Source organism: Hibiscus syriacus, unplaced genomic scaffold (genome assembly GCF_006381635.1).
Source record: "Hibiscus syriacus cultivar Baekdansim isolate YM2019G1 unplaced genomic scaffold, ASM638163v2 tig00109945_pilon, whole genome shotgun sequence".
Lineage (NCBI taxonomy): Eukaryota > Viridiplantae > Streptophyta > Magnoliopsida > Malvales > Malvaceae > Hibiscus > Hibiscus syriacus.
The window spans coordinates 1,754,887-1,899,065 of NW_024062535.1; the positions used below are offsets into that span (position 1 = coordinate 1,754,887).

Genomic DNA, 144,179 nt, shown 5'->3' on the forward strand with positions numbered 1-144,179 from the left:
TTTCGGAAAAACCTCTGGAAACTCCTTAACTATTGGAATATTGTTTAATCTCATTTCTGACACTCGAGTATCTTCTAAATTAGCTAGAAAGGCTAAAGACCCCTTTGACATCATTTTCTTTGCAGTCATGGCTGATATCACATTGGATGGTGATTTCACTTTTTCCTCGATCACAACAATTTCTGAGCCTTCCATATCTTTTAGAAATAATCAATTCCAATAACAATCAACCTATCCATGATGCGGAGATAGCCAATCCATGCCCAAAATGATTTCAAACTCCTCAAAAGGAAACTCCATTAAGTTTATCAGATATAAAATCCCTTGGATTTTTATTGGACATTTTCTACATACCTGCTCTACTTTCGCACTGTGTCCCATAGGATTTACCGCTATCATTTCACTAAAGATTAGTTCTAAAGGAATTCCTCTAGCTCTAACCAACTTTTTACTAATATATGAATGTGTAGAATCATGATCAACTAAAACAAATACAGGCTCATCAAAAAGATGAAATGTACCTGTTAAGATTTATGGATCATTATGATCCTCATTAGTCTTAATGTTATAGATTCTGACTACTCCCCGAGTCTCCTGTCGCTGCATGGATCAAACTTGTCCTTTTGATCTTCCCCTTCCTCTACTTCTATTAGAGGCTGCCACAGATCTTTCAGACTGCACCGAATGGTACCAAAATCTCTTTGGACAGTTTCAGGAAAAGTGACCAGTCTCGCCACATTGTAAGCAAACTCCACTAAGAAGTCTGCATATTCCTCGGTGCACTCTACCACATATCTGGCATACATTTCTTTCTCCAACTGCTCTACCCGAGCTTGCAGCAACCGACTGGGACTGATTAATTTTCTGTGAAACTGCAACAGAACTCTCTCTGTTTGTATATCTAGAACTCGAGCCCTTATCTCTATTAACATAATGGGGAGTTGAAGCCTTTTCCTCATCTGTAAACTTTGTTTCATTGCTAATATCTCCGCTTGAGCTCTTTCGATAGCTTTGTCTCGGTTTATAACTTTTTACAAGCTATGTAAACTCAAAGCCAACATCATTTCCTTCAACTTTGGCCTCAATCCCTCAATAAACCAATCGCGTCGGGCCTTATCATTAGGAACTACCTCAGCAACAAAACAGTTCAACTTATTATACTCAGCTTCGTACTTATGTACTGCTCGGTCGCCTTGTTTCAAATTAAGAAAGTTCATCGACATCGTTCGTCTAACCTCCTCACTAATATACTTATTGTTAATTTTTTCCTAGAAGAACTGTCAGGTCAATTGTTCCGGTGATGCAACATTGTAGTATTTGACCACCAAACTCGAGTTATCCCTTAGCAACGATACAACCCACCCAGCTACCCCTGAATTTGAGCAGTGAAACAGCTTCGACTTATGTACTGCTCGGTCGCCTTGTTTCAAATTAAGAAAGTTCATCGACATCGTTCGTCTAACCTCCTCACTAATATACTTATTGTTAATTTTTTCCTAGAAGAACTGTCAGGTCAATTGTTCCGGTGATGCATACATTGTAGTATTTGACCACCAAACTCGAGCTTATCCCCTTAGCAACGATACAACTCCACCCAGCTACCCTGAATTTGAGCAGTGAAAACTTTCAAGCATTGTCATTACATCATTCAGCCATAAATAAGCCTCCATCGGGCCTTCCTCCTCTTCTTCACGAAATTCAGAAGCTCCAAACTCTTTAGCTCCTTTGGGATCAACATCCTTGATACTGAAGGAGTAGGGGGAGACAGAGGAGGTTGAAAACGGGTCAATATAGCATCGAGAGCTTGTATAAAAGCTGTAAACTCCGGTCCTGGCACCCATTAATGTGCAGACGCACTAGCATTTTCAAATGGAATCGACTATGCACTATTAGCTTCATAACTTTCGCTATCAGATCCTTCTCTTATTTCTTTTTCCCCCGCTCTACGCGAGTTTGAGGATTCTGATATCTATTAAAACATGCATAGTAATAACATTACAGTTAGTAGGGAGTGTCAAAAAATATACTCTAATGACACCATATCAGTAACCTTGACAATCTTAGTGGCATGTAATCCCTTTTTCTTATTTCAATTTAACTGAGTTTTGGCTAAGAATATGCTAAACCTGTAGCTCTGATACCAATAATTGTAACACCCATCTCCCGTATACCCTTCCATACACGAGATAAATATGTCATATCACTTTTTAAAACATTTTATCATTTAAAAACCAATAAAATTTTGTTTCAAATTTTTAAATCACACAATGGCATAACATTCATTGAAACATATTACTAGAATGATCATTTTACAAAATATTTTCTTAAGTTCAATTGCATGCCAGCTAAGTTTTCAAAATGAATAAGATTATCCCAATGTTATTGATGTGTTAACCTTTGATTGATGAAAGTTGTTGCTGCTGCACTCCTTACTCAGCAAATATTTGATGGTTACATACGTGTGAAATCAACACACGTTAAGTATTTACTTAGTGATGCATAACCTTGTAAAAGAATTACAATTTATTCATAAGTATGTCTTGGCTATCAGAACCATGAAAAATTGTCTACTTTATAGGATTCCTTTACAATCCTTTTATTTAAATCAATAAATGACACCATTTATGTCAAAATGCATTGTTAAGCCTTTAGTATTTTACCCAAAGGCTTTTATCCTTTCATCTAACTTGCATGATTGACACCATTCTATCAAATGCACAGCTAGGCCATTAATCTTTTACTCAAAGGTATTAACGTTTCATCTAACTAGCATAAATGAATCATTTATGTCAAATGCACAACTAGGCCATTAATCTTTTACTCAAAGGTATTAACCTTTCATCTAACTGGTATAATTGACACATTTTTGTCAAATGCACAGCTAGGCTATTAATCTTTTACTCAAAGGTATTTAGCTTTTCATCTAACTGGCATAATTGACACATTCTGTCAAATGCACAGTTAGGTCATTAATCTTTTACTCAAAGGTATTTAACCTTTCATCTAACTGGCATAATTGACACCTTTCTGTCAAATGTAAAGCTAGGTCATTAATCCTTTAATCAAAGGTATTTAACATTTCATCTATCTGGCATAACTGACACTTTTCTATCAAATGCACAGCTAGGTCATTAATCATTTACTCAAAGGTATTTAACCTTTCATATAACTGGCATAATTGATACCTTTCTGTCAAATGCACAACTAGGCTATTAATCTTTTACTCAAAGGTATTTAAACTTTCATCTGATGGGCATAATTAACACATTTCTGCCAAATGCATAGCTTGGCCATTAATGTTTTATATAAAACATTTCTTGCTCTAAATATCATTCATAATATCAGTTTCACACACATTATAAACATATATATATATATATATATATATATATATAATAAAACAAACATTAATTTAAACATTTAAGGTGGACTTATTGTGAGTCTCCCTCAACCCATATAATTATGTTATATGCACTCACCTGATATGTTGTAGTAATGTCCAACTACTCAATAACTTTGTCTTTGCCCTTGTTCTTGCTTGACTCGGGAGCTTGGTTACGATTTACACAAGCATCCATTAAGTACACATAACATACCAAATGTTAGTATACTCCTTAACATTAAAATTTTAATAATACTCAAAAGTACTATTATTTTCATTTCTATAACAATTTGAGCTTATCCTTTACTTCTTGACTCAATAGTTTCGGTACCCATACCTTGGTATCGATACTTCTATATTATGGTATCGATACTCCCTTTCAGTATGGATACCATTTTGACATTCTGGAATCCATGGTATCGATACTTCCTTTTTAGTATTGATACCCCATAAGTATCGACACTAGTTGCATTAGTACCAATATTGTTCATCGTATTTCTACCTATTTAAGCCTATAGTATTGGTACTGTTCTATCAGTACCGATACCCTTACCCAGATTTTTCCATTTTGCAGCCCGATTCTTACCCAAACTTGGTCAATTTTCCTTATGTTTACTCCCAACAATACTATTAAACTCTTATTTACTTATCTCTACTAACTTTCCTTCATTTAACTTCTTAAAAATCTAAATTATTCCAAGAACATTTCCATCTAAGAATCATGCCACTTGTTCTAACATGTTCTTAATCTCATTCAATGCTTTTAATCTCTTATTTACTTTTTCTACGATGGTGTAGGGGCTGAACTCTAAGCTCAGGGGTAGCCTCTAACAAAATGGTCCAAGGACCCTAAACTAAAACAACCTCCTGTCACCTAATAACACTCTCCAGAGTGTCGCTTCCCACAAGTCGAGCACACTGGGTGAGCTGGTGCACACTCTAATCATCTAGCGCTCGATCTAGAAGCTAACGATAAGGGACTTTTACGAGATCTAGACCTACCTCCATGTCTAAACTTTGAGTTGCTCCCCTAGATAGTCCTGATGGTGGTCTCCTTGAACTCTGAGGCCTAGTCTACTTCACTGAAGACTGCGATGGCTTAGTTGTCTCTGAATCCCTCTAGGTCTGACCCAATGAGTTTCCCTTCGACTGAGCCTTCTTGCACAAAATTCTCTCAACTGCTTTTTCCTGGTGGGTCACCTCTATAGAGACATGAGGTGGGTCAGCTGCCAAATGTGTGAGGATATCCAAGCGGAGGCCCTCCCCAAATCTCCTGTAACAGTAAGCCTTGATTCAAATGAGCACTAGCGCATATCTGCTTAATCTGATACAACTAAATGTAACACCCTAATCTAGTCTGACCTGAAGATCCATAGATTAGGATGTCACACAGAACCACCGAAATGGTCAACCCAAAAATTTCTTTTCAAAATATTTATAAAACATCAAAATCATACATCATGGTATGAACAAAATCACAAATCAAGTGTGAAAAATACGGGAGTCTCCCAAATACAACCAATAAGTTTTAAATCAAAAATAATTTTGGAATGTACTAGTACGATAAGTCCTCGTCGATCCTCTACTAACATGCGTATGGAAATTCATTCTATACGCTGAGCTCACAAGCTCAGTGCCATGAAAATAACTATGCAATATCGCATGCATTCATTACATGAACATACATGTGTGTAAATTCATAAATATGCAAAGAAATCAGACAAACATGAGATAGTCCTAGTGGTGTGGTCAGATAAATTTTACGTGTATATCAGACAAAATACCAGCCTATCTAGAAAGTGATAGCTTCGGGGTAAGAACCAAAATTTTTCGTGCATCAAAACCTAAAGCCCTAGTTTGTCTCGAATACCTGAGAAGGCGGAGTGAGGAAAAGAATTTTACGTGTATCAGAAGATCAAACCCTGAAACTATTCTAGTTTAGGGTATTTTATGGAATTTTACGTGCATTGGATACGTACATAATCAGATAATATATGGATATTTCACATACAGAAGACGATCATCATAATGCTAGAGTAATTCGTGTGTCCTAACCGTTTACGAGCGTCATACAAAGGCCAATCTTATGTCATCCTAATTTTTGTGATTTCTAAGTTTGATTCCAATTAACTTTATTTTTTACTTGTATAGAATACTTGAAGCTTATACGATGTCAAAACACCCAAGCTAGAATATCAATTAAACAAAAACTACCTTAGAAAAGACAATGGTATAGATATTGGCCCTTGGGTATCAATACTCACCCTGAATATCGATACCAAAAATAACTTTAATGTTTTGAAAAATACCCTAGTATTGATACTCCTATGGGGAGTATTAATAATCGACCTTTGGTATCAATACTCCCTTGAGTATTGGTACCAAAATAACATTTTGGAGTCCAAAGTTTGTCACTGGTATCAAGTATCTAAACCAAACCCCAAGTATCGATACTTCTTAAGGGATTATCGATACTACCATCACAAATTGTCTTTGTTTTTGGCTTTCATGAAGAATAGTATCGGTATTGTTCTTCCAGTACCGATAATGACAACCTGAAATGCCATGTTTTGGACACAAAATTGCATCCCAAACTTACCCATTTACTCCCCTAAGACTATAAAAGGTTATTAAAGTCTTATTTAGGGTCTTAGAGGTCAAAAGGTATCATATTTCATGCTTACAAACATCAAATATGAAATTTACCATGGATTTACTCTAACATGCTTTCATGAACTAAACAACCATATATGAACATACAATAACCTACATATGGTATGGTTAAGTTATAATCATGTTACCTTTATGCTAGGTGACTAGAAAACATCCTTGAATCACCCAAGAGTTAGTTTCTCCTTGCCTCTTGCCTTAGAGCTCTCACCCTTCTCTTGCACTAATCATGTAACACCCATAACCCGGATAATTATACCTATACAGATTATAGATGTCACCCGAATTATTTAAAACCATTTTCCAATTCGAAAGTGATTTAAAATTTATTTTCTTAAAATGGTAAATGATATTATAAAATATCATATCATATGAATTGTGTTTCTTTATAACAAATTTAATTCAAAAGATTTTTTTTATGAAACGTGAACAGTGACTATAAACAGTACCCCGTGAACAGTGAACATTGTACCTATACGCTACAGTACATGAACAGTGTGCTGATGCATAAAACATCGAATTATAATTGTGTATCGATGCACTGCTACAGGGCATCGATGCACTACAGCAACTGCTACAGTAAATTCCAAAAATTACATATACAACTCATAAAAATTAACCTTTCATCACTATAAAATTTCCATTTTTGTTTCCAAATTAATTCAACAAAATAAATTGAACATTATTAATTACATGCCACTATCTAATTCAAATTCCATCATAGGATGTCTTACTGATATTGAAATATACCCTCGATGCTTGATGTCACTTTGAACTCTTTATTCCACTACTTGCTTCTTACCTACGCGTGAAAATCATCACACACTAAGTATAAACTTAGTGAGGCAATTTAAAACAATAAACAATTCAATACGAATCATGCATGAATTTCAATGACAAATTCAAAATGCCATAAAATTATTTTATTTGCATAATCAATATTTTACCATTTATTAACCATAAGCTTGTAAGCTTATTTTACCAAAATACTTATCATTTGTACCATAAGCTCGTAAGCTTATTTTACCAATACACTTGCCATTATTCCATACCCATATACCATAAACAATAGACAATAGCCCAATATACAACCCTGAGGACCCTGGGTATTCGAGTAATATTTGCACCGTAGTGCTACATATAAGGTCGTTATCACCATATACACCAAAGTGTATTACACATAAGGTCGTGCCCACCATATACATCGAAGTGTATTACACATAAGGTCGTGCCCACCATATACACCGAAGTGTATTATAAACCTGCAGCTGCTATACTCTATGGCATGCCAACTATACACTGTCCCTCAATGACTTACTTGGGCATATAGTCTATTTTATTCAATTCATCCATGGCAAAGTATATTATCAATATTTAACATTGGGCAGTTCATACCCGAAAACATTCATGGTAAAATATCAAATTTTTCATAATCAATGCATTTTGATTTCATACCGTGACATTTCAATGTCATGTCAAAGTTATAAATATGACATATAATTCATGCTGATATAAATAAGGTCGACTTATCGCAAGTCTTCCTAATGATGTATACAACATCCATATATAATTTCATGCATGTATTGCACTCACCTTGACACTTTATAATTTTTCCAAATATTTGTACCTCACCATGTTCCATAATAAACCATTTTATTGACTTGCTTCATCGCAAATCAATAATCTGTATAAATCACAAATTCATTATACATATGTTAGTATTGTACTAACATAAACATATCCTAAAATAAATCCATAATATATTTGGAACTCATATTCTACCAAATACTCAGTACTTAACAATTCCTTTTAACATTGGAACCAACTTTTCCAATTTATACAACAACCCATCAATTTTCCAGAATTCAGACAACTCGCACTACCTTTAAAGGATCAATATTTTTTATTGATATACACACTGGAATTCAATTCCGATTCTTCCTTTGAAAACTAGACTCGAATACAAATCTATCCATATAAAGAAATCCTTCTAATTAATTATGTACAGTTTATGGTGAATTTTCAAAGTTGACAAACAAAATCTGTTTTACAGAATCTGCTGTCCAATTTTTCTGACATTTCCTTGGTTAAAAATCAATATCTTTTTGTATACACCTTGAAATTAATCCAAGTTTGTTTTAAACAAAACTAGATCGATATATGAACACAAATATATAAAAATAACCTCGAAATTATTTTAATATAATTTCTTGTGAATTTTCGAACCTACTGCCAGATTTAAAAATCCAAACTGTTTTTTTTAACTTCATTCTTAGGTTCTTCATCATTTCTTACAACCAATTCTTTAAAATCACTTAACTCTTCAAAAACCATAAAACACAATAATCAGCATCCCCTTCATCAACTCAATATGAACTTGAACATGAACCCTAGTAATATTTATGTCAAAACGTAGAGAATTAAACGTAGAATATTTTTCCTAATCACACCTAAGTGTAATTCTCAACAAATTGCTTCAAAAATCAAAACAAAAATATCTACCTTGCAAGCTTGGAGGTGTCGGTCTTGGATGAAGAAGAAGCTGAAGATGCTCCACCATATTTGATATTCTAATCCTATTATAGATCTAACACATGCTTAATAATATATCATAGAATATTTTATTCAACACCATAGGAAATTCCATTTATGCCCTTAATGAATCTTACTAATCACCATAAAACCATGCCATCTGATCATTATCATATTACAAAGTCAAATATGAATTATTTTGACTTTTATTTCTGAAATTCCCCTTAAATTTTCAAAAATTGAGTTTTGGTCACTAAATTTCACTGTTTTGGTTAAACTGGACAATTGCACAATTCCAAGCCAAATTTCTCTGATCCAAAATATTAAAATAATATTTTCAACCATTTTACAACATCCTTCCAATTTTTGTCAAATTCCAATTCGATCTGAAATACCGATTTTCTTACCGGCTTTGACTCTTTCTAGTTTTTTTTCTTTACTAAAATTCCAAATCCAAAAATATAATTTCTATAAAACTCCACTCTCAAGAGTAAACCATCTATTTATGGAATAAAATTCTTTTTAGGAATTTATCACTTAATTCCCTAAACTTTTTTCCAAATTTTCTACTTTGACCATCAAACTTTCAAAATTTTCATTTTGATCATTGTCTAAATTTTTGGGGTATTACAAATTAAAACAAGTAAAATGAGTTGTTAACTCATTTTAAGGCTTAAGGGAGCACTAGAAACAATTCTTACAACTCAAAACTCCCAAAAAAATGAATTAAAATCCCAAGGTTTCCTAAACCCCACTTAAACCCTATTTTTTTACAAAACTTTTGATTAGGGGCTTGAATATAAACTTAGAAGAAGTAGTTTGAGTTTCTTACCTTAGAATTCTCAAAGGAGGCTTAAGAATAGTAAAGCTTGAACCTTTGTTTGATTCTTTGTGAGTAAAGAATATGGCAAGGAAGAGAGGAAGAAGACAAAGCAAAGGTGAGAGAAAAGAGATGAAACAAATGGTGATATCATACCAATTAATGGGAATCAACGTTATTTTTGAAAAATGGGATAATTACTCCCTTAGTTCCTCCATATTTGGGTCTAGATCAAAAACACCTTTTTTAACACCTATTGGGCTCATATAAGGCCCAAATCAAATCCATTGGGTCAGAAGCTTCACAAGCTAAAGGAAATTTATTCATCCAAAATCCTAACCCGTATTTCGGGGCATTACAGATTTGGTGACTATTACTCATTTCATGTTGAACGAGCAAAAGAAACTGAATGAAGAGGCAATCTTTGTGGAGCATTCGAAGCGTGAAAGGTATTGTGTAGTATTTGATCAACTTTATGGCTCCTCCAATAAGGATTGTGGTGTTTCCATCGGGACAATTCGTGGGATTTACACGATGAAAGATGACCATGACCCAACTATAGATGATGCGTGGCAACTCAGGAAGAAAATGGTAGCCACAGGATATTACATGTAAGGAATTTCTTGCACGCTTGTATCGACCACTGAGAATGGAGTTAATGGATTCACTCTTGATCCATCTCTAGGAGAGTTCATACGAACTTATTCAGACATTAAGATTCCAAAGAAGGGAAAGGTCTATTCAGTTAATGAAGTAAACACTAAGAATTGGGATGGTCCAACGACCAAGTACGTGGAAAAATCTAAGTTCTCTAAACAGGGTTCCTCTTCAAAGTGTTTGATGTATATGAGAAGCATGATAGTCAATGTACATCACACGTTACTCTATGGGGGATCTTTTATGTACCCTGTTGCTAAGAAGAGAAGGGCATTAACATTGGAAAAATGGTTGGAGAGTTTGCTAAAAAGTTGGATTTGTCTGCATCAAAACGAATCCATTCCGGTTTTTCACATGTTCTGGTTGAAGCTATATCGAGGAAGCCTACACCAACAATTTACTCAGTGGCCATTAATAGTGAACCGTGAGGACAATGTTCTTTCTCCAAGGGATGGTATTGTTTTGAACAAAGAACCAAATGAGCAAATAGAACCATTACAGCTGTACAGGGAACACGTGCAAATGAAGGAGCTAAAAGCATTGAAAAACTTCATGCGTTTTTAATTAGTTGTTTAGCTATATAAAGAAACTGGGTATAACCGAATAAGACATTCCAGTATTGTCAATCAAAATATTTCTCTCCTCATATTCTGCTTCTTGTTTCTCTCTATTTCTTCTCCAATTCTCTTAATCCTCAATTTGCAGGTTTTCTTAGTTTATGTGTATAGGAAAGTTCCTTACAGGCTATTGGCTATTAAATGAATGTCAAGAGATAAGATTTTATGGTTAACACCTTTGTCTATAATTTTAGAACATTGTATATATAGAGAGAGGATCTAATTACGCTAAGTGTAATATTAAAAGTTTTACATTTTTTTAATTATTAGATGAGAGAAATCAAATATTAGAATTAATAGAAGAAAATTAAAAATATATTCACTAAAAAAGAATTAATCTCAATTTTTATTTTTCTAAATCCTACGGTAGTGGATCATAACCTTTTATTTATAGAAATTTTTTATCAAAAGAAAATAATATAAAATTTTAAAAAGTAAAAAATTATAAAATTTTAAGAATTGAAAATAAACTTTTAATTAAAAATAAAAAAAATCAAAAATATAATTATTTAATTTTTTTTATGAGAAATGAGTATTCTTACCTATTATTATTCTTTTCCATCTGTGCCTGTATATGAGAGGGAAAGAGAACGTAACGATGAAATATTTGGAAAACGAGTAGGATAGATGTTTGGATTGATGTTAAAGATGGCCCATTGCAGAGAATAATCTGGTTTTTAAGAATCATTGTTGTTTTCCTCATCTATAGCTTTCACTGATGTGATGTGAAAGAGACTGCACTGCGTTGTTTCAAATGAGTTCGGGGTTAGGAACTGGGGATAGTTTTTTTTTCTATTTAACTAAACTAACACGACTTTCACGAATATTTACCTTTTTGGCATCGTTTAATATATATTTTTCGAAGTGGTATCCTTTCGGCTGAGCTGACGCAAGCCGTGTCCCCGGGGACGCGCTTTACCCGTGTTTTTGCTGAGTTGGATGCCACGTGTGGAAGGCGCATCCCCGGGGACGCGCCTTCACTGACTCGACTGCCACGTGTGGAAAGCGCATCTCCGGGGACGCACCTTCCATTAAATGCCATAAATGCCCCCATCCGTTTTCCCTAACTACCCCCTTCCTCCCCTATATAAACCCCCTTAACCCTCCCTCATTCTTCACACCAAAATCATATTCTCCTCTCTTATATAACTCAAATTCTCCAACTATTTGAGTTTTAAATTTGTTATTAGTGGTAAGAAATTTATTTTTATGTTAGTATTTTTTTTAAATAGTTATTATATTTTATATTAATATATTTATGTAAATATTTTTTTATTAAAATAATATTTATATAATTATATTTATTTAGAATTATTAATTTTTTTGCTAATTATATTGTTTTGTCTACAGTTATAATGAAAAACGAAATGCTGTTGTGATTGGATATTGATCATATCTCAGACATTTTAGCGATATGGTAATTTTTTATAATTAATGTTAATATTTAAATTTATTTTTATTTTAAAGTTATTATGAATTTATATTAATTTTTATTTTTTATAATGTATATTATTTAGGATACTGATCGTATTTTAGAGACTTTTATTAAAAATCCACGTATACCGACACTGGAACATATTTTGCCATATTTGGCTTCTGCCGGGTTCGGGTATATTGCAACAATTATAGGCGGTTGCAAACTCGAACCTGTCCTAATTTCTGCACTGATTGAGAGGTGGAGGCCCGAGACACACACTTTTCACCTTCCATGTGGAGAGGTCACAATTACATTGGAGGATGTCTCTATGCATCTGGGGCTTCCCGTCGACGGAAATATGATGTGTGGTATGGCGGATAGTGATTGGCAATCAATGTGCATTGATTATCTTGGAGCTGCTCCGCCAGAGTTTAATGGAGGTAGAATAGCTTTATCTTGGTTGAAAGCTAATTTTGAGGTTTTAAATGAAAATGCTTCTGAGGATCAAGCAAAGGCATGTGCTCGGGCATATATTCTACGAATAATTGGAGGAATATTGATGCCCGACAAATCTCGCAACCAGGTATATTGTATGTGGTTGCGGCATCTGATCGATTTTGATGAAGCTGGAAGATATAGTTGGGGCGCTGCAGTTTTGGCATTTCTCTTTAGAGAAATGTGTCGGGCGACGAATTATAAGAAAACTATTATATGCAACATATTATAAACTTTCAAAACAAACTTCAGTTCACAAGCTTTCAAATTCTCAAATTCCCAAACTCTAAATTCTCAAATTCTCTGAAAATGAGTCGTCTTTCTGCTGTTGTTTTGTATGATGGAGAAATTAAGGAAGCTGAAGAGGGGGTTGTTTTTGAGTCAGATCATTTTATCCCCTTAACCTTGAAGAGAAACATTACAATTGAGGAGTTAATCACAAAAATTTCGTTAAAGATTCGTGTAGCAGGCCAGAGAAGACTATCTTCACTTCAGTAAAGATTTCCTACTGAACTTTTTCCGCTCACGTATACATCATTTCAGCTTTCAAACGATGATGATGTTTCTATGATGGTTGATGCTCATATGGGGAGTTCACAATCTCTTATTGAAATGTATGATACTTTTATTGAGGTTCGTGCAACTCGTGGTCTCTCATATTCCTCTCACTTTGGCATTGCATATCAAACTGATCAAGTTTATAGCCCGACACAACTGATCTGTAATGATTTCACATCATTAATGACGGATCCAACGCCAGATACCATGCCATCAAGTTCAATAGGAAGGCATTCATCTGCAACTGCTTATGATCTCAACCCACGTGGCTTCACCAATAATTCATATGGCAACATATCTTCTACTTCAAGGGGCAGACATTCATCTGCCAATGTTTTCGACTTACATATGGAAATGCCAACGAGACGACAGTCTATTCACATCCCACATGATACAATGGCCTCAAGTTCAAGGGGAGGACACGCAAGCGGGAACTTATTTGACCTCAACAATGGATTATCGGAGGAACCCTCATCTCCACCAGAAGAACCTCTTCGGGAGCCAGGTGCAGATGGTGCTGAAACGGGATTATTTGTTGAACCTGACTCACCACAGTTTAACGTACATTCTGATGATGACGAGGATGACGTTCCGATAAATACAACACCAGCCGAACTTCCTGTACATATGTATGAGGCTGATTATGATTCAATGTATGAGCCTGAATTTCCAGATCTTCCTGATGTTGGCAACTATGGACTTCAATCATTAGTCAATGACGGTAATTTACATATTGGAATGGAGTTCGCATCGAAGGAGGAAGCAATGATGGCAATAAAGAGTTGCAATATTCGTAACTCAGTTAAGTCCCGAGTTGATCGATCTAACACGGAGAAATATGTATGCTACTGCGTCCAACGTGACAACGGATGTCAATGGATGGTCCGTGTATCAAAGAGGAAGAGGAAGAACAACTTATGGGAACTAACCAGATACAACGGTCCTCATACATGTTGTGCAACAGGTATAAACCAGGATCATCCCAACTTGGACTCCAACATTATTTGTCAAGCAATCATGCCCATTGTGAAGCAAAGCTCTCATATAGCTGTTGCAGTGTTGATTTCTGCTATACAGTCACAATATGGATACACTGTCTCATATAAAAAAGTGTGGTTGGCAAAACAGAATGCCATTTGCAAACTTCATGGCGAATGAGATTCCTCTTACAACGAGCTGCCCAGTTGGTTTCATGTTGTGCAAAGACTTAATCCCGTGACAATTGTTGAGTTCGAAACTCAACATCATTACGTGAATGATCGAATGGTTCGCGATCGCTGCCAATTTTACCGTGTCTTTTGGACTTACCCTCAGTGTATTAATACAGTCAAGTACTGTAAACCAGTTGTCCAAATTGATGGTACTTTCTTGTATGGGAAATACAAGCAAGTTTTATTATTGGTTGTGGTCCAAGATGGAAACCGCAATATTCTTCCTGTTGCGTTTGCCCTCGTTCAAGGAGAAGACACTGAGTCTTGGGCTTTTTCCCTTAAAAATTTACGTTTACATGTTGTCACCAGGGAACGAGTATGCATTATTTCAGACCGAGGAGCCGGGATAAAAGCAGCAATGGACTCTTTGGGTACAATGTATAGACCTCCACATGTTCAACATCGTTATTGTGTCCGTCATATTGCTGCAAACTATTACGGAAAATACAAGAAGAACGATGAACGTCAGTTAGTCGTGCGGATGGGTATGTTACTTTTTCCCAATTTTTCTATCAATTTCTTATTACTTATTTATACTTCATATTAACTATTACATATTCCTAATGGCTTAGGTTACGAACTCTTACCTCAAAGGTTTGAGTCGATGCTACAAGAGCTGTTTGGCAAAAATAAGAAGGGGTGCGAGTACATTATGGACATCAGCAAAGAAATGTGGACAAATGCATATGATGGGGGGTATCGCTATGGTCATATGACAACAAACTTGGCTGAAGCAATAAATTCAACCTTAAAGGGGGCGCGTCATTTACCACTCACGGTGTTGGTTAAAACGACTTATTTTCGTTTGGGTCAACTCTTTGCAAAGCTCGGTGGACAAGCTCTTACTTGGATGCAAAACGGACATATTTACCACCCAAGACTAGTAGTTGATTTACAGAAAAAAGTGGCTGCATCAAATGGGATGTTAGTTACAAATTTTTCTCGCACCCGTGAATTGTTTCGTGTAACCGAAATGCCACGTCCGCTGCAAGGGATTGGAGCTAACTCTTTCAGAGTTAATCTGCAAGAGAGGTAGTGCGATTGTGGTTTCTTTCAAGCACTCAAATATCCATGCTCTCATGTCATTGCTGCTTGCTCACATTCGCATTTGGACTACAAAAATTATGTTGATCCCGTATACCAACTTTCACAAGTATTCAAGGTATATGAATTTGAGTTTCCGCCCATAGGAAACGAAAGAGACCCAAATGAGATTCAAACTTGGCTTACAATTGTACCAGATCCATTAGAATTGAGGGACTCAGGTCGTCCAAAATCTACTAGAATACATTGTGATATGGATATTCGGGAGAAGTCAATAGAACAAAAACGATGTGGGCATTGTAGAAACATCGGGCACAGTAGAAAAAATGTCCAGCTCTGTTATCATCATATAACCGTTAACTCTTATGTAATTAATATTGTATTTAAATGAATATTTTTGTTTCTAATAATTTAATGTTATTGCATTTATATAATTTGTAAAACTAGATTAAATATGTAAGTCTTGAAGATTAAATATGTAATTATACTAATTTATTAACTTATGCATCAATATTTTCGTTAAATATTGATAAGAGATGACTAGATTGATAACATTTAAATAATTAACTGATAAAATTAATAGATCGATAATCAAAATCAAAAATAATAATATAACCATATGTGTAATATTATAATTTCATACATTTTTCCTATAACTACAATAAAGTCAAAACTGGTTTTCATATATTGTTATATCATATTAATGTAGATAATTCACTCCACCTTTAACACACATTAACAAAATACATTTGATAATTCTTATATTATAATCGAAACACTTTACATAATATATTATTAATTTATAATAATAATAAAAATAAAATATTTATTATTAAACAAAATACATGGCAGTCGAGCTGGCGAAAGACGCGTCCCCGGGGATGCGCCTTCCACACGTGGCATCCAACTCAGCGAAAACACGTGTAATGCGCGTCCCTGGGTACGCGCCTTTCGTCAGCTCAGCCGAAAGGGTGTCATTTCGGGAAATATATATTAAACGATGTCAAAAAGGTAAATATGAGTTAAAGGCGTGTCAGTTTAGTTAAATAGCCTTATTTTTTCATATTATAAAAATGTATTTTCATTTTTAATTTTTAATTTTTAAAATGTCTAAAATATTTATAAAAAAGTTAATATTATTTTATTTTATTATTTATAAACAATTGGGGATAGTTATTGTTTCATATTATAAAAATTTATTTCCATTTCTTATTTTTTATTTTTTATTTTTAAAATGTCTAAAATATTTATAAAAAAGTTAATATTATTTTATTATTTATAAACAGCTTTTTCGAAAACAAAAAAGTGCATATTTTACTTTTATAAAGTATTTTAATTTTTTTAACAATATATTTTATTTATTATTTCTTTTTAAAATTTAACGACACATCATATTCCATTAAACTTTTTTTTCTTGTAAAAAAGACAACTTTATCTTTGACCAAAGTCATTTATTTGAGGAACTATATTTGTAACGCGAATATTATACTAATTCTTGGGGACAAAGCAAGACCAGATAAACTACATATATAAATGCTAAAAGGTGAATTAAGCAAGAACTCTTGCATTTTACGAATCAAATTATTTTTATGATTAAATAAATAAATGTTATTTTTAAAAGTCATAAATTTATAAATTAGTGACTATAACAAGATAATTATCGTTAATTATTAAATAATTAAATATATTTAAAATATATATGATTTTATAACTCTAGCAATGTATACAAATACAGTTATTTAAAAAAAATGTTTATGAGGATGTTTAAGCATATATTTACGAGGATGTTGAAGCAGTGATGAAAGTTTGATTCCATCATTACGCAATTTGGTCGTCTTCCACACTCGTATGTTGATGACAGCCATTAATCCAAGTGATTCGGGGCAATTTTACTAAACAATAATTAATTATTTAAATGTCACTCATTCATCAATATTTATCAAAATATCGTATTTTCGTATTACATACTAATAAGACGTGTTCTACATAATGTATTTTGCACGTGTCATCCCACTCAAGAAAAACATGTTGCGCAGAGAGTGCATTCTGCTTACGTGGCAAAGTGTTTTCTACAAAAAGCTCTTTGTTGAGTTTAAGTATCCAAAGTTTACATTAAATATAATATTAAATAACAAAAATTTAATTTAATTATAATATAAAAATTTAATTCAAATATAATAAAAAATATTCAAAATTTAAATCAAATATAATTATTGTATCCGGAAAATGAAAGAAAAATAAAAGGGCCAAGTCGTCGTACATGTAAGTGAAGGAAGCCAAGGGAGTGCTAGAAAAGTTCCTCTTTTTATTGTTCTTTCTCTTGAAATTACATGTTTTTTTTTTCTATTTCAATCTAACCTATAAGTTTTTTTTTTGAAAATTCAATCTAGTTCTTTTCTGCTTAATTTCATCTTTAGTTCCCGACTTGACCTTTTATTTTTATTTTGTCCTTTGTTTATTTTATTTATTTTTTACTTTCTATAAAATCTTTTAATTTTTGTTTTATTACTTATTAATACTCTCTTCCTTTATTTTTTATTTACTTTGAACTCTATATTTTAATTATTTTTAATTAAGTTACTTATTAAAACATTTTTTTATTAATTTAAAATTAAAATTTTATTGTTATTGTTATTATTTCTAGCTGTTTACGTACTCTTAATTTCATTCATTACTTTTCAAATTTGCTTTACATAATTATTTTCCTTTCTTGTTTTTTCTTGGAATTTAGTATTCATGGTAAATATGCTTAATTCTCGCATTTCTATGTTTTGTTTTTTCTTTCTCTTTTATTTCTTTCCTTTTCTCTTGTTGATATTTAAAGTTATATTTGAATTAAATTTTTATGTTTTAATCGAGATAAATTTTAGATATAGAAAAAATATTTAATGTAAATTTTTAATATTTAAACCCAACAAATGTATGTTTTGTAGAAAGCACCTTTGCCACTTCAACACAAGATGCTTCCTATAGAACATGTCTTTACTGAGTGGGATGCCACTTGTGCAGAATGTGTCTTATTGCCACGTAGTCGGAAAGGATGATATTGTTTTTATAAATATTGGTGAAATTAAAATATTTTGGTAATTAATTACTCTTATAATGATTTTTGGGTAAATTACCTTGATTAGGGCATAAAATACAATTAATGAATGTCAGAACACTCCTTTAGAAGTCTAAATCGGAACTCAAATTAAAAAAATAATTTATTTTTTTTGGAGTTCTACACAGATTAGGTAGGGTCGAATTGCAATACCCCAAATTTTGGATAGTGATCAAAATGTAAGTTTTGAAGGTTTAGAGTTAAAGTATAAATTTTGAAAAGCTTAGGATCAAAAGTTTAATTTTAAAAAGTAATATATTTTGGCCTGAAAATGAATAGTTTATTCCTATTAAATTTCACTATTCTAAAATTTGGAAATAATGTTTGCATCCTTTATCTATCATCCTTCATTTTTTTTTGGGAAATTTCGGTTCGATTCAATTATCCGATTTCCTATTCGGACTTTACTGCCTTATATTTTTAATACAATTTCTAAACCAATATTCTGATTCCCACGAAAACCTTAATTTTAGTACAAACTATTCATTGACGGGCCAATATATATATCTTTTTAAAATTATATTTTTGATCCCTAAGCTTTTCAAAATTCATACTTTGGCCACTAAACTTTTAAAACTTACATTTTGGTCTCTATCCAAAATTTGGGATATTACATGAATATTTAAAGTTACGTTTTTTTATTTGATCTACATTTTACCATAGATTCATTATGAGTGATTTAGAAGTCGATTACGTATGGCGAAAGAATGAGGACTCATACAATGTTTGGAACGAGTACCAACATTCTTATAGGTTATATAAATAATGGAAATTAAAAACTTTTGAGTCAAAATTTAAAGAAAAGTATATATTTACTTACCTTTAAGGATTTACTATGGATTTCTTATTGAGTCTGCGATAATTTGATTCGGGTTGGATCTACTTGGTCGACCTACTTTGTTATGCTCTTACTGGAAAACTTCATGAGTTGGGCAAAAGATTCTACAACTCACACCAAGTGAAGAACCAAAGGCATATATATATAGAGAGAGAGAGAGAGCAAATGATTGCTTTTAATTACTCCTAAGGGAAGAGTGAATCTTCTTTCATTTTAATGTGTGTCCACTGAGGTAGAGAAAACCTTTATTTATAATCGAGTCTCCTTACATCAAATGTTCTATATCATTGCCATAAACAATCTAGATTAAAACATAATTACATAATCCCTCTATTTAACGAAATTAAATCAATGATTCTTATAGTTTCCATTCTTTTCTTATTGGCGTGATAAAAGAAAATTTAGCAAAGATAAAGAAATGACCAATTTTGTATGATTAAGGTGACTTTGTCTTGGAAAATTGATATATTTCACCATAATTTAGTCAATCCATTCTATCACTTTTTCTAAGTTGATTTAGGTTGATTTGCTTCAGTTTCTCTTCATGATGATCAAATTTAAAGACGTTGGTGATCCAATCTACAACTTCTCACTGAAAGAGGATTTCAGTTGATTTGCTTCATCGTCGCTTCGTGAAGGTTAAATCTGAAAAAGTTGATAATTCATTAGTCGCTTCCTATGGAGACATCATCTTGCTTCTTTTACTTTTTCATCTATTCGTGAAAGTCAAATATAAAGAAGTAAGTTGAATTGTTGTAATACTCAAAATTTTGGATAGTCGCCAAAATGTAAGTTTTGAAAGTTTAGTGACCAAAGTATAAATTTTGAAAAGCTCAGAGAACAAAAGTGTAATTTTAAAAAGTTATATATTTTGGACCGTAGATGAATAGTTTGTTATGATATTAAGGCTTTTGTGGGAATCATAATTTTTGTTCAAAAAATTTATTAAAAGCTATAAAGTAGTAAAGTCCGATAGGAAATCGAATAATCAGATCGAACTGAAATTTCACTAAAATTTGAAGGATTACAGATAAAGGCTGAGAATATCATTTCCAAATTTTAGAATAGTGAAATTTAATTTGGATCAATGGAATTGAAGTCGATTTTCCATATTTAGCCGAAATTGGAAAATTTATTTTAAATTCAATTATATTAAGTTAAGACAAGTGTATTAAGCTTTAATTGAAGGAAAAATAAATAAATTTTCATCATCTTCTCCAAATGTGAACCACCATATCTAGGTAAGAAAAATTTTAGAATTCATTTTTAAGCTTATTCGATTGAGTTTTGGATTTAGCTATTAGATTGAGAATTAATCCTTTTGAAATTCTCTATCATCTGGTATAATTTGTTCATGGAAATCATGCTTGGAGGATAATATTGATGATCAGGGTTTATGAAGAACATTATTGATTTTAATTATTTAAGGCTTGATTTTTATGTTATTGATGTTGTAGATTAATTCTAAAACATGAGTGATTATGAAAATCAAGTGTAGAGACATATGTGAAATTCGACCATGACATAGGGTTTTGGGAAGTTTGTGATTTGATTAAATTATATTAGGTATTTAACTGTAGAAGCTTTGAAATGTTTTTTAGAAGTTTATTTCATGCTGGAATCAAGTTGAAAATCAATGAATTCTAAACCCTAACCATTCTGCCTTGAGGAGATAATTGGGGGAAAATTATGAAAAATTTCCCTAAGCTTAGAAATAATGCTTGAAAGATTATATAATCTTTAGAAAGTTATTTGGACCAATTTGTAATTTTTTAATGTCGGTGGACCTATTCAAAAATTATGAAAAGTAAAGAGTTGGATGTGCAATTGGTAAATAGGTGATGTACTAAGCTAGAATTTAGTGTTAGAATGTGAAATTGGAACATTGTTGGGAAAATGGCAAAGTTGAGGACCAAATTTCAAATATGGGAAAGTTAGTGACATAAGTGAAAGTGATGTAATTGAGGTATTGGGCTGGAATTAAATGCTGGAATTTTAAATTATGTAAATTGAAGCTTGAATTTAAGTTAAAGGGGAAGGGATTATTTGGAGTAAAATGGAAAAATTGAGATGAATTCAAAAAGAATTCCTAATTAGTGGTTAAAATGTGATGTTTGAAAATGTTGCGTGCTTTAGTGATGAATATGGATAAAAGGACTTGAATGGTCAATTGGAAGCTTTGAGATCAAGATTTATGTTGTGACAAGAAACTAGTACCTGATGAGTATAAGAAGTTTTTAAGAATTTGTTTTTCTATTGTCTGCCTATGTTAGTAAGATTCTAACATGTGGTTTGAAATGTTTATGTTTTGTAAATGTTGTCCATTTAGATTATGATTGAAATCAAGATCAAGCAATATTAAAGCTAAAGAGAAGGTTAAGGATGAATGTAAAATTCTAAAGAAGGTTTGTAAGCTAAGGACACCAGGTGAGTGCATATTTACTTTGTATTTATGTTATCATAAAAACATTGGCTTGCGATGAGTTAGTTGTTCGGAGCATCGACGCACCCCATGATGTAGCAAAAATAAAACGCGACGGTCTAAGAAGCGATCCAAGTACGTTAAATCTGAATCCGGACGAAGGGATACGATTACTTATATTGGTTTTCTTGTAAATCAACAAAGACAACATCAACTATAGATGATAATGAACAGTTCAAATCTTAGCCTCCACGAAAAATGTCTCGGCCTCTACTCAGTTCACCCGGTTGAGAGGAAAATTTAACTTTTCCAAAAAATGGTTTTGGGAAAACGATGAAAATTAAGTGCTAATTTATAATTTGGTCTATTTTCAGGCTAAGAAAGAATATGAACCGTATTTTTGCATAGTTCTCCTAACTCTTTGAGAGAAAAATTTGTATGTTAAGTTGACAAACTGTGAATTCTGGTTGTTTAAAGCTATATTTCTTGGCCTTGTGGTCTAAGAAGATGAGAGAATATGAATCCTCCTCAATAAAGTACAAGTCATAGTCGAATGATAAATTCCAAATAATGTTTTCGATATTCAAAATTTCTTGAGACTTGTTGGTTACTATTGAAAGTTGGTAAAGAAATGTTCGATAATTGTCTTTCTTCTGACTAAGCTATTGAAAAAAGATGTGTCATTGTTTTGGATTGGTAAGTGACAAGAAACTTTCAAGACACTAAAGAGAATACTGACAAAAGCCCAATTTTGGTGTAATCTAATCTGAAAAAGATTGTGTGATTTATAGTGATGTGTTTCATAATGGTTTGGAATACGTATCCATACAAGAGGAAAAGTTATAACTTATGGTTCAAAGCCACTATTTATATGGTAAGTGACATTGTATTTATATGGATCTCAAAAGTAGAAAGTATGTGTTAACTTGAATGAATGGATTGAATTCCTTAAATAATGATGATGTCCTTATCGACTACCATAAGGAAAGGCTAATGTGGTGAGTATTACGATAAAGGTGAAAGACATTTTTTTTCTGAAAGTTTTTAATACGTGATTGTCATCAAAGAAAGAAGGTTCTCTGATTGTAGAATTAAAGTTATAGCCTATGTTGCTAGATCAAGTAAAGGATTTTAAAGAAAAGATAAAAATTGTTGTGCTTATCAAAGATATAACAAGTGAAAAAAGTTGAAACCAAGAAGTTTGAAGTTAACTCTAATGGATGCTTTTATTATTGAGAAAAGAGTCGATATTAGTAGCAGGTATGAAAAGAGCTATCATTGAGTTTACTTTTAAATGCCTAACATGTCAACAAGTTAAAGTAGAGCATCAAATGTCTTCTGGATTGTTGTAATTGATTTCCATTCCTTAGTAGGAACATGAATGAATTACAATGGACTTTGTAATAGGTAAAGACTATTTAAGGTAATTTCAAAATAATTGCTGATCGACAGAAGTCTTATTCATACTTGAAAAGAAAAAAGATCTTTTATCAAGTCGATGATAAGTGTTTCTTAATGTATCGATTAAATCTTTCTCATGTTATCACACTGAAGGATGTTAAGATTCAGTCAAAATTTGATTTATGAAAAAAGGATAACATTTATTAATGTTTGCTAGAGAAATCAAAAGTTGAGGAACCTAATTGAAAAGAGTACAATGCTGAAAAAGCAGTGTTCTCATTTATTTACATCTAGTACGTATGAAATATTCAAGGATGAATTTTTTAATGGGGAAGAATTATAATACCCCAAATTTTAGATAGTGACCAAAATGTAAGTTTTAAAAGTTTAGTGGCAAGGTATAAATTTTGAAAAGTTTAGGGATCAAAAGTGTAATTTAAAAAAGTTATATATTTTGGCACATAAATGAATAGTTTGTTCCAAAGTTAAGGTTTTCGTGGGAATCATAATTTTGTTTTAGAAATTGTACTAAAAGCTATAAAGTAGTAAAGTCTAATAGCAAATCTGATATTCGAAACGCATTTTCACGAAAATTTGAAGGATGATAGTTAAAGGTTAGAAATATTTTTTACAAATTTTAGAACAGTGAAATTTAATGTGGATAAGTGGAATTGAAGTCGATTTTCCATATTTAGTAGAAATTGGAATATTTAGTGACTCAATTGCAGTTTTTAAAAATTTATAATAACAAAGGTGGAAAGTTGATTTTTATTTGTTTATCTTTGAATTTTGAAATTTAAAATGGAAGATATTCCAATGGCAAGTTGAAATTTGTATATTTCATTAAGGGTAAAATGATAATTTCATATTAATTAAATTTCAAATTCAATTATATTTAGTTAAGACAAGTGTATTAAGCTATAATTAAAGGAAAAATCAAGGAATTTTCAGCATCTTCATCTTCTCCAAATGTGAACCACCATAGCTAGGTAAGAAAAATTTTATATTTTATTTTTAAGCTTATTCGACTAATTTTTAGATTTAGCTATTAGATAGAGAATTAATGCTCTTGAAATTCTGTATCATTTGATATAATTGGTTCATGGAAATCATGCTTGGATGATGATAATGGTGATTAGGGTTTATGAAGAACATTTAATTTTAATGATTCAAGTCTTGATTTTTATGTTATTGATGTTGTAGATTAATTCTAAAGCATGAGTTATTTTGAAAATCTAGTGTTGAGACACATGTGAAATTCAGTCATGACCTAGGTTTTTGGGAAGTTTGTGATTTGATTAAATTATATTAGGAGTTTAATTGAACAAGCTTTAAAATGATGCTTAGAGGTTGATTTCATGCTTGAATCAAGTTGAAAATCAATGAATTCTAAACCCTAATAATTTGTCCTTGAGGAAATAATTGTGAAAATTATAAAAAATGTCTCTATGCTTAGAAATGATGCTTGGAAGATTCTACAAGCTTTATAAAGTTATTTGGACCAATTTTTAATTTTGAAAAAGTTGGGAACCTATTTGACATTTATGAAAAGTAAAGGGTTGGATGTGCAATTGTTAAATAGGTGATGTACTAAGATGGAATTTAAGGTTAGAATGTTAAATTTTATGTTATAATGTAAAATTGGAACATTTTTAGGAAGCTGTCAAAGTTGAGGACCAAATTTCAAATATGGGAAAGTTAGTGACATAAGTGGAAGTGATGTAATTAATGAGGTATTGGGCTGGAATGAAATGATGGAATTTTTAATTATGTAAATTGAAGCTTGAATTTAAGTTAAAGGGGAAGGGACTATTTGGAGTAAAATGGAAAAGTTGAGATGAATTTGAAAAGAATTCATAATTAGTGGTTAAAATGTGAAGTTTGAAAATGTTGTGTGCCTTAGTGATGAATATGGATAAAAAGGGACTTTAATGGTCAATTGGATGCTTTGAGATCAATATTTATGTTGTGACAAGAAATTAGTAACATAAGAATTTTAAGAATTTATTTTTCTATTGTGTGCCTGTGTTAGTAAGATTCTAACATATAGATTGAAGTGTTTATGTTTTGTAATTCTTGTCCATTTTGATTATGATTGAAATCAAGATCAAGCAATATTAAAGCTAAAGAGAAGCTTAAGGATGAATGTTAAATTCTAAGGAAGTTTTGCAAGCTAAGGACACCAGGTGAGTGCATATTTAATTCATATTTATGTTATCATGAAAACATTGGATTGCAATGAGCTAGTTGTTGGGACCATCGACACACCCCATGGTGTAGTGAAAATAAAATGTGACTGTTTCATAAGCGATCCAAGTATGTTAAATCCGAATTCAGACCAAGGGATACGATTATTTACATTGGGTTCCTTGTAAATCAGCAAAGACAACATCAACTATAGATGATAACGAACGGTTAAAATCTTAGCCTCCACGAAAAATATCTCGGCCTCTACTCGGTTCACCTGGTTGAGAGCAAAATTTAACTTTTCCAAAAATGGTTTTGGGAAAACAATGAAGATTAAGTATGGATGCTAGAGCTCACTTATCTTTAAATATCCGAGTTACCCTAACATATTAGTTTTTTATTTCGAATTAATTAAACTCTTATTTAATTAATTCAAAGTAAATATCCATTAAAGACAAATAATATGAATTACACTCTTTAAGTTTATTTAAACTTCTATTTAATTATTTCGAATTAAATATCCATTAAAGGAGTTGTAATCAAAATTACATTCTTTTAATGTTTACCTAATATATTCGGGATAATTAAAATCATAAGTAATTCAAATATACATATATTAACTCTAGATATATATTTTAGTAACGTAAAACAAATTGTACATCTTTGCTCATTTTAACCCTAGGGTGTGACCTTGCAGGTTCTTGTAACGTTAGTAGTAATTATTAGAACAATTATAATATTACAAACAATGAGTGACATCTAGCAATATATCATTGCCACCTAAGTTACAAGAAATTATGATTCGACATATTATCTTCGTGATTAACTATTTTGTGTATTACATCATTTTGTCCTTTATATCTAGAATAGGCACAAGTCTTGGAATAGTCACACTTGTATAGCCCATCTATTGTTTCTTGATATCTAGAGTAGACTATAATTAACTAATAATTTGTGATATTTTATATCAACTTATTCGAGCATGGCCATGCATTTCTAGTCTCATTCAATCAAGTGGCTTGTGATATATTTCCTATTATGTAGGAAGGAAAAATCATATCTTAATCATACACACCCCACTACATATATAGAGATATATTCAATAACAATCTTTATAGTGCAACCAATTACGAAGCATGTTTAACTGTATTAAAACATACAACAATATATGTTGAGATAGTAATGATCTCAAGTCTGAGGATCATACATATAGTCATCACCATGAGCAATGTTGTGACCATCACATAATTATCTAAGACATATTCTCATAGTGGGTTATTACAATACATTGTTCTCTAACAATATAATCATGTATCGATTATGACATCTCTATGTCAATCACAATTCATTGTCATCAATCAATGACATATTAGTCTTAATCGTATTATTATTGTCCATGCCCATAGTAATAATTGACTAAGGATCTTTTAATAATAATAATTACATTATTATATGGAATTTATTATTTTTCAGTTTATGTTAAACACAAATATATAACTCAAAATAATAGTGGCAATGCCTTTATTCAATAAAATCGGTAAATAAAATGTATCATTACAATAATTATATGATTGGTCTTTGGGAATACTCTAACACTAGTGACAGAGTTACGATAGTAAAAGTAACTACTAAATGTTATGTGATTTGTGGTTCATGCATACATGTTCATTTGGTAAGCTAATAGAATGAGAAAATAAGCTAAAGATGTTTATTTGTGAAAACTACTTAGAAATTATGTTTTGAACAGTAAGTTTAGAAAATCACCATAAGTGTAGAAGATTATTTTTATATCGTTGGATTCTTATGTTAGTATAGTTTTGTTTAAAACAAACGGCTACTGATTTCGAAGAGTATGCAAAATGATATGATTTTTTGTCACACCCCAATCATGGGCTACAATTTCATTTTTGTAATTTGGTGATTCAATTGTTAAATAGTAAAGTTTAGAATTCAAAGAAAAAAGGAAATTATGGAAAATTAAGGACTAGATTGAATTTGGGGTAAAGTTTATGGTCTGAAAGTTGAAATTTATAAATAAATATGTGGCGTTGGGTGTAATTTACCCATTTATTTATCAAGGGGAAATAAAAAGGGGAGATTTGTAAGTAAAGAGAATCAAACTCAGGACCTAATACAATACTATCAATATGCCTTACCATCTATGCTAAGTTACTGTTAAGATAAATAGTAATAATAATAATTTAAGACTCAATATTTGGCACTGATCTGGAAAATGCTCAAGAATTCTAAAGCTTTTTCTTTCCCATAGCTTCAAAAAATGTTTTATCTTCACCCGTCGCCCCCATCGTTATTCTCCATTATTCACCGGTCCACGACCTGTGGTGGTTTACACCGCCACCACCATTTGAAACACGATATTCTTTCGATCATATCTAGGACCATTAATCACCCAAAACAGTAAATGTTTGTCAAAAAATGGAGAAGAAGATTTCGAAAACACCAACGTCAATCATGACCACCGCTTATCGGTAGATGTCACCGTCAATTCCATTTGAAACATCATCTTGTCCTGATCAAAACCTTGGTGGCCAAATGTTGAAACTCGTCATCGTTTACCATGAATCGTAGATTGAATGTTTGTTAGAAAACCTTAGTGTCGTCTACTATTTTGGTTGATTTTGGCCACCATGACCGTTGGTTCATTACACTGCCTCTCTCGTTGAGTTCCCAATGTTCTTTCGATCAAAACCCAATTGGGTTTGTCGATCTGTCATCGGTCCTCCATCCACCATCATTGGGTAAGTAATCAAATCCTTTTTCCTGTTAGTTTTCCTTGCTTCTGGCTGGTTATTTGATGCATTTTAGGTTAATTTTTTCAAGTGCCTGAACATGGTGTAATTGGCCATCATAACCGACACTAACGTCATTGTAATGTGCCACCATCGCCTGTTTCTCAGTAAGCAAGGAATTTTCTAGAACCAGTCAAGTTGGACCGAATCAGACTGAAATGAGTTGTTTAGGTCAAATTATTTTGAGCACGAATTGACCCACTAAGTGAACTTGTTGATTTAGTCAACTCAAACCAGTATGACCCATTGACTTTGACTGCCTGTTGACCTGACCAGAGTTGACTTTGACTTTGACCAAAAAGTCAATTTTTTGAAAAGATATATTTTATGTTTTTCGACATCATGAGTTCGAATTCGAAGTTTGTTTTTTTACCAAATTCAAACATGGTAAGATATTTTTGATGTTTTATCTCCTAATTTGATCTAATTTTCACGTTTAAGTTTCGTTACTGACGTAATTTGTTTTGCCATGTACCCGGGATATTATGGGACATCAAAATCAAGAGTGAGGGAAATCAAATGGAGTTTAATTGGTTGATCAATATGGCACAAAGATCGAGGTAATACATTACTACTTTTTATATGCTTTTCGGTACATGTTGATATTGGTTATTGCATGAATGATAATTACTAACCAATTAGGTAAAATTAATTATTTATAAGCTCAAATAGAATTTCGTAAAAAGTTAGTAAATTGAATAAATAGCAGACGACTAGTATAAAAAAGTTGGAAGACTGATAGAAAATAATTTCAAGTCATGTTATTAATTAGTAAATCAATTAACCTCAGGGTAAAAAAATATTGATTATTTTCGATAAGAGTTATATGTCGAAAACAATTGCATGATAAAATTATAAAAATATGCCTATGGAAAAACTTACAAAAATACCCTTATGTTGTAAAAAGACCAAGACTGTCCCTGAAAGTGGATGTAACACCCATATCTCGTATATGTTTCCGTATACGAAGTACATATGTCACATCACTTTAAAATTTTTGTTTCAAACTTAATTCCACTTGAATTAACATAATAAGTACATATTCGTTGAAGGCACATTACAAAATATTTTGTTAAATTTAATTACAAGCCATTTAAGTTTCCAAAATGATCACTATTATCCTATTGTTACCGACGAGTCAACCTTAGTGGATGATATATACTGCTACGACTGCACTCCTTACTTGATTAGTCTTCGTTGTTACCTACGCGTGAAAACACACACATGTTAAGTATTTTACTTAGTGAGACATAATATTGTAAAGTAACCTTTATGGATACATAAGTATGTCATATTATTTAGTTCCCATCAATTTGTATATTCCTTAAGGATTCTCAAATCCTTCTCATTTAAACTGTATTACATCTGTAATTATCATAATCACTGGCCATTATTCTTTATTTTCACTAATAACATCCATTCATGTTTATAATGCACCATTATGACTTTTCAATTATAGCATACTTTTATGTTGATAATGCACCCATATGCATTTCAACTATGGCATCCTTTCATGGCGATAATGCACCCATATGCACTATTATTTTGGCATCCTTTCATCCCGATAATGTACCCATGTTCATTATTATTTTGGCATCCTTTCATGCCGATAATGCACCCATATGCATTATTATTTTGGCATCTTTTCATGCCGATAATGCACCCATGTGCATTATTATTTTGGCATCCTTTCATGCCGATAATGAACCCATATGCATTATTATTTTGTTCATTCATTTTAGAGCAGTTCATACTCCAAAACTCATTCACAATATCATTTCCATACATTACATAAAAACATATTAACTACTGTAAAACATACATTAAAATTTAAATATTCCAACTTGACTAATTGTGAATAATCTTCATCTAGATTGAATACAATAAATGTACTCACATGGCTCGCCTAGCTTTGGTATCCAAAATGTAAAGCTGACTACTCTAGAACTTGGCCTTTGCCTTTTGCTTTACTTGATTTGGGAGTTTGGTTTCGATCTATTCAAGATCCATTAAATACATGTACAGTATCAATTGTTAGTATATTTCCTAACAATTACACTTAAACATTACTCAATAGAACCTATTATTAACTTTTCTATAACATTTTCAACCTATCTTACAATTTTTAGCTTCTCAGTATCGATACTATGGTATGGTATCGATACCATTTTTGCATTCTATTTTTGATTGGTATCGATACCTTCCCTTCAGTATCGATACGCCCCCTTCGGTATCGGTACCGATTGAAATAGTATCGATACTACAAAGCATATTCATCCCATCTTAGCCTATAATATAGGTACTGTTCTATCAGTACCGATACTCGTGCCCAGAATTTCCAGTTTTCAACCCGATTATCACCCAAATGGGGTCAAAGTTTGTTATACTTACACCATATAATACTATTAAACTCTTCTTTAACTATCCATACTAATATTCCTTCATTTAACCTTTTAAAACATCAAAAATCTTTCAAGAACATTCAATTCTAATTATCACACCACTTTTTCTAATATGTTCTTAATCCTATCCATTGCTTCTAAACTCTTATTTACCTCTTTGACAAGTCAAATCTACCAATAAACATCAACAAACACTCATATATTAACATATCACTTCAAAGCCGATTTTCTAAAATCTCCATTATTTCCTCCATTTCATAGTTTTAATCTTATTAAATCCTTCCTTAAACTTCTATACCACTTAAGGTTGTAAAAACAACCCATTATCTAAAGAAAAAACTGATTACTTAAAGCTTACCTTTGGAGCTATTGAGGAGGCTTTACCCACGTGAAAGAAGAAAAAAAAGGAAAGAGCTTTTTGATATCCACTTTCCCCTTTCCCTTAGCTTTCATATCTTACCAAATAATAATTTTAAATTTATTTTTCTTTAAAGGAACAAAATGCCCTCTAAACCATCTATTGATACAATTTAGTCTACACCACTAATCCAAATTATTCTCATCTTTTATCATTAAATCGAATAAATCCTCATATTTTTAAATCGGTTCAATAAAGTCCCTAATTTGATATTTGGGGCATTACAATGAAAAATAACCCTGAATAGACATGCTCGATCCAAATTAAACTACTGACACACCTGTTAAATGCATGTTTTGTTTAGAAAACATCTGATATCTGATTTTAACCTCTAAGATGACAAAATGCTTAAGATTCTGATTGTTGAATAAACACCTAGAGACTAGTTTATTGGAAGTAATGCAAATGACAAAAATGAATGAAATGATGAAAGTATCATTAACATGTAAAAAGGACTAGAAATAACCGTGATCAGGAAAATGACCAAGGAAATTCATATTCTAATCCGTTTGAACCGATGAATCATTGAATAAAGTCTCGAGATGCATGAAAACCCTTAAAATCAACTTCTACCTTTGAAATTCATAGTATGTTGATCTTCTAGTTTTAGAATGATCATTTGAAGACTAGAGTGATGGAAATATGACATGTCACTAAAGTATTTACAATGATTGGATTATCCTTGAGTTTTGAAATGATCAAATTACCCTTAGACTCAAAAATGACTAAAATAACCTCAAGTGCTAAAATGATCTAGACACCCCCATGACCTAGTAATGAGTGAATGTTATTGGATAATTCTAAAAACACCAAGAAACCTAAGTACAATATTACCTCTAAAAGTCTTAAAGCGAGACCATGCATATAAGTTTTTTGGATACGATTACAATAGATAAATAAATAATACCATCAGAATATCTTTTCACCTTCTTAAGATCCAAATCAATGATGATTATACATGTGACCAGTTCAATTAATGTAGTCAATATTAAGATATGAACATTCGTTAAGTATTTCAACCTGAATGATTGACAAGTATTGCAATGAATGAATTTGATTAGTTCAACTTGACTAAAAAATTGATAATTTGTTATAAATCCTGAATACTACAAACCATCGTTTGACCACCCTTGGGTTAAATTATTTGGAATTCTTCAGCAATCAAATTATCCTAAATGCCCCGGATAGCATAATCAATAGAATCTCTTCCAGTATATCTGAATCCTAAATAATTCTGATGTAAAGGTTCCTGAATACCTACATGATGCACTCGAATCCTAAATGGCCCTGAAATATCAAATTTAAATGTCTAACTAGATTTGTTAGTAATCAAACCCTTTTTAGTAGGGATCCCATCTCAAAAATCCAATCAACTTATAGAAACTCGTGTTCCCTTTCCTGATAATTATTGCGTGCCTTCAAAAAATATATGGATCCTTTAGTGTGTTTCTCATACAAATAAATATTTTATATGATTTTAAAATAAAAAAAAATGTTTCCTAATCTCTGGATTCTTATATTTGGATTTTGTTCTTTGGTATCTGATACTAGATTTATTTGGTTTCGATTATGATATTATTGTTTAACATGTTTTATACTTAGGTACTATCTGGGATATGTTATGGAGTTCGACATGTTCAACCCCGATCAAGCTAGTAAATCCTTACGGACCAAGGGTGACTCTTGGGTGGGATCCTAGGCCCAATAGGCCTAGTGGTAAGACCTTATGAACCCTAAGGTAATCCTTTAGTGTGAATCATTTGCTTTGTGCTTAGGGTAAGCCCTTATGGACCTGAGGCCACTCCCCTTAGGTGGCTCCTACGCTTCGGCTAGGGTAAGTCCTTATGGATGCAGTTTTGGGGAACTGCACATAGAGTGTTTGGTTGGAATGTATTATAGTGATTTTAAAGTATGTGTTCCTAAAATAAACTAGTACTATTTTTAAACTATATGTATACTATTTATGTTTTTATGGGAACACACTAGACATCTATTTTCAATCTCCTAAATTTGTTCCTCTAAACATTTCCTTTGAATTGTAAGCTTCATGTCTTTTACATGAATAAATATCAGTGAAACCTCAACTCATTGTGAAAAACTGTAGATGCGTGAATCAATAAGGAAATTTTATGCTTGCCATTTATCTTCATATCCTTTGACATCGTCTTATAGTTCTGTATTATAGAGCTTCCCAAAGCTCACTCTTTTACTCACCATTTTAGGTTAAAAGAATTGATTCCAGTGAAACTATCGTATTCAGTATGGGAGATCCTTTAGTGTTGTTTGCAGAGTGTAATTAGGGGGCATGTAGGTCACATTTGCTTTTATATTGAGAATTGAACTTGTATGATTTTAATTCTATTTTTAATATATAAATGATTTTCTATATTTGTATTTTTTAATTATAATTGTTTTACGTCTTAAATGATTTAAAAAAGTTTAATTTTTTCTTGAATTTTCAGAGTGGGGTGGCTCTAATATGACACCTTAGATCGGATCAAGTCACCTGTTGGGGTATTACATTTAGTGGTATTAGAGCTTATGTTGAGTCAAGTCCTTCTGGGTAGACCGATCGATCAACTATCATAGGGTGTCAAGTTAGAACATTCCCCTAGATTATTATCGTACTCCTCTGAATCGGAACTCTGAGTCCTGTCCTCTATCTGTAATAAGTACGCCTAAGTGTTTTTCAGCTAGAGCTCGACCTGTGTATAAAATATATCATTAATGTTTGTGATAATCTGTAAACCGCCTTGCTAGTAACGTGAGAGTTAGTTATTCAAAAATTTTGACCTAACACCTGACCTAAATTTGAGTTTTGTTACCCCAACTTCATTTGATGATAACTTCATAACAAAAATTTATAAAGGAAGTTTCGAGATTAAGATCTGTTACCTAGTTAACTGAAGACGAATATATTTTATTCAAGCTTAGATAAGGTATTTTCCCTTAAAGTTTTGCATTGATGAACCGAACTAAAGATTGTCTGGAATTTTTCTTGTTCTAATTTTATGAGATTGAAACTCGATAAATGTTGAGCCTCACATCTCAGTGGTTTAATCTATATAAGATTGAAGGAAAACATTCACGTATATGGTAAAAGGTGTAATCTGAAGGTGATTTCATTACATCTGAAAGAAAACAATTATGTCTCCATGTTGCACTAAAGGTAAGCAAGTGTTGTTAGAATTAAAGATTGATAATTAAGGCTTGATTGGTTATACAAAGAGAATTCTATTTAGATTTTGAAATTATAATAGGGAAGAGTTTTGATAAGAAAGCATTTTTAGGTTGTATAAGATTCCTAAGACTAAAGAATTAATAAAAGCTCAGTTTTCACATTTCTTTGACTTGGGTAAATTTCTAGGACAAAAGTTATTTTAAGGAAGGGAGAGTTGTCACAACCCAATTTGAGATATAATTTCATTTTTTTTAATTTGGTTATGCATTAGTTGATTAGTAAAGTTTAGAATTCAAAACTAAAAGGAAATTATGGAAAATTAAAGACTACATTGAATTCGGGGTAAAGTTTATGGTCTGAAAATTGAAATTTATAAATAAATCAGTGGCTTTGGGTGCAATTTACCCATTTATTTATCAAGGGAAATAAAAAGGGGGAGATTTACAAGTTAAGAGAATTGAACAAATACCTTATACAATACAAGCAATATGCCTACCATCTGTACAAAGTTATTGTTGAAATAAATAGTAATAATAATAATTTAAGACTCAATTTTCGGTATTGATATAGAAAATGCTCAAGATTTCTAGAGATTTCGTCTTTCCCATAGCTTCAAAAAATGTTTTATCTTCACCCGTCGCCCCCACCGTTCTTCTCCATCGTTCACCTGTCCCCGACTGATGGTGGTTTACACCACCACCACCATTTAAACCACGATCATCTTGCGATCATAGCCAGAACCATTAATCACCCAAAAATAATAATAGTTCATTATAAAAAGGAGAATAAGTGTTTGAAAACCCCAACGTCAATCTCAGTATTGTTGGTTCAATTCGAAGTGTCACCTCGTCTCGATCAAAATCTTGGTGGCCAAATATAAAAACTCACCATCGTTCATAGTGAATCATATATCGAAGGTTCGTCAGAAAACCTTAACGTCACCTACTATTTTGGTTGATTCCAGCCACCACGACCACTGGTTCATCATATTGCCCCTCTCGTTGAGTTCCCAGTGTTATCTGATCAAACCCCATTGGGTTTGTCGCTTTGCCATTGGGTAAGTAGTCAAATCTTTTTTTCGGTTAGTTTTCCTTGCTTTTAGCTAGTTATTTGACGCGTTTTGGGTTAATTTTGTCATGTGTATGAACAAGGTGTAATCAGCCGTTAGAAACGAAACTGTCATTATTGTCATGCGCTGCCACGTGCCACATTTGTGCGTGGGGTTTCTCGGTAACGAAGAAAATTTTTGGAACCATCCAGTTATATCAAACGGAGTGAATCAACCTATTTAGGTCAAACTGTTTTGAACACGAACCGGCCCTTTGAGTCAACTCACACTGAGTAAACTCAAACTTGTTTAACCCGAACCTGTTTAACCCGTTCACTTTGACTTCCTGTTGACCTGATCAGAGTTGACTTTGACTTTAACCAGGGTTAACTTAGACCAAAATGAATAAAATAACCTCAAGTACTAAAATGATCCGGATAACCCCATGACCTAGTAATGAGTGAATGTTATTGGATAATTCTGAAAACACCAAGAAACCTAAGTGTTGTATCACCTCTAAATGTCATAAAGAAAGACCCAGGCATGTTAGTTTTCTTGGTACGATTAGAATACAAAAATAGATAATACCATTAGAATATTTGTTCACCCGCTTAAGATCCAAATCAATGATGATTCTACAGGTGATCAATTCTATTAGTATAGTTAATATTAATAGATGAGCATTCATTAAGTAATTCGACCTGAATGATTGACAAGTATTGTCGTGTTGGAATTTGATTAGTTTGACTTGAATAAAAAATATTATAATTTTTTATAAATCTTGAATATTACAAACCATCCTTTGACCACCCCTGGGTTAAATTGTTTAGAATTCCTTAGAAATCAAAATGTCCAAAATGCCCTGATATCCTGATCAATGGAATCACTTCTAGTATATCTAAATCCTAAATAATTTAGATGTAAAGGTTCATGAATTCCTACATGATGCACTCAAATCCTAAATGACACTGAATATCAAATTTTAAATGTCTAATTATATTTTGTAGTAATCAAACCCTTTTTAGTAAATATCCCATTTTAAAAATCCAATCAACTTACATAAGCTTGTGTTCCCCTTCCGGATAATTAATGTATACCTCTGTAAAATATCTGGATAATTACTGCATGCCACCGTAAAATATCTGGATCATTTACTGTGTTCCTTATACACATAATTTTTTTCTCTAATTTTAAAAGTATGACTTTGATATTTGAAATAAAAACATGTTTCTTGATCTTTGGACTCTGATCTCTAGATTGTGATATGTGTTTTTTTATCTCTGGTATCTGATACTAGATACATCTGGTTTCGATTATGATATTATTATTTAACATGTTTTATAATGGGCTACTATATGGGATCCGTTATGGAGTTCTATAGGTTCAACCTCGATCAAGCTGGTAAGTCCTTGCAGACCTAAGACAACCCTTGGATAGGCTCCTAGTCCCAATAGGCCTAGCGATAAGACCTAATGGACCATAAGGAATTCCCTTAGGGTGGCTCATTCCCTTTGTCCTTAGGGTAAGTCCTTGTAGACCTGAGGGTACTCCCCTCAGGTGGCTCCTACGCTACAGCTAGGGTATGTCATTATGGACCCAAGGTGTTCCCATAGGTTAGTTCCTATGCCCAATGGGCCTAGGGTAAGTCCTTATGGTTGCAGTTTTGAGGAACTGCATATGGAGTGTTTGGTTGGAAGGTATTACAATAATTTTAAAATTTGTTTTCCTAAAATAAACTACTACTATTTTTAAACTATATGCATACTATTTATGTTTTTATAGGAACACATTAGACATCTGTTTTCAATCTACTGAATATGTTCCTATGAACGTTTCCTCTGAATTGTAAGCTTCATGTATATTACATGAATAAATATCAGTAAAACCTTAACTCATCCCGAAAACCTGTAGATTAATAAATCAATAAGGAAACTTTATGCTCGCCATTTTTCTGCATATCCTTTAGCATCATTTGGTAGTTATGTATTATTGAGCTTCCCAAAGTTCACTCTTGTACTCACCATTTCAGGTTAAAAAAATCAATTCCAGTGTAGCTATCATCATCAGTATGGGAGTTCTTTCAGCATTGTTTATAGAGTACAATAACAGTGTAATTACGGGGCATGTAGGTCACCTTTATTTATATTGAGTATGGAACTTGTATGATTTCAATTATATTTTTAATATATGAATGGTTTTTTGTATTTGCATTTTTTCTCGAATTTTCAGAGTGGGTCACTTCAGTGGCCCTAATGTGACACCTCGGATTGGATCAGGTCACCCGTATCGGTTTAGGGTGTTACGTTTTTAATCAATGATAGGTCAAAAATAGGATAGTAGATTTTGCTCAAAAACAACTTCTGTATGTCTTCTTTGAAAATTCATTATTAATTATACAAATTGAACTAGAAGAAATGCCTTATATGGTAACATTTTTATTTGAGTCTAGTTTTCAGTTGAATAAAAGAAATAATTTTTAAGTGTGTAGATTAATACATAATAATATTTCTTTGCGGGTAGTACAATCTGATAGAGTATGAAATTTCAATAAATTTTGTGATTCGAAGCAAATTATTAATTTTAAAGCTTAGTGAGGCTTATATTTTGACTTATAAATAAAGTGTCAAAGTGAGTGCCTTTATTTATTCAAGTTATATTTGATTGAGGAAGACTTGTGATAAGTCAACCTCAGATGATTTTAAATTAAAAATTTGAATCAACTTATGTAATATTTCCATAATGATTAACGAAATGATTTATGATTTTTTTATATGAAATATCCAATATGTTTTATATGATATATGTATTATAATTGTAGATGGTTTCGAGTATGAATGCTCAATGCACTGGTTTTGATAAATGATATTTGAAAATGCTACTGATTGGAAATGTTAAATTTATAAATGATATGAAATTAAAGTAAAGCTTAATGTATGTTGCATTGAGAGTTGTAGGTACAATTAGCATGCCATAAGGTGGAGTGACTCTAATTCTGTATCTGGTACATTTGGTACATTCTGTATAGCACCGTTGGTGCCAATGATATGATTGCACTTCGAGAGCATTTTTTGATTTTGATGATAACACCATGAAGTGCTTATTGCACACATTGTTTGACTCACGTACCTTGCATTCTCATAAATATAAATTGGGTTATGAATCTGATAGTAATGCTATGGATCTAAAATATATTATGAAATTGGAAATGAATATGAAAAATGGAAGTTCTTAAAGTTTTATGAATGAAAATAATATGACTTGATTGTTATATCTATTACTGATTATCATGGTTTTGATAAAATCATGAGATAATGATTTTCAAGCTTCTGATGAGGGGAAATGGTTCGAATAAATCGGTTTGGATAGTTAATGATGTTATTTGAATTTAAGTTTGATGTTTATATTGTTATGATATTTTTAAGTTTATGTAAATAAATATATTGTTTGATTTTATTAAATCATGTTATATTTTATATCAACTTAGTTCTTTATAAGGCCTCACTAAGAATATACTTAGAGTGTGATGATTTTCACTCATAGGTAATGAAGAGAAACTGAAGTAAGGAGTGGATTTTGACATCAATCGACAAAGAATAATAACATATATCAGTAATGACATCCTTCTATTTTAAATTTTCTAGATGACATGTATATGAATGAAAAATGTCTAAAATATATTATTATGAATATAAATATGAATCTAAGTTTTGTATTCTAAGTAAATTTATATTTTGTTAGCATAAACAAATATTTTAAAGTAGACATTTATTAGGAAGTATTCTTTATGTCAAGAAATAGTATAAAATTGTCTAATTGATGCCTGGAACTTAAATTAGATTTTAATCGAAAGCCAAAATATTACCTTATGATTCTATGTAATTAAATGATTTTATACTAAAGGTTAAATTTATAAATTTTAAAGAAATGAACGAGTTTTGAATAGTAGTTATCTTATATGACCGATGTGACATTATGTATATGGGTTAAGGGTATTACCATTGTTTTCTTGTATCATTATAAAGGTCAAATCTAAACAAAGTTGAGTGAATTTTTCTTCGTCTCTTTATAAAACGGTCAAATATGAAAAACCTGGTTGTGGTTGAATTGTTTCCTCTTCTCTTTGTAAAGGTCAAATATGAAAATATTAGTTTATTTCTCGTCTCTTTCTAAAGGTCCTTAATACCCTTAACCCGTATACATCCACGAATACAAGTCAAACATGTCACACTACATTTTCAATCCTTGTACAGTTGAAAACAGTACAAATTTGAACATTAAATATTTTCCCAATTTAATCCTAATTTAATAAAATACTAATTATGTGTTGTACTGGTTTTATCTTCCACTGTTTATACTAGGTTTGTATTATTATACAAACCTATTTTAAAAATGATAATAATCAAACATAATAATAGAAGATATTCATACTGATATCGGCGGTAGATTTGATTTTTGCTCGATGATGCTTCCAAAACTCCTCACTCCTTATGTTTTTCCTTTTCTTTACCTATGCATGAAAACAATCACACGCTAAGTATAACTTAGTGAGACATTAAAAACAAATCGAGATGAGATAAAAATTTAAAAATATGTAATAGTTCAAAATAATATAATTTATTTATCAAAACAATTAAATTCCCAATGCGACTTAAAGAAACAACTTTTCCACATCCGAAACCTAAAAATCATCATTGATGATTTTATAAAAATCATGATAATAAAATGTCAAGTCATAATAATTAATAAAATATTCATTTTCTTTCAGTCACATTTCTAGCTTTCATAATTCAGATTCATAACTCTTTTCAGATTCAGAACCCATTTTCAGATTCAAAACTCATTTCCAAATTCAGAACTCATTTTCAGATTCATAGCCCAATGTATGTCTAAAGAGAATGCAAGGTACGTGAGACAAGTGTGCGCATTAAGAACTCCATGTGGTATCATCAGAAACAGAAATATGCACTCCAGGTGCAATCATCAGATACATAAATATGCACTCTAGGTGCAATCATATAATGTACACGAATGTACCAGATCAGAATCAGAATCACCTACCTCATGGCATGCCAATTATAACTACGACTCTCAATGCAACATACAATGGGCAGTTCATACCCGAAATCATCCACAATTAAAATACATATATAATATAAAATACTTTTGGGCAGTTCATGCGCTAAAATCATTTTAGTAAATCCATTCAAATATCCTTTTAAAAAATATAATATAAATACATATTGTGTATTTCATAAATAAATCATAAATCATTTCAGTTAATATTATAGAAGTTTTCTATAATTTGATTCAAACCTTTCTTTAGAAATCATCGGATGTTGACTCATCGCAAGTTTTCCTCAATAAGTTATAATTAAATAAATAAAAATGCACCCACCTTTGTCTCACTATCGAACCTTTAACGACGATATTCTTTTTAATCACGTACTTGATATTTTGCTTCCGACTTGATTTGATCACGTGACTTATCTTAGTCTTGAAACATAGCCCACTTCTTGAAAAAGAAAACATGAAGAAATTTCTTGAATTTTCTATTACACTTGTATTTAAAAGATTAAAAATGAATTAAAATTTCATTTCTTGTAAAATGAACAATATATATTGACCCTATTGTCATATGTAACGGGGTAAGGGGGAGGTAGGGTAGTAGGTTGCCCCCATCACCAAGTTGAGAGCAGCTTCCGTGGAAGACCTCCGTTATGAATTGCCCTCAGTGGGACTCGATCTCACGACCACAAGGTTAAGAGCCTTGCGCTCTACCAACTGAGCTAGACGGGCAATTCTTGCAAAATGAACAAATTGCCACTAATTAACCCTCTTATTTTCATCCATGCCATCATTTTATCTCCAATTTAATATTCTCGAATAAAAATGAAAATTCTTTTTGATAATTTTTTAATTTAAATTCTCCCAAAAATCAATTTAGTCCCTAAATTCCATCATTTCACTAGAAAAGGGCAGATCCTTTTAATATAATGATCCACTTTGATTTACTTACATTAAAAATACCCACACAATATTTCTAACCTCATACTACCATTCTTCAAATTTTTTTAATTTTCGATTCGATCTGAATATGTGATTCTTTTAAGCTGAGCTAACTATTTATGAGACCACAATATATAACTTTTAAAACTTACACTTTAGGTCCATGAAATTTTCCAAATTTATACTTTGACCACTAAACTTTCAAAATTTATATTTTTGGTCATTTGTTGAAATTTGGGGTATTACAATTCTAATCCTTAAGAAATTTTTTCCTATAATTTTACTCACGTACTTGATCGAATCGATCATAATATCACATTTCAAACATCCCTCGCATTCTTATGTAACTTTTTTAACCCTGTATTTACTTCAAAGAACTTTATCGGTTAACAACTATTGAATTCTCGTACTACAATTCTTATTCTAACATTTTTATAACCTCTTTTCATATCCAAACTCCTTCGAACCTTTATCACCTTTGACATGGCGACACATAAAAGATCTAAACCATACTCTACGATTATTGTTCCTTTTCCGAAACCAAACTGATCAATAAATCACTTAGATCAAATCTCATAACTTCTTCATACAAACTATCATATTCTCGACTTACCTTTTCTTGTTACCGAAATCTAAGTACTTCTCCTTCATAACAACACTTTATCCTTAAATTAACACTTATTTACTTTTCTCTTTGAGTCTGGTTGAATTCTTCGTCGATCAATAACCTCTTTGGAATGAATCAGAATAATCTCCATATTATTCTTTATTTCTTTCCTAATTAAACTTCATAAAAGTCACATTAACCTTTGTCCAATAACTACTACCTTATAAACTTCTCTAGAGCAATGACTTTTCACCCGGTGCTTCGAATTCAACTTATATACTTTGTACTTCACATAATATAACAACATTTTCATACTGTCCTTTAAACTTTTTTCATGAAGAATTCCATCCGAACTAAAATAAAGTATACAAACTCAGTTATCTTAATGACCATCACTTAATCAGGCCTTTCCTTTTTAATCATTCGAAAAATTCTTATGACAATGCCTATTCACATCCTTTTTTTTTCCACTGAGAATTGAAAATCGTTTACTTATTCCAAAGATAATTTATTACATTAATTCCAATTTACTGTCATAACAAACTTATAAATTGCACTTATTTATAACCTTTGTCATACTTGGTCCTCTATACCATTCCCCTCAACTCCCTATGTCTTTATTTCCTTAGGAATTTTTTCCTCAATTCTGTAATATCTCGAGCATATATTGCAACCCCTACGTTTTACTTTCGACTTCTTAATTTGGCACTTAATGCACTATCTTCCTTTGTTGATAATCGAATATTCAAAACCCTTAATGTCGGAAAGGTCCTTCGGCTTAACATATCAATTACCACATTAACTTGTCATGGTTGGTAGTTAATAACCATATCCTGACTTTAGGAAGCCCGATCAATCTTCTTTGTCCCAAATTCCACTCTTTTGTGATCAATATAGATATAGCACCACTGACCAAATAAGTAGTGACGTTGTATCTTCAAAATATATACCACCGCTACTAATTCCAGATCACGAGTAAGCAAATTCCTCTCATGTGTTTTAAATTGTCTCAAAAAATAAACTATAAATTTTCCCTCTCACTAAAGCACATATCCTCATCATTATGAGACATATCGCATTGTCATAATCGACATAATCTTTTTCAAGTTCTAATTATACTAGTGCTAAATCTTCTATCAAAATCTTCTTTAAAACCTCAAAGTTGTCATAGTACTTATCAGTCGAAATAAATGAAACATCGTTTTCTAGTAACTTGATTGAAGAGGAGGAAATCATCGAGAAGTTATTCACAAACTTTCTATAATATCCAACAATTCTCAAGAAATTTCAAGCTTTAAAAACATTCTTAGAAATTTTACATTCCACTATAGCATGTACTTTATCAATATCAATTTTTATCTCTTATACAAAAATCACATGACTAAGAAAATAACTTAAATTAATCAGAATTCACACTTTGATGATTTAATCTATTGCTTTTTATTCTAAAGAATCTAAAGTACACCACTCTTGTTATGATCTTACCTTATCTCAAAATAGATCTAAATATCATCTATTCATACTACCTTGAACTGATCGAAAATACAGCTGAAATATCCAATCCATCAAATCCAATTATGCTGCAAAGGCATTCGTTAATCAAATTCTGAAAATTGTTTTAGGAATATCTTTCTTTTTGATCTTTAACTGATGGTAACCATAATGAAGATCGATCTTGCTAAACACCAATGTACACTTTAATTAATCAAAAAGGTCATCGATCCTTGGAAGACTATACTTATTTTTCAACGCCACATTATTCAGTTGAGCATAATCACATAGATCAATTCTGATAAAATTCCAATCATATAATTCTTATAAATATATCTTTAATACTTTGAACTCGATTGTAAATACTCAACACAGACCATAAAAATAGATATGATATCAAGAAATACTTATAATTTAACTTTACCTCCAATTTTGGATAACCCTAATGTCTCATCTAGAAAAATATCCTAACATAATTACTCTAACATTCGTAATATATTCCCACTTAATCCCAGCATAATCAAGTATCCATCAACTTTGCTAAGAAAACTTGTCAACCTTATAAAAATAATTTCTTAACTAAAACAACAAAAAGATTGGATAAGGGATTTACCTTTATAACTGTTAGGACCGTCGGCGCAGCGAAAACAAAAACTCGACGGTCTAACCAGTGATCCAAGTACACAAAACTGGAATCGAGAGGAAAGGATATGAATACTTACAATGGGTTCCTTGAAAAACAACAAAGACAACAACGACTAATGGTGATCACGAACGGTTCGAATCGTAAGCCTCCACGAAAACACGTCTCGGCCTCTACTTAGTTCACCCGATTGAGAGCAAAATTTACTTTTCCCAGAAACAGTTTTGAGAAAAACGGCTGAAGAAGATGGCTGCTAGACCTTACCTTACTTTAAATATATTAGTTGCCCTAACATAGGGATTTTAAGTTATTTAGAATTAATAAAAAAATAAGATTTAATTAATTAAAATTAAATATACGTAAAGACTTATAATCTGAATTACAATCATTAACGTTTATTTAAACTCTTATTTAATTATTTTGAATTAAATATCGATTAAAAGAGTTGTAATCAAAATTACATTCTTTTAATGTTTACTTACTATATTCGGGATAATTAAAATCATATGTATATCAAATATACATATATTAACTCTAGATATATTTTAGTAACATACAACAAATTGTAATTCCGAATTAAATATCAATTAAAAGAGTTGTAATCAAAATTACATTCTTTTAATGTTTACTTACTATATTAGGGATAATTAAAATCATATGTATATCAAATATACATATATTAACTCTGATATATTTTAGTAACATACAACAAATTGTACATATTTTCTCATTTCAATCCTAGGGTGTGACCCTATAGGTTCTTGTAACGTTAGTAGTAATTCTTAGAACAATTCTAATATTACATACAATGAGTGACATCTAGCAATATATCATTGTCACCTAAGTTACAAGAAATTATGATTCGACATATCATCTTCATGATTAACTCTTTTATTTATTACATCTTTTTGTCCCTTATATCTAGAATAGGCACAAGTCTTGGAATAGTCACACTTGCATAGCCCATCTATTGTTTCTTGATATTTAGAGTAGACTATAATTAATGAATAATTTGTGATATCTTATATCAACTTATTCGAGCATGCCCATGCATTTCTAGTCTCACTCAATCAAGTGGCCTGTGATATATTTCCTATTATGTAGGAAGTACAAATACTATCTTAATCATACATACCCCACTATATATATCGAGATATATTCAATAGCATTCTTTATAGTGCAACCAGTTACGGAGCATGTTTAACTGTATCAAAACATACAACAATATATGTTGGGATGACATTGATCTCAAGTCTAAGGATCATACATATAGTCATCACCATGAGCAATGTTATGACCGTTACATAATAATCCAAAACATATGCTCATGGTGGGTCAATCCAATACATTGTTCTCTAACAATATAATCATGTAGCAATTCTGACATTTCTATGTCAATGACAACTCATTGTCATCAATCAAAAACATGTTAGTCTTAAGCGTATTATTATTGTCCATGCCCATAATAATACTTGACTATGGTTTTTTTAATAATAATAATGTTATTATATGGACTTTATTATCTTTCAGTTTATGTTAAACACAGACATATAACTGAAAATAATAGTGACAATTCCTTTATTAAATAAATTCGATAAATAAATGTATTATTACAATCATCATATGATTGGTCTTTGGGCCTACTCTGACAATAACAACTATTATTATCCCATATTCCCAAAAAGGAAACTCTATCAAGTTTACCAAAACTTAATTTCTTGTATCTTGAACAGAAAATGTCTATGCTCTTGACTAACCGTCGCACTCCGATCTAGAGGATTAATCATCACTACATTATTATAAATCAACTCCAATGGAATACCTCTTTCTTTCGTTATACGAATGTTCAGAACTAAAATCAATCTAAACAAACACAAATTTATCAAAAAAATCATATCTTAGTGTTCTCAGGATCCTCTTTACACTCTTGAGACATAAGAGTAGACTTTTTTAATAATAATATTTTCATTATTCAAAGAGACAAGTATTTTAACATGTTCCTTATCGCTAAGAGATGGGACACTTAATCCACAAGATAGAAGAAAATTTCTCACAACATGAACTCCTTTTTTGAGAAGATGTACTAAGATCCTTTCACATTTACTTCTCTCAAATAAAACCTTCTTAACAACTTCCAATACTAATATCGACACTAATATTCATTTTTATTCTGTCTGCTCGTCACTATGATCAAACAAAGCAGGAGAATTATTATTAAACTCACTACTTTTACTACCAATTTCATCATGAAACTCTTTATCTATTGCTTAAGGTGATCATTCTATTTCTGACATTTAATATAAACAAATTTCAAAACACATCAGCAAGGAGTCGAATCAATAATCAAATCACATAACCATACCATATTAGTAATATTAACATCCTAGTGGCATGTACATATTTTTCAGATAATATAAGCTCTGTTTAGGTCGAGAACCGGCTAAACCTGTAACTCTGATACCAATAAATTCAAAACCCTTAACCCGTATAAATACTCGAATACGAGTCAAAGATGTCACACCACATTTTCATTCATTATACAGTTGAAAACTATAACAAATTTGAACTTTAAACATTTTTCCAATTTAATAAAATACCGATTATGCATTATACTGGTCTTATCTTCCATTATTTATACTAGGTCAATATTATTATTATACGTACCAGTTTTAAAAACGATAATAACCAAACATAATAACAAAACACATAATATACACACCACTAATAGGTCAAAAGAGATGTAAGAAGATATTCATATTGTTATTGATGGTAGATTTTACTTTTGCTCGGTGATGCTTCCAAAAGTCCACACTCCTTATGCTCTTCCCTTTTCTTTACCTAAGCGTGAAAACGATTACACAGTAAGTATAACTTAGTGAGACTTTTAAAAAAACGAGATAAGATAAAAATATAAAAAACGTAGTAGTTCAAAATAGTATAATTTATTTATTAAAATAATCAAAATCCTAAACCGACTTAAATAAGAAGCTTTTCCACATTCGAAACCTGAAAATCATCTTATGATTTTATAAAAAAAAATCATGATAATAAAATGTCAAGTCATAATAATTAATAAAATATTCATTTTCCTTCAGTCACATTTTTAGTTTTCATAACCAGTACTTTCATATTTCAGATTCATAACTCTTTTCAGATTCAGAACTCGTTTTAAGATTCAAAACTCATTTTCATATTCATAGCCCAATGTATATCTAAAGAGAATGCAAGATACTTGAGATGAGTGTGTGCAATAAGCACTCCAACTGCTATCATTAGAAATATAAATATGCATTTCAGGTGCAATCATCATTTACAAAAATATGCACACTAGGTGCAATCATATAATGTACACGAATGTACCAAATCAGAATCACTCTGCCTCATGGTATGCCAATTGTATCTACGATTCACAATGCAACATACAAGGAGCTTTTCTATAACTTTATGTCATTTATATATATTCAACATTTCTAATTAGTGACATTTTCAAATATCTTTTATCAAAACTAGTGCATTGAGCAGTTCATGCCCGAAATCATCCATAATTAAAATACATATATAATATAAAATACTTTTTGGGTAGGTTGTAAAATCATTTTAGCGAATCGATTCAAATATCCTTTCAGAAAATACAATATAAAAACATATTAGGTATTTAATACCAAAAAATAAATTGTAAATAATTTCAGTTCATATTATAAAAGTTTTCTATAATTTAATTCAAACCTTTTTTTAGAAATCATCTGAGGTTGACTCCTCGAAGTCTTCCTCAATAAGTTATAATTAAATAATTTAAAAAATACTCACCTTGCCTCACTATTGAACCTTTAACGAAGATGTTCTTTTTAGTCACGTACTTGATCTTTTGCTTCTGATTTTTTAGTCACGTATTTGATCTTTTGCTTCTGATTTTTTTAGTCATGTATTTGATCTTTTGCTTCTGATTTTTTTAGTCACGTATTTGATATTTTGCTTCTGATTTTTTTAGTCACGTACTCACCTTGACCTTTTCGATTCAATCATGTGACTTATCTTAGTCTTGAAACATAGCCCACGGCTTGAAGAAGAAAACATGAGAATTTTCTTGAATTTTCTATGCATTAGCCTTTACAATTCTATTTAAAATATTAAAAATTCATTCCTTGCAAAATGACCTAATTGCCATTAATGAATCCTTTTATTTTCATCCACACCATCCTTTTATCTCCAATATAATATTTTAGAATAAACATGAAAATCCTTTTTGATAATCTTTGAATTTTCCCTCCAAATTCTCTAAAAATTCAAATTTAGTCCATAAATTCAATGTTCCACTAAAAATGGCATATCCTTTTAATCTAACTGATCCACTTCGATTTTATCACACTAAAAATCCTCACACGACATTTCTAACCTCATAATGTCATCCTTCATTTTTTAAAATTTTTTTGATTTGATCTGATATCTGATTATTTACCAAACTTTACCGATAAATAGCTTTTTATGTAAAATTTGGATAAAAAATTTGAAAGACATGAAAATACTTCTTTTAAGGTGAACTATCCATTTATGGGACCAAAATATATAAAATTTTAAAATTACACTATAGGTTCTTGAACTTTTTTAAATTTATAATTTGGCTACCAAACTTAAAAATTTTATAGTTTGGTCCTTATTGAAATTTTGGTGTATTACAAGGTCAAATTTGAAAATCTTGGTTGATTTGCTTGATTTTCTTGTTCTTCTCTTTGTGAAGGTCAAATATGAAAATGTTGGTTATTTTTCTTTCTTCTTTCTCCGTGAAGGTCAAAACTAAAAATGTTGGTTGATTTGCTTCATCGTCTCTTTGTGAAGATTAAATTTGAAAAACATAATTATTTTCTCGACTATCTCTTCATGAATATCAAATCTAAAATGTTTATGATTTGTTCCATAGTCTCTTCGTCTCTCCATCTCTCAAATCTCCATTTTGCCTCAAAACAACATTTTTAATCGGAATTCTCTTCAAATATCATCTCCTAAACCTATTGGAATCATCAAAATCGTGCAAACTTCATCTAATCTCACTCAAATCCTAAATTCTTCAAGGTATTTTTCTAAAACTTCTATTTCATCAAATTTTGAACATAGAACTAGTTTTAATTAGTTCTAGGTTGAACTTTAGATCGGGCATTGATTATTTAGTGATTAGAAACTAGATTCTAAAACTAATTTTATCAAAAACACAAGATTTTTCCAAAATTCTGAAAATTTTCGAAATTAAAAAAAATTATTGTGTTTTGATTTAATTATGTTGTAATCATAAAAACTATATGTATATTGACTCTAAAAACCTTATTTTTCAATAGTTTTTCAAAAACTTTACCCATTAGGATTGGTATAGAGAACCTTGAAATATTGAGGACTCAATTGAGTTTTGGGATTGATTATTTTGCATACATGTGTTTTAAAAATTGCGGGTTACTCTTTCCATTCGGATTACCTTAAATCATGTATCATAAACGTTCTAGGGTCTCCTCTAGTCGTTCTAGCCAACCTCCAAACTCACCTCCAAATCCTCCACCTATCCCATAAATTTCTATTCCTAATCCCGATGATCCAAACATTACCATTCGCAATTCTTGTTTCAATGAACCCGGTCGTAAACAAAATCTCTACTTTAGGTTTTGTCAATACTTTGAATCCTACAAAATCAGGGAAGAACGTATCCCATCTCTTCAAGCCATGCTAGACATCAATTTTCGTCATCTTCCTACTCTTCATGAGTGGAAATTTGACAAACTCTTCGAGCTTGAACCAATTGTCTACCATCAACTTGTTCGTATCTTCTACTCTAATTCTGTTTGCATTAAAAACTGAGAGGAAACCTTAACCATAAGAATCCGATCCTATCTTCTAGGATGATTCTTTCATCTTGACTCGGAATCCATTCCCAAAGCATTAGGATTAGATAATGAAGGGTTAGACAAAGAAAAAGTTACGGTAGGATCTCAATATAAGAGAAGGGATAGTGTAAGTTTTCTAGACCTTCATGACCGTTTTCTTCACCTAATGATCTCTTGGTGGTTTTGACCATCCGTGGGTCGTTACTCTACTCTTCGTGCCTTAGATCTATTTTGGCTTCATTGTGTCCAAAATAATCACAAAATTAACCTTCCACAGATTATTTTTGTTGAACTTGTCGAAACCGTAAATCTTGTTCCCAATAAGAAATTGTGTTCTTCTTTAGTTTACGGTTGTATTCTTAGTAATCTGTTTAAGAAGGCTGGGCTTAGAGTTGGTCTTGATACTTCCTTTCCCCTCAAAAACCAAATCAATATATTCTATTTAACTAAATCGAGATGGAAGATCAATGAAGAAACTGGTCTTTGGGTTCGTACCGGAGAGCAACCGCCTGAAGTTGACGACTTCGACGATGAACCAGAACAGCACGATGAACAAACACGAGCAGAGGAACAAGAACAGCCAGAGGATCAAATGCCTCCATACTTTCGATCCTTTATCGAGACATTCGATTTACAATATGCTTCCATTGATTCTCGCTTCACTTCCATAGAATCTCATTTATCCACAATGGGAGCTTAACAATTGGAAATTCTCTGGGAGATGCACACAAACAACGCTCATATGAATGAATGTATTGATACACTCTCACATGAGATGGCCGCTATGCGAGCTCATTTTCCTCCTCCTGATCCTCTTAAGGATGCTTGATTCTGTGTTATGCTTTAGTACTTTGAACTTAAAGCTTATTGTTTCAACATTTTGAATGTTTTTGGATTGTTTTTACTTTGTTTGTTGGATATTTGAACTAATTTGATGAATTATGGATGTTTGAACTTATATTTCTATATATTTGGTTTGGTTAAATTTATTCATTATTGCATCATATACATCAATTAGATATATGACCAATTTTGCCATATCACATTGTTTATGAATATTGATTATGAAGCTAATGGCTAACGTTTCTCTTGATTGTGTTCTTAGCAGCTTAAGCTATATCTATTATAATCAATTGGCTAAGTATTTTTCAAAACCTTGTTTAGAATTCTTTTAAAAAGTCTTTTTGATTTAATAAAAAGGGGGAGAAATGTTAAAGTGAGAAGTGTTAGAGTAAGGGAGAGTAATTTCAAACTTGATTTATTTCAAACTTGATTTCAAAATAAAATCTTAAAATTACTAAAATGTTTTGTTATATCAAAAAGGGGGAGATTGTTGAAAACATTTTGATATTTCGATATAACAAATTATGTTAAATGAATTTTAAGATTTTCCAAAAAGATTTTCTAAGTATATTCGATATAATTATTCGAATATCAAAATATTACTCCAAATCTTTCAAATGTCATTTTTAATCCTTACTCAAGTATAAAATTAAGTTTTAATCTTAAAATAATTTCAAAACAATTTTACAAAATATTTCGAACCATTTCAAAGCCAAAAATTCCAGATTGCTCAGAGGGAACCGATTCCCCCCCCCCCAAAGGGGGTACCGATTCCCCCTGTTTAACGGTCAAAATATTTAAATTTTACACTTAGGGAACCGATTCCCCATGAGGGGGTACCGATTCCCCCCACGCTCTAAGCAGAAATATTAATTGTTTTCACACTTAAATGGCTCCAATAACTTCATTAATGATCCCCAACATTCAGAAGTGATTCAAGGTGTATTTAAACAAGCTTAGAAGCCATTGATCAATAACAAGAAATGACAATCAACTAGAATCAAGAGAGAATCAAAGAGAAAGCATCAAACCTCAAGTTTATGCATTTCAAGCCTATTCTTCATTCAATATTCATTTTGCTTTCAAGAACACCACTTGTACTCAATTGTATTCATTCTTGAGTGTTCTTTTCTTTGTTTTAGAATTGTGCAAACAATCTACCTTGTGAGGATTTCCTTGTAAGTTTGCAAATTTGAATTGTTCTCTTTGGGAGAGTGTAACACCCCAATTTAGGGGCTAAATTTAAGAAAATATAAATTGGTGGATTTAATTTGGTATTTTGAAAGAAACAGGGGATTAAATTGTAAAGTTCTAAAGTTGGCAAACCGTTTTCAGAAGTGCAGAAAGTTCAGTGGCTAAACCCATGATTTAACCATTTTTTTAATATGTTGAATTATAAATCTGATTCTCGTGCGCAGGCAGCAGAAATTTTCCAGATTTCCCTTCTCCAGCAACCCAACTTCCAACTCCGATCTACTCGCCGTCCGACCTCCAAACGACGAGCCGAAACAACCATCGTGTTCGTTGTGAACCGAGGAACAAAACCCCTCAAACCTTTCATCGTGAATCATCGCCGTTCGTCGTGAATTTCAGTCGGAAGTATCGTCGGTAATAACTCGGTTTTAGTTGGTTTTTCATCGATTCACGACGATCGGGTCATCCGTTTACGACACCTCCCGCACCATCGTGTTCCTTGTGCCGTTCCGAGTCCACCGGTGTTCTCCTTTTTCTCCGGCGGCGGCGGCGCGTTGGGAGGTGAACCGGTCAAACTTCCCGATTTGTTGAAATCGAGCTCTCCGCCGTTCAAAATTGTGAACCGAGCTTTGTAAGTATCTCGAAATCGCTCAAAATAATTTTTAGAAATTTTTCCGGGATTTTATCACTGTTCACGCGCCCCCACGCGCCGCCACTGCGCGTGGGGAAGGGAAAAGTGACCGGTTTGACCGGTTTTGGAACTGTTTTGACCGGTTTGACCGGTCACAACCCGACCCAACCCGTTTACCCGACCCGACCCGTTTACCCGACCCGTTGACCCGACTCGACTCGTTGACCCGACCCGTTGACCCGTTGACCCGTTGACCGTTGACTACTGTTGACCAAAACTTTGACTGGCTTTGACCGGGCATTAAACGACCTTTGACTTTGACCGAGTATACCTATCCTGACATTTTTCGACGTTCCAAATCCGATTCCGCTGTCCGTTTTTCGAAATTCGAACCCGAAGGCCTCGAAATTGTCAGTCAAACCCGTTGACTTTGATTTTGACCGAAAATTCCAAATTTCCGAAAAGTCATATTTTATGCTTTCGACGTCCTGAATCCAAATCCGAAGTCTGTTTCGCCAAATTCGAACCCGGTAAGCCGTCTTTCACTGATTTATCACCCGATTCGATCCGTTTATCGTAATTAAGCTTTGTTTCTGATATAATTTATGTTGATATGTATCTGAGGAATTATTGGAAGTTGAATTGAAGATCAAAGGCGTTCGAATGGAATTTTTATGGTCGATCAGTATTGCACGGAAATCGAGGTAATACTTTACTACCTCTTTATGCTTTATGGAACATGTTGATATTGGTAAATGCATGAATAAGATAATGTTGGTCACTTTTGTGGAGTTGAATAATTTATTCACTCGATATGAATGTGGTAGAAATTCTGTAACGGAATACGGATCGAATGACTAAGATAAGAGATTGATAATTGTTAGAATTAAATTACAAGTTTGTGATTGGTGATAAAGAAATCAGCTCTGGATTTGTAACTTATATTTTATATCATCAAGGGTTAAATGTTAAAGATACTTGGATGAAAATTATGAGAATACTCCGATATGGTAAAATTACGAAATTACCCTTATGTTGGAAAATGATAAGAATTGCCCTGGAAGTTGGTTAATAACTCTGAAAAGACATATTGAAATTATCCGGTTAAGAAATTACAAAAATGCCCTTGAGAGATAAAATAGTCTGATTTGACCCTGAATGAGAAAGTACTTTGAGGATTTGTACTTAACTCGATTAAGTACGAATTTAATTGTTAAGATCCTGTCTTTGTACAGAAAAATTTATAATATTCCGTTTGTAAAATCTGAGAAGACACTTGACTCGAAAATATTCGAATAAGGAGTAAATACTTGAAGAGTAATTTATCGGAGGTATTCTGCTGACAGAATTGTTCGAAAGGACTGAAGTAAATGATAAGATTGAATTAAATAATAAGACCGGATGGAAGGAAATGATTGAAATATTCTAGAATTATAAAATGACCAAATTACCCCTGGAATGGAAATGACTCAAGAATGTCACCAAGCTCAGGAATGAATGGATATACTCAAGCTGTGAAATGAATAGAAAAAAAATGTTAAGCACCAAATGACCAAAATGCCCTTATGACCTAGAATAAGTAAATGTCTTGGATTAATTAAGAAATCCAAATAAACATGGATGTTGTGCTACCATAAAAGTTGTGGAACGCAACTTAAGTGATTAACCAACGTTAGTACTATATCATTACCTGAATGATATAAGTATCACTTGAATGTTTGTTCATCTTCTCAAATTTGGATCGATGATAATTCTGGAAGTACTTGGCGCAGCTCAACTCTAGAGCGCATACAGTACTAATAAGTGGGTAGTCGTTAGTCAAATCAACCACGAATACCAGAATGACTTTATTATATTAATAAGTTGAAATGAAATGAAGTACAACGTGTATTTGAAATTCAGAAATGTCTGAATTATTCTGGAAAACTTTAAAGTAATCGGGATAGACTTGCTTACCAAACGAACTAAGTAACATCAATGACTAAGGATTAAATAGGTGATTTGATGAGTTTGGAAACACTGTTGAACTTACATGATGAATTGTCATTATGGGTTATGAGCCATGGATCAAGTACGTCAGTATTTCCTGATATTGTTGAAACGTGGAAATGAAATAAAGACCGTTGGAAGATTTATTCAGTGATGATTATGGGGATGATCTATGGATCTGCACTATGGTATTAAAGAGTGAATACACTGGAAGGATAATGAATTGACTTGTTGACATGCATCAGTTTGAGAGTTGTGTAACTCGAGTTGTTTGATAATATGATCGATAGTCGTAGATTGTAAATGACTTGAATCTTCGATTCTATATTTCATCTAAAATCACTTCGGTCATGTTTGAAAAAAAAAACAAGTAACGCAGATGGAAAAGATTCTGAATATCCCATTTGGTTCAATTGGGCTGAAATCCTATGAATTTAAAGTATATTCATGAATACCCCTGATTGTTTGGGTAATGGAATCACTCGCAGTAAATCTGAATTTAGAATTATTATGTATAAAGGTTCCTGAACGTTTTCCTAAAGCACACGAAAATATAGTGGGATTCTAATGTATCAACATTAAATGTCTGGCTAGATCGGTTAGTAATCGATTCTCCTCAATAGAACCTTGTTCCAGGAATTCGATCAAATTTCATAAGTTTCATGTTATCCAAAATGATAACTACTGGAAATACTGGGATTCTCTAGTGTGTTCCCTACTTATTACTGAACTGTTTTATTGGTTTTAATATGTGGTACACCGAATTCATTGGTTATTGTTTTATTGATGCACCAATTTAATGTGACAATTATGGAATATGGCTGCTATCTAATTTTTGTTTTGAACTGGTATATGATTACCATGTTTTTGGATTTATGGAATTTGTGTCACGGTGCAATTGAATTTTGGAATTGAATTACGATGGAATAGCTCTGATCAAGCTAACTGGGCCTAATGTGACTCTTGAGGGCCCCAAGATGTTTCATTAGGTCGGCTTTCCTTTGCTGTGTGCTTAGGGTAAGCTATATGGACTTATTGACTTGGGCTTAAGGATACAAGCTTCAGAGCCTATCCTTAAGTCGGCTTTCTTTTTGCTATGTGCATAAAGTAAGCTATATGGAAAATAATTTTCGGAACTACTGATGGTGTACCAGAAAAGGGTTTAAACTATGATTTCAAAAGTTAAACTCTTTTACAAAATTGTGAGATTTACTGGACTAAGATTTGTACCTATTATGATTTTATTATACTGTTGGAACACACTAGACATCCTATTCGATCTCCTGAAAATATCATACTTTGAAAGGTTTCTTATGAACTGAGATTCATGGCTTCTACTCTATGAACTTCTAAGGGAACCCCAAATTATTCTGCAAGCTGGTATACATATGATTCAATAAGGAAATTATATGGCTTTCCATTTATCTACATGTCATGTAGCATCATCTGGTAGTTCTGTATTACTGAGCTTTCCAAAGCTCACTCTATTACTCACATTTTCAGGTTAAAACAATTATACCAGTGCATCTATCGACTTCAGTAAGGGAGTTCTTCCGGCGTGGTTGCAGAGTATGGTACTTGTGATTAGGGGGCATGTAATTGTATTTGATTTATATACGAGTTTGGAAATCTGTTTTATTTTTAAATAGTGATAAATGATTTTATAAGTTTACATGTTCTGATAAAAAGTTTTAAAATTTCCGCTATTTTTACGGTGGGTCGCTCCGGTGACCCTAATGTGACTTCCCGAATCGGATCGGGCTAACCGCATCGGTTTGGGGTGTTACATTTAGTGGTATCAGAGCTATGGTTTAAGTCAAAATTTTTCAAGATAGACCGGCCGGTCAAATGTCAAAATATGTCTGATCAGTACATGCCCCTAGACTGCAATCGTACCTCTCTGAGCCGGAACTCCAGGGCTGAGTCCCTATCTGTATTGAGTAAACCAAAGTTTCTATCTGCTAAGGCTATACTTGTACAAAAAGGAATACCAGTAACATCTGTCTTAACGCAGTAAAGTACCTTAGCCATGTGAGAGTTATTCATCTGAGAATTTTGACTCGACTCCGGAAATGAAATTGAGATATGTTGCTGCTCTACGAGCCTATTCACGTATCCAATGCTGAATTGATTTCACAAGGATAAAGTTGTTTTGATTATTTACTTGGACTGAGGGAGAATTCTGAAGAGATTGATTACCGAGAAAATTTTCATTCAGATTCTTTTATTGAAATGAGGAAAAGTTCTGATAAGAATGTATACTCAACTGGTTAAGGATTAGTGAAGGATCTGTGTTTCTAGATATGAAAAAAAAAAAACTGATGAAAGTTTTATTTTGCAATAATGTGACATGAATGAATTTCGAGGACGAAATTTTTTTAAGGAGGGAGAATTGTAACACCCCAATTTAGGGGCTAAATTTAAGAAAATATAAATTGGTGGATTTAATTTGGTATTTTGAAAGAAACAGGGATTAAATTGTAAAGTTCTAAAGTTGGCAAACCGTTTTCAGAAGTGCAGAAAGTTCAGTGGCTAAACCCATGATTTAACCATTTTTTTAATATGTTGAATTATAAATCTGATTCTCGTGCGCAGGCAGCAGAAATTTTCCAGATTTCCCTTCTCCAGCAACCAACTTCCAACTCCGATCTACTCGCCGTCCGACCTCCAAACGACGAGCCGAAACAACCATCGTGTTCGTTGTGAACCGAGGAACAAAACCCCTCAAACCTTTCATCGTGAATCATCGCCGTTCGTCGTGAATTTCAGTCGGAAGTATCGTCGGTAATAACTCGGTTTTAGTTGGTTTTTCATCGATTCACGACGATCGGGTCATCCGTTTACGACACCTCCCGCACCATCGTGTTCCTTGTGCCGTTCCGAGTCCACCGGTGTTCTCCTTTTTCTCCGGCGGCGGCGGCGCGTTGGGAGGTGAACCGGTCAAACTTCCCGATTTGTTGAAATCGAGCTCTCCGCCGTTCAAAATTGTGAACCGAGCTTTGTAAGTATCTCGAAATCGCTCAAAATAATTTTTAGAAATTTTTCCGGGATTTTATCACTGTTCACGCGCCCCCACGCGCCGCCACTGCGCGTGGGGAAGGGAAAAGTGACCGGTTTGACCGGTTTTGGAACTGTTTTGACCGGTTTGACCGGTCACAACCCGACCCAACCCGTTTACCGACCCGACCCGTTTACCCGACCCGTTGACCCGACTCGACTCGTTGACCCGACCCGTTGACCCGTTGACCCGTTGACCGTTGACTACTGTTGACCAAAACTTTGACTGGCTTTGACCGGGCATTAAACGACCTTTGACTTTGACCGAGTATACCTATCCTGACATTTTTCGACGTTCCAAATCCGATTCCGCTGTCCGTTTTTCGAAATTCGAACCCGAAGGCCTCGAAATTGTCAGTCAAACCCGTTGACTTTGATTTTGACCGAAAATTCCAAATTTCCGAAAAGTCATATTTTATGCTTTCGACGTCCTGAATCCAAATCCGAAGTCTGTTTCGCCAAATTCGAACCCGGTAAGCCGTCTTTCACTGATTTATCACCCGATTCGATCCGTTTATCGTAATTAAGCTTGTTTCTGATATAATTTATGTTGATATGTATCTGAGGAATTATTGGAAGTTGAATTGAAGATCAAAGGCGTTCGAATGGAATTTTTATGGTCGATCAGTATTGCACGGAAATCGAGGTAATACTTTACTACCTCTTTATGCTTTATGGAACATGTTGATATTGGTAAATGCATGAATAAGATAATGTTGGTCACTTTTGTGGAGTTGAATAATTTATTCACTCGATATGAATGTGGTAGAAATTCTGTAACGGAATACGGATCGAATGACTAAGATAAGAGATTGATAATTGTTAGAATTAAATTACAAGTTTGTGATTGGTGATAAAGAAATCAGCTCTGGATTTGTAACTTATATTTTATATCATCAAGGGTTAAATGTTAAAGATACTTGGATGAAAAATTATGAGAATACTCCGATATGGTAAAATTACGAAATTACCCTTATGTTGGAAAATGATAAGAATTGCCCTGGAAGTTGGTTAATAACTCTGAAAAGACATATTGAAATTATCCGGTTAAGAAATTACAAAAATGCCCTTGAGAGATAAAATAGTCTGATTTGACCCTGAATGAGAAAGTACTTTGAGGATTTGTACTTAACTCGATTAAGTACGAATTTAATTGTTAAGATCCTGTCTTTGTACAGAAAATTTATAATATTCCGTTTGTAAAATCTGAGAAGACACTTGACTCGAAAATATTCGAATAAGGAGTAAATACTTGAAGAGTAATTTATCGGAGGTATTCTGCTGACAGAATTGTTCGAAAGGACTGAAGTAAATGATAAGATTGAATTAAATAATAAGACCGGATGGAAGGAAATGATTGAAATATTCTAGAATTATAAAATGACCAAATTACCCCTGGAATGGAAATGACTCAAGAATGTCACCAAGCTCAGGAATGAATGGATATACTCAAGCTGTGAAATGAATAGAAAAAAAATGTTAAGCACCAAAATGACCAAAATGCCCTTATGACCTAGAATAAGTAAATGTCTTGGATTAATTAAGAAATCCAATAAACATGGATGTTGTGCTACCAGTAAAAGTTGTGGAACGCAACTTAAGTGATTAACCAACGTTAGTACTATATCATTACCTGAATGATATAAGTATCACTTGAATGTTTGTTCATCTTCTCAAATTTGGATCGATGATAATTCTGGAAGTACTTGGCGCAGCTCAACTCTAGAGCGCATACAGTACTAATAAGTGGGTAGTCGTTAGTCAAATCAACCACGAATACCAGAATGACTTTATTATATTAATAAGTTGAAATGAAATGAAGTAAACGTGTATTTGAAATTCAGAAATGTCTGAATTATTCTGGAAAACTTTAAAGTAATCGGGATAGACTTGCTTACCAAACGAACTAAGTAACATCAATGACTAAGGATTAAATAGGTGATTGATGAGTTTGGAACACTGTTGAACTTACATGATGAATTGTCATTATGGGTTATGAGCCATGGATCAAGTACGTCAGTATTTCCTGATATTGTTGAAACGTGGAAATGAAATAAAGACCGTTGGAAGATTTATTCAGTGATGATTATGGGATGATCTATGGATCTGCACTATGGTATTAAAGAGTGAATACACTGGAAGGATAATGAATTGACTTGTTGACATGCATCAGTTTGAGAGTTGTGTAACTCGAGTTGTTTGATAATATGATCGATAGTCGTAGATTGTAAATGACTTGAATCTTCGATTCTATATTTCATCTAAAATCACTTCGGTCATGTTTGAAAAAAAAAACAAGTAACGCAGATGGAAAAGATTCTGAATATCCCATTTGGTTCAATTGGGCTGAAATCCTATGAATTTAAAGTATATTCATGAATACCCCTGATTGTTTGGGTAATGGAATCACTCGCAGTAAATCTGAATTTAGAATTATTATGTATAAAGGTTCCTGAACGTTTTCCTAAAGCACACGAAAATATAGTGGGATTCTAATGTATCAACATTAAATGTCTGGCTAGATCGGTTAGTAATCGATTCTCCTCAATAGAACCTTGTTCCAGGAATTCGATCAAATTTCATAGTTTCATGTTATCCAAAATGATAACTACTGGAAATACTGGGATTCTCTAGTGTGTTCCCTACTTATTACTGAACTGTTTTATTGGTTTTAATATGTGGTACACCGAATTCATTGGTTATTGTTTTATTGATGCACCAATTTAATGTGACAATTTATGGAATATGGCTGCTATCTAATTTTTGTTTTGAACTGGTATATGATTACCATGTTTTTGGATTTATGGAATTTGTGTCACGGTGCAATTGAATTTTGGAATTGAATTACGATGGAATAGCTCTGATCAAGCTAACTGGGCCTAATGTGACTCTTGAGGGCCCCAAGATGTTTCATTAGGTCGGCTTTCCTTTGCTGTGTGCTTAGGGTAAGCTATATGGACTTATTGACTGGGCTTAAGGATACAAGCTTCAGAGCCTATCCTTAAGTCGGCTTTCTTTTTGCTATGTGCATAAAGTAAGCTATATGGAAAATAATTTTGGGAACTACTGATGGTGTACCAGAAAAGGTTTAAACTATGATTTTCAAAAGTTAACTCTTTTACAAAATTGTGAGATTTACTGGACTAAGATTTGTACCTATTATGATTTTATTATACTGTTGGAACACACTAGACATCCTATTCGATCTCCTGAAAATATCATACTTTGAAAGGTTTCTTATGAACTGAGATTCATGGCTTCTACTCTATGAACTTCTAAGGGAACCCCAAATTATTCTGCAAGCTGGTATACATAAGATTCAATAAGGAATTATATTTTATTACTGAGCTTTCCAAATGTCATGTAGCATCATCTGGTATTCTGTATTCTGAAAAGCTCATCTATTACTCACATTTTCAGGTTAAAACAATTATACCAGTGCATCTATCGACTTCAGTAAGTAGAGTTCTTCCGGCGTGGTTGCAGAGTATGGTACTTGTGATTAGGGGGATGTAATTGTATTTTGTTTATACGAGTTTGGAAATCTGTTTTATTTTTAAATAGTGATGTAGCATCATCTGGTAGTTCTGTATTACTGAGCTTTCCAAAGCTCACTCTATTACTCACATTTTCAGGTTAAAACAATTATACCAGTGCATCTATCGACTTCAGTAAGGGAGTTCTTCCGGCGTGGTTGCAGAGTATGGTACTTGTGATTAGGGGGAGTAATTGTATTTTGTTTATACGAGTTTGGAAATCTGTTTTATTTTTAAATAGTGATAAATGATTTTTAAGTTTACATGTTCTGATAAAAAGTTTTAAAATTTCGCTATTTTTACGGTGGGTCGCTCCGGTGACCCTAATGTGACTTCCCGAATCGGATCGGGCTAACCGCATCGGTTTGGGGTGTTACAGAGAGAGTGTTCTCAAGAATTTGGGGTATAATTCTTGAGGGCTTGTAAGGTTACTCTTTGTCCTCAAAAGAAAGACAAATTAGTGAATTTTTGGAAAATCCTTAGTGTGGATAGCTAAGGTAGTGGACGTAGACTTTGGTTGAGAAAGTCGAACCACTCTAAATCGCTGTGCAATACTTTCAATTTTCTGCAAAAGCTTCCACCAAAATTTTAATTGAATAGAGTATAGGTACCCTAATTGAGTATCGGTACCATGGTATAGTAATATCGATACCATAGTAAGGGCATCGATACTTATGAGCTAAAAATGTGAAAATATGCTATAATAATAGTATTTTTAAGTATTGTTTAAGCATAAATTTTAGTAAATATACTAACAATTTATATTGTACGTTTCTTTAATGAATACTTGAGTATATCGAAATCAAACTTTCGAGTCAAGCAAAACTAAAGGAAAAGGCAAAGTAGTTCAGTAATTAGATTGACGTATTGGGTATAATAGCGAGGTAAGTCAGGTGAGTGCATTTAATTGTGTAACTATATGTTATACTAGTTATAGATATATGATTGCTCAATATATGTGTGGTGATTATCAAATCGGCACTAAGTGTGCAATTCACGGAATTCATCATATGTTGATGAATAACCGTTTCGGCACTAAGTGTGCAATTCACGGAATTCATCATATGTTGATGAAAAATTGTTTCGACACTAAGTGTGCAGTGCAATTCATGGAATTCATCATATGTTGATGAATAACCGTTTCAATACTAAGTGTGCAATTCACGGAATTCATCATATGTTAATGAAAAACCATTTCTGCATTAAGTGTGCAATTCACAGATTTCATCATATGTTGATGAATAATCATTTCGGCACTAAGTGTGCAATTCATGGAAGTCATCATATGTTGATGAATAATCGTTTCGACACTAAGTGTGCAATTCACGGAATTCATCATATGTTGATGAATAACTGTTTCGGCACTAAATGTGCAATTCACGGAATTCATCATATGTTTATGAATAACCATTTTGGCACTATATGTGCAAATCCACGAAATTCATCATTAGTTGATGAAAAACCATACATGCACGATATGTGCAAATCCATCGAATTCATTACGAGTTTATGAACTACCGTATAGGCACTACTTGTGGATCTTGATAAATGAACATGAATAGGAATTTGGTAAATTACCATGTTAGCACTAAGGGTGCAAATGTATAAGGTTTATAATAAATTAAAAAGTGTTAATTGATATTATAAATAATTATTATATTAGAAACTGGTCCATAATAAAATATTAATAGTTATGCATTTGCCAGAAAGGTGTCAATTATGTCAGTTAGATGAAAAGTTAAAAAACTTTGAGTAAAAGATTAATGGCCTAGCTGTGCATTTGATAGGAGGGTTTTAATCATGCAAGTTAGATGAAAGGCTATATGCCTTTGGGTAAAAGTTTAAATGCTTGATAGTGCAATTTGACATAAATGAAATGCATAACGATACATTAAAGGCATGAAAGGATGTCATAAATTATATTAATGAATAATTACTAAAGAATAATGGGTAAATGTATGGAAAGAAAGGTATGTTTGACATACTAAGAATGTTTACGATGATCGTATGAAAGAAATTTGGGTTAAATAAGAGAGACTCATATAATCCTTATGGATGATACAAAGTAGTTTGAAACCAAGTAAACTTGATGTACTTAGGTATATAGAAATGTTTTCTTTACAATACTATGTCTCACTAAATAAGTATTTAATGTGTGTTGATTTCACGTATAGGTAAAGACAGAGATTAGTTGAGTAAGGAGTGTAGCAGTAGCAGCAGCTATCATTAATTAAGGTTGACTCGTCAGTAACTACAGGACAACCTTGTTTGTTTTGGAAAATTTAGTTGGTATGTAATTAAAGTAAGAAAAATGCTCTAGATTGTATTTAAGTAGAACCTCTTAACATATTTTAATTAATGTTTTACTTTATATTAGAAATGTTATGTTTTAAGAAAATTTGGAAACAAAATTTTACAGGTTTTTAAAAGAGGAAATATTTTAAAAGTGATGTGAATATGTATCTCGTGTACGAAAAAATATACGGGAGATGGGTGTTACATTTATTGGTATCAGAGCTACAGGTTTAGCCAATTCTCGGCTGAAACCAAGTTTAATTGAATTGAGAGAAAATTACATGCCATTAAGATTGTCAAAGTTACTGATATGGTGTCAATTAGAGTGTGAATCGCTCCTTATGAACTTAACTGTTATTATTATGTATGTCCTAATAGAGGTCGGAAACTAAAGAAAAAGTAAGAAAATATATAATATTGAAAAGAAGGTCGAGATCAAAATCAACACAAAAGAATCCGACATGATTTCAGTATCATGTTGTAAAAGGGTATAAGCTGCTAGGGATTTTCCTCCAATCTATGAAATGAATGCCCTAGCGTTTAACGATGTTTCTACATTTGAATTTTTTTAAGTAAAACATTAAATTATTCAATGTATTGTTAAATTGAGTAAGAGGAAATGAGTTAGAGGCAAATAAATTGATTGCTAAAAGTTTATGGTAAGAGGAGTTATACGTGGATCAACTGATTATAATTTTGTTAAGAATAAATGTTAATTTTTATGGACCTAATGGAGTTATTTGTAGAAGGTAATTGGTGAAAATTATTTTCTACCCATTTCGTACTTCAATAAATTATTATTTAAAATCAAGATTAATTCTCGAGAACTTGGAAAATTGTCAAGTTCGTAATGATAGGAGAAAGAGTAAATTTCTTTACTAGTGTAATTTTTAGCATTAACTTCTATGAAGTTATTGCTACAAAGTTATCAAGTCTTCTTATTAAATGAGGTGGAGAATTAGACTTTCACAGTTGAGAGCGAAAATTGTTTCAATTGCTCGAGAATAAATTAAACGGATCTGGAAAAGTTACGCGGATTTCCTCAAGAAGGAAATCAAAGATTTTTAAAATAAAAGTATTATATTCAATTTAATCTCGAGTGAGATGATAGTGGTAAACCATAGTGGGTTATAATGCAAGTGTAAGTTGGACAAGTAGTAAACATTTGATAAAGATTCCAGGGGCTATGTTCCCGGTGAACCTGATGGAATTATCATGTGATGAGTTAAGATTATTGCTTAAAGTGATATTGATAATGATTGTGAAGAAAATGATGTCAGAAACACACATACACATATATATAGCTTTTCAGGCTAATGTGATAGATGTTTAATTAATTAAATTAGAATTTTTAGATAAATTCACAAAAATCTGGAATTGATAAATGTCTTTTCAGATAAATCTATGGAGTTATACATAGATTGTGACAATTAAATAAGACTCTTCGGGAAAAGAACTTGTATGACAAACTATCCTAATGTGAAATTTTGGTTAGCAGAGATTACTTTCTTTGGCCATGTTATTTTGGAATAAGGTATAAGAATAGATCCTAAGAAAACTTATGTTATAGTAAACTGGAAACTTTCAAAGAATGATCCTCAAGTTAGGATTTCTTTGGGCGTTACTGGTTACTATCGAAGGTTTGTGAAAAACTTTTTGACATTTACTTTACTGCTAACTAAGTTTTAAGGAAATATATGTCTTTTGTAGAACAAAAAAGGGTCAAGAGAGTTGTGAAATGCTAAAGAGAATTGTAATAGAGACATCAGTTTTTATACAGGTTGAGTTGGATAAAGATTATGTGGTTTTTACTGATGTATTTATCAACGGTTTAGGAAGTTTGCTTATGCAAAAAGGTAAGGTGGTGGCATATGCCTCAATAAAGTTAAAGAATTACAAGAGGAATTATCTACGCATGATTTAGAGTCAGCAGTAGTCGAGTTATCTTAAAAGATTTGACATCATTATTGGTATAATGAGCGGTGCTATAGTTGTGCTAATTGCAAAAGCCTAAAATACTTGTGGAATCGAAGAGAGTGAACCTGAGGCATAAAAGATGTACAAAACCTCTAACAGTGTATGAACTTATCATTGATTATATTCCAGGAAAGAACAATATTGTTGTGGAGGTACTTGCTCAGAACTTTTTGTAGTTTTGTGAGCTATGGATATGCAATTATCATTGAATGAAAATGGCATTGTGGGATGAATTAAAGATGAAACCGATGTTTTTAATAGATCTGATAAGAGAATTACAAAGGAAAAATGAAAAATTTCTGGATAAGAATTTTATAAGTAGAAAATGAAGAGATTAAGGACTTTTGAGGTTAGGTTCCACAGATGTTCGAATTATCGTGGGAGACTTTGTATTCCCGACGATTAAGAATTTAGAAAGATTTTCTTTTTGAGACATTAAATACATTGACTATGCATTTAGGTGATAACAAGAGGTGCCAAGATTTAAAGAATTGAGTTGGTGATCTGGCTTGAAATGAGCCATCACGAAAATTTTAGCAAATTGTCTAATGTACTATTAGAAAAAAATTTGAACATCATGTATATTCTAAATTATTTCAATCAATCCTGATTCATGGATGGATAAATGGATTATTAAATGAAAGTTACCCAAGATAATTTTTTTAGATCGCTTACGATTGACAAAAGTATTATGTTGATCTAACAAGAAAAGTGATTGAATAATAAGAAGGTGATAAAGGTTTTTTGAAAGTACCGCCTTAGAAGGAAGTATTGGGGTTTGGGGTGAGTCCAAGAATTTATTTAACCTTATGAGATTTTATCCGTTAGCTTTGACTTCCGAAATGGATAAGACCTATAATGTTTTTCTTGTGTCATTGCTTATTAATTCCTGATCACATGTATCGCATGTTCTTACATTAGGGAAAATAGAGATTCGATCAGATTTGAAGTATGAAAAAGAACCAATGTAGATCGGGACTCGAGAAATCCAGAAACCAGGTAACAAAATGATTACTCTAGTTGAAGTGTTGTAGTAAAAGCATAAAGTCTTTAAATTCGAGGATGAATTTTCTTAAGTGGGAGAGTTGTAATACACCAAATATTAGGTCAGTGACTTTATTGAAAAGATTTAAAATGTGAGGATTTATTTGATTAAATGCTAAAAGATAATAAATGATTTGGAATAGTGATTTAAAATATCAGGTCAGTGACCTTATTAGGGATTTAATAGGGGAAAAGAGGAAAGTTAAAGCCATTTATATTCTTCTTCTTCACTTGGGTAGTGCTCTCCACCATAACGTAAGGTAAACTCCAATTTTTTATTTCTTCCTTTAATTTTTGTTTTGCTCTTGTAACATTAAGTGATATGTAAGCTTAAGGAAGGATTAAAGAGGATTAAAACTAAGTGTTGGTTGTTTTATATGAGATTTAATGAAATGGGTTTTGAAATGATGTGTTAAGATATGAGTGTTTATTTATGTTTACTAGTAGATTTGACTTGTCAAAGAAGTAAATGAGATATTAAAAGTATTGGATGAGTTTAAAAATAAGTTAGAAAATGTGGTGTGATTCTTAGATTCAAATGATCTCGAGAGATTTTAGATGTTTTAAGAAGCTAAATGAAGGAAAGTTAGTAGGAATAAGCAGAGAAGAGTTTAATAGTATTGTTGGGGGTAAACATAAGGAAATTTGACCATTTGGGTAATATTTGGGTCGAAAAATGGAAAATCTGGGTAAGGGTATCGGTACTGATAGAACAGTACCGATACTACAGGCTTAAAATCAGTATAATCCGCTGAGTAGTATCGATACAGATGCAAGTAGTATCGATACCAAGAGGGGAGGGTATCGATACTACGAGGATGGTATCACTACCATTGATAACATAATACATAAATGGTATCGGTATCATGATATGGTATCGGTACCATGGTATAGTAGTATCGATACCATGGTAGGGCTATCGATACTCATGAGCCAGAAATGTGAAAATATGGGAAGATTGTTATAGAAAATATAATAATAGTATTTTTTAAGTATTGTTTAAGTATAAATGTTAGTAAATATACTAACAATTGATATTGTATGTGTCTTCAATGAATGCTTGAGCAGATCGAAATCAAAATTTCGAGTCAAGAAAAACCTAAGGCAAAGGCAAAGTAGCTGAGTAATCAGATTGGCCTATTGGGTATAATAGCGAGGCAAGCCAGTTGAGTGCATTTAATTGTGTAACTATAAGTTCTACTAGTTATAGATATATGATTGCTCAATATGTGTGGTGATTATCAAATCGACACTAAGTGTGCAATTCATGGAATTCATCATATGTTGGTGAATAACCGTTTTGGTACTAAGTGTGTAATTCACGGAATTCATCATATTTTGATGAATAACCATTTCGGAACTATGTGTTCAATTCACGAAATTCATCATATATTGATGAATAACCATTTCGGCACTGATGTGCAATTCACAGAATCCATCATATGTTGATGAATAACTGTTTCGGCACTGAGCTTGCAATTCACAGAATTCATCATATGTTGGTGAATAACCGTTTCGGCACAAAGCGTGCAATTCACGAAATTTAGCATATGTTTATAAATAACCATTTCGGTACTCAGTGTGCAATTCACGGAATTTATCATATGTTGATGAATAACCATTTCGGCACTATGTGTGCAATTCACGAAATTCATCATATGTTGATGAATAACCATTTCGGCACTAAGTATGCAATTCACGGAATTCATCATATGTTGATGAATAATTATTTCGACACTAAGTGTGCTATTCACGGAATTCATCATATGTTGATGAATAACCGTTTCGACACTAGATGTGCAATTCACAGAATTCAGCATATGTTGATGAATAATCGTTTTGGTAGTATGCGTGCAAATCCAAGGAATTCATCATTAGTTGATGAATAACAGTACAAGCACGAGGTGTGCAAATCCATAGAATTCATTACGAGTTGATGAACTACCGTATAGGCACTACGTGTGCATCTTGATAAATGAACATGAATAGGAAGTTCGTAAATTACCATGTTAGCACTAAGGGTGCAAATGTATAAGGTTTATAACAAATTAAAAAGAGTTAATAGATATTATAAAGAATTGTTAGAGTAGAAACTAGTCCATAATAAAAGATTAATAGTCTAGTTGTGCATTTGGCAGAAAGGTGTCAATTATGTTAGCTAGATGAAAGGTTAAATACCTTTGAGTAGAATATTAATGGCCTAGCTGTGCATTTGACAGGAGGGTGTCAGTCATGCAAGTTAGATGAAAGGCTATATGCCTTTGGGTAAAAGTTTAAATGCTTGATAGTGCAATTTGACATAAATGAAATGCATAACGGTACATTAAAGTCATGAAAGGATGTCATAAATGAGATTAATGAATAATTACTAAAGAATAATGGAAAAAATGTACGGAAAGAAAGGTATGTTGGACATACTAAGAATGTTTACGATGATAGTATGAAACAAATTTGGTTTAAATAAGAGGGACTCATATAATCCTTATGGATGATACGAAGTAGTTCGAAACCAAGTAAACCTGATGTACTTAAGTGTATGGAAATGTTTTCTTTACAATACTATGTCTCACTAAATAAATATTTAATGTATGTTGATTTCTCGCGTAGATAAAGGCAGAGATTAGTCGTGTAAGGAGTGTAGCAGTAGCAGCAGCTATCATCAATTAAGGTTGACTCGTCAGTAACTACAGGACAACCTGGTTTTTTTGGAAAATTTAGTTGGCATGTAATTAAAGTACGAAAAATGCTATGAATTGTATTTAAGTAGAACCTCTTAACATATTTCAATTAATGTTTTGTTTTATATTAAAAATGTTATGTTTTAAAAAAATTTGGAAACAAAATTTTATGGGTTTTTAAAAGAGGAAATGTTTTAAAAGTGATGTGACATATGTATTTCGTGTACGGAAAAATATACGGGAGATGGGTGTTACAATAAGAATATGAAATTATAATGTCATTTTTTTATTATTTAGGAATATCGTCGCTGTTGTTCTTATCCAGGAGGTATACTTGTCAATTTTTTTATCAGAAGTTCAAAACAAGCTAAACTTAACTGGCTTGAATAAGTTAGCAAACTTGGAATAACAACAATCTGAAATGGTTCCAACTTATACGAGCTCGGCTTAAAATATCTTAGTCGATTAACGTTAAATTCAAAACAAGTAAAATAATATACTAACTTCAATGTCCTGAAAATTTAATAATCTCAATTGACGCGGTTCACATTTGTGAAAGACTACAACCATCTAATGACAGGTCTAACTAAAAGTATTTTACTAATTGTTGTTGATACTACTTTAAAATGATTTGATTATTTTATAGCATATAAATTTATATATAAATGTCGTATCAATTTTCTTATATTTTACTAACATATATTATCTATAAGTTTATTTTTTATTAGATTTTATATTTTATAGACCAAAATATGTGTTAAACGCGCATTTGAACTAAAACTAAGAATTTGAATGAAGTTTAAAATTTTATAGTGCAAAAAGGAAGATGGCATTCCTCGTTCTATTGGAACTCTATTTCTATTTACTAATAGGATTAGCATAAGTCAAAAGGATGTAATATACAATTTAAACTCTATATCTATTTTTAAATATGATTAGAATAAGTCAAAAGAATTTAATATACAATTTAAACTCTATATTCTCATATTTTACATAGACGATCTTTATTATGTAAAAGATCGTTAAGAAAAGAGGTGACACATATCTCTCAAACATTATTTATTTCTTAATTTTTTTTCTTCATGAATTATTAAATCTCAGCATCTACTCAATTTTATTTCGAGCTTTTTAATACAAAGATTCGTAGGATTTTATTATATCGATCTTCTTTATTCTTTTAGTATTCATATATTTTCTATTTTATTCGTTAATTGTTGACTTTTAAATTGCATTAACTGATCAATCTACATTTTATTAAATTTTTATATTTGTCAAAATTGGCCTTAAACTTGTCGGACGATTCGACTTATTTATATTTGGGCAAAGTTTAAAGTTTGGAAAATTAATTCCGTAGTTGCCATCAACCTTTGGGTTAGGTAAATTGAACATCCAAAATTCATCTTTTTTAAATAAATTTTAAGAAAGGTACTTTTAAAAGATGAATATGTATAACGCCACAAAATACGGGTTAGAAGTTTCGGGTATAATCAATTTGGACCTTGGAACAATTTCCCTCAGCCCATGAAGAATTTAACCCAAGTGGCTTTTGATTTGGGCTTGTGAAGGGCCCAGCAAGCTTTAAAAAGGGTGTTTTTTTATTGTAACTCAAATGAGGAAGGAATAGGTGAGCAATTATCCCATTTTTCAAAACTAAGGTTGATTCCCATTAATTGGGATGATATCACCATCTATTTCATCTCTTTTCCCTCACCTTTGCTTTGCCTTTTTCCTCTCATCTTTGCCAACTTCTTTCCTCTCCAAGAAATCATCAAATGTCCAAGCTTTAAGAATCCTATGTCTTCTTTGAGATTTCTAAGGTAAGATTCACAATCTACAACTACTAAGCTTTCATTCAAACCCTCTTTTCATAAGATTTGGCTTTGTTACCCAAAAGGGGTTTTAGTAGGGGTTTAAGAAACCTTGAGTTATATCAAGTTTTGTGGGGTTTGAGTGGTAAGGAAACGTTTAACTTTGTGTCAAGAATTTCAATGAGTTTCTACAACTACTAAGCTTTCATTCAAACCCTCTTTCATAAGATTTGGCTTTGTTACCCAAAAGGGGTTTTAGTAGGGGTTTAAGAAACCTTGAGTTATATCAAGTTTTGTGGGGTTTGAGTGGTAAGGAAACGTTTTTAACTTTGTGTCAAGAATTTCAATGAGTTAGTTGCCCATTTCTTATGTCTTAATTACTGTAACAGAAGGGTGAGAGCTCTAAGGCAAGGGGCAAGAAGAAAGTCACTCTTGGGTGATTAAAGAGTGTTTTCAGTAGCTTGGAATCAAGTTAACACCATTCTAACTTAACCATACCACATGTAGATCATTTTATGTGCGTATTTGGTATGTTTAGCTCATGAAAGCATGCTAGAGTAAATCCAAGTCATAATTTGTATTTAATGTTTTTAAGCATGAAAGATGATACCTTTTGACATCTAAGACCTAAAATAAGACTTTAAAAACGTTTTCTAGTCATAGGGGAGTGATTGGGTGAGTCTGGGATGCATTTTCTTACCCAAGATAGGGCACTTCAGGTCGTCAATATCGTACAAGAAGAACAGTATTGATATTGTTCTTCGTTAAAGAGAAAATCAAGGCAATTTGTAAGGGTAGTATCGATTCTCCCTCAATGAGTATCCATACTTGGGGTCCAGTATTGATACTCAAATGGTTGTATCGATAATGGTGGCAAGTTTTAGATTCCAGTAGCCAAATTTGGTGCCAATACTCAAGGGAGTACCAATACCAAGGGGGGAGTATCGATGAGTATTGATACCAAGACATTTTCAAATCAACAAGGTGAGTATTGATACCCAAGGGTAAGTATCAATATTTTTGACAAAATATCGACACCCTCAGTGATTTTTAGGTAATTTTGGTTCAATCGGTTTGGGTATTTGGGCTTGGGTGGTTTGAGTTCATATAAGTTTCAAGTATTGGATACAAGAGAAAACAATCAAATTAACTAAATTCTCACCTAGAAATCAAGCAAGTTAAGGTGGCATAAATTTTCCTTGGTATGACGTTCAGGAAATGATTAGGACACTCGAGTTATTCTAGCATTATGACGATGATCCTCTGTTTGTGAAATATTTGGATATTGTTTGACTTGGTATGTATCTAATGCACTTAAATTCCATATCGTACCCCATGCTCGAATAGGTCTAGGATGTAAGTTTTCGATGCACGTAAATTTTGGTCCTCAACCCGACCTCTCTGGTATCCGAGATAGACTAGGGCTATAAGTTCAAATGCACATAAATTCCAGTTCTTACCCCAAAGTTATCCAATTCTAGAAATACTAGTATGTTATCTGAGATACACATAAATTCCTCATTATCACACCTCTTGGCCTATCTCATGTTTGCTATGTACTTTTACATGTTTATGACTATGAACGACGGGATGTTCATGAAATGAATTCATGTAGTCTTTCATAGTTATTTACGTGCCACTAAGATCATGAGCTTAGCGTATGGAATGTGTTTCCGTGCGCAAGTTACTAGAGGATCGTCAATGAGCTTATCGCATCAGTAAATTCCAGATCAGACGTTTGCAGAGTATGTCTTGAGTTTATTTTATAGGGCATGTATTTATATGAACCTTTTGTATGATCGAGTCAAAACTCTGTTTTGATTTATACGACTTTATTTTGATTTATACATTATGGATGTATTTGTTTGTATTGGGCAAATCCCATGTTTTGTAAACTTGATTTTGATTCAAATTATATTATGATGAATTATTTTGACATTTATAAATGTTTTAAAAGAAATTTTTGGGTTGACCATCTCGGTTGTTCTGTGTGGTATTGTAATCCATGGGCCTTTGAGTTAGAATATATTAGGGTGTTACACTTAGAGGTATCAGAGCATCCAGTTTAGTGATTCTTAAGACCCGGGTCAGAGTCAGTGTTTGTCTGCGTGAGTACATGCCCCTAAAGTGTCAAGAATACTTAAGATTTTGGAACGGTGATAGTGACCTCTCTTTCCTTTTTTTATTTCAGGTTTTGATCATGGCTGACGATTTGATCCCTAGTCATGAGGGTCAAGAGGAGATTCGTGCCTTATTAGCTGGAGATTTCGGTGACGAGTACGCCCCAAACTCTGAGAATATGATGTCTACAGATGCTGGAGTCGACTAGGTAACATTTTTCTATGATCTGACCTTGACCTTTTGGCATATAGTTTGTCCTATTTTGAATTTATCTACTATGCCATCTCCCCCACTTATACCCCCAGCTCCGGAGTCCCTGGTAGAGAGGATCCATAAGTATAGAACGATTGATTTCTATGATCTAAGGACGACGACCCTATCTTTGTAGACTAATGGCTTATAGAGACACTTCATACTCTTCGTCCACTGCACCACACTCCTGAGGGCAAGCTTGAGTGTGTCACTACCCTTCTGAAAGGTGACATGATTGACTAGTGAGAGACTGTAAATTTAGATATGGAGCAAGAGAGACATACTTGGGAGTACTTCTTGTCAGAGTTTAGAGAAAAGTACATTGGGGAGGCTCACACTGATGATTTGCATGACCAATTTCAGTGTCTTATGTAGGGTGACAATATTGTACTAAAGTACGAGAAGGAGTTTCTCAAGTTGAGCAAGTATGCACCAAAGCTTATTTCGACTAAGGCTCACTGTTGTAGGAGGTCCTGTAAGGGCCTCTACTTAGATATTTAGTTTTATTTGGTAGTTGATCCTCCTCTTATTTTCTTTGAGCTGACTCGCCAGGCAAAGACAGTCGAGAGAATTTTGTACAAGAAAGCTCAGTTGGTGAGAGACTTGGAGGGTTAGAGACAGAGGGATTTAAAGACTACTAGGTCATCTCAGTCATCAGCGAAGTGGGCTAGGGGCCCTAGAGTTCAGAGAGACCTCCATCAAGGTCGTCAAGAGGGCCAGCTCAGAGGTGAACCATGGAGGTATGTTTGATTCTCATAGGAGACCGTTATTGTCAGCTTTCAATTCTAGCGCCAGTACACCATATAGGGTACCAAATTATCCACTGTGCTCGACTTGTGGGCTTAGACACCCTCAAGAGTATTACTGAGCGACTGGAGGTTTCTTCAACTATGGGTATTTAGTCTATTTTGCCAAAGACTATCCCCGAGCCCAAAGTTTAGCAGCCTCATCATCTTAGAGACAAGCGTCATCAATTCAATACGGTCGAGGGTAATCCAGAGTTGGTGGAGCCAACTTAGGGCAGTATAGTAGGGGTACTACCAGATCAAAGGTTGGTCAGGAGCCCAGAGTAGCCTCGCACCAGTATGTCATGTGAGCTCAGGAAGAGTGTGATGCTACTAATGTGATTTCAGATATCTTTAGAATATTCACAATTCCTGTTACTACATTAGTAGATCTGGGTTCCACCCACTCTTATGTTTGTTATGACCTAGTCTAACAGAGAAATATCTCAGCTAAGAATTTGGAAATAGGGGTCAGAGTGTCTAGTCCCCTATGATTAGACGTTTTGATTGATAAGGTTCACCGTTATTGCCCCGTAGAGCTTTAGGGTGAGGTATTATTAGGCAATTTGATGGAACTATATTTTGGTAGTTTGATGTGATCTTAGGGATGGATTGGTTTTTTTAGCATGATGCAAGTTTGAGGTACAAGGCAAGGTGGCTTAAACTTCGCAAGGAAGCTAGGAGTAAGGTAGTAATGCTCGAGGAAATCGAGTTGCACTACCAAAGTTGTTTATGCTGTTCGAGCGTAGAGGTTGTTGTGTCAATGGTACGAAGCCTTCTTGTCTCATGTGGTGGACGCACCATTTTCTATTCTGACGGTTCAGGAAATTCGTACAGTGAAAGAGTTTTCTGATGTATTTTTGGAAGATTTTCCAGGGTTACCACCTGACAATGAGGTCAAGTTCAGCATAGAGGTTTTGCCAAGTTTAGCTCTGGTGTCCATTGCACCCTATTGTATGGCATCAATGGAGTTAAAAAGAATTAAATCACCATATTCAATAGTTGCTTGAAAGAGGTTTCATTCGACTAACGATTCACCTTAGGGAGCACCGATATTTTTTGTCAAGATAAATGATGGCTCAATGAGGTTGTGCTTCGACTACCGATAGCTGAATAAGTTAACTATTAAGGATCGTTACCCTCTCCCTGGGATAGATGATATGTCGATCAACTCAAGGGAGCATGTGTTTTTTCCAAGATTGATTTGAGATCAGTGTATTACCAGTTGAAAGTTAAGGGTGTCGACATTGCCAAGATAACTTTTAGGACAAGGTAAGGCCATTACAAGTTCCTCGTAATACTGTTTGGACTCACCAATGCCCTGCGGCATTCATGGATTTGGTGAATCATGTCTTCCATCCCTATCTGGAATAATTTATGGTAGTCTTCATCAATGACATTCTTATGTACTCTCGGTCCGAGGAGAAGAATGATCAGCATCTCTACATCATTTTTTAGACACTTAGAGTGTGTCAATTATATGCCAAGTTTAGGAAGTGTAAATTTTGGTTGACTGAATTGCATTTTTTATCATGTTGTAGCAGCCGATGGTATTTGAGTAGTCCTTCAGAAGGTTAAGGCAGTGTTATAGTGGGGGAACCGCCTAAGAATGTCATCGAGGTACGCAATTTCTTAGTCCTTGTAGGGTACTAAAATTGTTTTGTCAAGGGTTTCTCCATGATTGCAGCATCGATGACCAAGTTATTTCATAAGGGAGTTCCTTTTGTATGGAACAATAAGTGCCAAGAGAGTTTTGATCGGTTAAAAGAAATCCCTATGCAAGCTCCCATTTTAACACAACCGAAATTAGTTAAAGACTTCACCATATTTAATGATGTGTCACTAAACGGATTACGACACATCTTGATGCAAGAAGAAAAAGTTAAAGCCTAGGCGTCCCGTCAGTTAAACCTCATGAGCGAAACTATCCTACTCATAATTTAGAGCTTATCGTAGTGTTTTTTACATTGAAAATTTGGAGACACTACTTATTTGGGGAAAATGCCACATCTTTACCTATCACAAGAGCATTAAGTATTTCCTTACTCAGAAGTAGTTGAACTTGAGATAGCGAAAATGGGTAGAGCTGCTAAAGGAATACGATTGTGTGATTGGCTACCATCCGAGCAAAGCGAACATTATTGCAGATGCCTTGAGCAAAAAGATCGTGGTAGAGTTACGAGCTTTATTAGTGCATCTGAGTTTGACGTACTCAAGCAATTTTCTAGCTGAGCTACGGTTCGAACCCGAGTTAGTTAGTGAAATTAAGAGATTATAGAGTTCGGATGCTCGATTGAAAGATCGAGTAGAACAAGTCCTCTGATGAGAAGCCCCAGGTTTTGAGTTATGCAATGAGAGCGTACCATACTTTAGAGGACGATTATGTGTTCCAGTCGACGGATAGCTTTGTGATATGATCCTTCATGAAGCACATTATATTCCACTTTTTGTTCATCTGGGTATCAACAAGATGTACCAAGAACTGTAACCATTGTATTGGTGGTCATGCAATGAAGAGAGAAGTGTCCAAATTTGCTGCTAAGTGCTTAGTGTGCACACAAGTCAAGGCGGAACATCGGGTTCATCAGGATTACTGCAGCCAATTCAGATTTCGTAGTGAAAATGGGAGAGAGTGAAAATGGACTTCGTAAACGGTCTATTGATGACAAGATTTTGGCATGATGCAGTGTGGGTTATAGTGGACCGATTGACTAACTCCACTCATTTTCTTCCAGTTCGCATGGATATAACGTCAGAGAGATTGACTCATTCGTACATACGTGAGATTATGAGGTTGCATGGTGCTCCTATCTCGATCATATCTGACAGAGATATGCGTTTCACCTCTCGATTCTAGAAATCACTACATGGAGCTTTGGGTACTAAACTGCACTTTAGAACCACCATCTATCTTCAGACAGATGGATAGTTCGAGCACGTTATTCAGATTTTTGATGATATGCTTACGTGCACCATTTTGGACCTTGAAGGTAGTTGGGAATACCACTTACCTTTGGTAGAGTTTGCATACAACAACTGTTTTCAAGCAAGAATTGAGATGGCTGCTTATGAAGCCTTGTATGGGTGCAAGTGTATAATCCTGTTGTATTAGACAGGGCTTAATGAGAGTAAGATTGTAGGTCCCAACTTGATATGTGATACCAAAGAGAAAGTTTAATTGATTCAGAGTTGGTTAAAAGAGGCTTCTGATAGACAGATGTCCTATATTGATCTGAAGTGGAAGGATATAGAGTTCGCAATGGGAGAAAAGGTATTTATCAAGGTTTCCCCATGGAAAAAGGTACTTTGATTTGGACAAAAGGGTAAGTTGACTCCGCGTTTCATTGGCCCTTATGAGATTTTGGAGAGAGTTAGACCAGTAGTGTATCGATTAGCTTTACCTCTAGAGTTAGAGAGCGTTCACAATATGTTCCTTATCTTCATGCTTCAAATATATCGATACGATCTGATCCATCTCAGGTCATACTCCTTAAGAAAGTTGAAGTGAGGTGAGACTTAACATATAAGGAAGAACTTATCCAAATCCTTGCCATAGATGTTAAGGAACTGAAAAGCAAGAGGATATCGTTATAGAAACCATGGCATAGAGGATGCGACATGGGAACTTGAAGAGGACATGCAACTTTAGTATATGTACCTTTTCTATTCAGGTAAATTTTGAGGACAAAATTTCTTCTTAGGGCGAGAGTTGTAACACCCCAAAATATAGGTTAGAAGTTTCGGGTATATTCGATTTGGACCTTGGAATAATTTCCCTTAGCCCATGAAGAATTGACCCAAGTGGCTTTTGATTTGGGCTTGGGAAGGGTCTAACAAGCTTTAAAAAGGGTTTTTGATTATTCCTCAAATAAGGACTAGGTAAGCAATTATCCTTTTTTTCAAAACTAAGGTTAATTCTCATTAATTGGGATGATATAAATGTTTGTTTCATCTCTTTTTCCTCAACTTTTCTTTGTCTTCTTCCTCTCTTCTTTACCAACTTCCTTCCTCTTCAAGAAATCATTAAAGGTCCAAGCTTTAAGAATAATAGGCCTTATATGAGATTTCTAAGGTGAGATTTATAATCTACAACTTCTAAGCTTTCATTCAAACCTTCTATTTCAATATTTAGCTTTGTTACCCAAAAATGAGTTTTATTAAGAGTTTAATGAACCTTGAGTTCTAGCAAGTTTTGTGGGATTTGAGTGGTAAGGAAATGTTTTAACATTGTTTCAAGCATTCAATGAGTTAGTAACTCATTTCTTATATCTTAATTAGTCCAAGAGAATGGTGAGAGCTCTAAAGCAAAGGGCAAGGAGAAAGTCACTCTTGGGTGATTCAAGAGTGTTTTCAGTATCTTGGAATCAAGGTAACACATTTCTAACTTGACCATACAACATGTAGGTCATTGTATGTAACATCCCAAAATCAGAGCTAGTGACTAAAATGTAAAGTTTGGAAATTTTGTGCTCAATTTTGAAATAAGTTAAAAGTTCAGGGAATTAAGTAAGAATTTTAATGTTGGATTAAATAGAAAATATGGAGAATTAAAAGGGTATTTTGGTCTTTTTGGCTTAAAGGATATTTTTATTTCCTTTATTTAGAGTGAAACACGTGGGAATTGGGGGAGATTTCTGGAAGCCTTTCTCCTCTTACTTTCTTCTTCCCGTAAGCTCCATGGCAAAGGTAAGTTTAATTTTAGCTGATTAATACTTGAATTTTTAAGTTGAGTTTTATTCTCCGGGTGTTATATAATCTTAGGGAAAACTTATATAAGCTTAAAACTCAAGAATGAACAAGATATAAGAGATTTGGTAAAAGAGTTTTTGAGTGAATTATTGTAATAGAAGAAGTTAATGGATTATGAAATGAAATTTTATTTGTCATCAGTCAAAATAAGAAATTAAAAGTATTAGAAACAAATTTATAACAAGTTGATAAATTGGTAAGATTTTTGGTTTCTAAATTTAAGATAGAAGATTGGATATTAAGATGAGTTAAAGTGATATAAGTTGGCTAGAATAAGAGTAGATAAGTTTAAAGGATATAAAGGAGGTTATATAAGAAGAATTAAGTGAGTTTGGGTAAATTTTTATGCTTAAAATTGATTTCTTGGCAAGGGTGTATCGGTACCCATTCAACAGGTACCGATACCTCAAGAATAAAATTTGGGAAGACGTTCAAAGGGTACCGATACCTTAAGGAGTGTATCGATACTCCCTTGAAAAGGAAAATTTCGAATGTAATTTTTGTACCGATACATAGGTAGTGTATCGATACACTAGTGAAGGGATGTATCGATACCTTATAGTGTGTATTGATACACTTAAAAGGGAAAATGGAAATAGATCCTTCTTTTAGTTTAAGAAATTAAAATTAAAGTATGTCAAGTGGAATATTGATATGTATATTATACGTGTGATTATATAGATATCAATCGAGAGCAATGTCTGGACAATGTGTCGAGTAATAGATATCAAGAAGAGATAAAGAATTGGTATTGATTAGTGAGGCCAGGTGAGTGCACATTATTTAGTATATGTTGTTTAATGGGAAATAAGACTTGTGATAAGTCTATTTCCAATAGTAAAAATGCATGAATTCATATATAGAAGTATGTGTTTATTATGATTTATATGTGTGCATGAGTATATGTGTTAACATGTTATTATGTATGTTATATGAGTTGTTTAAGTATATGTTGTAACACCCATAACCCTTATAATTATACCTATACAGATTATAGATGTCACCCGAATTTCTAAAACCATTTTACAATTTGAAAGCGATTTAAAATTTATTTTCTTAAAATGGTAAATGATATTATAAAATATTATATCATATGAATTGTGTTTCTTTATAAAAATTTAATTCATAAGATTTTTTTAAATATTGAACAATACCCGTGAACAGTGAACAGTGGAGATGAACAGTGTGGGAATCGATTCCCTGTAGGGGGAATCGGTACCCCTTATGTAATATGGAAATTTTGCTTAAAACGTGGTTACTATTATGCTACAGTAACTACTACAGTAACTGTTACATTAACTTCCAAAAATACATATAAATTCATAAAAATTAACCTTTCATCGATATAAAAATTTCCAAAATGTATTCAACAAATAAATTGAACATTTTCAAATTACATGCCACTATCTAAAATTAAATTCCATCGTAAGATGTCTTACTGATATTGAAATATACCTCTCGATGCTTGATGTCACTTTGAACTCTTTAATTCACTATTGGCTTTTTACCTACGCGTGAAAATCATCACACGCTAAGTATAAACTTAGTGAGGCAATTAAAACAATATATAGTGCAATACAATTCATGCATGAATTTCAATGACAAATTCAAAATGCCATAAAATCATGTTATTTTCATATCTAATATTTTATCATGATCAAAATAATATAAAATCTCTTACCATTTATCCCATAAGCTCGTAAGCTTATTTTACCAATATACTTACCATTTAATACCATCAGCTCGTAAGCTTATTTTACTAATATACTTACCATTTGTTCCATAAGCTCGTAAGCTTATTTTACCAATACACTTGCCATTATTCCATAACCATATACCATAGACAATAACCATAAACAATAGACAATAGCCCAATATACAACCCTGAGGACCCTGGGTACACGAGTCAAATACTTGCACCGCAGTGCAATCCCGAATATGACACATAAGGTCGTGTTCACCATCTGTACTAGGTATCCTTAAGTACATTTCCCGAATATGACACATAAGGTCATGACCACCATATACACTAGGTATCCTTTAGTGTATTCCCGAATATGCAGCCTGCTGCTGGACTCTATGGCATGCCAACTATACCTTGTCCCTCAATGACTTACTTAGGCGTACAGTCTATTTTATTTGATCAATCCATGGCAAAGTATATTATCAATATTTAACAATGGGGCAGTTCATACCCAAAATAACATTCATGATAAAAATCATATATGTTCATGATAACATCATATGCAAAAATCAGTGATCAATGTATTTTATTTTCAACCTTTGACATATTTAGAATATATCAAATATATGATAAATGACATAAATATCATGTCAACATAAACAAGGTCGACTTATCGCAAGTCTTCCTGATGATGTATAAAACATCCATGTATAATTTCATGCATGTATTGCACTCACCTTGACACTTTATAATTTTTTTCCAAATATTTGTGCCTCACTATGTTCCACAATAAACCCTTTTTATACTTGACTTGCTTCAATCGCAAATCAATCATAATCTGTATAAATCACAATTTCATAATGATACATATGTTAGTATTGTACTAACATAAACATATCCAAAAATAACTCCATAATATATTTGGAACTCATATTCTACCAAATACTCAGTACTTAACAATTCCTTTTAACATTGGAACCAACTTTTCCAATTTACACAACAATCCATCAATTTTCCAGAATTTAGACAACTCGCACTACCTTTAAAGAATCAATATTTTGTATTGATATACAAACTGGAATTCAATTCTGATTCTTTCTTTGAAAATAGACTCGAATACGAATTTATCCATATAAAGAACTCATTCTAATTCATTATGTAAAATTTATGGTGAATTTTCAAAGTTGACCAACATAATCTATTTTGCAGAATCTGCTGTCCGATTTTTCTGACCTTTCCTTGGTTAAAAATTCATATATGTTTGTACACACCTTGAAATTGATCCTCGTTTGTTTTAAACAAAATTAGATCGATATATTAACATAATATATAAAAAATATCCTCCAATTTATTTGTATATTATTTCTTGTGAATTTTTCGAACCTACTTCCAGATTCAAAATCCAAACTGTTTTCTTTAAATTCATTCTTAGGTTCTTCATCAATTCCTATAATGAATTCTTTAAAATCACTTAACTCTTCAAAACCCATAAAACACAAGAATCAAAATCCCCTTCATCAACTCAAGATGAACTTGAACATGAAACCTTAGTAATATTCATGTCAAAATGTAGAGAATTGAACGTAGAACATTTTTCCTAATCACACCGAGTCTAATTCTCAAGAAATAACTTCAAAATTAAAACTAAAGATGTTTACCTTTCTTGCTTGAAAGTGTCAGCCCTTGGATGAAGAATAAGCTGAAATGTTCCCCCATTATTCTTATTCTAATGTTAATTATATCTAGCACATGCTTAATATAATATCATAATGAAAATTTTTTTCCATTCCATAAGAATTTCCATTTTTGCCCTTAATGAATTTCCATATTCACCATAAAACCAAGCCATCTGATCATTATCATAATACAAAGTCAAATATGAATTAATTTGACTTTGACCTACGAAAATGCCATGAAATGTTCAAAACTTGTGTTTTAGTCACTAAATTCCATTGTTTCGGTTAAATCTGAAAAATTGCACAATTCCAAACCAAATTTCTCTGATCCAAAATATTAAAATAATATTTCCAACCATTTTATAACATCCTTAAAATTTTTATAAAATTCCAATTCGATCGGAATTACCGATTCCTTATCGGACTTTAACCCTTTCTAATTTTTCTTTACTAAAATTCCAAATCCATAAATATGATTTCTATAAAACCCCACTCTCAAGATTAAACCATCTATTTATGGAATAAAATTCTTTTTAGGAAATTAACACTTAATTCCCTAAACTTTTTCCCAATTATTCTACTTTAACCATCAAACTTTCAAATTTTTCATTATGGTCATTATCTAAATTTTTGGGGTATTACGTATGTTAGTGTGATAAGTCATATGGAACAGTACAAATGATCTATATGATTATATAAAAATATTAAATAAGTTATGTGATAAGGACATAAGGAATGAAATGAACACGTTATATAGGCTATAAGCTAAAGAAGCATTTGATATAAATATTTGGGAGCATAAGATAATAAAGTATAAATTATATTATATGGTATAAATGATGATATCAAATTATAGGACAAGTGTTATAGGGATGAATTATATACTTAAAGGAAACTATGATATATGAGTCATGTGAAATTGAACTAAATAAATAGATTAACTTAGTAAATAAATAATATTAGATAAGGGATATAAATTATATGTTATAGTATAGATTACATGATCTGCATAAATTCAAGATAGTGTAATAAATCATATGACTGGTATAAATAATTATGTGAGTAAATGGAAAAGGGAGATAATATAAGTATTTACTTATTGGGTAATATGATATTATAAGAACATATAGTATAACTTTATGAGAAAGACTTAGGTGTTATAGGATTTAGGTATTGAAATAATCTATGTGTAAGTGAATTATGTGCACTATGTGAGTATAAAAGTACAAACCATAAGTTATATGATACGAATAAGTTGTTATATGATATGAATAAGTTATTATATGTACATGATGTATGTTATGAGATGTGATCTATATGATTAAGGGAGAATGATATTAGTTATAAGAGTATATGTACATGTGAAAGATATGGAAATGAACTATGTGACTATGTGTGATCTAATGAAAATGTGATAATGAAGTATGTGAAAGAACTGTGAGATTATGTGTATATGTGATATGAATATGTGAATGTATGATAACATAAATATTAATGCCCATGTTATGTGTCGTGAGAGCTAGAGGTATAGTTGGCATGCTAAGAGTCGAGGGTCTACGCGGCCCTTCGGGACATATATGTATCCTTTGGAAGATCTATGAGGTCTTTTGAGACACATACTTGGTCCTTAGAATATGTATATGATTCTTAAGGAATTTCTACGTGGTCCTTATGGACATTTTATATGGCACTTCGGTGCATTTCTACACGGCACTTCGGTGCAATTCTATGTGGCACTTCGGTGCATTTATACGAGCTGTGGTGACAGTATTAGTGCACAACCTCTATAGACTCACATATCTATATTTCTCACATGTGTACATGGGCTAATAAAGGAGATGATATAAAAGAACCTTGTATGATATTATGTGTTTTGTTTGTAATCTTTATGGTGTGAAGTGATATATGTAATATGATGATGTGTATATAGCTTGGTTAAGAAGAATAGATATAAGAACATATGACTAAAAGATAAAGAACAAAAATAAGACTATTAAAGAGATAACAATAAATTTATTACATATGATTTATATGTTTTGTGTTATGAAACATGTTACAAGAATTATATGATGATATGTGTGCTTATTAGTGAAACAATATGTATGTATATGATATACAAAATGTAATAAGTATAAGATATACTAAACAGGAGTAATAATAATCGGAATAATGAAATGGTAATTATATATGTGTTTATGTTTGGATGCATAATGCATTCTATAGTTTATCATGATTACATGAAATGTGCATAATAGGAATTAGTTATGATATGCTATAGAAAGTTTACTTATGCCTCACTAAGTAATCAACTTAGCATGTGAGTGTTTCACACGTAGGTTCCGGAAAAGCGAGAAGATACGCTAAGAGGAACAAGACAGGTCAGCATCTCCCTTACGAAGTTCAGATCAAAAAAGTATTTGTAAATTTATGTATATTGTTATATTAATTGTAGTTGGCATGTACTAAGAGAATTATAATGAATATGCTCTGATAGGTTTTGTAAGACCAAACGTTTTAGTTAATTAAAATCATTCACTTTCTCGAATTTTGAATTTAAATTTTAACTAATTTGTAAAGAAAAATGTTTTTAAAAAGTCAATGTGACACCTCGGACTCGAATCCGGGTCGGATATGGGTTGGGGGTGTTACATTGCATGCACATATTTGGTGTGTTTAGCTCATGAAAGCATGCTAGAGTAAATCTATGGCATAAGTCGTATTTGATGTTTGTAAGCATGAAAGATGATACATTTTGACTTCTAAAACCTCAAATAAGGCTTTAAAAATGTTTTTTAGTCTTAGGGGAGTGATTGAGTGAGTCTGGGATGCATTTTTGTTCCCAAGATAGGGAACTTCAAGTCATCAATATTGATATTGTTCTTCGTGAAAGGAAAAATTAAGATAATTTCTAAGGGTAGTATCGATACTCCCTCAAGGATTATCGATACTCAGGGTCCAATATCGATACTCAGGGTCCAGTATCGATACTCAGAGGGTAGTATCGATACTGGTGGCAAGTTTCATATTCCAGTAGCCAAATTTGGTATTGATACTCAGGGAGTATCGATACTAAGTATAGTATCGATACTCCCTATAGGAATATCAATACCAAGACATTTTTTAAAACATCGAAGTTATTTTGGTATTGATACTCAGGGTGAGTGTCGATATCCAAGGGTTAGTATCGCTAATGTTGACACAATATCGATACCCTAAGTGATTTTTGAGTAATTTTGGTTCAATCAGTTTGGGTGTTCGAGCTTGGGTGTTTTGGGTTCGTATAGGCTTCAAGTATTCAATACAAATGAAACAATCAAGTTAACTAAATTCTCACCTAGAAATCAAGAAAGTTAGGATGACATAAGATTTACCTTTGTATAACACTCAGGAAACAGTTAGGACACCCGAGTTACTATAGAATTATGATGATCATCCTTTGTTTCTTAAATATTCGGATATTGTTTGACTTGGTATGTATACGATGCATGAAAATATCGAATCATATCGGTACGCATCTGATGCACGTAAATTATGAATCGTACCTTATGCTCGAATAGGTCTAGGATGTGAGCTTCCAATGCATGTAAATTTCGGTCCTCGCCCTGACCTCTCGGGTATCCGAGATAGACTAGGGATATAAGTTCTTATGCACGTAAATTCCAATTCTTACTCCGAAGCTATCCCATTTTATATAGGTTAGTGTGGCGTTCGAGATGCACGTAAATTCCTCTGACCACACCACTTGGCCTATCTAATGTTTTTATGTACTTTTGCATGTTTATGACTCTGCATGCTGACATGTTCGTGAAATGAATGCATGTAGTATTGCATAGTTATTTTCATTCACTGAGCTTGTGAGCTAGGCGTATGGAATGTGTTTTCATGCGCAGGTTAGTAGAGGATCGTCGAGGAGCCTATCGCATCAGTACATTCCAGATCAAAAGTTTGCAGAGTATGTCTTGAGTCTATTTTAAAGGTCATGTATGTTATATGGACCTTTTGTACGATTGAGTCATAACTCTATTTTGATTTATACGCCATGGATGTATTTGTACGTATTGGGAGACTCATGTTTTGTAAACTTGATTTGTATTCCACTTATATTATGATGTATTATTTTAACGTTTATAAATGTTTTAAAAGAAATTTTCGGGTTCACCATCTCGGTGGTTCCGCGTGGCATCGTAATCCATGAGTCTTCGGGTCAGATTGGATTAGGGTGTTACAATATGTGTCTACATTTTATCAAATATTCATTTTAAAGGTTTAAGAATCGATTACATGAGGGAAATGATGAACACACCCACTGTATCCAAAATTAGTTTCTAAATGATTATACGTTTTCCAAATATTAAAATTACGAACTCAAATATGTATATTTAAATTATGGTCATGTTATTCCTTCGACTTTATCTTGAATTGAGAGAGTGACATTTATAAAAAGGAGTTTTGATTTGAAAAGGAACATGATTCACTTGAATTTAATTTATTTGTGACAAAAGATGTTATTTTACCTCAAAAGATTAATCAAGGTTTTCATCCACTAAATTTTTGTACTATCTCTTAATCTCTTAAATTAAAATAATATTGCCTCTAATTACATTAGAAAGAAAATATGTTGATAGATTATATATATGTGATTGATAAAACTATTAATATTTATGATTGGATTTAATGAAACAATGTATGTCATGTTAGATTATATTAATATATTAAAAACGTAGACAAATACTATTTAATAAGAATATTCTTTTGTGCGAATAATAATCTTGAAAACGCGCATCCATTTAAGTTCGGAAATTTTTCCATGGATTCCCTCAGCAAAGTTCATTGTCTTAGCTTTTTGCCTTTATTTAATATTTTTATAAAATAATACAGTAAGTAAATAGTTTTGTAAATTATTCAAATATAAAAATATATTCTTTTACGAACAATCTTCGGAAACTCAAGTTTAGAGAGTTCTCCATATATTACTCTTACAAATAAAAATATTGTCTCACTTTTTATAGAAAATAATATTACATTATTAATTGTGAAAATCATTTAATTATGAAAAGATATTCTTTTGTATGAACAAATCACATCTATTAATTTTGGAGATTTTTCATAAAATTCCCTTATGGAAGATCATTGTCTCATTTTTTTTCTAAAATAATATTTGAATTAACATAAATATATTTAATACATAAAAATATATGCATAATATATACTTATAAATATAAATATATAAATTTATATCAAAGCTATAGTATATAGATACATATATAATATAGAGTTAACTACTCCAAATAACCGCAACCTTTAAGCGTTGATTCGTTTATACCACTAATGTTTTAATTTTGTCAATTTTAACACTAACGTTTACGTTTAAGTGCAATTATGCCACTCCTCCATTAATAGTTTAACAAGACAATGACATGTCAATGGCATGTCGTGACGTCGTTGACGTGGATGCCTCATCTAAACGATGTGGTTTTGACATTTCTGTTTTAGTGCTTAAAATACCCAAAATGACGTCATTTTACTTGAATCCTAATTTTCCTAGGGACTAAACTCAAATTTTTCCCATTATTTTTTTCTCTTCCTTCTCATCTTCATATACATCTCCTTTTCAAAAATTTGCTTCTTCTACATCGCAAATGCATTACAGGCTTTGCTAAGCTGAAACATATGATTAAGATTCATAACCAATTTCTTACGTTTAATCCTAACAAATTTCCCATCCTTCTTCATTTTCATCATTCATCTTTCTTCCCTGAACTATTCTTTGATATGTTTTCAATCTCCCGATTAAAGGCTTTTATCGGCATTTTTATTCCTTTATTTTGGCTTAACAGAGCTGGAATAGTAACGATAAATCATGATAGGAGAAAAGAATACGAAAAGCGATGAAAAGTTTTTTTCTTGTTTTGATTATTTGATTTCAATGTTTACCTAAAAGATTTGGATTTTTTAGCTGTTATCCAAACTAGCAGTAGAAACCTTTGAGCGAGAATCTTCAAAAAAAAAAACAAAATGCGAAGAGAAATTTTGGAAAATATCAGTGATTTTCAGAAAAAAAGATGGGTTCATCGGAGAACACGATCTCCGATTAATGGGAAGAAAAAAGATAGCAAGAAAGAGAGAATCCAATGGTATGAGAAATCTCGAGATTTTCATCCATTTTTGTTATAAAAAATAACTTTAAAAGATTGGCGATCCAATCGTTCATTTTCTTTCTCCTTTCTCGCGATTTCTGCCTCTTACCCCGTCGTGGCCACCGCCTCAAGCTGTCTGCGACGGCGACTACCACGGAGTGGAGGCCTTTTTTCTTCTTATTTCCCTTTCTGTTACTCTTTGATTCTAATTTAAGTAAGGGTTAACTACTTCAAATATACATCAGGTCCTTCCGTTTGGTTGTCAAAAAAATCATGGAAAAGGAGATGCAGATCAAGAGGAAGAGGAAGAGGAATAAGAAAAAATAATAGGTAAATTTGAGTTTAGTCCCTATGAAAATTAGGGTTCAAGCAAAACAGTGTTATTTTGGGTCTTTTGAGCACTAAAACAGAAACGTCAAAACGATATCGTTAGATGAGGAATCCACGTCAGTGACGTCACAACATATTGTGGTTTTGTCATTGTCCCGTTAAATCATTAAAACAGAGTGGCATAATTGCACTTAAACGTAAACGTTACTGCTAAAATTGACATAATTGAAACGTTGATAGTATAAATGAGTCAGCACTTAAAGGTTGATGATATTTAAAATAGTTAACCCTACAATATATTAGGAATATAAATATGTGAGGTAATTAAACTAACATGGATTAAAACATAATATAACGTAAATATAACCACTTCAAATTGAACAATCAAGGATCTAAATGAAAAATATTAGCATACAAGTCAAATTTGCAAAACACAAAGAACTGAGCACTAGAACTGTAGTAGGACTGACATGTAAGAATAAAAATTTTCAAACATATAAGAAATATGGATGATACTTAAATAAAGTAAGGGTAAACTACACAAATGGTCACTATGTTTTATTAAGTTTCATTTTTCTCACTAAAGTTTTAAAAGTAGCATATTAATCACTAACATTATCGATTTGTAATTAAACGGTCAGTAACATTAAAACAGTCACTTCACCATTATCTCAGTTAAATTAATGATGTGGTAACATTATAAAAAGTTAAATATTTAATTTTATTCCTAAGTTACGGTTAAAACATCAAATAAGTCCTTAAACAATGATTTTATATCTAATTTATCTAAAATTTAGGGTTGGCCTTGGGATTCTTGTCGCACCCACCAAGGGCCCACAAATTAAAAAATAGTATAATATTTTTCTATATTTTTTATAATAAATTTTAAAATAACTTTAAAATTAAATAATGGAGTCCATGAGTTTATTAAAGTGTCAATTATTATCATTAAATTTTTATATTAAAATTAATAAATTATTCAGTTTCTCATAAAACCCTAATTTAATATTTCTTTCCCAAAATTAAAAAAAATCCAATTGAATCTTTTCAATTTGGGTTTTTCCAAATTTCCACTATTAATTCATCAAATCTATTTCCCGATTTTCCATATCAATCGAAAATTTTATTAACTATATTTTTTTCTCTTCAAAACTCCATAAGAGGAAAAGTTAAGTATAATTAGAGTGATTCTTTTCTCTTCCATATTTTACAATTCCTCTAAAAATTATTACTCGCGTGTTTTAATTTCTCATATATCTCACAAACACAGAGTCACAATTGTTTATCATCAATTGTGTTGCTTGAGTCATATTGAAGATTGTTCTTAAAATTTTAGGTAGATCATGTTTTCAAATTATTTCCTTTGCTTTTTTATATATTTCCCAAGTATAGATAATATCGTTATTTTATTTCCAAATGTTATGTTATATTTTGAGAAAATATGTTGGAAATGTTGAAAATTAAACAAGTGGCCAACCACTTTTCGGTGGGATTTTGGCAGCACTTAATTTCGGTGCAAGTGGTGCAAATGAAAGCTAATTTTGTTGATTTTTTTGTAATGGGTAAATTGAAAATTTAGTCATTGTAGTTTAGGGTATTTACAAATTAGTCCTTAAGCTTCAACTATAAATACCCTAGCTCATTTAGCTTCAAAACCATCCCAAATCATTCTAGCTTTCTCCCAATACTAGAGAATTTAGAGAGTTTCTTGAGAGTTGTTTTCCCCTTTTTATCAAGAGATAATTATCATTGTTTTCTCCTTGGTAGATTGAGAGAGGTTGTAATTCCTATTTTCTCATAGTGAAAATCTTCTACCGTTGCCCGTGGTTTTTACCCTATATTATTTAGGGGGTTTTCACGTAAATTTTGTGTCTCTTTTATCTTCATTTTTATTTTCTAAAATTATCAGTTGCAATTTTGCTCTATCCGAACAATTTTGCTCTATCCGATAGCCGTCTTCCGCAACAATTGGTATTCGAGCCAGATTATAGTGTGTAATATCTTCTTATTGTCTCTGTGGTTGCCACCAAAAGGTGGATCCTTCAACATAAGAAAGTAAGAAGTTATTACCCATTCTTTGAAGGTTCCAGAGAACTATTCAGGATAGTGAAATAGTGAGAGCTATCCGTAAAAGAAGTTATGGCAACGAAATTTGATATTGAAAAATTCAATGGGAGAAATTTCTCATTGTTGAAATTGAAGATGAAGGCCATCCTGATGAAGACGGTTATCTAACATCTATCAGTAAAAGGCCGGTGGATTTCACAGATGACAACAAATGGACGGGAATGCTATGATAAACTTTCATCTAGCATTAGCAGATGAAGTATTGTCAAGCATCGAGGAAGAAAAGACAGCTAAGGAGATATGGGATCATCTCACCAAATTGTACGAGGCCACATCGTTGTACAATAAAATTTTCCTTAAGAGTAAATTGTACACTCTCGAGATGCCAGAATCTACTTCAGTGACGGAGCACTTAAACACACTGAACATGTTATTTTCTTAGCATACATCCTTAAGATGTACAATAGGAGAATAAGAACGTGTTGAACTTCTACTTCAAAGTCTACCTGATTCGTATGATCAACTCATCATCAACTTGACAAATAGTAACGTCGCCACTCTAGTCTTCGATGACGTTACAACTACTGTTCTACAAGAAGAAAAGCGATGCAAGAACAAGGAAGATAAACAAGTAAATCTGCAACAAGCAGAAGCGTTGAAAACGATGAGAGGGAGATCAACAGAACGTGGCCAAAGTAGCAGTCACAAACATGGTAGATCGAAGTCGAGGAGTAAGAAGAATTTAAAGTGCTACAATTGTGGAAAGAATGGTCACTTGAAGAAGGATTGTTGGAGTCTAAATAAAAACTCCAATCCACAAGGTAAAACCGCAAACACTTCAGATGATGGAGATGCTCTATGTTGTGAAGCGTCAACCACCGTGGAAGGTAGATAGAGATATGCAGGTATATGGCTCAATGATTCGGGAGCAACATATCACATGACCTCAAGAAGAGAATGGTTCCATCATTATGAACCTATCTCAGGAGGATCTGTATATAGTTGTAATGATCATGCCTTAGAGATCGTTGGCGTGAGAACCATCAAATTGAAGATGTATGATGGAACAATTAAAGTTGTTTGAGATGTGCGGCACGTGAAAGGCCTGAAGAAAAATTTATTATCCTACGGATTGTTGGATAATAATGCAAGCAAGATTGAAACATGGAAAGGAATCATGAAGGTGTTCCGTGGAGCGCTTGTGGTGCTGAAATGCGAAAAGATAGAAGTAAACTTGTACATTCTGAAGGGAGAGACTTTGCTAGAAGCAGAAGCCTCTGTTACCTCATGTAGTTCAGATTCTACAATGCTATGACATCAGAAACTTGGACACATGTTAGAACAAGGAATGAAAGTCATTGTGGAGCAAAAGCTACTTCTAGGCTTAACGAATGTATTACTTACTTTGTGTGAGCATTGCATAACAAGTAAGAAGTACCGGTTGAAATTTAATACGTCAAATTCTAGAGGCAAAAGTGTTCTAGAATTGGTTCACTCTGATATATGGCAAGCACCAGTTACATCCTTAGGCGGAGCAAAATACTTTCTCATTTATTGATGACTACTCCATGAGATGTTGGGCGTACCCTATTAAGTAGAAGTCAGATGTGTTTTCAACTTTCAAAAACTTCAAGGCGCGGGTGGAACTTGATTCTGGAAATAAGATCAAGTGTTTCATAACAGATAATGGAGGAGAATACACAAGCAAAGAATTTGATGACTTTTGCAGGAAAGAAGGCATCAAAAGACAGTTCACAATGGCGAACACTCCTCAACAAAATGGAGTGGCAGAGCGGATGAAAAGAACCTTGTTAGAAAGAACAAGAGCAATGTTGATGGATGCAGACCTAGAAAAATCATTCTGGGCAAAAGCAGTCAATATCGCATGTTATTTGGTGAATCGGGCTCCATCAACTGCAGTAGAGCTGAAGACACCAATGGAGATGTGGACTGTAAACCAGCTGATTATTCAAACCTCCATGTATTTGGCAGTATTGTGTATGTGATGTACAACTCCCAAGAAATTTCAAAGCTAGATCCAAAATCTAGGAAATGCAAATTATTGGGGTATGCTGATGGAGTAAAGGGGTATCGCTTGTGGGATCCCACTACCCGCAAAGTGATCATTAACAGAGATGTAATCTTTTTAGAAGATAAGCTACAAAGAAAAGAAGACGATGATAACGTTGAAAATTCAGAGACTACACAAATACATGTGGAAAAGGAGGTTGAACAAGGAGATTCTTCTGAAGCAGAACCAGCACATGATGAACAAAAAATAGAGAGTTCTGAAGCTCCAACAACTCGTCAATCAGATCGTGTGAGAAGACGTCCCAATTGGCACTCAGATTATGTTATAGAAGGTAATATTGCATACTGTCTTTTAACAGAGGACAGTGAGCCATCAACATACCAGGAGGCAATAAACAGCTCAGATGCTTCATTGTGGATGATGGCGATGCAAGAAGAAATCAAAGCCCTTCATAAAAATAATACATGGGACCTTGTACCACTACCACAAGAAAGGAAGTCAATTGGTAACAAATGGGTCTTCAAAATCAAGCGAAATGGTGACGATCAAGTGGAAAGGTATAGTGCAAGACTGGTGGTCAAAGGATATGCTCAAAAAGAAGGTATTGATTTCAATAAAATATTTTCTCATGTGGTTCGACTAACAACTGTTCGAGTAGTCTTGGCAATGTGTGCTACATTTAATTTACATCTAGAGAAACTAGAAGTTAAAATAGCTTTTCTTCATAGAAATCTTGAAGAAGAGATTTATATGCTCCAGCCTGAAGGTTTTGAAGAAGAAGAAAAGAAGAACTTGGTTTGCAGGTTAAACAAATCTCTGTACGGTTTAAAGTAGGCGCCGAGGTGTTGGTATAAGAGATTTGATTCTCTTATTATGTGCATTGGATACAACAGACTTAATCCAGACCCTTGTGCTTATTTCAAGAGGTCTGGTGATAACGATTTTGTTATATTACTGTTGTATGTGGATGACATGTTGGTTGCAGGACCCAACAAATATCATATTGAAGAATTGAAGGCACAACTGGCTAGGGAATTTGAAATGAAGGACTTGGGATCAGTAAACAAGATTTTAGGGATGCAAATTCACCGTGACAGAAGTAATAGGAAGATTTGGCTTTCACAAAAGAATTATTTGAAGAAGATCTTATCATGATTCAGCATGCAATATTGTAAGACAATTTCTACCCCTCTTCCTATTAACTTCAAATTATCCTCCAGTATGAGTCCTAGCAGTGAAGAAAAAAGGATGGAGATGTATCGAGTACCGTATGCATCAGCAGTGGGAAATTTAATGTTCGCTATGATATGCACAAGACCAGACATTGCACAAGCAGTAGGAGTGGTTAGTCGGTACATGGCAAATCCAGGCAAAGAGCATTGGAATACAGTAAAGAAGATCCCGAGATACATCAAAGGGACCTCAAATGTTGTATTATGTTACGGAGGATCAAACTTACTTATCAATGGGTATGTCGATTCTGACTATACAGGGGATTTGGATAAAAGCAAATCTACTACAGGATATATGTTCAAAGTTACTGGTGGAGCTGTAAGCTGGGTTTCAAAATTGCAGTCAGTTGTGGCTACATCCACAACAGAGGCAGAATATGTAGCAGCTACACAAGCCAGTAAAGAAGCAATTTGGTTGAAGATGCTATTGGAGGAGCTTGGGCACAATCAAGAGTATGTCTCTCTGTTTTGTGACAGTCAAAGCGCCTTGCATCTAGCAAGGAATCTAGTATTTCATATAAGGACAAAGCACATACGAGTTCAGTACCATTTCATTTGTGAAAAGGTGGAAGAAGGGATGGTAGATATACAGAAGATCCATACCAAAGACAACATAGCAGATTTCATGACGAAGGCGATCAATGCTGATAAATTTACTTGGTGTCAATCCTCTTATGGCCTGTTAGAGACGTAAGCAACATGATGGTGCAAGGTAGAAAAAATGATGTGAAGATATGATTGTTTCAATCAAATCTTCAAGTGGGAGATTGTTGAAAATTAAACAAGTGGCCAACCACTTTTCGGTGGGATTTTGGGAGCACTTAATTTCGGTGCAAGTGGTGCAAATGACAACCAATTTTGTTGGATTTTTTGTAATGGGTAAATTGAAATTTTAGTCATTGCAATTTAGGGTATTTACAAATTAGTCCTTAGGCTTCAACTATAAATACCCTAGCTCATTTAGCTTCAAACCCATCCCAAATCATTCTAGCTTTCTCCCAATACTAGAGAATTTAGAGAGTTTCTTGAGAGTTATTTTCTCCTTTTTATCAAGAGAGAATTATCATTGTTTTCCTTGGTAGATTGAGAGAGGTTGTAATTTCTATTTTCTCATAGTGAAATTCTTCTATCGTTGCCCGTAGTTTTTACCCTATATTATTTAGGGGTTTTCCACGTATATTTTGTGTCTCTTTTATCTTCATTTTTATTTTCTAAAATTATCAGTTGCGATTTTTCTCTATCCGATAGTCGTCTTCCGCAACAGGAAATCGTTGATGTTGATACTATCATCAATGATTTTACATCAAGAAATACTCGAAGGCAATAATTTTTTATCAGTATTTATGTGCTTAAATATATTTTTCATATTGTAATGAATTACTATTTGTTTAAATTAATAAAAAAATTCTAATAGAAATTTTATATTACAGATTTTTTTTTAAAATTTCTTTTTAAATTAGAGGCTCATTTTTTATTTTCATCCTTAGCCAAAAAAGAGACATGACCGACCCTACTAAAACTTTCTAATTTTCAATTTTTTTTTCAAATATACACCGCCACTGTATTCCTCCCCTCCCCGCCTCTCCCATCTTATCAGCTCCCAAACCCAAACTTAGAGAATTATCTCACTGTATTGAAGTTTGACCACCAGGCGAGGTCGAGGAGTTTATTAGAAATGAATCTCCAAATTTTTAAACAAGTACTATTGTTATTGAGCTTAACACCCACAAATCACCAAATGAATCTCAAAGTTCTTTAAAGTGCCGCTGGTTGGAGTGTCTTAACCCAAGAGAATCAGAATAGTGTCGATATCTATACTTCAACAGGAGGAACTGAAGAAATGTCTAGTAATCGCATATTGTTCATGTATGATCGTACAGACTCTGAACACAATACCAGAGACTTATAGAAGCTCTTCAGCATTAAAAGTTGAAAGATAGATCGTTGAACTTTGACATCCTTGCAGTGGGTCATTGGTCCGTAGGCCTTTCTTCTTCCCGAAATTGAAATTTAAGGGAGATCCAAAAGATTATATATTACATGGAAGTAGAACATAGGAGATTGTCTTTCGTGATCAATATGCTTACCAATGGCAATCAAATGGTCGAAAATGGTCGAATACTTACCGTTTCAAGGTATATATATATTATGTGTGCGTCTATTTATGCGTTTGGGTTTGGAAGCTGATGAGGTAGGAGAGGCCGGGAGGGGAATAATACGGTGGTGGTGGGTAAATAGATATAAAATAATTGTTTAATGATTTATTTGATATTTTAACAGTAGTTTAGGGGTAAAATTAAATTTTTACCTTTTTGTTAACATTGTTATATAATCAAGTTAATGAGGATGGAAGTGGAGTGGCCATTTTGTTATAGATTAATAACGTTAGTGACCATTTTGTTTAGAAATTAATATTGTTAGTGACCAATATGTCACTTTTGAAACTTCAATGGAAAAAACGAAAACTTACTTAAATATTAGTAACCATCTGTGTAGTTTACACATAAACTAATGCGAGGAATAGAACGAAACAACCAGAAATAGGATAGCTAATCAAACAAAAATCTTTAGATCCTAACATAGAACTAAACTAAAAAGGGGACTAAATCAAAATCAGGAAACAACCTAGATATAAAGTGTAAATAAAGTATTATTTAGCCTAAAACATAAATAAGGGACTAAAATGGGAAGGAAAAAAAATTAATGATCTAAATCATAACATCAGAAATAAAACATTAATCTGCAAGCAAGGATCAAAACAAAAACCAAGTGAAAATTTAAAGCTCAAAATAAGAGAAAGTAAACGCAAAATTAGTGACGAGGCTATATATAGGAAATATACGCTTTATCCTCTTGCAAATTCTACTCGGGTTAGTTATCGCATAGTTTGCTCTATAAGCCTAAATGACATCGTATGAAGGTACATATATATAAGCCTATGCCCAAGGCAAAAATATCCTAAAGCCTCTTATTTAAACATTTCTTTCTGAGAGAAATTGGAGCCCTCTTGAAACCCTAGAGGTTTAGGTTCTAGAGGGAAAGCTCTTTGCTCGTCTCGCCACTCATCAGTGGCCACCTCCACCCAATGCTCTAGAGGGGAACGACTGGTAACTTGGCAAAAACGTTTGGATGGTTTGTGGAGTGAGAATAGACAATAGTTGAGATAGAGATATGTAAGTGGGCTTGTTGTTGTTGTTGCTGATGTAGAACTCCTAAAATGAGAGTGACCACCGACACATCTCATACGTGATCCGCGTGTGAGGATTGTTCAAGTGTTGCACATGCTCCATACGTGCTAGGGCTGGGTCAACTGACGAATCTATGGTGAACTGGACTATTAGATATCAAGCTAGATCTAATGACAGATACAACGATCACTGTTGTAAATAAGAAACTCTATACCTGTGTTTGGGCCAGTTGAGCTCTCAATCAACCGAGCTAATGGACAACTGGGTTTTGTTGAATATTGTAACCGAGCTAAATGAGTTTAAAAAGATAAAATGTATATTATAGATATCTTGTTGTAAATTAAAAATATAGAATTTAAATTATGTTTACAATTATTAATACAATGATATACAAAATATATCAACTTAAACTATATTAAAAATATATAAAAATATATTTTAAGATAACTCATTAATAATATTTTTACAAATGAAATATTTTATTTAGAAAAAATATATTATCAATACATTTTAACATGTGGATATAAAATTATTATGAAATAATAATTTAAATATTTGCTTTGACAAAAAGAATATTACAAAAATATACATTATTGCTTGCACATTAAAGTGAATTTATTAAACTAGAAGTTATGGTATTTCTCATTAGTTCCATTTCATAACGAGATGGAGTGTTTAATTATTCAAATTTAGTCACAATCACTAATTTGAAATTTAAAATAACATAATTTAAATGATATATTTATCCTTTTAACCATTCAAAAACAAAAATATATACATATAATATAACTAAATTCAAAAGAAATTATCATAACATATGAAATATATCAATTTAAATTATAATAAAAATATAAAAATACAAACAAAAAATATAATTATAATAAAATATATTTTATAATAACTCACTATTAATATTTTAATATATAAACCATAAATATTATTTACTTTTAAGCAATTAAAATAAATTATTGAGTAATATTTTTTTACAATTTTAGTATTAAATTATTAAAATGAAATGTAAATACATAATTGAGTGGAGCCCATGCATTACTAAGGGTGAAATTATAATTTGCTTCCAAATGAACATTTGAAAATAAAAAAAGCTAGAAATCCTAGCTTTTGCAATTGGTTTGAAACCGTCGTTTCCACCACAATTTTTCCTTTCATTTTTTACCATTTGACATTGATTTTACAGTCAAAACGAATTTTTTAGCTAAAAATATTTTTAGAATGTCACATCAAACGGAACCTAAAACAAAATAGTATATAATTTTCTTTACTTCATTTACAACTCTCTAAATTATTTTTAAACCATATAATTGAATTAAAAGAAATTCAATATTCCAACATAAGTAAAACCCAAATGTCTCCGTATTTTCTGTGCAAAACCTACAATTCTATTATTAAAATAAAATGTAAATACGTAATAGAGTATAGTCCATGCATTAGTAAGGGTAAAATTATAATTTGCTTCCAAACTTAAATTTGAAAATGAAAAAGCTAGAAATCCTAATTTTTGTGGTTGGTTTGAAACCATTATTTTCACTGCAATTGTTTTTCACTTTTTACCATTTGACATTGATTTTACAGTCAAAACAAACTTTTTAGCTAAAAGTGTTTAGAAAGTCACACCAAACGAAGACTAAAACAAAATAGTATACTATTTTCTTTACTTCATTTACAACTCTCTAAATTCTTTTTAAACCATATAATTAAACTAAAAGAAGTTCAATATTCCAACATAAGTAAAACCCAAATGTTTCCATATTTTTTTACATAACCTACAATTCTCGGTTAATTGTCTCAAGAGAAAAATCTGAACATGGCTCATAGGGAAAAAAGAAAGAAAGCAAACTTCTTCCCAAAGAAGAGTCTCTTTCCTAAAAGGAAGGTATTTGTTGAAACTTAGGTTTTGATAGATGGAAAATATTTTTCGAAAAATGCTTTCCACGTTTTTTTGTGATTGATAGCTAAAAATGTTTTTCAAAAAACAATTTCAGTGTTTTAAGGATGTAATTTGTTATACGGAAAATATTTTCCAGTGTTTGATAGTCGTAATTAGTTTTTCTCGATGAAATTTATTTTACTACTTTTTTTTTGTAAAATATTTTACCATATGATTTTTCGTAATTCATTTTTCTAGTTCTTTTGTATTTTCTATAAAATGTTTTATCTTGTTATTTTATTTATTTAAATTAATATAATATATACATTTTAGTAATATTATATTTTTAATTATATAATAAATTATTAAAAATAATCAATATAATTTACTATTTTTATAAAAATAATATTATTATTTTTTTAGAGAAATGGCATGCCTATTAAAAACCCCTTCTAGTCCTAATAAAGGAGAAAGAGTGCCCAAATTCTATTACCAGAAAACAATGTCACAAGATACTTCAGATGCAATAATCTCATGACAAATCGAGTCGAAGAACAAAGAACTACTCGACTGTAGTGCCTAGGTAGCCAAAGTATGTGGTACCTTATTGCACTCGCGTCGTACGAAACATAATTACAAATGATGAATTATAGTCAAACAAATTTTGGGCTTCCTATAACTGAACCCTTTAGTGTAAACATCAGGTGGTCTATCCCAGATCTTGTTCACCACCGTAGTAGAATCAAACTCAAATACCACATTCGTCCATTAGTTCTTGATAGCAAAATACAAACTAGCCACAATTGCATGTACTTCGACAATCCTAGCTTCCCTACAAGATGTCGCTGAGATCGCCATACCCCTAGGGGTAACCTAATAACATCATGAGCTATTAAACCCACTGCCTCTATTCTTCGATGAAGATCGAAAGCCCCATAAACAATAAGTTTAACAACTACAATGTCAGGTATATGCCACTTCTGTTAGGCAACACAGGTCGGTGCCTATCGCGGTGGAACTCTGGCAGATGTGCGTGATGCTCCTTGAATAGTGAAATTCTTAGCCGATTTAAACGCATTATGGAGCACCTATGCATTTAAAGCTATAAGACACGGAGGTTGAAGTTTATCCTCATGGACTAGTGTATTCATTCCATTCCATATAGTCCAAAGTAGAATCGCAAATTCAGCGAAACATTCAACGGCGAACAACTTCGATAACTTTTCTACCCAACTTAAACTAGATTCTCCGGGCGCGAAACGAGGTACCTCAGAAAAACCAGCATCCTACATGGCCGCATGGGTATACCGACAACCACGTAAAGTATGAGTCGTTGTTTCCTCATCAGCTTGCCACATAGGACACAATCTAGATCCTAAACATGCTTCTTGAAGACGTTTACCAACAAGCAATCCATCATACGCCAAGATCCACATAAATGTACGTATTTTTGGAATAACAAGAAATTTAGTAAAGACATGCCAAATATGATATGTGCGACCTGGCGAGTGTTGTTGTCGTTATAGCCATTAATACCCGGACCGAATCGAGTACACACCGAAATCATGATAGCCTCAAATAATAACCTCCTCATAACACGGGCTAATCATAGTAGCTAATATTGGATCGGTATCTGCCCTTATGAACACCTCTCAAACGCGTTATTCAATCCAAGTCGAACAATCCGACATCATAAATAATGAAGCCCGAAATCTTGTTGGTGGGGAAGAAAAGTAATCCCCTATGAACGTCACCTTTGTAGAATAACCCCATTTATCCGTAACTAGGTTTAGCTGACTATTAATACCAATGTGCCTCTAAATGGCTCATTCCATTGATTGAAACACCATGAAAATGCTTTTCCATACATAAGAATTTTTGTCTCCATGTATCGCATTCAAAATATCACCATGTGGGAAATATTTGGCCCGTAAGACTCGGGATAATAAACTATTAGGGAACCAGATTAACCTCCAGACTTGCTTTCCTAATATTGCAAGATTGAAATAACACAGATCGCGTAAACCCAATCCCCTTGTCTTTTTTGTTGACAAATCTTCTGCAAGAGATCAACGGCCAGCCACGGGCCGAGGTCTTCCCAATCCACCAATACTTTCGCATTACAAAAGTCATGTCATTAAGTAAAAAATCCAGAAAAAGATAAGAGGACATCGCATACTGTGGTAGTGTCTGGGAGATCGATGTTAGGAAAACCTCATGCCCTCCATAAGATAGGAGACATTTCATCCATCCCATAACCTGAGCTGATGATTTCTCCTTTAAAAAGCCAAACACCGCCGTCTTGTTTTTACCAATAACAATTTGTAGTCCAAGATAATGGCCGAATGAGTTCACCTGTTGTATTCCAAGTATATACGTTAACTGTTGTTCGGTGTGCCAAAATAGTGTTAGGGCTAAAATATATGGACAATTTATCATAATTTATATTATGATCCGAAACATCAACAAAAACTCGTAGAATATCCTTAAGCTATCTCACTTCTGCAGTGGAATTACGAATAAAGACCAAACTTTCATCAGCAAAAATTAGATGTGTGACACGTGGCCCTGCCTGACAGGCTCGAATTCCTCGAGCCGTACCATCCCTTTGTGCCTTATAAAGTAAATTTAATAAACCTTACGTAACAAACATGAAAAGGAATGGCGAAAGTGGATCTCCTTGATGAAGTCCGCGTGACAGTGAAAACTCCAAAGGGAACCATTCACTCGGACTGAAAATGTGACAAACGTTATGCAACGCATAATCGTGTGTACAAAGGCACCATTAAAACTAAACTTAAGCATGACAGTTCTCAAGAAACTCCATTACACCAAATCATATGCCTTTTCAATATCTAATTTCAACGTTGCGTCTTTGTTTATACCATTTTTGGACGAATTTAAATGGTGCAGTAATTCATGTGCTACCAAGATGTTATCCGATATTTGTCACCCAGATAAGAAAACAAATTGATTCTCACTGATACATAGCGGCATAACACTCTTCAAACAATTTACCAAAACCTTTGAAACTATTTTATAAACAATAATGCACAAACTTATTGGTCTTAGTTGTTTCATATATTGTGGCTCGTCCATTTTCGAAATTAACACTAAAATCGTCTTGTTAACTGCCTCCATATCCAACGTGCCATTTAGAAATTAAAGACTCACATTGATGATCTCATTCCCTACCAAATGCCAGTGCAAGCGATAAAAGCTTGCTAGTAGCCCATCGTGACTTGGTGCTTTCTGGGGGTTTATGTCATGGAAAGTGGCAAATATCCCTTCCTTTGAGAAAAGAATACCCAACTCTGTATTCATAGCCACCGTAACCACTGGCTCAATCGTATCAATGACACTATTATTAAGAGGTGGATTAGACGAAGTAAAAAGTGCCTCAAAATATGTGCGAGCTACATCCTTCAAATCCTCAGGATACATCATCCATTGACCCTCACAATTGTGCAGAACGATAATACGATTCTTCTTCCTCCTTTTTATGGCTCTCACGTGGAAGAATCTCGTATTCCTATAACCATGTGTTAACCACTACACTCGGGACCGTTGCTCCTAATATTTCTCCACCAATGCAAGCAACTTTCGCAATTCATCATTTGCTTTTCGAAATTGGCCTAAATGTCTACCAGATAGTCGAGATTGTGGACCCCGATCTACCCATCTCCGTAAATCCTTAATCCGAGTGAAATTGTTCCTGATGCGATCATGTTGCCAATCTTTCAAAGCATCACCAATAGCCTCGATTTATTTAGTGCATTACCATTTGTATATTTCCAAGCTGTGTGGACCTGTTCTTTTCGATCTGGTTAATATGCCTAACAAGTATCAAGCCGAAAATAATAAGTAGAAATAGGTGAAGTATTAGAATATGCCTTCCAATTCGTGTCCAAAGTCAGAATTAATAATGAGTAATTTTTTATACATTCAATATTAATATAATACTGCACGAATCAAACGACTTAGGTGGTAAAGGAATTGTTATTAGTCCTTGAGGTCCTCGATGGTAAAATAATAATTTAATATATTTGACATTTATAATATAAAATTTTATCAACTATAAATGATATACATAACATCATCCAAACACCATAAAATATTTTTCAGAAACTGTCCAATACAGAAGGTTCCCCTAATAACTCGGTGACTCATCGATTGCTGTAGCATCTACTCAGCATCCCATGCAACTTCAACCAATGCTACAACATCAGCGTAACAATTTTTTAGCAATAAAATCTAAATCCACCCTAATTAGCCCACTTAGTTCTCATGATGCAAAATATGCAAAAATATATTAAATATGTTCTTAAAATGCTCCTAATAATGCTAGAGTTCAAACTAAACCTAGGAATAGAACTCTAATGAGAGTTATCACTAGGCACTTCCCATGAACATACATGATTATTTAATAAATAAGTACAACTTTAAGGAGTGAAAAGGTAAGGTGTTGGTTCGGTTAGCCTTAGGACTCCTCTTAGCCTAATGGTGATGATGGTTCGACCTTTGGTGCATTGAAATGAGTGGTGTAGCAAGCTTTAGTTGAATGGTGAGATGCGTTTTCCCCTTGGCGCTTAGATTGTGTGGTTGAGAGTGTATAGATCGAACCGGTGTGTCCCTTAGTGGTTGGAATCTTGTTTGAATTCAAATGAAGTTACATGCTTAAGGGTGTACATGATAGCATGCTTTCTTCACATGACTCGTTTTATACTGTATGCACTTCTATGTCATGGTAAGGTGTAGTATCAGCCATAGGATGCTTCTTCATTCATGGATGTTGTTTGATGCATAGGTGGTATCATAGGTAGATAACTAGTGTAGCTAACTAGGTAGATAGCTTAGGTAGCTAGTTAGTCACCTAGTGTCACTCCAGCTTCCATAAGTCCTCAACTCAGCTACAAACTCCTCACCTGCTCTCTAGATAATGTCAGCTACCATTTAGCTCCTTCAGCTACTCCTCAACTGCTTTCCATTTGCTCTGAGCTCCCTTTAACTAAGTTTAGCAAGTATTTCACATGTTTGGCCTATCATGAGCTTCCACAGATTGAGTAAGCTATCCAAGAGCTGGAAAAACATTCCATAACATCCAAAGTACCTAGGTGTGTAAAAAAACAATGGTATAGGTCTTTAATCAACGTCAAACAATGATAATGCACTATATCGCCTATGCATGAATACATATGCTTATGATGAGCTAAATAAAGATGCATAATCATAATATATGCTAAGTAAAGATTTATATGAATGTATAATGCTAAGCAAAGTGTAGTATAATCATAATACAAGGACTAAAAACTATGCCAAACATAATATGCATAAAATAGACTAAGTATAAGATGAACTAACCTATGCTAAGCATGATTTGAATCATAATGTATGAAAAGTTCATACTTAACATGATATGACAAAGATGTAAAGAATAGTTTATGAACATGGCATATGTATAAGTATAGAATGTAATGGAAATAAAAAGATGTAAGAAGATAGTAAAAACTCCCTCGTCTTTAAACTTATCCATGTTTGAAGAAAATGGCATGAAGAGTAGAAGGTGAAAAAGTAGGATCACATCATCCTCAAATTCTCTTAAAATTCTAATTGTAGCCATTTAGTACCTTTGACCACCACCAACACCGTCGATCGATTAAACATCCAAAACTGTACGGCCAACCAAACACTCAACGATTGAAACCCGATACTTTCATGACCGACAAAACATCCAATGTTGTGTGAATGCATGATTTTGTGACTGACATAAAGAGATTAAGGATTGAGATACAATAATCAACTGGTTGTAGCAATTAGGAGTTGGAGTAAGTGGTTTCAACCGATTGTCGACATTGGCGGAAATCGATTGCGGTAAGAGGATTGAAATTAGAGTTTTTCGAAATTTTGAGTTTTTTTATAATTTAAAAAAAGATTTTTAAAATAATAATTTTAAGTTTTTTTAAATAAAATTTTATAAACGTGACACTGTCTAACGAGGTTTTTTAAAATTCTTTTATGACATAGGCATTTAAAAAAGTAACGGCAGAAATGTTTGATGCATACTTTAAACAAAAGAATTCTTTAGAGACATAAAATTAACAAAAAGTAAAGTTCAAACATTTATTGTTTTCAAAAGCAGTTTATTAACGAATGAAGGGAAAGGATAGTGGAAGGGAGAAGAAAACAAAAGTTGTTAAACTTTTAGATTTATAACTATGTTAAAACAAAATATAAAGTTTAAGGCTATATTTACTATTATAGTAATTTTATAAAAATATCAGTTATACGACACTCGTTTTTGTCCGGACTTTTAAAAAATATTATTATTATTAATTATTGTTATTATTGTTATTTTATTAATATTATTTATTACATTTGCAGGCCAAAACCCAATACTTAATCCAACAGCCCAATACAACCCAGAAACTCGGAGCCCAGATTACAAGTCGGCCCCGATCCTAGAACTGGCCTAGAGGAGACCCTGAACTGGCCCAGTTAACAACCCTAAATTAATTACGGTTTTATCTCAAGAAGCTCCAACCGCTGCTTGGCCTTTTAGCTTCCATCGCCACGAGCCATCGCCGTCAGAGCCGATTTGCACAAATCATGCACAATGATAGATTACCTGCTTCAATCAGCCAAAGTCAAGCAAATTAATGATTTCACCTAAACTAGTCATTATCTTACCAAACACGAAGAAAATCAATATGCAGCCATGGAAATTTGGTGAGGATATCAAGGATAAATTAATGGTTGTTCGAACAGATTAAAGGGGAGAACCAGAAAAAAATTGAATGTAAGCTGGGGTTATCATTTTATCAAAAGAAAATCAAGGTAACCAGGGTTCTTGCAAAACAATGTAAACGAGTCCTTTACCAGGGATTTTCGAAGCAATATTGAAAAATAAAAAGCATTTCAGAGGTTTTTTTTACCTTTCAAATTCAAGTTTTCCTTTCTTTTTATAAATAAAAAAAGAAAAGAGTGTTCTGTTTACCTTAAAAATAGAGGGTTGTCGCCGGCGTCGTGGCTATCGGGGAGTTGATGGTTGCTTCCTTCAGCTGATTTAAGATTGCATGTGAGTTTTGAAAGCTCGATTTTGGGTCTAAAATATCGAGAGAGTGGAGGAAGGAAGAAAGGGATTGGGAGTTTAGTGAGTGGCGCCGCTCGCATAGATATGGAGAATATGTTGCAGGTTTTATTTTATTTAGGTTAGAAATAACTTAGTTTTAGGCTTTATATTAAATTTGGACTAATCTCTTCCCAGGTCCTTGTTAGTTTGTTGTACCCTCCCTTTCAGATCACTGGTCCCTTTTATATCTATATAATATTATTATTCACATTTGCTAAATATTACGTATATTGTATGACTTTACCATATGTGTGTAAATATTACTAAACATGTTTTGTTTGTTATGTGGGGATTACACGCACGTTCTCTTCACATATATTAAATATTTTTAGTACATGTATATATATTTTTTCATATTTAAACGTATTTGCCTTAAATATATCAGGCTACTATTTTTATTAAACTTATGCATACGTGTTTCCATATTATATATTAAATATTTTCTTTATCACGTGGGCACATTATGATATATGTCAGTGCAATGCATAATTTATGTTCATTTTCATATTACATGGTAGTTTGTAAATATTGTGAATAAATTGGTATTAAACATGTTCTAATCATTATACCATTTATTGTTTCTATATATTCTATGTTACAATGTACATATAAATTATATTACTGAATATGTGCATGTCATCCCCGACCTAATATGTCGTTTCGCATAACACCCCTTTTTTATATACTAAGTGATTTCTTTATTTTATTTATTTTTTATATATATTAAATATACATAATTTGATAAAAACATAGTAATGATCTTCCGAATAGGGAATCCATAAAAACATACCTTAACTAACAAGGAGTGTGCTTTTTAGGATTGTGCAAAATAATACCTCTTATATTTTTCAATAAACGGATCATAATTGAACTTGATATTTAATTCAGGATTTCCACCATTACGACAACGTGTAAGCGACACAATACCAATTTTGGGAGGTGTGGGGGTGCTAATCTTTCCCCACGCGTAACCGACTCCTGAACCCGTTTTAATAGAATCTTTGGTAAACACAGACCAGCTTTTGTCTTAAAAATGATTTTTCTTAAAATTGTTTTTAAAAGACGCTTTTAGGTATTCGACCTACCTAACCCAAAGGCCGTTGGCGACTCTTTTCAATTTTATCCCAAATTAATTTCAAATCACCGAATTTTCCAAATTAAAGTCATAACAGTTTTTAAAACAATAAAGAATTGCTTCACCTCTAAAAATGGTTATGACAGCTTGGTGACTCCGCTGGGGACGACTTAGAAAGTCAGGCTGTAAGTCGTTTATACATTGTCGTTATGATGGAAATTATGAGTTCAAGTCTTTAGTTAACTTATGATTTATTTATTGAAGTTTTTTTAATTGCTTTATTATTTTTATTGTTATACTAACATTTGAATCTTTGTTTTCAGATCTGTCCAAGTTTTTGTCGAGTTGTTTCGTTTTCCTTTGGAGTCAAAGGGTTGAATTTCCTCCTCACACGCATCATGTGCATTGGCATAACATGAGCTCTAGACCCGAGCTTCGTTCCAAATTAGTCGGGGTGAATGCTTTACTCTCGTAAGAATTTATTCTTCGTATGAGATTTAGCAAATAACCCACGGGATACATACTTTATACCTTCGCAGGGATTTATTCCTCGTATGGGTATAAGGTAGTGAATCCCCTTGAATTGAACTCATTCCGTTCGAAGCCTGTAATGGGTGAGGATCGAGGGTTTGGCAACCCAAGGGGGCAATGACATCAAGGACAATTCGAGTACATTTTCCTCATAGAGCCGAAACCATGCATATAGTGAACCGTAGAATAGTCACCCTAGATATAGCTATACCGAATCTTTGTCTGTTAGTAGGTACACAAAATAGGTGTACACAAAGGAGGAGTGTTTCTAAACCCTTTTCTTTTACTTTAAATTCATAGAATATATTTTTGTTTTCGAATAAAAGCATGCGAACTAGATACCATGAGGTTAGGATTATTTTCTTGAAATTAATTATTTGGTAGAAAGCATGTCTAAGTAGGATTACTATTTAATTAAAGCATGTTCGGGTAGTTATCATGATGGGGTAGATGTTTTATTCATCTTTGAATAACATTTTTATCTGTATTGATTATCTTACTTGTATTAACTAATTTTTTTCTTTTGTTTGTGTACAGTACTTATTTCTTTTGTTTGTGTCATTTTTCATTTTTCTTTGTTTTGCATTGCATTGCATCTTCATGACATAATGCAAAAGTGTTGATTAGCAAGGGGATACTCAAGTGGAAATTTTGCACAGAAGATATAAAAAATTTCAATCAAGCAGTCGCATACACAGGCATGCACTGAGGGCTAAGAGAAGTCCAGAGTACCATAATGAGACTTGTTAGAAAATTATGCAACATTTGATATTGGAAAGCTGATTCTTTGATCCAAGAAGTAATCCAACAGTACATTCTTATCTATGATCATCTCATAACTAGTCATTAAGGAGCAACATATTGACTTCAACATAGTCAAAGAATTAATGGAGTTAGTTTATAGAGCATTGAAGGGCATCAGTTCCAAATATGAAGATCCAAGACAAAGCAATGAGCTCAAAGATTGTGTAGCATTTGAGACTGAAATGACGATCCACTGATCCAAGGAGTAATCCAGCAATAAATTCTTATATATGATCATTTCATCGTTAACTATCAAGGAGTAATGCACTTCAGTACCGCCTGGGTATTAACGGAGTTAGGCTACAAAATACTTGATGGGCATTTTCAAGAACGAAGATTTAAGATGAAGCGATCCATTTTAGGCTCAACATCTAAGCGAAGGCATGTCTGTAAAGTGCACTATGTTAGAATGTGAAATTTTTTATTTCCAGTGAAAATTATTCTACAATATCCATCATTGGGATCAACATTTTTGCATCTGCATTTGCATCTTTGTATTTACATTTGAATTCACATCTTTGCATAATTATATTTAAAGTTTTAATCTTACATCATGCATTTGCATTTTGTTTCAAACTATTTTATATGCATTAAATTATGAAAATATGAGAATAATTCGTAGAGGATTTCATGAAAAAAATTTTGAATTCAAATTGGAGTTAACTTGGTCTTACTAGAGAATGATAAGAACCATGAATGAGATTTTAGCAAGGGTTGGTAGAATTGAGAAACTTCAAGAGCAACTTATCAAGATTCAACAAGAAATGAATGATCAAGCAAAGAAGTTTCAAGATGAATCAATGGAGCAGATGATCAAATTAATGGACATGGTGAATATTGTGATTCATGGAGAAAAGCCCTTAAAGAATCCAGTTACAAATGAATTGAATGAAAATATGAACGTTGGTGTTATAACCAAGACAAGAATGACAAATAACCAGGAACTTGTAGAAGAACGTGGGAATCAAATGCAACTCCAAAAATTGGTTGAGTTGGCATCAAAGAAAGGAAGCATGGAAGAGGACCAAGTACCATTGAAAAATGATAAAAAAAAAAGAAATAGGAAAAGTAGATGACATATCTCATTCTAATTCCAATCTCATATTTAGACTTATTACCCTTTCTCTTTGAAAGTGGTCTTGTAACACCCATACCTCCTAGTACTGATCTGCGTCTAGGTTGGCAAGATGTCAAAGATTTATACAATTGTCATACTGGAGATTTCAGTCACTCTACAGAAAATTGCATAATTTTGAGATTAAAAGTCCAAGATCTTATAACAGAAGGGTTGCTATGTTTTGAAGATGGGAATCTTAAGCTCCTCAAAAACTCAAAACTGGTCGAGAAAGAGAAATTTGTGAATTACTATCTTTCTTATGATGTTGGTCAAGAACCAAACATTCAAAGCAAACATTTTGGTCATCAGTCACAAGGTCTTCAAGAAAGCAAAGTAAACAATTGTAAGGAGAATGATGTCAAAAGAAATTCTACCTAAGTTTCCTTTAATTTCGTGCAGCAAGTTATATCCTGAGTTACTCAAAGCCCAACTTATTTCCCCATGTCGGGCTAAGCCTTTATTGCCTCCTTACCCAAGATGGTATAATGAGAAAGTCTTTTGTGAATATCATGTTGGAATCCAAGGACACTCCATCGAGAATTGCAGTAACTTCAAACGACGAGTTCAAGACCTTTTGGTTCATAAAATCATAGAAGTGGATGATAACAGTCAATCCATGTTGATCACACAATTGAGATTCAACCCCCAAAATGAAGTTGATATTGTCAAAACAAGTGAAGTTCATACAGCAGAGGACATTAAAAGGGAAAAGGGCAAAACTAAGGAATGTGAAGTATGTATGGCATATTTAACTCTCGATACTTCTCTGATGCTAAAGAATGAGAAAGAAATGAAGAAATGAAAGGAAAGGTAATTCAATATTGACCCATAGGTCTAAGAAGGAATGGGGCAGATGTAACCCAGAAGACACTTCAGACACCTATATCATATTTTCTGAAAACAAGTGAGGCAGGGGGCAATTTAAGGAGTCTGGTGAATACTATCCCAATCGTAGCTGCAATGAGCATTCAGAACCAAGACAAAACTGTCATCACCAAGGAAAGTTGTTCTGGATCTAAAATTGAACCCAATTTCCAGTCAGAGAAGAAAAAAATGATGATGGAGACTGCTCATAAGGAAAGAGAGATTTGTTCATCTGAAAGTTTATCCAAAGAAGTTGACACAAAAGATGATCAAGAAATGGGGGGCAAATGAGGACAAGGACTCTGGGCCGATTATACACCCAACATTATAGGAGTAATGTGGCATGATAGATAAATAAGTGGAAGTTGTTATCTACCACAATAATACTTTTCATTTTCAACATCTTGTTTGAACATGTTTTTTGTTCCTTTCTCTGCCTTTTGTGTAATAAATAAAATTGTGTTGCTTTTATGGTTATGAGCAAGGAATCAAATTTTATTCTTGAAATTTTTTAGTATCATGTAAATTAAATATTTTCTTTTTAATTTTTCAAGAATTATAGATCTTTGGCAAGTGGTAAAATTAGACCTTTCATATCTTGTCCAACGCCAGAAATACAAATACTTAATCTATTGTTGTCCTTACCAAAACCAAATCCTGACACTACATTTATCTGAGACTTTGAAGTAATGTTTCTACCTGTTTTTGAGACACCAAATCCATATGTTTACTTTTTTTGGTAGAGTTGATTGGTTTATAATGTTCCACCATATACACAACTTCAAAAGTCACACATTTGTTCTTCCATATACAAAATCATCATACTGGTGAAACCAAAAGACCTCAAAAGTACCAAACTTTCAATTATCCATAAATCTTCCTGCATGAAGAGATGAGATGGGGCACCATAAATATATTTGTCTAAGAGAATTTCGAGTAATTCGGGCAGGCTCGAAGCAATAAGAAATATGAGAAGGATAGGAGGAAAGTAAAGGTTAATATTTCTGAAATTAAGTCTCCCATCAGTTTGGTATTCAAGAAACTCTCCCAAGCTGGTATGATTCATCAAGAGTTTAAGCTAAAGTCTAATGATTGTGGAGATTATTGTGAATATCACCAGGAAAAAAGGTCATGCAATTCAGCTGTGTCTTGAATTTAGGGGATTGATACAAAAATTGATGGACAATAATGAGATAGAATTCTTCGAGAAAGATAAAGGAAAAAGAGAAGAGGATGTCTGCATATCAGAAGATTCCAAACCCATACATAGAACAAGTGAGCCTGTGATTATCTCTGTAAAACCATCTGTAATGAATCATGTGCCAGCAAAACCAAAAGTGGTTATCACAATCCTTTTACCATTTCCGTTTAAGGATACCCGCAAGGTACCTTGGAATTACACTGCTAATATTTCAATGGTAGGAGGACCTGTTTCTTTGGAGAAAATAGAAGAAAAATATAAAACACAAGGAATTGATTTGATAACCGAAACAGTGAGTGAAATAGGATTTTTCACAAGAAGTGAGAGGTGTTACTCTCCTGAAACATCGAAAGAAAAGTGAATCTGCACTAGTACCACAGAAGGTATTTAATAATGAGCCCTCACTAACAATCAATGAGCCAATAACTGAAACACAAGCACATGAGTTTTTGAAATTCTTGAAACATAGTGAGTATAGTGTAATGGAGCAGTTACACAAGCAACAAGCACGAGTTTCGATTCTGGATTTGTTGATCAATTCGAAAGTACACCGAAATACTTTGATAAAGGTGCTTAATTAGACATTTATCCCTGTAGATACATCTTTTTACAAAGGTTTATGTGTATGAAATGATGAATGGCCTTCTTTCATTTATCCCTTCGCAAAAAGAGAAAAATATATCTTTTATTGTCCCCATTTAAGCTTGAATGATTTTTCTTCTGATTCAATCCTAAAGAAGTATTACCCTCCACATTGGGGGGCAAGGTGAAGGATATCTGCTCACAGGAATAAAGATCGTCAATCCAGTTTTATTACTAACTTCAAGGTAGATCAAATATGAGGTGCTTCAAGATCAAATCCAGTTAAGAATAAAAAATGCAAGAGGAAAGGAGGTACTCAAAGAAATTAAAGTTTTATAATCATCTATCGGGGAAAAAAAGAAAGAAAAAGAAAAAGGAAAAAGAAAAGAAAAAAAAAAAAAAAAAAGAGAAAAGAAAAGAAGAAAAAAAGAATTTGGAACAAGATGGGTGAATCATTGAGCTTCAAGGTTGACCAAGTGCAATTAGTTCAAAAATTCATATTCACTAAGAAGCACAAGAAATACTGGAGATATAAGAAAATGGAAATGAACCCAAAAGTTGGAAGTCTAGAGGGATCCAGAAAAAATGATGAGAGACAAGTAGCAAAGCAAATTCAAGTCAAACAAGGCAAGATTGAAGGCATTAGAATGAATTGATCCTTGGTTCAATTAACCTTAAACATTTGTTTGGGCCTTTTTATCTCTTTCTTTCGTAACCATGAGCCCTTACCTACGTTACGTACTTGAAAAGGCGACTCGAATATTGAATGGTGTAACAACGACATACGAGACGATTTTAAGCTCTTGATGAAGCACCACAAATCCCAAAGATGTTGCAAAGAGTCTGAAACTAAGAAGTAACTCTATGAGATGAGTATAGCAACAATTTTTTCAAGTTGGTGGAAGTTCAAAGAGACATATATGCTGGACCAACCTGAGAGACCTTACTTTACCAAAATCAACCTACACCTTAAACCAGTCAATAATTTTGACACTTGTCATAGGACTATGATTTTTAATGATTTAAAAAAGTATTTGATTTATTTGATATTCATTAAATTCATGTTTTATGATTTGATTCAATTATGAACATGCAATAAGCAATGTTTTACAAAATTCTTTCATTCCTCAATAAAGAAAGGAGGAAAAACATTTTCAAACAGGACAGTCTCAAATGAGAAAGGTTCTTGAAGCAAGTTGAGGACTTTATGCCTCTATTATAGAAAAAGAATGAGCGGTGCCAGAATGATGAAGAACATCTTGAGGGCAAGTGGTCTAAAAGATCATAAGGGTTGGAGGAGAGACCTTGTAACACTCTCTTGTGACATTATCAGCAACCTGATAGGAAGAAGGATTATCATATTCAAAGGGACACATATTCCAGTGCATAGCAAAAAAAAGGCAAGAATGCAACCAATCAAGCAGAAGATTGCCACCTTATTTAGAAGAGGCACATATCTCAGACTTTTCTGTCAGGAGAATTGACCACTTCTTAAGTTTATGACAACATGAAGAGAATTTTTCAAGTTATTTAATTGTTGTTCAGTAACACCAGAATGAGAGCATTCAAGATAAATAGATTTGGGCACGAATAGAGCCACAATTATCCACAAATGGGGCATTATTAAAGTTGTACCTCGTGGGAATCATAAGATTCAAATTCAATGGACATTGAGAGTGAACCTTTTGACTTGAAGATTGGAGGTCTATATTATCTATGTGGGGCATCTTGAAGGCTCACATCAACATGAAAAAGACAGAAGTAATCCATGTGAGGCATCTTGAAGGTTCACATCAGCATAAAAAGACAGAAGTAATCCATGTGAGGCATCTTGAAGGTTCACATCAGCATGAAAAAGAAAGATATTATCCATGTGGGGCATCTTGAAGGCTCATATCAACATGAAAAGGTTGGGATATTTTGAAAGTCCATTTCAACCAGAAATAGAATATTGGTACATTTTGAAGGCTATTACAGACAGAAATGATCCATGTGGGACATTTTGAAATCTCACGTTGAAGCATTTTTTAAGGCTCATATCAGCAAGAAACAATTTTGAATGCATTTTGAATGTTCGTATCTATAAATGTTGGGGGTATGCTGAAGGCTCATATCATCCTATGTCAAGATCATTGATTTGAGAAAATATTCCTAATGATACAGAAAGATATGAAGAATGAAAATGGTGAAACAGTGACAGTGGATCTGACTACATAACTGTTTTGTTCATCATACAGTTGCATTATTCTGATGATTTTATGTTGGCAAGTCAAAGCGTCCCACTTGTATTCCCACTAAGCTTTGTTCTTAAGTGACATCCTAAAAAAGCTCTGAACACTATGATTGAGAAATCTGTGCAAAAACCACAGGAAATGATGAATGTGTTATCAAATGTTTTACGAACCAGTGATTATGGTGCTGAATCAATGTTGCGATCATATGGTATTTCCATTTGTTGATCCGGGATGAATATTGACTTCTTCAACCCCAAGGTTAGAAGTGAGAAATGATGAAGATTTCTTTCCACGGAAAGGGAGCTGAAATTTTAACAACAAGAAACTAATGGAGCCAACTAAGGTTGAACGATAGGTTGTTATTAAATATCTCGACATAATATGGTCTGAATGGCTTTGTTCGAGATCCAATTAGATGTGGAGACATGAAAGGAATTAGGATAAATCCTCCTTGTGATGTGTTTCAAAAGTCAAATCAAAACAGATGTTGCTCTCCTAATTAATCTCTGCTGAGTTTAGCATATATACATCTACATTTTTCAAAGATGATAGATTCTCTTTTCAAAGATGAAAGCTTTATTGGATTTCTACACAAGTCCAGGCGAAGAAAGTTGGTGTTATCTAGGACAAAATGGGGTATCAAAATCATAATTCTGACGATTACAAGAGTTCCACAAATGAAACATTTCTTTTGAGACTTTAATAAAACAAAGAAAACACAAAGATGCAAGTGGATCAGATGGTTCATCAGAAATACCAGCTTGAAATGACATTTTTACTAAGTGAAGGAAGACCGAGTTCACCACTTTGAAGTCAAATGAAGATTGCATTAACATTTTTGCATTCATAATAACATCATTTGCATATAAGAAAATCATACATCATCATTTGATACATATCCATTGCATTCATAACATCACATATGTGTATAATTTTGCAGATTCATGCTAAGAGTCAAGTTTCAACCTCAAGACGAAAGATACTCGATTCAAAAGAAACTTCAAAAGATATTAATGGTTGTTGCTTAACTCAATAGCAAGGAGTTACAATTCAACCAATTTAACCAATTGAAAGATTGAAAGATCTTAGAATCAACTTCAAACTGGTTCGAGAGCCAATTCAGAATGGATCCAGTTCAACTTAACTCAACGACGAGTGTCTAGTGTTCAGATTTTAATGTCACTTGAAGAACATATCACATGACCTTCCTGTGAAGGGGAGTCATCCAAAGATCATCTCATTTGGATTACACCCACGAAGGGGAGGCATCATTCTTAAAAGAATTGTTCACAACATAACTCAAGGAGATGAGGGTTATTTGTTAATGAAAACTTTCGAGTTCGATTCCATTCAGCTCGATGACATATCAATTGCATGTGGCAACAAAAAAATTCTTTTCAGTTGATCTTTAAACCAAGGTTTTTAAGCCAAGAAGAAGACCAAGGTTGAATATGTCAAAGTAGAGTTCAACTACACAGCAAAGGATATTATGCTTGATACAAAACAAGATTGGATTTCAATTTCACAACGAAATATATCTAACTCAAAGCCAATTTGGTGAAACAATGCAACACAAGATTGGATTTCAACTTCACAACGAAGGATATCCAACTCAAAGCTCAACTTCACGATGAAGAAGTCACTCACGATTTCAACTTCACGAAGAAGACTATTATGCCCAATCAATTGACTTAATGTCACAACAATTTGTCACTCTAGATAGCCAATCATCCTCATCACGTAGGAACTGTGTTATCACCTATAGATGACCTGATTTCCTCATCACGTAGGAACCGTGTCACCTCTTTGATAACCAACCGTATTCATCACGTAGGAACCGTGTTATCATCTTATAATGGCCAGAACTCTTCATCACGTATGAGTCGTGTCATCACCCGACCATATCTCCTCATCACATAGGAACCGTGTCAACCTTTGATAACCTATCGTCCTCATCACGTAGGAACCGTGTTATCACTTATAGATGGACAGTCGTCCTCATCACGTAGGAACCGTGTCATCATTTGACATGATCTCCTTATCACATAGGAGCCGTGTCAATCCTCGATAACCAGAACTCTTCATCACGTATGAGTCGTGTTATCACCTTTAGATGGCCAGAACTCTTCATCATATATAAGTCGTGTCATCACCCGACTAGATTTCCTCATTATGTAAGAATCGTGTCAATCCTTGATAACCAGTCATCCTCATCACGTAGGAACAGAGTTATCACCCTTCCTAAAGATGGCAAAGAACTCTTCATCATGTATGAGTAGTGTCATCACCTGACTAGGTTTTCTCATTATGTAGAAGTCGTGTAAACCCTTAGACGACCAGAACTCTTTATCGCGTATGAGCAGTGTCGTTTCTCAAATCAAACTCTATCAAGTTTCAAAAAAAAAGAACCAAACAAAAACTAGTTGTCTTCTTCATCTTTGCCCTATTCTTGTTAACACAAGAATGTGCAAAGAGGGGCAGCTGTAGACACCCGTTTTTGTCCGGGCTTTTAAAAAATATTATTATTATATATTATTATTATTAATTATTGTTATTTTTATATATATTATTTATTACATTTGTAGGCCAAAACCCAACACTTAATCCAATAGCCCAATATAACCCAGAAACTTGGAGCCCAGATTACAAGTCAGCCCCGATCCTAGAATTAGCCTAGAGAAGACCCTGAACTGGCCTAGTTAATAATGTTAAATTAATTAGGGTTTTATCTCAAGAAGCTCCAGCCCCTGCTTGGCTTTCTAGCTTCCATTGCCCATTGCCACGAGCCATCGCCATCAGAGCCGATTTGCACAAATTATACACAATGATAGATTACCTGCTTCAATCAGCCAAAGTCAAGCAAATTAATGATTTCACCTAAACTAGTCATTATCTTACCAAACACGAAGAAAATCAATATGTATCCATGGAAATTTGGTGAGGATATCAAGGATAAATTAAAGGTTGTTCAAACAAATTAAAGGGGAGAACTAGAAAAAAAATTGAAAGTAAGCTGGGGTTATCATTTTATCAAAAGAAAATCAACGTAACCAGGGTTCTTGCAAAATAATGTAAACGAGTCCTTTACCAGGGATTTTCGAAGCAATATTGAGAAATAAAAAAAATATTTCAAAGGTTTTTTGTTTACCTTTCATATTCAAGTTTTCTTTTCGTCTTTTAAATAAAAAAAAGAAAAAAAGGAAAAGAGTGGTTTGTTTACCTTAAAAAGAGAGGGTTGTCGCCGATGTTGCGGCCATCGGGGAGTTGATGGTTGCTTCCTTCGGCTGATTTAAGGTTTGCATGTGAGTTTTGAAGGCTCGATTTTGGGTCTAAAATATCGAGAGAGTGGAGGAAGGAAGAAAGGGGTTGGGAGTTTAGTGAGTGGTGCCACTCGCATAGATATGGAGAATATGTTGCAGGTTTTATTTTGTTTAGGTTAGAAATAACTTAGTTTTAGGCTTTATATTAAATTTTGGACTAATCTCTTCCTAGGTCCTTGTTAGTTTGTTGTACCCTCCCTTTCCGATCACTGGTCCCTTTTATATCTATATAATATTATTATTCACATTTGCTAAATATTACGTATATTGTATGACTTAACCATATGTCTGTAAATATTACTAAACATGTTTTGTTTGTTATGTAGGGATTACACGCACGTTCTCTTCACATATATTAAATATTTTTAGTACATGTTGTTGAACTATGTTTTGATATAACAATTTAAGGCAAAATATTTTTGGACTTAATTGAATTTATTAAAAGTTTTAAAAGGTTTCAAATATAATTCAAAGTCCGTTAAATTGGGATTTGAGCCAAAATGCTAAAGGGTGTCAAAGTGCATCCATGCATCCTTGTAGTGCATTCATGCACCTGCACTAATGCATCGATGCATCATGCAATGCATCCATGCACTCATAAATCGAATCCACTTAGTGCATCGATGCATCCTGCCATGCATCGATGCATGCATGGATGCATCCATGATAGTGCACCGATACACCACGTTATGGGTAGCCTTTTTGAGTAGAAAATTCATCCCCAAACGGCTCCAAAACATCCCCAACGGCTATATACAACATCAAACACATTCCAAGCTATAAATACAAGCTAAAGACACTTGAAGAAGAAAGATAACAACTATCCAAGCAATCAAGCACAAGAGAAGAGTTTTTCAATCTTATTTCATCTTTTTCTTGTAAATATTTTGTTCTTGTGAGCTCAATCTTGTAAACTCCTACCTTAGAGAGGTTTTCTTGTTTACTTATTTTATCCTTTTGTAAAGGGGAAAGGTTCTAGCTAATCTCGTGTAAAAGCTAGGGAAAGGTTCTAGTTTAGCCCGGAAAAACTAGGGAGTTGTAAGGTTATCTCTTTGTCCTCAAAATAAAGAACACATTAGTGAATTTGTTGGAAAATATTTGGTGAGGAGCTAAGGTAGTGGACGTAGACTTGGTTGAGAAGTCGAACCACTCTAAATCACTGTGCAATTCTCTATCTTTTAATCTCCTTACTCCCTAAACACAAAAACCGATCTCGACCCTCTTTGCATATAATTCTGGTTATCGATTCGAGCTTTCAAAAATCCTAACAATTGACATCAGAGCCTAACTCATTAACAAGGTTTAACCACGTTGAGACGGTCCTCGAAGAAGCTCTACCAATTTCCGACGCAACCGACAAAGAAATGACTTTTTCCTCCGGTGCTTATTACCTTGAAGAATATCCTATTATAGATTCACAACTAGTCAACAAGCCACCCTTCTTCAATGGAGCAAATTATGCACATTAGAAGAATAATATGATGTACTTTATTCAATCCTACAATCTAGGAGCTTGGAACTCAATCATGGACGGTTACTCCTCTTCACCCTGCAAGTACAACGATTGGAGTAGAGAAGAGCAGAAAAATTTCCAACTTAACTCTAAGGCTATACATATTCTATTATGTGCTTTAGGCCCAAATGAATATGGAAGAATCTCATCTTGTTCCAGTGCCAAAGAGATTTGGGATAAGCTCCAAGTCATTCATGAAGGAACCAACGAAGTGAGGGAATCAAAGAAAAGTCTTCTCAACCATAGCTACGAGAACTTCAAGATGAAACTCCATGAAGACATCAAAGCTATGACGGATAGATTTTCTGTGATTGTCAACAGTCTCAAGGGATATGGAGAAGTAATCCCTAATGAGAATATTATGAGTAAGATGATCTACTCTCTTTCAAAGGAGTGGCAATCGAAGAAGACGACCATTATCGAAGCAAGAAACTTAAAGTCTCTCACTCTCGATGAGCTAATTGGTTCTCTTCTCACTCATGAGGTGATGGTGAAGGAATATGAAGAAATGGAAGAGAAGAAAAACAAGAATAAGAAGGAGGTAGGCATTGCCTTCAAATCCACCAATGAAAGCTATCAAGATTCAAGTGATGAGGTGGACGAAGATAATGATAAACAAGAAGAAGAGATGGTCAAGCTATTGAAGGAACTCAAGAGATTCATGATTTCCAAGGAAGTGAAACAAGAATCAACCAAGAAGATGAGTCCCCCGATATGTTTCAATTGTCAAAGAAAGGACATGTCAAGTATGAATGTCCTCTTCTAAAGAAAAAGGGGAAGAAGGCATTTATTGCATCTTGGAGTGATGAAGATGATTCCAATGATGAAGATGAAGTAGTTAACCTATGTCTTATGACCACTCAAGAAGAATTCGAGGTATCTTCTAACTCAAATGAATTTAATTCATTTACTTTTAATGAGTTACAAGATGCTTATAATATGTTGTATTTGGGATTTGAGACCATGAATTCCAAATATACGAAATTAATTTCAAAACTCAAAATTAAAGATAATTTGCTTTTGAAAGCAAAAGTTGATTTTGAAAATCAAAATGAAATTTTGAAAAATAATTTAGAACTTTCAAAAATCAAAATAAATGATTTAGAAAAAGAAAATTTTGAGTTAGGAGTTAAGCTTGAAGGCTTAACAAAAGTGTTGAAAACATTTTGATATTTCGATATAACAAATTAAGTTAAATGAATTTTAAGATTTTCCAAATGATTTTCTAAGTATATTCGATATAATTATTCGAATATCAAAACATTACTCCAAATATTTCAAAAATCATTTTTAATCCTTACTTAAGTGTAAAATTAAGTTTTAATCTTAAATAAATTTCAAAAATAATCTTTAAAAGTATTTCGAACCATTTCAAAGCCAAAAATTCCAGATTGCTCAGAGGGAATCGATTCCCCCCCAAGGGGGTACCGATTCCCCCCTGAACGGTTTGGCTCCGAGATTTCAAGAATGCTCGGAGGGAATCGATTCCCCCATAGGGGGTACCGATTCCCCCTGATCAACGGTCGAAATATTTGAATTTTACACTTAGGGAACCGATTCCCTATGAGGGGGAACCGATTCTCCCATGCTCCAAGCTGTTTTATTAATTGTTTTCACACTAAAACGGCTATATGTTCTTCACTAATCATCCTCAACGTTCATAAGTGATTCAAGGTGTATTTAAACAAGTTCTGAAGCCCTTGATCAACAAAAAAATCATAGAGAAACAAGAGAGAAAGCATCAAACACCAAGTTTGTGCAAATCAAGCCAATTTTCCTTTCAATGTTCATTTTGCTTTCAAGAACACCATTTGTGCTCATTTGTAATTATCTTTGAGTGTTCTTTTCTTGTTCTAAAATTGTGCAAACATCTTACCTTGTGAGGTTTTCCTTATAAGTTTGCAAATTTGTAATCTTCTCTTTGGGAAAGAGTGTTCTCAAGAATTGGGGTATATTCTTGAGGGTGTTATAAGGTTATCTCTTTGGCCTCAAAAGAAAGAACAAATTAGTGAATTTGTTGGAAAATCCTTAGTGTGGATAGCTAAGGTAGTGGACGTAGACTTTAATTGATAAAGTTGAACCACTCTAAATCACTGTGCAATTACTTTCAATTTTCTGCAAAAGCTTCCACCAAATTTTTAATTGCCAATTCACCCCCCTCTTGGCCAAATCCGTCAATCTATTAACTCAACAATTGGCATCAGAGCCTAACTCATTTGAAGGTTTAATCGCCTCTTGAGTTGATTCGGGAAGAGTTATATCGATAATCAAAGTCATCAATGGCCTCTTCTTCAAACTTCGACTCCGGTCTCGACTCGATGCCCGTCAACAAGCCTCCTTTCTTCAATGGAGCTAACTATGCCTATTGGAAGAATAGAATGATGTACTTCATTCAAGCAAGTGACATGGGAGCATGGAATGCTGTAGAAGAAGGATACATCAAACCTCTCACTCATCCAAGGCTGTGGAGTGAAGGAGAGACAAGAATGTTCCAGCTCAACTCCAAAGCCATCCATATCATTTTTTGTGCTCTTGGACCAGATGAATACGGAAGAGTTTCATCGTGTACAACCGCCAAAGAAATATGGGACAAACTACAAGTCACTCATGAAGGTACCGATGAGGTAAAGAAATCTAAAATTAGTATTCTAACGCATAGCTATGAAAATTTCAGGATGAAACCAAATGAAGATATCAAAGCTATGACGGATAGATTTTCAACGATTGTGAATGGTCTCAAATCATATGGAGAGATCATTTCAAATGAAAAGCTTGTGAGGAAGTTAGTCTACTCCCTCCCAAAATCATGGCAATCAAAGAAGACGGTAATCATCGAGTCTAAGGACTTAACGTCCTTAACTCTTGAAGAGCTAATTGGGTCACTCCTCACTCATGAAATGATGTTCGAAGATGAGGTGGACCTCGACAAAATTGACGAGACAGCAAAGGAGAAGGAGAAGAAGAAAAACATTGGAGTTGCTCTCAAATCCACAAAAGATGAGAGTGATTCGAATAACGATGACGATGACGAGGAAATGGCATTGTTTGCCAAACGGTTCAGAAAAATGATGAGACCTTATCGAGGAAGAAAATTCAAACAAAATGAAAGCCTCAAAAATGAACCGAAAGAGAATGACCCAATCATTTGCTACGAATACAAAAAGCCAGGGCATGTTAAATATGATTGCCCACAATTGAAGAAAAAGGGTCAATCAAAGAATAAGCACAAGGCTCATGTGGCTACATGGAGCGATGAAGAAAGTTTCGATGAAGAGGAACAAGAAGTAGCTAACTTGTGCTTGATGGCATTTGGGGAAGATTCTAAGGTAACCTCTAACTCATCCGATTTTGATGATTTATCCTATGATGAGTTATTAGAGGAATATAATGGGTTGGCTTCGGATTATGAGAAATTATTTTTAAAATATAAAACGATGTTTCAAAATTGAAAAATGAAAACAAACTCATATCCAAAACCAACAACGATCTTGAAAGTAAAATCAAAGATTTGCAAATCAAACTAGAAGAGTTTGAAAAGAAAAATTTAGATTTGCAAAATTTACTTTCAAAGATCAATGATGATCATCAAAAGAAAATTGATGATCTTAAAACTTCTTTTGATAAAGTTGGAACAAAACATTTTGAAAAAGGTGGAAATTCAAAATCCAACTTTGTTAGAAAAAGTTTTAGAAACTACAATCATAGAGGTCCCCAAAGAACCTCTAATGGAAAAATCGTTAGAAGTATGTGGGTTCCTAAAGAACTCATTACTACTAAAGATAAAAATATCCTACACAAATGGTACCTAAGGGGACTAGGATTTTGGAAACTAATGAATATGGACCCAAAAGAATTTGGGTACCAAAAATAAAAAATTAATCTATGTTTGTAGGGAAAGGAGCATTGCTACAAGGCACGGGAAACAAATTCAAATTCATGGTACCTTGATAGTGGATGCTCAAGACATATGACCGGAGACAAAAGTCGGTTCATTGAGCTTAACGCCAAAAATGGAGGAGAAGTGACTTTTGGAGACAATTCAAAAGGTCACATTGAAGGTATTGGTACAATAGGTAATACCTCTTCCATACAAATTAAGAATGTTTTATATGTGAATGGATTAAAGCATAATATATTGAGTATTAGTCAATTATGCGATAAAGGATTCAATGTCTTATTTGAAATTAATGGTTGTAAAGTCATTGACATTGCATCTAATCGGATTATGCTTGTTAGTCATAGAATAGGGAACATTTACATGGTGCATTTAGATTCTTTTGATATGACTAATTTATGCCTAGTTGCTAAGGATGAACATGATAGTTGGTTATGGCATAGGAGACTAGGACATGCTAGTATGAGTGTTTTGCAACGGCTAATTCAAGGTGATTTAGTTCGAGGGTTGCCTAAGCTTAAATTTGATAATGATAAAATCTATGATGCTTGTGCTAAAGGAAAACAAAAGCGTGTTTCTTTTAAATCCATTAATGACGTATCAACTAGTAGAGTATTACAATTGATCCATGTAGATCTCTTTGGGCCAACTAGGACTACTAGCTTGGGTGAAAAACAATATGCATTTATCTTGGTAGATGACTATTCTAGATATACTTGGGTTTTATTTTTAAGTACTAAAGATGAAGCATTAGAACAGTTCATCACATTTTCAAAAATAATCCAAAATGAAAAGGGTTACTCTATAACTAGTGTTAGGAGTGATCATGGCACTGAATTTGAAAATCTTGGATTTATTGAATTTTGTAATTCTAATGGTATTAGTCATAATTTTTCAGCACCTAGAACCTCTCAACAAAATGGAGTTGTTGAGAGGAAAAATCGAACTTTAGAAGAAATGGCTAGAACCATACTTTGTGAAAATAATTTGCCAAAATATTTTTGGGCGGAAGCCACAAATACTGCTTGTTATGTTGTTAATCGAGTAATGATTAGGCCAAATTTAAAGAAAACTCCATATGAAATTTTCAAAAATAAAAAGCCTAACATTAGCTATTTTCATCCTTTTGGATGTAAATGTTTTGTTTTAAACAACGGTAAAGAAAACCTTGGCAAATTTGTGCTAAAAGTGATGAAGGAATTTTTCTGGGTTACTCCTTAAATTCTAAAGCTTATCGAGTATTTAATAAAAGAACTTTAGTTGTAGAAGAGTCTATACATGTTGTTTTCGATGATAATCCCCTTCCAAGGAAGGATTCTTGTGTGAATGATGATGGAGGTGTTATAAATACAAATGATGTTAGACATGAAGTTGGAGAACCATCATCAAAGGAAGAAACGAAAAATAAGGAAACTCATGATCCTCTTGAGAATCCAACCATTTAAGAAAAGGAAGTATCTTATCTAAGAGAGTACAACTATATCAAGGATGGTGAAATTATAGGTGATCCATCAAAAGGGGTAACAACTCGATCCTCTCTTAGAAATATTTTAATTATGTTGCATTTATCTCATGCATAGAGCCTAAGAATATTAAAGAAGCATTAAATGATGAACATTGGATTATGGCTATGCAAGAAGAGTTAAATCAATTTGAGAGAAGTAAAGTATGGGCATTAGTTGAAAGGCCTAGTAATAAATCTACTGTAGGTACTAGATGGGTATTTAGGAATAAGCTGATGAGAGTGTAATAGTGAGAAACAAGGCTAGACTTGTTGCTCAAGGGTATACTCAAGAAGAGGGCATAGACTATGATGAAACATACGCTCCCGTAACTAGGATGAAAGCAATTAGAATGTTATTAGCATTTGCATGTTTTCATGAATTTAAATTATATCAAATGGATGTTAAAAGTGCATTTTTAAATGGTTTTATAAAAGAAGAAGTGTATGTGGAACAACCTCCAGGTTTTGAAGATTCAAAATTTCCAGATCATGTTCTTAAATTAACAAAAGCTCTTTATGGTTTAAAACAAGCTCCTAGAGCTTGGTATGAAAGATTGTCAAATTTTTTAATTGAAAAAGGTTTTTCAAAAGGAAAGGTTGACACTACATTGTTTTAAAGCTTAAAGTAAAGATTTATTAGTAGTTCAAATTTATGTGATGATATAATATTTGGTTCTACTAATAATGTTCTTTTCCAAGAATTTTCTAAGCTAATGCAAAGTGAGTTTGAGATGAGCATGATGGGGGAGCTCTCATTTTTCTTGGGACTCCAAATCAAGCAAAGAAAAGATGGCATCTTCATTAATCAAGCTAAGTACATAAAATATATGCTCAAGAAGTTTGGACTGGAAAATGGGAAACCTTATGACACTCCAATGAGCTCTTCAACAAAGCTTGACTTAGATGAAGGAGGTAAATGTGTAGATGTTAAATTATATAGGTCAATGATTGGCTCTTTGCTTTATCTAACTGCAAGTAGACCGGACATTATGTTTAGTGTTTGCTTATGTGCTAGATTTCAATCATGTCCTAAGGAATCACATTTACTAGCTGTTAAGAGAATCTTTAGATACCTTAAGGACACTCCTAGTTTAGGACTTTGGTATCCTAGAGACTCTAGTTTTAGCTTGCATGCCTTCTCTGATGCGGATTATGGAGGATGTAAATTAGATAGGAAAAGCACCTCCGGTACTTTCCAATTCCATGGAAATATGTTGATTTCTTGGTTTTCAAAGAAACAAAATTGTGTTGCATTATCTACCACTGAAGCGGAATATATTTCAGCCGGTAGTTGTTGTGCACAAGTTTTATGGATGAAACAACAACTTTTTAATTATGGAATTGAAATAGGTACTATTCCTATCAAGTGTGACAATACTAGTGCTATTTGTCTCACTAAAAATCCCATCCAACACTCTATAACTAAACACATTGAAATTAGACATCACTTCATTAGAGACCATGTCACTAAGGAAGATGTAGTTCTAGAATTTGTTGATACTTTGCATCAATTAGCGGATATTTGTACAAAACCCTTAGATAAGGAAAGGTTTTGGACACTTAGGAGAGAATTAGGTTTAACTGACCTATCTTCACTTAGTGTTTAAAATAATTCAGCACTTTTAATAAATACTGAAAAATGCTCATAATAGTAATTTTTTATTGCATTCATTGCTATTAGTTAGGGGGAGTTTATGATTCTTGATGAAAAATTAATTTTATGTTCAAATATCGATTAAAGATTAATTTAATTGTTTGAACATATTTATTTTTCAATATATGAGTTGCCTATACCACTAGAGAAGATTAATTTAGCATTTTGTGTGCTTAAAAATTGGATTTTAGCATTTTGGTGCAGAGGGAATCGATCCCCCCATGAGGGAACCGATTACCCCTTTGAAGGGGAACTGATTCCCCCCACAGGGGAATCGATACCCCCCTGGGGTTCTGTTAAAATCGGGCAGAACACCCCAAAACCCTCTTCCACCGTTCTCTCTCAACTTTTCTCAAATCTCCATTTTTGCCTCAAATCAATGATATTAATCGGAATTCGAATCAATATCATCTTCTAAACCTGTTGGAATCATTAAAATCGTGCAAACACATCTAAATCCCCTCAATCTTCATCTTCAAGGTAAATTTTTCTAAACTCTCTATTTCATTGATTTGAACAGAGGATTAGTTTTAATTAGTTCTAGGTTGAAATAGTGATCGGGCATTGATTTTTTAGTGATTAGAAACTAGATGTTACAACTAATTTCATCAAAAACACAGAATTTTCCAAAAAATTTTAAATTTTCGAAATTAAAAAAAATGTTAATTTTCAAATATTGTGTTTTGATTAAATTATGTTGTTGTTATGAAAACTATACATATATTGTTTCTCAAAACCATATTTTTCAAAAGTTTTTCAAAAACTTTGCCCATTAGAATGATTTAGAAAACCTTGAAATATTGAGGACTCAATTTAGTTTTGGGATTAATTGAATTGCATACATTTGTTTTTAAAATTGCAGGTATCCAATCTATTCCGATTTCCTTTACATGTCCAATCCTAACGTGCTAGGTCTTCATCTAGTCGTTCTAGTCGTCAACCAAATCCACCTCCAAATCCTCCTCTATTCCTCAAAATCCTATTCAAAATCTTGATCCTAACTTGACTATCCAAAATTCTTGTTTCAATCAACCGGGTCCTAAAGATTATCGTTATTGGTTTTACCAAATATTTTGACTCGTATAAGATTAGGGAAGAACGTATCCCATCTCTTCAAGCTATGGTTGCTATTAACTTTAAATATCTCCCTATCTTGTACGAATGGAAATTTGATAAACTTTTCGAACTTGAACCCGTTGTCTATCATCAACTTGTTCGTATCTTCTATTGTAATGCCGTTTGTATCAAAAATCGTGACAAAACCAAAACCATAGGAGTACGTTCCTACCTCCTAGGTCAATATTTCCATCTTGATCCGGTTTACATAGCCAGTGCCTTAGGCTTGGATAATGAAGGTTTATCAAATGAAAAACAAGTTTTAGGCTCACGGTATAAACGAAATGATATTGCAAGTGTTCTAGATCTTCATGAGCGTTTTCTTCATCTCATGATCACTTGGTGGTTTCGACCATCCGGAGGTCGTTATTCTACTCTCAGAGCTTTAGATCTTTGGTGGTTGCATTGTTTTGAACACAATATAAAAATAAACCTTTCCAAGATTATCTTTGCTGAGATTGTTGAAATCGTTAACCTAATGCCAAATAAAAAACTCTGTTCTTCACTAGTTTATGGTTGTATCCTTAGTAATCTCTTTTCTAAAGCCGAGCTTCGAGTTAGTCTAGATGCCTCATTTCCTCTTAAGAAAACAAATCAATCTTCTTTCTTTAACAAGAGCGGGATGGGTCAAAAATAAAGAAACCGGTGAATGGGTTCGATCTTCTGCAACTACTCCGGGAGCTAGTTCTTCACAAGCTCCACTCGAAGCTGACGAAGATCCAGAGTTTGAACAATTAATGAGGGATATCGATGAAGCCGAAGATGAGCCTGACCAACCTGAGGAGCACGGACAACAATCGACTCAAATGCCTCCATATTTTCAATCCTTTATGGAGACATTTGATTTCCGATATGCGACCATGGATTCGCACTTTACTTCTATAGAGTCCCATTTATCCACAATGGGAGCTCAACAATTAGAGATTCTCTTAGAGATGCGAACAAACAACGCTTCAATGAATGAACGTATTGATGCACTCTCACACGAGATGGCCGCTATGCGAGCTCGTTTTCCTCCTCTCGATCCTCATACGGATGTTTGATTCTATATTTTGCTTTGAACTCCAAACTTATTGTTTTAACATTTTGAATATTTTGGAATGTTTGAATTTGTGGATTGTGAATTTGTTTGGATTTATGGATGGTGTGAACTTATATGTTTGGTGTGATTTATATTCATTATTGCATCATTTACATCATTATTAGCAATATGACCAATTTTGCCATATCACATTGTTTATGAATATTGATTATGGAACTAATGGCTAACGTTTCTCTTGATAGTGATCTTAGCAGCTTATGCATACATATACCTAATCAATTGGCTAAATGATTTTCACGTTTCTTTGAATCTTTTTGATTTAACAAAAAGGGGGAGAAGTGTGTGTTTTTAAAAATGATAAATGAGAGAAGTGTTAAAGTAAGGGGGAGTAATTTCAAAACTTGATTTCAAAATCTTAAAATTACTAAAATGTTTTGTTATATCAAAAAGGGGGAGATTGTTGAAAACATTTTGATATTTCGATATAACAAATTAAGTTAAATGAATTTTAAGATTTTCCAAATGATTTTCTAAGTATATTCGATATAATTATTCGAATATCAAAACATTACTCCAAATATTTCAAAAATCATTTTTAATCCTTACTTAAGTGTAAAATTAAGTTTTAATCTTAAATCAATTTCAAAATAATCTTTCAAAGTATTTCGAACCATTTCAAAGCCAAAAATTCCAGATTGCTCAGAGGGAACCGATTCCCCCCCAAGGGGGTACCGATTCCCCCCCTGAACGGTTTGGCTCTGAGATTTCCAAAATGCTCGGAGGGAACCGATTCCCCCATAGGGGGTACCGATTCCCCCCTGATCAACGGTTGAAATATTTGAATTTTACACTTAGGGAACCGATTCCCTATGAGGGGGAACCGATTCCCCCACGCTCCAAGCTGTTTTATTAATTGTTTTCATACTAAAACGGCTATATGATCTTCACTAATCATCCCCAACATTCATAAGTGATTCAAGGTGTATTTAAACAAGTTCTGAAGCCCTTGATCAACAAAAAAATCATAGAGAAACAAGAGAGAAAGCATCAAACACCAAGTTTGTGCAAATCAAGCCAATTTTCCTTTCAATATTCATTTTGCTTTCAAGAACACCATTTGTGCTCATTTGTAATTATCTTTGAGTGTTCTTTTCTTGTTCTAGAATTATGCAAACATCTTACCTTGTGAGGTTTTCTTTGTAAGTTTGCAAATTTGTAATCTTCTCTTTGGGAAAGAGTGTTCTCAAGAATTGGGGTATATTCTTGAGGGTATTGTAAGGTTATCTCTTTGGCCTCAAAAGAAAGAACAAATTAGTGAATTTTGTTGGAAAATCCTTAGTGTGGATAGCTAAGGTAGTGGATGTAGACTTTAATTGAGAAAGTCGAACCACTCTAAATCACTGTGCAATTACTTTCAATTTTCTGCAAAAGCTTCCACCAAATTTTTAATTGCCAATTCACCCCCCTCTTGGCCAAATCCGTCAATCGATTAACTCAACAAAAAGAAAAAGAATTAATTTCTAAAAATAACCTATTATGTTTAAAAATGGCAAAATGCTCACATTGTCATTTTTATGGTCATTTGGAACATACTTGTCCTTTAAAGAAAGGAAAACATTTTAAAATTAGACAAGTATGGGTTCCTAAGGGAATAAGGGGCATTGAAACTAATGTTCAAGGATCCAAAGCAATTTAGATACCAAAAGCTACTTAAATGTCTCTTGTAGGTGTGTGGGAGCAATGGTGATGAAAGTGATGATATTCAAGATGCTTTAGCCACACGTGAAAAAGGAATGGGTAACCTCTAAGCTTAATGCTTTTAATTTTGGTTATTTGGTTGCTCATTTATTTTTAAGCATGCATGAGTTTTGGATTTAAATGATTATGTATTGTTTTAATCTCATGTATGTTGAAAAGATGATTATGATGAACATTTTAAAGTTTCATCATAATAAAATTTTGGTCAAAATTGGTTTTAATGCAAATGATATCTCTCTAACAATTGATATCAAATTTTCAAATACTTTGATTTTACAAATTTTAAATTTTTGACCTAAATTTCAATGTTTATGCATGTGGTTTAAATGAAAATGATATCTCTCTAACAATTGGTATCAAACTTTTCAAAATGCATAACATTTTTTGAAAACTTTATGTATATGCACTTAATTTTAATAAATGGTATTGATATCAAATTTCAACAATTGGTATTGCATAAAGTATTTTAGTCTTGGATATCTTGAATTTCATGTGCTACTAACACATTTGTTATTCTTTGTAGAAATTCAATTTCTTTTTAAGTGTCAAGTTCTTAAAGCTAAATTTTGATTGGAATGCATTTATTGAGGGGGAGCTTTTATTTTTCAAATAAGTTTTAAAATGTCAAATTTACTACTTACTCTCCAAAGTTATTTTGAACTTCAAAGATTGAATTTTTTTTATATAACAAAAAGGGGGAAAAGTTTTGGTTTGAAAATTCAATTTCTTAATGAAAAGGGGCAACATTTCATATATTTTCAAACAATTGGTATTTGTTACCAATTGGTATCTTTTTTCATTAAACATTTAGTAAGGGAGTTTTGCCAAAAAACAATTTTTCAAATGTTTTGTTATATCAAAAAGGGGGAGATTGTTGAACTATGTTTTGATATAACAATTTAAGGCAAAATATTTTTGGACTTGAATTGAATTTACAAAATGTTTTTGGACTTAATTGAATTTATTCAAAGTTTTAAAAGGTTTAAAAAATAATACAAAGTCCATTAAATTCGGATTTGAGCCAAAATGCTAAAGGGTGTCAAAGTGCATCCATGCATCCCTGCAGTGCATCCATGCACCTGCACTAATGCATCGATGCATCATGCAATGCATCCATGCACTCAAACATCGAATGCACTTAGTGCATCGATGCATCCTGTCATGCATCCATGCATCAAGGCTGGAACAGCTAGTAACGGCTAGTTTATTTGAATTTAATGAAGGGGTATCGATGCACCATGATAGTGCACCGATGCTCCATGTTATGGGCAGCCTTTTTGAGTAGAAAAATCATCCCCAAACAGCTCCAAAACATCCCCAACAGCTCCAAAACATCCCCAACGGCTATATACAACATCAAACACATTCCAAGCTATAAATACAAGCTAAGGACACTTGAAGAAGAAAGAGAACAACTATCCAAGCAATCAAACACAAGAGAAGATTTTTTCAATCTTATTTCATCTTTCTCTTGTAAATATTTTGTTCTTGTGAGCTCAATCTTGTAAACACCTACCTTAGAGAGGTTTTCTTGTTTACTTATTTTATCCTTTTGCAAAGGGGAAATGTTCTAGCTAATCCCGTGTAAAAGCTAGGGAAAAGTTCTAGTTTAGCCCGGAAAAACTAGGGAGCTGTAAGGTTATCTCTTTGTCCTCAAAAGAAAGAACAAATTAGTGAATTTGTTGGAAAATCCTTGGTGAGGAGCTAAGGTAGTGGATGTAGACTTGGTTGAGAAGTCGAACCACTCTAAATCGATGTGCAATTCTCTATGTTTTAATCTCCTTACTCCCTAAACACAAAAACCGATCCCGACCCTCTTTGCAAGCAATTCTGATTGTCGATTCGAGCTTCCGAAAATCCTAACACATGTATATATATTTTTTCATATTTAAACGTATTTGCCTTAAATATATCAGGCTACTATTTTTATTAGAGAAAATAACCTCAGTGACCAAAAATCCCATATAATATACGATTTTAACCAACTTTTTTCGGATTTGCCAAAATGACCAACAAAATCGCAATGCGATCGCTAATTCGCAACGCGATCTCCATTATCGCAAATTCGCGTTGTATTTTCGCAATGCGATAGTTGAAAATTGCGTTGCGATGGTCTACAGTATCGTTGCGATTTTCCCAATTCGCAATGCGAATAAGTAAATCGCAACGCGAATTGGGAAAATCGCAATGCGAATAAGTAAATCGCAACGCGAATTGGGAAAATCGCAATGCGATACTTACTATCGCAATGCGATAATACAAAATCGCAACGAGATACTTACTTTCGCAACGCGATACTGACTTTCGCAACACGATTTACATAATCGTAATGCGATTTTCAAAGCGCCATTAGTATCCTGGCCAAGTATTTTATTTTTAAATTCCAAACATGAATATTAATATATTGGAACACTGAACTGTCCACAGTATATCCCGTAATCGCAACTCATAACCTAAAACCTAAAATCACAACTCAGTCCCATCTCCATCTCTCACTCTCTCACCCATCTCCGACGAAATCCGTCCCCATCTCCGGCGAAATCCGTCTATCTAAATCTCTCAGAGCCACCCTCACAATCAGAAATGGAAATCAACCAAATCAACCAACGAGGGTTAGTTTTTTTAATTATTTTCTTTTTGAAATTTTTGCATTATTATTAGGTTTTCATATTGAAATTGATGATAAGTTTACTGGTAATTTCAATAATAGATTAACCATTTCACTTAGATTGCTTATTAAATCAACCAAGAATCGCAACGCGAAATGCAAATCGCAACGCGATTTTAGTTTCGCGTTGCGATTCTCTCGTTGCGATAGTCATTTCGTGTTGCGATTACTTCACAGTGTTACATATTAAGTTTGAAGAATAAACTACTACTATTTATGTTTTTATTATTTTTTATATCTTCACAGTGTAGTTTTTGGTATATCTAATTTAGTATGTTTTTGTTTTGTAGAACTTTATTCGGCTCAATTGACCTTGAGAAATAAAGTCAGCCTGGCCAAAACAATTGCGTCGAAGCTTTCACATGCACAAAGAAAAATGTTTGAGGATACATGCTTCGGGCCATGGCTGAAAGTACAACATCCCGGTGGAGATGCGATGTTGACACACCTGTTTCTTCAAACCATGATAGAGATCTACCAGAGACTATACAACGTCGTGATGAAGAGATGGTTTGATTTCCACCGCGGTATACGTGTTTTGGGCGGGAGGAGTTTTGCTTAATCACCGGTCTACGCTTCGGACACGATGATGTAGGTCGGTACACTATACACATTACCCGCCCATCATGGCTATCCCGGTTTTTCCTGAGCTGGAGAGGCCGAGTCTACACGTAGAAGACTGACAAGATTTTTTGAATAATAAAGATGGTTTACTCGGATGGATGACGTCGACGTTCCAAGTATGCCTTCTAATTCTTTTGCATGCCGGCTTTTAGGCAGAGAGGCCAGACAACCTATTCCAAATGATCTAATCAAATTGGTAGAAGACCTAAATGCGTGGAACCTGTTTCCGTGGGGCTCGTATTTATGGAAGCTACATGGAATAAGTTATCGTCTGCCTTGGATGATCGAAAAAGTTTACATGGCGATGGTTCCAAATACACTTTGACAGGCTTTATTTGGGCCTTTAAGGTAAGAATTTTTATATAATGTTTCCAAAATTATAAGTAATTATTTAACAATACTAATGTTTTATTATATTGTTTGTAGATTTGGATATTTAGGCCTTCCCCCATGAACATATGCAATAAAAACTTCAAATAATATCCCAGGGCTATTTCCTGGAAGAGGAACGAACCTTGCAATGGGAAGATTTACTATGGTATACGACAATAAATAATGTAAGTTAACATAAATACTACCATATGTTTATAAACAAGTTATTACTAGTACACATTTAACTTTTTTGAGCTTTATATTGTTAGGAGGCCAACACTCCTCTACAGAGGCTGACACCCACGGAAGCTGAGCTTGCCACTGATTGGTGGCAAGCTAGTAAGCGTTTTTTGATGGAACGGTTGATGAGCAGCCTCCACTTCGGGAGCCATCACCTCGCCCAGAGCTATCATCCCACCCAGAGCCATCATCTGATCGACCCGTATACACCTCCACAACGACAGCCATCACCTATTCTGTCACATCATCGAGCCTCTTCTCCACCATCACCGCAAGATAGGCGACCGGCAAAGATGCCACGACGTTTTATCTCCCTGTTCTCCACCTTCCCTCAATGGGATGAGTTAGGGGAGTTACGTGATGAGGTCAATGCCTTGCGTGAGGAGGTCGGTACTTTCGCAAAGACGATGGTGCATGGCGTGTTGAGGTGTCTACATTACGCGGTGAGGTAGCCACTCTACGTGAGATGGTAGCATCGTTGCAGAATGAGGTTCATACTCTACGCAACGAGGTAAGTTTAAGATTTTTCATACTCGTAATTCATTCGGTTGCTGCCAATCTGTTTTTTAGTATTTGTTTTTGGTTTTGTTTTTGTCTTTTGGTTGAAGTAATGCAATCCATTCAAGTTTCAATTTGCAGAAGAAGAATAGTTACTTTCGCAACACGAAATGACTATAGCAACGCGGAAATGGCTATCGCAATGCGAAATGAAATCACAACGACAAAATCGCAACGCAAAATGAAATCGCAACGACAAAATCGCAAAAAGCAAAATTTGCAATGCGATTTGTGTTTCGCGTTGCGATTTGTCGTTGCGATTTCATTTCGCGTTGCGATTTTGTCGTTGCGATTTTATTTCGCATTGCGATAGCCATTTCCGCGTTGCGATTTTAAGTTTCGTGTTGCGAAAGTAAACTATTCTTCTTATGGAATGTTTATATGTTGTCCTTTAAATGTTTATATAAGTGCTTACTTCTGGAATGTTATCTGAGCATTTTGTGAACTATGAGAATAATGATTTGGGTGAATACAATGCTAGTTTGAAACATATTTGTCTTTGTTTAATATCATGTCTGTTTATTTACTGATTTATATTTTTTTAGCGCCCGATAAGTGGATGCTTTACATCGGGTTTTCCTTGCACACGAGTTCACGCATCAGACGGCGTGGACGTGCTATTACGTCTCCGTTCACCACAATGGTGCGAAGACTCCGCAAGAAGAAGCCCGACTCACCGGTCATCCCTCAAAGTCCCCTCCAATCGTTCAAGAGGCCCCTATTCTCACTCAAGATTCCCCCCCCCACCGTTCAAGAGGCCACTGTCATCGTTGAAGAGGTCCCTCCCACCATTCCAGAGCCCGATTCACATGGGGTATATATCGAAGTATTGAGAAACCCCCACCGGTTCCGGACATGATGATGAGAGTTGGCTCTCGTATGAGTTACCGGCTAGTGCCCTTCCGGTATCTAAAGTGGAGAGGAGACACTACCGGAAACAATTGTGGATAATAACCCTTTGGGCTAAGACCGCAGTTGATTTTTATCTACATGAGCGGAGCCAAGGGTGTTACACTGACATCAGCAAACTCAACGATGAAATGTTTTTGTTGCTTGATCGGTCTTGGTGGGGTGTGCTATTAGGGGTTGAAGACAGTGGCTATTTGGATGGGGAGGTAAGACTATATTTGTCTTATATATGATTTGATTAATTTGTTTAAAAATTAATGTAATTCACTAATATATGTATTTTTTTGTAAAACAGCATATCGATCGTGGTGGTCACGTCTACTAATAATAAGGAAGCTTAGGAAAAATAAAAAAATCGCTATATACAAAATCCGACAGCTTTTCACGCAGTTCTTGAAGAATCAACGAGATAATCATTTTTGTTTGGGCAATGGACAAGCTAACTTTATCCTGCATGGTGGGAGGTCGATAAAATTAGTGTTTATTTTTAAATTTTTTAAAGGTGTTAATAAATATGGCGCAAATAAATGAATTATTACTTATGATCGCATGTGTTTATCCCTGTTTTGGAACGTCGTCACTGGCTTCTCGTCCAACTTCAGCTCCATCCCTGAAGATAATAGTGTATGACAGCATGATCAATTACATATCACTGTCTGATTTGAGAGATATTTTCAAGGGATGGAGCTCTCATTTGGCTAAATTCTTGGATGGGATAAGTATTGGAGTCATTCGGACACAAGAAGCCAAAGAAGTTCAATGTCACAGTTGTCAGAGACGACCGCGCCACAGTAATCGCCGGGAGCCAGAGGGGATTGTGGTCCTCTCGTATGCCTTTGCTTGGCGCGTTTGACGACGGGAAGCACAGAGTTTTTACCCCCACCGATAGAGATAAGCTGCAGTAGGCTTGTGGTTTCGGCATTATATGGCTAAAGTAATATTCGAGACGCTGCCTACCTGCATCCGTTAAAGTGTCCATTGTTAATTGGTAAGTCAAATGCAAGTTTTGTTAACATATACTCCTTTTGGTTTGAAAATGTTTGGTTAAGTACCTAGAATTCAATAATTTGCTGTTTGTAGTTTTAGATGTGTAGGAAGTCTTGTTTGAGCAAATGTTTGGTTTCTGCAGGTTAATCCTTAAGTGAGCTACATGAAATGGATGTACGGGTCACAAAGTTGTTGATTCATTGATTCAATAATTGATGAAGAAAATAAGAATAATTATTATTTTTTGATTGTTTAATTGATTTGTAAAAGATGATTTGTAAATCTTGATTTGTTTATGATGTGTACATAATTTGTGTTGAAATGTAATAGTTGATTTGTTGATTTTCAATCTGCTTTATGTTGAAGGCAAAACAGACTATCGCAACGCGAAATGAAATCGCAATGCGAAATGAAAAACCGCAATGCGAATGAAATCGCAATGCGAAATAAAAATCGCAACGAGAAATCGCAATGCGAAATGAAAATCGCAATGCGAAATGAAATCGCAACGAGAAAATCGCAATGCGATTTTCATTTCGCATTGCGATTTTCGTTGCGATAACCATTTTCGCGTTGCGATAGCCATTTTCGCGTTGCGATAGTCAAATGTGTAATAAGTGATGACAACTGAAAGATCATAGCAATGTTCAAACTCAAGTTACTAATATGCCTAACTGAAATGTTAAAAGTGCACACATAAAATACACATAATGCAAGTTTTGTTAACATATATACTCCTTTTGGTTTGAAAATGTTTGGTTAAGTACCTAGAATTCATATATTGTTAAAGTTTATGCATGTTAATCCTCGTTGCCTTTTCATTTCGCATTGCGATTCTATCGTTGCGATTTGCATTTCGCATTGCGATGGTCAAATGATTGCCTTTCCAACGCGATTGACTCGCAATGCGAGTTTCAAAGTTCGCAACAGGTTTTAGTTTCGCAGCCAAATTTGAGTGTATATATATACGCAGCAGCACAACTCATAACCTAAATCCCTAAATCGCAACTCATTCCATCCCATCTATCACTCTCTCTGGCGACATTCGTTTCAAATATCCAACGACATCCTTCCCCACCGGCAACAGGTCTTAGTTTCGCATCTCGTTTGTTTAGTTACAACCATGAAATCATCTAATGTGATCATGTTTGGATAGATTTTGTTTGGAGGGTCATGGGAGTTCATGGTGTTTTACAATATATGCCTTTACCCATGAATCTTCAACTAAAACTGTCATTAAAGAAGTTAACTTATGAAACCCTAATGTTACGTGTTTCAAAGAAATTGAATTTAAGCCCCTAAGTGGATTTAGGCTATCTTATCAGAGAAATGGTAAAGTTTATTTGTTAACCGACAATGAAGATGTTGAACGATTCATGCTTATATTAATGTTTCAAGTGATGATGTTACATTGTATGTTGTTGAACCTGGAAGTAGTATTGTTGGGTCAGTAGCGGGTAGTAATCAACTAAGTGGGTCAAAAACCCACAGCCTTCTCTAATCCAAATCCAAATCAACTTTCAGCACCAAATTCCGGTTTTCGTATTGACCAATTAGACGATGATGAGCCAAGAGAAAAAATTGTGAGTACTAGTCAGTATTCGAAATTTGATCTTGGTCAATACCCGGACTTTGATATTGGTCAATACACGGATTTTGATGATGTTTCAGAAGAAGAAACAACCCTGCGTGTAATGATTTTGATATTGGTCAATACCCGAATTTTGATGATGAAACACCCATTGCCGAGGAAGATGTTGTTTGATGATAATGAGGAGGAAGTTACACTGTGAATGACATGTTGAACATCCATTCTGTAATTCATATAATCCTGAAGAAGAAAAAGAAGAAAAAGTCCCCGAAAAAGAAAATGCCACGGGAGTATAACTGGAATATGCCAGAATTACTTCAGTTACCGGAAGAAGAGTTGGCAAAGAAAGCAGTTGATTGTTACACAAAAGTTATTCGTATCAAGAAAGATGATTGTTTTGATACAAAGGAACTTGAAGATAGCTTTGTATACGAAATGTGTGGAAGATGGCTATCAACTAAAAGTTAACAAATCAAGCAAAGATCGTTTCGAAACAAGGTGTACGATTGACAAAAACTGTACTGGCGTATGATTACAAAGAGGATAAAAGATTGCGCAATGTTTTCAAGTTAGGACTTTTATTGATAAACATACATGTTCAAGAACCCAAGTTTTTCCTCACCATAGACAGGCAACAAAAAGGTGTTGGTGGTTTTCTGGCTGAGTTAATGTTTTTGAATGGCAGGGTATATCGGGGACATGAAATTATGACTGACATGATGCTCGGTTCAAGATTATATATCATATTCTCAAGCTTGGAGAGCCAAATGTTATGCCTTGGAATTGTTGAGGGGGTCGCCAGAAGCATCGTTTGCCCAACTGCCGGCTTATTGTCACAATTTAAGCTGAAAAATCCTGGGTCGGTAACTCATATCAAAACAGATAGAGATGGACGCTTGAGTGTTTATCGCCATTGGTGCTGCGGTTAGTAAATCAATATAATTCTGTTGACTCATTCTGTTAGTTACTGCATTTCACATTTAAATGATTTATTTCTTGTATATTATTTTGTAGATTCGTTCGTTTACTTGCATGCGCCCAGTTATTATAGTTGACGGAGCACATTTGAAAGGTCGATACCTTGGAGTAACTTATTAGCAGTAGCCATGGATGCTAACATGGGATATTGCCAATAGCTTACGAGGTTGGCAAATCTGAAACCTCTGATTCATGGACATGGTTTATGGGGCATCTTAGGGATTGCATAGGTCCTATTGCAATCTGACAATCATCCATAGGGCAACTCAATTGACAAGTGTTAGAAGGTGTTTCCCATGCTTTTCATGGACTTGTGGTGTTCATTTGTATAGAAATCTAAAATCAGGTTGCTGGTATAAAAAGGCACTGGACATACTGGAAGGCTGTAAAGGCTTATCAGGAAGTGGATTTCAATAAGCATATAAACTGTTTAAGACGTGTTTTGCCTCAGTGTGCTCAAACACTAGAAGATGTCGGGTTTTGAAAGATGGTCAAGAGTACATCAACTTGGAGCAAGATATGGTTTCATGACGTCTAATAGTGCAGAATGAATTAACGCTCTAATCGTCATTCCCGGAAATTACCCATTACTGTTAATGGAGTTTTTCGAGCTCTATTCACAGTGGTACTACAAGAAAAGAAACCATGCAGGTATTATTCTTTGAATTCGTAACTTTATCATATATTTTACTAAGTATTATTTATTTAAATTTACAGGAACATTGGAACATCGGTTACACATGGACTGAAAAAAAAGATAACGAAAACGTGTTGTGAGTCAACGTCATGGAGAGTTGAACCATGTTCAACACTTTGTTTGAAGTACTGGATAATAACTTAAATGGGCTTGTCGATCAGATAACGAAACGTGTTGTGAAGTCAACGTCATGGAGAGTTGAACCATGTTCAAACACTTTGTTTGAAGTACTGGATAATAACTTAAATGGGCTTGTCGATCTAAATGCAAGGACATGTAGTTGTATGAAATGGCAAACATCTGGTTATCCATGTGGCCATGTTATAAAAGTTGCTCTTCATCTAACCAGATGATTCAAGCACATACGCTATGGATTGCTACACTACAGAAGTATATCGACAGACTTATGCTGAGATTGTCTACCTTATTTCACATCCTTCTGAGTGGGACATACCAGATTACTTACAAACAGTTTTGCCACCAGCCATGGACAGAAGGCTACCTGGCCGACCAAAAAGTCACGATCGTATACCGTCTAAGGGTGAAGAGAAGAAGAGATCGACATGTAGTCAGTGCAAGGAAAGTGGTCATACAAGGTTGACATGTAGATCACCAGTGCCATCACAATCATCTTTTCCTCTACCAAAATATGGATCATCATCAAAATCCAAAGCTCATATGGTGTCAAGAAAAAGGCAATAAAAATCACAATCATCTTTAAAATCCTAATCACAACTGGCTTCACCTTTTGGGACTGTTAACTTAGGTGATTTTTAAATGCAAACGTTGTATTATGTAGATTTTATGTGTGAACTTTTAACATTTTCAGTTAGTCATGTATTAGTAACTTGAGTTTGAAAATTGCTATGATCTGTTACTTGTTATCACTTAATAGGCAATCATCTTAATGTCCATCGCAACGCGGAAATTACTATCGCAATGCGAAATGAAAATCGCAACGAGAGAATCGCAATGCGAAATGAAAATCGCAACGCTAATTTCGCAATGCGAAATGAAAATCGCAACGTGAATTTAATTTCGCGTTGCGATTTTCATTTTCGCGTTGCGATTCTCTCATTGCGATTTTCATTTCGCATTGCGATAGTACTTTTTGCCTTCAAACATAATGCAGATTGAAATCAACAAAATCAACCATTACATTTCAAGCAATTAAACAAGCACAAATAAGAATTATGTTAACATCAATTAAACAAATCAACTTTACAAATCACCTTTTACAAATCAATTAAACAATAAAAAAATAAGCAATAATATTAGAGAAAATAACACTTATACTATTGAATCAACTTTTGCAGCCATACATCATTTTCACGCAGCTCACTTCTGAGATTAACCTGCATAAACCAAACATTTGCTCAAACAACACTTTCTACACATCTAAAACCTACAAACAGCAAATTATTGAATTCTAGGTACTTAACCAAACATTTTCAAACCACAAGCCTATAAACATACCAATTGTTATGGACATTTTATAACGCGGATGCAGGTAGCAGCGCTCGTATATACGATCTAGCCATATAATGTCGAAACCACAAGCCTACTGCAGCTCTATCTATATCGTGGGAGGTAGATACTTTATACTTCCTGTGATCAAACGGTCCAACGCCAAGCATACGAGAGGACCACAATCCCCTCTGGGTCCTTTCGTTTGTTGTGGTGCGGTCTCATCTCTGCTAACTGTAATATTGAGCTTCTTTGGCTTCTTGTTTCCAGAACGAGTCCAATAATTTATCGCATCCAAGTATTTAGCCAAATAAGAGCTCCATCCCTTAATAATATCTCTTAAATCAGCCAATGATATGTAATTTATCATGCTGTCATACTATTGCCTTAAGGGATGGGATCTAAAGCTCGACGAGAAGCCAATGGTTACGTTCCAAAACAGGGATAAAACACCTGCAATCATAAGTAATAATTCATTCATTTGCGCACTTATTTATGAATACCTTTAAACTCAATCTAAAATAAACACTAACCTTATCGACCTCCCACCATGCAGGATAAAGTTTAGCTTGTCCATTGCCCAACGCAAATGATTCATCTCGTTGATTCTTCAAGTGAACTGCGTTAAAAGCCGTCGGCATTATTGTATACCGTGTTTTTTTTTTTTCCTTAAGTTTCCTAATTATTAGTAGACGTGACACCCACGCATCGATATGATGTTTTACAAAAAAAATATATAGTGAATTACATTAATTTTTAAACAAATTAATCAAATGAAAATATAAGAAAAATATAAGACTTACCCCTCCATCGAAATAGCCATTGTCTTCGACCCCTAATAATACGCCCCACCAAGACCGATCAAACAACAAATAGATATCATCATTGAGCTTGCATATGTCAGTGAAACACCCTGGCTTCGCTCATGTAGATAAAAATCAACTGCGGTCTTAGCCCAAAGGGTGTTATCCAGAATTGTGTCCGGTAGTTGTTTCCTCTCCTCTTCAGATACCGGTATGGTACTGGCCGGTAACTCATACGAGAGCCAACTTGAATCCATCATGTCCGGCACGTCAGAGGGTTTCTCAAGCAATTGTAGTGGCTAGGCTAACTTTATTCCTTAATGTCAATGAAGCCGAAAAAAATTTCTACAAAAAAACAATAAACATACCAAGTTAGATATACCAAAAATTACACTGTCAAGATATACCAAAAACAAAACAATAAACATAAAATAGTAGTTTATTCTTGAAACTAAAATTTGCAACACTGTTTTGTCTTTTGGTTGAAATGAAAATCGCAACGATAATGAGAATCGCAACGCGAAAGGACTATCGCGACCAGACAATCGCAACGCGAAATGAAAATCGCAACCGCGAAATGAAAATCGCAACGCGAAATGAAAATCGCAATGCGATTTTGGTTTCGCGTTGCGATTTTCATTCTCGAAACTATTCTTCTTCTGCATTACTTCAACCAAAAGACAAAGCAAAGACAAATACTAACTTCACAGGCTAAACAGTTTAGCAGTATTGACAGCAATCGAATGAATTTAATAAGAAATCTAAGTGAATGGTTAATCTATTATTGAAATTACCAGTAAAACTTATCATCAATCTCAATATGAAAAACCTAAAATAATGCAAATATTTCAAAATAAAAATAAAAAAAACTAACCCTCGTAGGTTGATTTTCCATTTCTGAATGATTGTGAGGGATTTTTGACTGTGAATGGTTGTGAGGGATTTCGCCGGCGATGGGGACGGAAATCTTCAGAGATGGGTACGGATTTCGCCGTAGAGAGTGAGAGATGGAGATGGGACTGAGTGTTGTGTTTTGGGTTTGAGGTTATGAGTTGCGATTACTGGACGGTTCATTTTCCGATTTATTAAGAAAAAAATACGGTTTGGAATTTGAAAAAAAAACGCGTTAAACGAATGGCGCTATGTAAATCGCGTTGCGAAAGTCAGTATCGCGTTGCGAAAGTAAGTATCTCATTGCGATTTTGTATTATCGCATTGCGATAGTAAGTATCGCATTGCGATTTTCCCAATTCGCGTTGCGATTTACTTATTCGCATTGCGATTTTCCCAATTCGCGTTGCGATTTACTTATTCGCATTGCGAATTGGGAAAATCGCAACGATACTGTAGACCATCGCAACGCGATTTTCAACTATCGCATTGCGAAAATGCAACGCGAATTTGCGATAATGGAGATCGCGTTGCGAATTAGCGATTGCATTGCGATTTTGTTGGTCATTTTGGAAAATCCGGAAAAAGTTGGTTAAAATCGTATATTATATGGGATTTTTGGTCACTGAGGTTATTTTCTCTTTTTATTAAACTTATGCATACGTGTTTCCATATTATATATTAAATATTTTCTTTATCACGTGGGCACATTATGATATATGTCAGTGCAATGTATAATTTATGTTCATCGTTTTCATATTACATGGTAGTTTGTAAATATTGTGAATATGTTGGTATTAAACATGTTCTAATCATTATACCATTTATTGTTTCTATATATTCTATGTTACAATGTACATATAAATTATATTATTGAATATGTGCATGTTATCACCGACCTAATATGTCGTTTCGCAACATCCCTTTTTTTATACTAAGTGATTTCTTATTTTATTATTTTTTATATATTAATATACATAATTTGATAAAAACATAGTAATGATCTTCCGAATAGGGAATCTATAAAAACATACCTTAACT

General features: G+C 33.4%; 1 pseudogene; it reads left to right on the top strand.

The window, feature by feature from the left end:
* The first annotated feature begins 9,788 nt into the window (after window positions 1-9,788).
* Window positions 9,789-10,625, top strand: LOC120210921 (annotated as a pseudogene).
* Window positions 10,626-144,179: the final 133,554 nt, after the last annotated feature.